Raw genomic sequence first — 144179 nt, 5'->3', positions numbered from 1 at the left:
ATACTTGTGGAAGTAGGCCTGTTGCTTGCATGTGATATTGTATGATAATTATCCAACGTTGACTTATTTTGTATGTCTGAAGAGTTGAGATTTCGTGAACCATGCTCACATTTTTTTAGTTTGAATCAGCTAGCAGTATTGGAGTGATGTTTTCCTAATGCAAGCATCAATTAACTTTAATGAGGTTTAAGAGAATAGGCAGCTGATTGCATTGGTTAGTCAACTTATGTAGTGTTTTGCAGTGATTTTTTTTAAAGGTCTTTCAAATTTAAAAGAGCAAACACATTATTTGATGTTTTGTGCTTGTTTTATTTAGCATTCCAGTTTACCAGTTAGCACTACTTCTGTATGGGGCTCAGTAAACACCAGTCCTACCAACCAATGGGGAACAGACATAAGCAGTGTCTGGGGTGCTCCAGATAACAAGAACACAAATGTGGGCTTCTGGGATGAGGCTGTTAAAGAAGTGGGGCCTCCTGCAAGAAACCAGACCTCCAAAAGTAACAAGAACAATTCCAACCCTGGGTAAGAGAACAAATTATTTTAATCTCAAAAGAAATCCTGGTATAATTGATATTGCACTGTAACATGGTTTATATGCTGGGGAAAAAGAAACTTTCGTTGAGTAGAGTTGCCTTCAAACAGTTTAAAATCCACTCTACCTTCTACAAAAAAAATGAGCATTTTGCCAAATTTAATGTAGAGAAGTAGCTACCTATGGGATTGATATTAGGAGTCACTGAAGACAGGTAGGCTTCAGGGCTCGTTTTTGTTTTAGCTTAATATTGCAAGTCATTCAACAACACCAGTAATACTGCACACACACCCTAATAGTTTACCCAAGCCCAAGGGTTGCTTGCTTCTAAGAATTTTTTAATAGGAGCCCAGTAGGGCCCTGTTTCAGTTGGTAGAAGACTTCCATAAGTTCTTGCACTGTTGATACTTGTTGCATCTCTGACACTATATTTACCTTTGCCCAAAACAAAACATGGGCACTAGACATTACTTTTTTTATTAAAAATATGTAGTCGGTGAACTATGAGTTGTTTAAAATGTATTTTTCTTGATGTCTTGTTCAACCTATATCAAAGTGTGGTATTTACATTTTCAATGCAATTCGTTATCTCACTTGCTCATCTCTTAAATAATTGATTAACAACATTAACAACAATGAGCCAGTTTAATCAACCTTGGTCAGTGTGGAGTACAAACCTGTGTTAGAGCACTTAGACGAGAATCACAAGTAATTGAGCTTTTGGGTAAGTAAATGACTAGGATCTGCCTGTGTTACATTGACATTTGTTTTGCATATTGATGTCTGACCTCTTTCAGAATGGACTTTGAACTGCTTTTCTGCATTGTATGCTGTTATCTATGGGAGCTTAACATTTCAGACTTTGAAAGGTACATTACGTTTCCAGTATTAGTTGCTGCCTCTCCCTTCTATCCTGTCCCAGCAAAATGTAAGCTTTTTTAAAATCACCTTACCCAACTCATTTGCCAAAAATTGACAGCTCTCAGCCCCCGTAACTTGCACGGAAACAACAAACGCACCATGTTAATGTTTCCAGTCTTCTGTTGAAGTTACAGCAGCAGATCGGACAAACCACCCCCACCCAACAACTCCCCCCACCTCCCCCCCCCCCCCCCCCACCTGCTGGAAGAAAATCACAGTTTAAAATACACTCTAAAAACATGATTTCTTCGTGCAAGATTTAATACAAAACAATTTGGTGCTATTTTAGAAAGTCACATGGAGTTCAGAACAAACCAAATAAAAAGGCTGAAGAGGAGGAAAAGCTTATGAAGTTGTTTCAGAGTGTGAACAAGACACAGGATGGATTTACCTTGTGGTGTGAACAGATGTTACATGTTCTCAACACAGCTAACAACTTGGATGGTAAACAGTTTGCACAATTAACTTTTGTACTCAATAGTAAACTTTTTGTAATACAGAAATGTGGCACCCATAGTAGACAGACTTACGTGCTAAAAACAAAAAACGCTGGAAATACTCAGCAGGTCTGGCAGCATCTGTGGAGAGTTAGCGTTAACTCTGCTTCTCTCTTCACAGATGCTGCCAGACCTGCTGAGTATTACCAGCATTTTTTGTTTTTATTTCAGATTTCCAGCATCTGCAGTATTTTGCTTTTATTTTAGACTTGTGAGCTACCTTGTATTGTAAAAGAGTTTAATGATAGCTGAAGCACCATCTAAAGGCAACTTCCCTTCTCCCTATGGAGCAGTTGAAGAGTGCTATTACTGTCCAAATGAGCAATAACACCATCAATATTTGCAAGTCTGTTACTTCAAAGCGGCAATCATTTAGCATTTTCTCAGGATCTGTTTTCACTTCCTCCTCTTGTCTGATGACTCTGTTAACTCTAGTAAACTTTAGCCCGTCTCTGTGCAATGCGCCAAGCCTTAATTAATGCTCAGCACCTCCAGAGCTGAACTGAGCTCCAGGACTGCAAATGCTCTCTTTGTACACAAAAGCCACAAACAATTGAAGTCAAAAATAATTGTATGCATGGTCTAGATATAGTGCAGGGAGTAAGTGATTATCTACCAACAAAACGCACTTTAAATCATTTTCTGAGACTGTCCTGTAATCTTCATTCCTGAATCCTTTGAGTTAGGCATGTATTTGTTTAGTGTAACTTAGCTATTTTGTTACTCTTTCTAGTAATGTGTGTATACTGAAAGATCAGACTTTGTTAACTACTTTACAGTTTTGGACCACTACTGTAATTCCTGTTCCTTTAGCTCAAACCTAGATATTGTCCCTCTTTTTTCAGATTCCAAGTCCAAAGATTGAAGTCCAGCATGGTTATGTGCCAATTGTTTTTTACATCTGCATAAAATAATTTTACTATTGAATAAGCTTCTCGAGTATCAATGAAGAAATTAGTGTTGAATATGTTGAACTTAAAGTTTATTAAAAATAATATAGATCCTGCTTCCCTGCCAAAAATAAAATAAGGATCAAGATAGTCTGCAGGTCCATTTAGAATTTTAATGAAAGCATAGCTGATGATACAGTATTTGTACAGACATGCATGCAACTTCTAAACATCAACTGAAGTATTGATGTTTACCCTTCTGTAGTCCCTACATTTGTCTCATTTTTGAAAGAAGTTGACTCTCCTTATGAAGTTCATGATTATGTCCGAGCCTACCTTGGTGACACCCCAGAAACAAAGGAATTTGCAAAACAGTTTCTAGACCGACGTGCCAAACAGAAAGCCAATCAGCAGCAACAGCAGCAAGTACGGCAGCAGCAGGTTGGTGTACAAAATATTGCATTTAAAATTGTATAGGTTATTGTGACTAATTAGGAATAATTTACTTTTCATTGAAAGTTAATCAGTCAACTTACTTAACACCTTACCAGGCATGAACACAGCATTAGTTGTTAATTGAACATAGCATCACATTGTGCAAAATAACTGAGATGGGATTTTAATTATGCATTGCATGATACAGTTAAGCCTAATTTTTAAATGTCAGCTAGTTCCTCTTGGTTTGAGCCCCACTTTCACTCCCTCCAGTCCTAACAGTCTTGTATGTGGCAAAACCATCCATCATCCAGATTGGGCTGGACCAAATCAAGCGTTACCAGGCTTTAAAGTCTGTCAAAACCACCCACTAATTCTAGGATTAAATGGGATACCAATGATAATCTGAAACTCCTCCCTCTTCACGAAGAACTGGGAATTCATGGGCATCTTTGCCAAGATAGAGGCCATCTGTTTATTTGTCTCTGTTGTGATTTTCTTTTTATTTAAGTCTTGGTCTTGCTGTCTCTCTTTAACGCACCATTTTTCCCACGCGCCCTCTCACACCACCTACCCCCTGCCCCCACACCGAGCACTTGCACACACAACTAACATTCTCTTTGACTGAATTATACTTCATTGATCATCTTCAGCCTTTCATCTGGTTGATCACACAATCCTCTTCCATCGTCCAGTTTGGTGAGACTCTCACCAGTGCATCTCCAGCAATGGTATCTTCCTGTTCCCACATTGTCACCTGTAAAGTTATCCAAGGAGCTATCCTTGGTGACGAGTGGAGTCCCGCAGGGGTCTGTGCTGCGGCCTCTACTTTTTACAATTGGTATTATTGACTTAGCTGAAGGGAGCGATGGCATAGTGGCTTTTTAAAATATTTATTCATTCATGGAATGTGGGCAATGCTGGCCAGGCCAGCATTTATTGCCCATCCCTAATTGCCCTTGAGAAGGTGGTGGTGAGCTGCCTTCTTGAACAGCTGCAGTCCATTTGGGGTAGGTACACCTGCAGTGCTGTTAGGAAGGGAGTTCCAGGATTTTGACCCAGCGACAATGAGGGAACGGCAATATAGTTCCAAGTCAGGATGATGTGTGACTTGGAGGGGAACTTGCAGGTGGTGGTGTTCCCATGTATTTGCTGCCCTTGTCCTTCTAGTTGGTAGAGGTCGTGGGTTTGGAAGGTGCTGCCGAAGGAGCCTTGGTGCATTGCTGCAGTGCATCTTGTAGATGGTACACACTGCTGCCACTGTGCGTCGGTGGTGGAGGGAGTGAATGTTTGTAGATGGGGTGCCAATCAAGCGGGCTGCTTTGTCCTGGATGATATCGAGCTTTCTTCAGTGTTGTTGGAGCTGCACCCATCCAGGCAAGTGGAGAGTATTCCACCACACTCCTGACTTGTGCCTTGTAGATGGTGGATAGGCTTTGGGGAGTCAGGAGGTGAGTTATTCGCCTCAGGATTCCTAGCCTCTGACCTGCTCTTGCAGCCACGGTATTTATATGGCTACTCCAGTTCAATTTCTGGTCAATGGTAACCCCTAGGATGTTGATAGTGGGGGATTCAGCGATGGTAATGCTGTTGAATGTCAAGGGGAGATGGTTAGATTCTCTCTTGTTGTAGATGGTCATTGCCTGGCACTTGTGTGGCGCGAATGTTACTTGCCACTTATCAGTCCAAGCCTGGATATTGTCCAGGTCTTGCTGCATTTCTACACTGACTGCTTCAGTATCTGAGGAGTCACGAATGGTGCTGAACATTGTGCAATCATCTGCAAACATCCCCACTTCTGACCTTATGATTGAAGGAAGGTCATTGATGAAGCAGCTGAAGATGGTTGGGCGTAGGATACTACCCTGAGGAACTCCTGCAGTGATGTCCTGGAGCTGAGATGGTTGACCTCCAACAACCACAACCATCTTCCTTTGCGCGAGGTATGACTCCAGCCAACGGAGGGTTTTCCCCCTAATTCCCATTGACCTCAGTTTTGCTAGGGCTGCTTGATGGCATACTCTGTCAAATGCTGCCTTGATGTCAAGGGCAGTCACTCTGACCTCACCTCTTGAGTTCAGCCCTTTTGTCCATGTTTGAACCAAGGCTGTAATGAGGTCAGGAGCTGAGTGGCCCTGGCGGAACCCAAACTGAGCGTCACTGAGCAGGTTATTGCTAAGCAAGTGCTGCTTGATGGCACTGTTGATGACACCTTCCATCACTTTACTGATGATAGAGTGTAGGTTGATGGGACGGTAATTGGCGGGGTTGGATTTGTCCTGCTTTTTGAGTACAGCACATGCCCGGGCAATTTTCCACATTGCAGGGTAGATGACAGTGTTGTAGCTGTACTGGAACAGCTTGGCTAGGGGCACGGCAAGTTCTGGAGCACAGGTCTTCAGTACTATTGCCGGAATATTGTCAGGGCCCGTATCTTTTGCAGTATCCAGTGCCTCCAGTCGTTTCTTGATATCACTCAGAGTGAATCGAATTGCCTGAAGTCTGGCATCTGTGATGTTGGGGACTTCAGGAGGAGGCCGAGATGGATTATCAACTCGGCACTTCTGGCTGAAGATTGTTGCAAATGCTTCAGCCTTATCTTTCACTCTGATGTGCTGGGCTCCCCTATCATTGAGAATGGGGATATTTGTGGAGCCGCCACCTCCAGTTAGTTGTTTAATTGTCCACCACCATTCACGGCTGTGGCAGGACTGCAGAGCTTAGATCTGATCCGTTGGTTATGGGATCGCTTAGCTCTGTCTATCGCATGCTGCTTACGCAGTTTGGCACGCAGATAGTCCTGTGTTGTAGCTTCACCAGGTTGACACCTAATTTTGAGGTATGCCTGGTGCTGCTCCTGGCATGCCCTCCTGCACTCTTCATTGAACCAGGGTTGGTCTCCTGGCTTGATGGTAATGGTAGAGTGGGGGATAGGCCAGGCCATGAGGTTCCAGATTGTGGTTGAGTAGAATTCTGCTGCTGCTGATGGCCCACAGCACCTCATGGATGCCCAGTTTTGCATTGCTAGATCTGTTCGAAATCTATCCCATTTAGCATGGTGATAGTGCCACACAACACGATGGACGGTATCCTCAATGTGAAGGTGGGACTTCGTCTCCACAAGGACTGTGTGGTGGTCACTCCTACCAATACAGTGATGGACAGAAGCATCTGCAGCAGGCAGACTGGTGAGGACGAGGTCAAGTATGTTTTTCCCTCGTGTTGGTTCCCCCACCACCTGCCGCAGACCCAGTCTAGCACCTATGTCCTTTAGGGCTCGGTCAGTAGTGGTGCTACTGAGCCACTCTTGGTGATGGACATTGAAGTCCCCCACCCAGAGTACATTTTGAGCCCTTGCTACCCTCAGTGCTTCCTCCAGATAACACAAAGATAGGTAGGAAAGTATGTTTTGAAGAGGACATAAAGAGCTTGCAGACCGATATAGATAGGTTGGATGAGTGGGCAAAAAATCTGGCAGTTGGAGTATAATGTGGGAAAATGTGAAGCTGTTCACTTTGGCAGGAAGAATAAAAAAAGCAGAGTATTACTTAAATGAAGAACAACTGCAGAATACCGAGGTGCAGAGGGATCTACGTGTTCTAGTGCATGAGTCACAAAATGTTAGTAAACAGGTACAGCAAGTAATAAAGAAGGCTAATGGAATGCTACCTTTTATTACGAAAGGAATTGAAAATAAAAGGAAGGACGTTATGCTTCAGTTATACAGGGCATTGGTGAGACCACATCTCAAATACTGTGTGCAGTTTTGGTCTCCTTATTTAAGGAAGGATATGAATGCGTTGGAGGAGGTTTACTAGATTGATACCTGGAATGACCAAGTTGTCTTATGAGGAAAGGTTGGACAGACTGGGCTTGCTTTTACTGGAATTTAGAAGAGTGAGGGGAGACTTGAAATTTATAAGATCCTGAATGCTCTTGACAAGGTGGATGTGGAAAGGATGTTTCCACTTGTGAGGGAGTCCAGAACACGGGGCACTGTTTTAAAATTTGGTGTCGTCCTTTTAGGACAGAGATGAGGAGAATTTTTTTCTCAGGGTTGTGCGACTTTGGAACTCTCTGCCTCGGAAGGTGGTGGAGGCAGGATCATTGAAAAATTCTAAGGGTGCACATCGGTTCTTGTTAGGCAGGGGAATCAAAGGTTATCAGGGGTAGATGGGAGTGTGGAATTCGAGATACACAGATCAGCAATGATCTTATTGAATAGCAGAACAGGCTAGAGGGGCCGAATGGCCGCCTTCTCCTAATTTGTATGTTCGTATATATGTTCCTGCTCTTCCTCATCTGCGTGTCCCTTGGTGATACCAGCCGTAGATCTAGGGTCAGCTTCCACAGGTACCCAAGTGAGCCCAAACCTTTACCTGTTCACCACCTCTTGACGCCTCCACTGCATCTGTTCTAGCATAATGTTTTTCCAGTATCCAGTCTTGAATGAGCTGCAATTTCCTGCAGGTAACCCTTGGGAAGGGTGAGCCATTATATTAATGGCCTGCCCCTAACTCTGTACCCTTGCTGCAGATACCGTTCACCTCCCCAGCTACTGTCTCCAGGCATAACTAGATGGTTCACAATCTCAGCATCCTATTCAATCCCAGCCTGAACAACTGACCCCACATACTTAACATCACAAAGCCCACCTACTTCCACCTTATTAATGTTGTGCGCTTCCATCTCTATCTCAGCGTATTTGTCAGTAAAACCCTCATCCCTGTCTTTGCCTTCTCCAGACTCTACAGTTGCACTACACTCTTGACCTGTCTTCTATCCTTCACCCTCCTTAAACTTCAGTTTATCCATAACTCTTATAGTCCATATCTTCTGCCGATTGTCCCTTTCACCAGCACCTTGTCCTTGCTGACCTGCCTTGGCTTCCAGTTCCCCTAAAATTATCACGTTGTTTGCTGTGTACAAATTGGCTGTCATGTTGCCTACATTCTGACAGTAATTACACTTCAAAAGTACTTAATTGGCTGTAAAGTGCTTTGGGATATCCCGATGTTGTGAAAGGCGCTAGATAAATACAAATTTGTTTTTTGCTGCTTACTTTTAGTTGAGGTAACTTGAATTTGTCCTTTTAAAACTAAAAATTTTCATTATAACAGCTTCTGTCAAGGTTTTATTGCATATAAAAGCAAAATAAAAGTTGATTGTAAAATTGACACTACCCTGCTCTAATTACAAACATAATTTCATGAGTTAAAATAGTTTTGGTCAAAAGTGTCTCCTTCCCCCTGTTCACAGCAGTCAGCATAATGTGATTTATTTTGGCAGTCGTTGATTTAAAAGGAACAGTATATTTCAGTACCATTAATCCTGTAATTTTCCACTTGTTGATTTCTGCAGAAAGAGAAAAAGAACGGAAGGGGAAATTTGTTAAAATATTTAGTGAACTTGTTGAAATAGGAAAAAAAAGTACAAAAAATCCAAATTGGACTCCCTCAAAAGGGGCAAAAATCTAAGAAATCAAAAAGGGTTATTGCTGATGACTACCAATAACTTGTAAGTTACTGACTAAAATCAGCATTTTTAAATTTGTATATTTTAGACAAGATTTTCATATTTGATTTGATTTTGGCATGTTTTATATGCTTTAGGATTCAGCATGGGCTGAGAGTCAAACGGGTCTGCAGTCCATCTATCCATCAAATCATAGCAGAAACCAACAGTCTCATTTTGAATCTGTACAGTCTGGGAAGAGGAAGAAAAAACAGAAGATGATACGTGCTGATCCCAGCATTTTAGGTTAGTGTGCACTTTTCACAGCGATATTAGAAACTGACCCCACAGGTAATATTCTGCTACACTGCCCATTTAGCTTGCAACATGCACAAAGCCAATGGGTAGCTGGCTGAGTCAGCTGCAGTTCTTTTGCTGGAAATGGTGCAAAGCAGCATACTTCAATCATGAAGTGAGAGGTGCAGAGTCCTGAAAAGAACACATTCGCAGTAAAGCAACCTTTATTTCATACTGACATGTCAAACAAAATATTTTGAATTTATAAACTAACTTTACCCTGAATGCTTTGGCATTTTAGGTGATGAGGCCTGAGGTTCATAACTTTGCATTTAAACAATAAATCGGCCCAGAGCTCAGCAAAGCAAAGTGAGTAACATCACCATTATAATGTGCACGAACCGCAAGCATGCTACCTGCTTGTGCAGTGGAAAAGAAGCCAGATGGTGTTACCTGGCATGCAGGTCCCACTTGCGGTTTACTGAACAGAGAGATGCTGCCGTTGACAGAGTGGGAAATAGATGTTGCAACGGGGGAAGGGAGATGCAAGAGAGGCTTGAGAAAATACAATTCAAACGGCAAGAAAGAATTTGGCGTCCAAATATGTCAAACAGGTTTCAAATTTTCTGACGTCGTCTGCTTATGCTAGTTGTATTTACAATGATGGGAATGGATATCTGTTGATGGGTGTCAACTTCAGCCTTTACACAATTCTTCATAATTGCACAGAGAACATACCAGCATACAACAGAGCACCGAACCCATATTGCATAACAGCATTAATAATGGATCATCTCACTAGTCTGACTCACTACTGGTACCTGGAAAGATAGTTAGGGGCTGGGATTCTTTCCGCTCTGTTTCAGATGACCCTGCAAGCCAGTGCTCTTGACAGGCAGGGCAGTCATTTCTGACCAAGTAATGGAAGCTCACCAGTTCTCTTTACTTGTAAGCTGCACAGTTTTAGATGATTAAACTTCAGCAGTACTCTTGTAGTTTCCATCAGTAAATCTGTGCCTGAGCACTCTACAATTGGGATAAGTGAAATGTATCCCTATCAGATGAGAATGTGAAGTCCATATTGGCCAGACAAACACTCTAAATTTCTCGGTAGCTTGATTTGGGGTTTTTGCATCTGCCAGACACCTGACTGATCCAAAAAGTGAGAATGTCATTGCGTATACCATTTTTGAGATGTGTGGCCCTTTGTCATTATTCAGTTTGTTTTTCTGCCTCTTGAGCTTTGAAAGGTCAGTCACATCAAAACTGTATGATGCAGCCCTTTTCAGCAAGTTACTCAAGTTCAGTTTCTTCCCGTTTTTATTTCAGATGTTGCTCTTAAAATAAACATTTCATACTGGAGTTAAGGAATAGGTTGTAGCATTCACTTTGACAATAGCAATATTGGTCTGGGCTATTAAGTAGAGTCTTCTTCCTTTATTGCTTTCTTTTACACTCATCAGCCTGAATAATGCAATGTAAAGTCTAATTTATTTTGAAGGATGCTTATTTGTAATTACTGTAATAGGGACACATTGGCAAATAAGCAGGTAGAGGCCTGCTCAAGTCGGGGAAAAAAGAACCCGACCGAACCGCAGCGTACCCGAGCCCGACCCGGCCTGAGTCCCTCCGATTTTGCCTTGAGCCCCACCCGACCCGAACCCGTCCCGACTCGACCCAAGCCCGACCTGACCATCTATTTACTTACCTTCCGACTCGGAACCTCCAGGAAGCTGCAGCGCATGTTTGATGACGTCATTGTGACGTCACTCGCTCACTGTGCAGACTCAGTTTCATCCTGGAATGCCAGCTCAGGTGAGTTTTTAAAATTTCAATACTTACTCGCAGAGCACTTACCATGTGTATCTGGCCTGACCCGACCCAAGCCCGAAAGCCATACCCGGAAGATGGGCCCGAACCCGACACATCGTCAGGTCCTGTAGGGGTCGGGTAGCAGGCCTCTATAAGCAGGTATACACTTCAGCTGTTTTGGATCGGTTATTGCAAAGGTGCATATTGAATAAGAAATTATGCACTTGTATGAAAATGAATTTAATATTACATACTGAAGACTTTAAGTATAAATTATAATTCTGATTTCCACAAAAAACAGGCTGTTACCAGTTGAAAGTGTCATGTTGTTGGTGTCTTAACTCGCGGCATGCTGTCCAGGGAAATGCCTCAATCTGAGTTTTCGAAGTTGTTCCAAGTCTGGAACTGGACATGATAGGCACATATTTTTAAAAATCCTGTTTTTTTTCCTCACTGATGAAGAATTTAGATTATCCCAATTCCTGGGATTTAACTGTAGCTGCAAGTGATGCATAGAACGGGCTCCAAATATCCTGGATCAGTGCTATGCATCTTTTCTTAAAATTGCCTGAGAATAGTTTATTATGATTACTGAATTAGCATGGGTTTAGTTCAAATATCAACCTGCTATGCACAGTAGAAAGACGAGTTTTAAAAGCTGGGAAGTGCCAGAAATATGTTTGCTAGCTTGAGGCTAACAATGTCAAGATAAATAAGTGTTACCTTTTTCCCCACCCCTGCAGGTTTTTCTGTAAATGCTTCATCGGAGCGCCTCAACATGGGAGAAATTGAGACACTCGACGACTACTGAACACAAGCAAACCCTCGATTTATTTTTTAAAAAGTTGTTAATCATGAATTCTGAATGCACCAACCAATATCAATTAATTAAAAAAAAAAATATCACCTTGAGTTCATGTTTGTCTTTGGTACTTCAACACACTTGTTTGTCATTGCCCCTTCATTACATAGTGCAATCATGTTTCAAGTACGAAGCAGCCACTTCAAAGGCCTCTGCACCAACTTGCTTGTTTTCAAGTATAGAATCACGTTTTCCACAGTGTAATATTAATGGTACCTGTGTCCTATAAACACTTGTTTCCTTATCAGTTTATTATTGGATTTTATTCAGAATACATGATTAACAGGTCTATTCAATGTTGTTCACATTAACGTCCATTCTTTGAACATTACAGAACAATCCTGTCAGTAATGTATTTATAAGCTAATTCTATAATGCACTTGTGTTGAAGTGCTTGCTTTAGTACTGAGGTGTATTAAAGGTGGCTTGGATATTGTAAGGATATCCATTTTGTTTCTGTAAGGAGTACCACATAATCTGTTCTAGCCCCTTTTTAAAGAGATTGTAGACTATGTTTTTGGCCTTGTACAGTCTTTTGAAATTAATATATTTGCAATATTCAATACACTATAGCTGTCTCAAAATATGCCACAATAAACAATGAAAAGGTTGGTTAAAATATTACTGGGAGTCCAGAAATCAGGGTTTTCTTAGTTATGCAGTGGCTGCATGAAGGCTGCAATGTGTAACGAGAGACATGTAAGAAATGTTAGTTTCCAGTACTTTAAACATGCATGTGCAGGCCAATGCCCAAAAAGGAGCTTTCTCTTTTTAAAAGGGCTGTACCCACTTCTTGTTCAGGTTGTATTTTAAAATTGTTCAAAATCAAATCTTTTAACAGCATCTAGGTCTAATCAAAGTCTGTTTTACAACACAAAGGTGGCTAATGGGAAAAATGCTGCGGTTACTGTATCCCACCAGTTATAGTGCAACATTGAATTTGCAGCTTGCTTACTGTATTTAGGTGTACAGAAGATTCCCTTTGAAAGGGAACTTGGGTAATTGACCCTTTGGTGACTGAAGGACTCTTTTAGTTTCTGAGAAACATGTTTTGAATCACTTTTTTTTAAAAATAAGATTCTGTAAAAACATAATGCTAAATATTAGACTTGAGAACAGAGCTATATACACAGAACATGTCTCTAGACTACATTCTGAATTAAAGAAAATGCAGTGGATCCTACTTATTGTCACTGCTTACTTCATGTCACTTTTCTAAAGCCAGTGTTTTTAATGGTTTTCTACTTCTGTTCAAATTAATTTGGATTTATTTTTATTTTTAAAAAAGACACTTACAGCACTCTTTTCTCCCCTACTGCCCCACAGCGGCATGGATAAAATTTGCAACTTAAGTGGTGGTGAGGGGGAGAGATGGATTACAGGCACAAGTTTAGTCTCACCACTCTGGCACTACAAGTTAGAACTCCACTGCATGCACCTGTACACTTTATGATCATTTACTTGTCCCAGGCAGATGCAAATGTTCGCAGATCATGGGGTCAAGGAAGCATGATCAAAATCTCCACAAATGCCCCAGTTGGCCCTTAATTTTATTAAGCGGTTTCCTACTTTTGTTAATGCCACCTTGATTATTAGTCATTTATTTAGCTTGCTAATAAAGTGACTGTAACAGGAACCCTCCACTTTTGTGTGGAGATGATGTTTAGAATGTCCAACTGGAGTGAAGGACCCCAGTTGTTTCATCATATTGGAGTGCGCACTAATTGTCTTTATGTTGCATCCTATTTCATCTCCTTAAATGCATGATTTATTTAAAAATTGAAATCTGATAAGATTGAAAAATATTCTGTACAATAAAATTTGTATGCAGGTTTTGAAACTATTCTCGTGATATCTACATTACTGGCACCCATCTGCACACCACAGTATGGCAGCTGCAGTGTCCAAGTATTTATCTAAAAATGATTTTTTGCAATGTTGGATTAATACTACTGTGATTAGCAGAGGATTTTTTTTTGCATTAACAGTTGAATTAAATGTATCCTGATCCCTACATTCAAAGCTCATTTTCAGATGTAAATCCTCAATTTCAGGATACTATGATGTCATAGTAATGCATTCTATTGGATTGAACTATAATCAATATTTGGGGGCATTAAACATAAATATTTCTCACTGCAGAAAAAGTGAATGTAAAAATCCTGAAGGTGGTCAAGTACAAATAGATTGTGTATCCAGGGCTGAGAGATGTACATATTTGGAGGAAAGGAGAGTCACTTGAAAATTAGTTACTCTGAACCATTGTATCTTAAAATTGTTACTGGAATGCAACCACTTTGTAATTTATTTATAAAGTGAACTAGTCATGTGCTATTTGTAACAGACCTGCACTGTGGTGATGATGACTGCAGCTATCCTATCTTTTTTTGCAATTCTTCATTCATTTTTCAGCAAGTGAAAGCGTGCATTTAAAGTTGAATGTGTACATATTATTTCCAGTTTATAACTGCTTTAACCAAGTACATTGTTGGAAGATTGTTAGTGCCACTGATGCCAGATATTGAAGGTTATTGTGCCATCATCTTCAGATAAAAGTAAATGTGAACCATCTGCAGAGCTGAATGTATCAAACTCCTTCCTGTTTGTTTCTGTTGCATAGAATTTCACATTGAATAGTAACATTTAATACCCAATTCAAATTCTACACAGGTCATTGCATTTCCAAGAGGAATTTGCTGTGTTCAGTGCTTTGTTACATTTCAGTGTGAAAGCACTATGTAAATACTATTCCAACCCACACAGAAATTTTCTTAAAAACAAATATTGCCAATCTGTTGCCACATCTCCCCTCAAAACAGCAGTGAATTTTACCAGACTAATTGGTTTCCTGCTGACTTTTACATTTTGTTCCAATTGAGTGGCTGATTTAATTATTTTGGTTCAGAGAATCAGATTAGTTTTTGTTCTTTGTAGAAATCTGAATCAGTTTTTAAAATCAGGATTTAACTATACCACAGAATAGCAAACCTGTTTGTTCAAAAACAATCCCTGAGAACAATCATTTTTTGAGTGGTTTGATTTTCACATTTACATTTTGTGTAAGGTATAGTTTAAGCCAAAGGTACACTGTCTCAGAGCCAGATTTGTTTTTCAAATATGTACAGTTAAATGCATTGTACATAGTTGTGATCCCCATGACACAGGAATACTGGTTGGGATTGAGTTTCTTGTACAGCTGCTGTGCAAATGGGAGGGGGAGGGTGTGATAAAAGATCAGACTTTCAAAGAACCTCACCAGTCTGAAAACTTAAATACCATATCGAAGAAGATTACTCATTTCTTCATGCCAAACTGTATAAAGGAGACAGAAGAGAAAAAGCGATCATTTTTCCCCCTGTTCTTGGAGTCTCTTGTTCACAAATAGTGAATTTACAATCGTAGATTGGTATTTTCATTAAGTTGTAAATAAGTTACAAAAAATAAAAATTCTAAGTACAATACTTCACTCGTTAATTTAACATATCATTTGCTGTCTTTTGTTCAATGGTGTTTTTGATATCTTGTACTGTGTTTTCTCCTACTTTGATTATTTCCTGCATAATAAAGCATTCCTGAAGGGAATTTGGGGGAGGTGGAAGTATGGGTAGATGGGTAATCCATTCCTAAGACAGTGCTGTTAAACTTTATTTCCTAGCAGCTGTTTTGATGTAAGTGAGCTCTTCCCTCTCACCGGATTCATGTTGCATCTAAATTTGATGTCTCCTTAAATTTCCCATTTGACATCTGGAAATGCTGTAGAAATGAAGTGAGTTGTAATACTACATAGAGCAGAGGTATCAATTAAATGTCAGTTGGAGTAGCCAGATTTCTGTTACTTAATATCAGTTTTCTGAAAATTTTGAAAGGATTTTGATTAGTCAGCATAGATTAGATTAGATTAGAGATACAGCACTGAAACAGGCCCTTCGGCCCACTGAGTCCGTGCCGAACATCAACCACCCATTTATACTAATCTTACACTAATCCCATATTCCTACCAAACATCCCCACCTGTTCCTATATTTCCCTACCACCTACCTATACTAGTGACAATTTATAATGGCCAATTTACCTATCAACCTGCAAGTCTTTTGGCTTGTGGGAGGAAACCGGAGCACCCAGAGAAAACCCACGCAGACACGGGGAGAACTTGCAAACTCCACACAGGCAGTACCAGGAATCGAACCCGGGTCCCTGGAGCTGTGAGGCTGCGGTGCTAACCACTGTGCCGCCCAGTAGCCATAGGCTACTGTTTTGATACAACTTCCCAACCAATGTGCAGAGTGGAAGATCTACAAGTACCTTTACCTTGGATGCTGTGTGCACATGCGCACGATCCAACCCCAGACATGGTGCTGGGACTGTCTGGCAAAGATTTGGGGAACAAGCCAGGAAAAGCCTTCTATGTTGTGAAAAGGTTGATTAGCTAATCTAGAGCTTGTCTCAGTTGTACTTTTAAAATAATAAGTGTTCAATCCATACTATCGAGTTACATCCAGCACATCTTACTCGGTCAAAGGAATCCTAGGTTTAAATTTGGGCTGCAGAGTGAAACTTTGGCTAGATGATTGAGAATCCTCAGCCTTGACTTTGCATATATGAGTGAGTTTCTATGGCAGCAATCTGCACTAATCCACTTGCAGTACTAATCCTTAGCCCGCATCATGAATAAAGTGAACTCCCTCGGCGAAGTCCTTGGCTCACTCCTATCTACATTTCAAGGCATTCAAAAGAAACTACATCACCTGGGAGGTATAGGGAGCTGGCTGATTCACTGCATTTATAGCTGTTTTATCCAGCTTTAGTAAATTGGCTTTATTTGTTGGAATGGCTCTGACAGCAGAGCAGTAGCCTTCAGTCTTCATTGGGTGAACAGTAAAGGCTGCTTCAGCTGTTGCTGTGTTACTTTCAAGTGCTTCCAACAGCAGCAAGGCACTGATTAAGGTTACTGATTGATTAGCTTTAAATACCAGGTGATTTTCCATTCTCCTACTGCATACTTTGTCTTGATCCATGCTAAATTACACTAGGGCACATCATAACCAGTTTTCACTGGGTGTTCAACGAGAATGCCCTCTTATAAAAAAGTTAAATCGTTTTTAACTAGTCTTTGGGGATCTTGAAGCTCCCTTTGCTGTCCTGAAGTAGTGCATTCATTCCTTGCTGTATTCTTTCCATCAACTCTATCAGCTGTCTGCCATATCAATAGATGTTGGACTTTTACAGATTCATCCATGTTACAAGTATTGCCAAAACCGGTAAAGGTACAAGCCTTAGTAGAGTTCCCTATCCCAAAATCTAAATGGGAAATAGAGTTTTTTGGGGATGTGCCATTTATACAGGAAATTTGAACAAATTTTAGCACTGGCTGCTCCATTAACCGATTTGCTACAAAAAAAAAGACAAAGTAGTATGGTCAGATGAATGCCAGGCAGCTTTTGAAAAGTTAAAGGCAATCTTAAGTAATGAACTGTGTTGGCTACTCCAAATTTTACTAAACCCTTTAAAATAGCGATCGATGCTAGTGATCTGGGTGTTGGTGCAGTCCTATTGCAGGATGACGAATCTGGCATAGAGATGCTTTTCAAGAAAGCTAAATTGCCATCAAAAAAGTATTCCACTGTGGTAAAAGAAACATTAGGACTTTTGCTGGCTCTCAAACATTTTGAAGTATATGTCCGTCAAAGCTATAAAGAAACACTAATATACACTGACCATAACCCATACTGTAAGATATCAGTAGAGTGAATGGGTGCATGAATATGAACAGACATTAGTGTTTTTTTCCCAGTTTCTTTTTTTTTTGCATTGTAATAAAACGCATTTTAGGAATGGCATTTCATTTTGCTGGGGCGGAAGTGTTTCGGAACAGTTTTCTTTTCTCCTCTGTTTAAAAGCAGTGTACCTTTATGTTAGAACTGCAGCAGGAGCAATGTATTGTCAGTTCAGTCCCATCACTCCACAGGTCACAGCATATTATTTAGCTTTCACACCCAACTGGAAAAACAACCAAATTAAACACTCTTGTAACCCCAGAATGAAACATACCAAATCTTTAAACAATGACAAATTAACTATTTAATAAAAAACTAAATCTTAAACATGAAGATAAACCTTTGTCTAAAGACCTTATAACTTATTTTAATTCAACTCCCACATTCATACACACACACTCAAAAACTAACAGTTAACTGGTTTTAAAAGTGGATTTAAAAAAAAAATTAGTCTCAAGAATAAATAAAATAAGAAAGTCTTTGTAGGTTACGTTCCTGATGGATGAGGTCTTCTAATGTGGATTTGATGAAAATAGTCCTTCAGAAGATAGGCATTCAACTCTTCAGCTGCAGCAAGCATTAACAGTTCTTTGAATGATGAGCACAGCAATTCAAATGGTTTCTTGACAAAGAAGGCTTTTTCTTCTTTACTCAGGGAATCAACTTGACTTGTAGCTTCCTGTAGAATTTTCTGCAGAGAGAGAAGAAGCAGTTCCTTTCTCTTCAGTTCACCTTGCTGGAAAGTCTCTCAGAACTAACTGGTTTCAGCCAGTTTCTGCCAGTTCCACATGCAGCCTAGTGGAAACATTACCATGTGACCTCTTTCTCTCCTGCCATTGCCCAAGGTAACAAAAAACGCAGTTGTGGCACACTGTCTCTCCAGAATGTTCTCCCCCTAAAGGTGCACTGTTTTTAACAAAGTCTTAAAGGCACACACACTTTTTAATCAGAGGAGAAAAATAATTATAGGTCTGTGACATTTAAGACAGAGAAAGAAGTTTTATATTTGAGAACAGTGTGCCACAGCTGCACCTGTTTAACCAGACAACAGCAGGAGAGTGAGGAGGTCACATGGTGTAATGTTTCAATTTGACTGCATGCAAGGACCAGCTAAAGGACCAATTTTGAGAGACACAAACGAAGCGTGCTTGCCTTGAAAGAGAATTCTCTCAGCAGAAATTCTACAATGAGCCACAGGCTGTGTTAATTGCCCAAGGAGAACAAAATCCCTTTTGAAGAGAACATTTGTATTGCTGGAGGCAGCAAAATTCCTTTTTCTTTACTTCCAATCTAAGGAGTCTTTGCTTCAAGATTGAATCTCTCTTGATCGATTGTGTTTTCTGGAATTCGCAGTAAAGCTTCGACTGAAATCTATCAACTTTAAAATCCAAACATAGAACTGTCATTATCTTCTTTGGCCTCCTTATCTCGAGAGACAATGGGTAAGCGCCTGGAGGTGGTCAGTGGTGTGTGGAGCAGCGCCTGGAGTGGCTATAAAGGCCAATTCTAGAGTGACAGGCTCTTCCACAGGTGCTGCAGAGAAATTTGTTTGTCAGGGCTGTTACACAGTTGGCTCTCCCCTTGCGCCTCTGTCTTTTTTCCTGCCAACTACTAAGTCTCTTCAACTCGCCACACTTTAGCCCCGTCTTTATGGCTGCCCGCCAGCTCTGGCGAATGCTGGCAACTGACTCCCAGGACTTGTGATCAATGTCACAGGATTTCATGTCGCATTTGCAGACGTCTTTAAAGCGGAGACATGGACGGCCGGTGGGTCTGATACCAGTGGCGAGCTCGCTGTACAATGTGTCTTTGGGGATCCTGCCATCATCCATGCGGCTCACATGGCCAAGCCATCTCAAGCGCCGCTGACTCAGTAGTGTGTATAAGCTGGGGATGTTGGCCGCCTCGAGGACTTCTGTGTTGGAGATACGGTCCTGCCACCTGATGCCAAGTATTCTCCGGAGGCAGCGAAGATGGAGTGAATTGAGACGTTGCTCTTGGCTGACATACGTTGTCCAGGCCTCGCTGCCATAGAGCAAGGTACTGAGGACACAGGCCTGATACACTTGGACTTTTGTGTTCTTTTGTGTCATTATACCCAGTGTTAAAAGAACTGTTTGATGCCTGCTGCAGCAGAAGTGCTGTGAATGACTATCAAGAAAAGACTGTTTCATCAAATCCCCATGGAGACTTGGAGTGGCATCTGATTATTTTTACACGAAGATATCTCACCCATCAGGAACATAACTCAAAGACTTATAACCCAGTTATTTATTCTTAAGCAGCAGCTAATATTTCAAACATTTTTAAAAAAATGGTTGACCATTGATTTTTAATGTGAGAGAATATGGGGGAGTTAGGTTAAAATAAGAAGTTAAGGTCTTTAGACATAGGGTTAGCTTAATAATGTTTAAGATTTAGTTTTAATAAATAATTAATTTGTTGTCTAAAGATATCTGGTTTGGTCGGTTTTATTCTGGGGGTTCTGAGAGTGTCTAATTTGGTTGTTTTCCAGTTGGGTGGGAAAAATTTAATATGCTGTGACCTGTGGAGTGATGGGACTGAATTGATGGAGCATTGCTCCCACCTCAGTCATAACAGTTGTAAGACTTTCATCCTGTGAAGGGTCAAGACAATCACCTTAATTGTTTCAGGGGAAATCCATTTAATTCAGGAATGTCTCCTCACGTGCTTTCTGATCTGCATCTTCAAAAAGATGGCAGCACCGAGCAGAGAATCCTCGGTGATTTGAAAGGGTCAATTACTGTACCACAGTTATCTAGGGGAAGTGGTTGGTTGGAAGAACTCTGCAACTGCATTGTCTGAGTGGGGGTTGGAGGTTTGGGAGAACTGTGCAAGTGGTGTGTCTGTGAAGAGAGGGGGGAGGGTTGGGAGAACTTGCAAGTGCAGAGGTGCTGAAACATTGTTGGTCTACTCATGATGGCTTGCACTTTTGGAAATGTTGCGGGTCCAATATCAATCGCTACCATAGAGCGAATATAGGCTTTCCATAATCAAAATTCAAACATCTTTGAGGAGATAGGTCCAAGGAGGATAGAAATGAGTATGATTCACCCTGTTTTCTTGGATCCCCATGCTGCGCTGAGATGAATCTGCCGGAGATGGGCCCAAGAGGCAGCTGCGGCACAAGAGGAATCTCCTGGATGTGAGCAGCTGCAGCCATCAAGAACACAACGAAGAGTGCAGATACAGCAGTGAGGATATAGAACTCATCTGACATACCTGCAGATGTCAGAGTGGAACTGCGGCTGTCCAACCTCTGTGCACTGCTCAATGACGATTTGCGACCAATGGGTTTTGGTGGTCACCCTATGCCTATGGCCCTAAACTTTTATGCCGCTGGATCATTCCAGCAATTCACTGGGGACATATGTAGGATCTCAATCTGCAGTGCACCACTGCATCAAGGAGGTGACCAATGCTCTGTTCAGGAGGACCGGTGAGTATATGCACGACAGGACAGACCCTGAGAGTCAGGCCAAGAGGGCCATTAGATTTGGGGTCATTGCAGGATTCCCACAAGTGCAGGGTGTGATCAACAGCATGCATGTGGCCATCAAGGCTCCCACAGACCAACCAGCTGCCTTCATCAACACGAAGGGTTTTCATTCCATTAATGTACAACTTGCATACCACCACAGAAAGCATTTCCTACAAGTGTGTGCCCACTTCCCGGGAAGGTGCCATGACTCATTTATACTTTGACAGTTCCAGGTGCCATATCGTTTCACTCCCCCCTGCTCGCCTTCAAGGGTGGATTCTCAGGAATAAGTGCTACCCATTGTGGACATGGCTTCGACGCTTGTAAGGAACTCCAGCAATGATGCGTAAGAGCGTTACAATGCTTGCCATAGCTCCCCCAGAGTGGCCATCGAGCAGGCCATTGGTATGCTGAAGATACAGTTCTGCCTCAATAGATCTGGTGGAGCCCTTCAGAATGCCCCACAAAAGGTTGGGTGCATTGTTGCGTCAGCTGCATTCTAGATAACATAGCACTACAGAGTGGGGAAGGCATTGCAAGAGGAAGAAATGTGGGAGCATTAAACTTCCTGTGACGCAGAGGACACACAAGGCCAAGCAGCCATGGATGATCCTAACAGATCGCTGGAGGGCAGACAGCGTGCAAGTGAGGCAAGGCAGAGTCTTATAATGGAGCGTTTCTGAAATCCATGACTTGAAATAAATATGCTTCTGACCAAAACATACCTTCATGCAAATAGTATCAAGTTTTCTGCCTCCATATTATCTTGCCCTCCAGCATGAAAGGCAACATCCAATTCAGCCAGTGCCCATGTGACATCATTTGAGTAATGAAACAATCATGCTCATTGGCATGTTAATGATGTCAGTGGTCACTTTCCTAATGTAGTAAGGCATTTCAAGGGATTGCAGTATTTCCACTCACCCCACGGTTATCCATCAATGAAGGCTGAAGATTTGCACCAGGGAACATTTAATTACTTTAAACATGAGATATATGTTTCACCCATATGTGTCAAGGTGTCTTTTTTATACGTTTGCATGTGCTTCTGAGAGAAACATTCCCTGCGACAGCAGCTGGACTGGAGGCAGGCTGCTGATCATGATGCCTCTTGGCTTGGGATGACTTCAGCAGGCATCCTCTGGGTGCCTGAGGCCTGGAAGGCCCCGGCTGCCTGAAGGTTTCCTGCGCTAGTGCAGGAGTGCACTCAGGCGTCGTAGTTGTTGTAGCTTGGCTCACTGGCGGAGGGGATGAGGAGCCTATGTGCACACTCGAATCGTCCTGAATGGAGACCTAAAATGTGGAGCTCATCCTCTAATCCCTGTCAAGGTACCTTGGAACCTCCGTGCTCACTAGAGAAGGACTAAGAATGGGAACATTCTCCAGCCTCCTGGTTCTTCTCTCGCCCGGCCACTGCTGAGTGGACCTCATGGCCAAGGCAAGGGCGTGCAGGTCATTGTGCATTTGTGGAATGTGATTCTTCAAGAGGGCCACCAACCTCTTGATGGATGAAGCCATGCACTCATATGCCTGGGACATGGCAGCAGTAATGGTATGGATGGACTCTCCCACCATCTGCTCAAGAATATGCAGGGACTCTGGCATCTGTCAGATGTTGCCTTACCTCTCCCTGCAACACCAGCCTGCCCTAAGCTGCCAAAACCAGGGACTCATCATCAGCCTGGGGCTCAGCATAGGCCTGGCCACCCACCATCCTCTGACTGTCAGAGGCCTCAGCTGTCTCAGTCTCAGCCAAATGTTCGGGCGCGTGTTGTACTCTCACCAGATGGTGACCCTGATTGCAAAGCCAAGCAGATTCCCACCGAGGTACAAATATCTGCACTGATGGAAGGTGCAGGAGAGTCATGGGACGGTGCATCCTCCAACTGCTCCTTGTCCTCAGAGGTTATTGTCAGTCTCTCCGGGTCTGTGGTGTCCTGTGAATGTATCATGCAGGTTGCCAATGCAAACATCATGTGTGAGTTAGGCTACACATATCCCATCAAGTACAGCATGCAAGAACTAATTCACCATGACTACTGAATTTTTATCTTCTAGGCAATAATTACTCTTGGACTTCTGATTTGGCATGTCCTCTTTGGCTCCCAGCCAGATGCAGTGCCTCCTCTTCAACCTGACTTAAAAGATGAAGGCCGGGCACTCTGCCACTGGTCCTGGCCGTCTCCCTCCTGAAAGAAGGATGCAGATATTGAATATTGCCAAACTTCAAAATCATGATTAGACTAACATGGGTGCTTCATCAACACCTGGGGGATGCTTTGGCTGGCATACTGACTCAACCGGTCATGGGTTGAACTTTGAGGTATTAATGAGGGAGACTTGATTCACTGATACAGACAGTCATCTGCCATCAATCTATTATGACCGCCCTGTCTTTGAAATGGCAGTGGTATCCATGTGGCATACTGTATAGTGACAACCAGATCATACCAAGCAGTTTCGGAACATGCCACTTACTTTGCTGAATCCAGGAGGTCATTGACCCTCTTCCTACACTGGATCCAGTTTCATTAGGTGACCCCATGGCTACTAACCTTCTCTGATTTCCACCTCGGCTTGTTTTGTCAGGTGGGAGGACCTCTTGCCATCACTGGGGAAAAGGACCTCCTGCCTTTCCCTTGCAGCCTTGAGAATAAGCAGAGAGGCATTACTGAACCATGAGGCCAACCTTGCTTGGACCTCTGCCATGATCAGAAGGATGCCCAGTAAGGCAGCTTGCTGAGTTTTAACTTTTTGGAACAGCACAGAAGTGTTGTTTCAGCAAGCTTCTGTAGAAACCAAAGATTGTCAGTGAAGGCAGGTCCAGCAGGCTTTTAAAGATGGCGCCAGCACCTGGTTCTACATTAGGTGACGCTGTGAATGCCTTCTATGTCCACCCCCTGCCACGTGATGGGTCGGGGAAACAGCCATCTCAATTATGCAAAATGGCCACTCGCTGTGTAATCACGGTGGCAGGGCTGATCACAGGACCAGTGGGAGCACTGCCATTTTGCACATCCGCCACCACTCCCAGAGTGGTGGTCAGAAAATTTAGGCCGGTGAGCTAGTTTTTGAAGAAACTAGTCAGCTGACTTTCAGCAGCCAGCTTTGCAGCTCATGTCCACTTTTAATGTCCATTGTGGTTCATTTAAAACAAAAGGAAAATTTAGTTCCAGAGGATGCTATGCTGAGTAGAGTCCATGTTTAAAGTTATTAATTGGACATGGCTTTACTGGGCATGACATGGGGTAGATGCAGAGGAACTGTATCCTCTAGTGGCAGAATTCAGAACAAGAAAGCATAATTATAAAATTAGATCTAGATCTTTTAGGATTGGAATCAGAAAGGACTTTTTCAGCAAAGGGTTGTGGAAATATGGAACTTACTCCTCAAAAGGCTGTGGATGTTGGGTCAATTGAAATTTAAGACTGAAATTGAGTAAGGGTATCAAGTGCTTGTTAGAGAAATCTCCAAGCCTGGTTATGAAGACACTGAGCCTAGGATGCTTCAGTGGAGATTGTTTATTGCTCGCCACAGAGCTTACTTCTGCTCTCCAAACACCAGTCAGTGCTGGCTGGCTCTTCATAAATACACACTTGAATACAATTAACTAATTAATACCCAACACCTGTATTTATCCTCCATTAACAGAACTTCAGACCCCAACAGATACTCCTTTTTTCATTAAATATAAATATATACACACAAACAAAAGACACATTTTATTAACTTTCAACAGTACCAGCCATTAACATGTTGTATATTCCCCCCTTTAAAATAACTTGTTTAAAGAAAAAGCAATTTAAAAAATCCATGTTTTCCGAGCTTATAACACAAGACGGCCCTCTTCGAGGATATCCAACAATTTTTTCAAACACGCACCACTTAGTAAAATAATCCAACAAATGACAACTTGTGTCAACCCATTTTACTTTGGAAATTTCTTCTTTCCAACATTTCTTTTATACTCAAGATCAATCCTCAATCCCTTTTCTGCGACACTTTTTGTGGAATGGACATTGTCCCAAAGAGAATGGGTATCTATGTAACATTATACAAACATACGAATTAGAAGCAGTAGACGACAATTTGGCCCCCCTAGCCTGCTCTGCCATTCAATAAGATCGTGGCTGATCTGTGTGTTTCGAATTCCACACTCCCATCTACCCCCGATACCCCATGATTCCCCTGCCTAAGAATCTATCTACCTCCATCTTAAAAATATTCAATGTTCCTGCCTCCACCACCTTCTGAAGCAGAGAGTTGGAAAGTAATACAAACCTCAGAATTTCTCCTCATCTCTCTCCTAAAAGGGCATCCCTTAAAATTTAAAACATTCTAAGAGAAATGTTTTCCTAGATTGTCCCTTATGCAAGAGGTCCTTTAAAATACTTGATAAATACATACCGACATCTATCGCTTCTATCAGTGCAAGTCTCTGCAGCTAAGGTGCTTTTAACTATTCTTATTTTCTTTGATTCCCAGGCTAACAGACACTTATTTCCTCCCATCAAAAACATAATGAGCCCTGCTATGCTCGAAAAACCATCAGGAAGATTAGCACATGAGGTGTCACTAAAAATGACCAATTTCATTTCTTCTGGGTCACCCAATGCTGGAAGCTTGTGTACATTTATCAAAACTCAGTCTCTTCAATGTCTTATTTGCTTTCAGCACTTCCCCAACAATAGCATGTTTCAGCATGGTGCTCAATTCTAATACATCACAGCAAGCATCTGACCTAGTTTGTGTGCACAAGCAGTTCAACTGCCCGATTAAGCTCCTTAACTGGTCTACTTCTTCCTTGGTTGCAGAGTCTTCCTTTTGAGGATCTGGCCCAATTTATTGGGATCCTATTAAACATTCTCTAGGTAAGACTGTTGATTTAGGGTTACCTCCAAACTTTGCCTAACATTCAACCCTATATATTTAAAAGCTCTGGAAGCCATACTTACAATTTTAAACTCCTACATAACTTTATCTACCACAAATTTCTCAAATGCCTCAGATCCTCCCCACAGAAAATCATTCACATGCGTCAAGCAAATGCCTGCTAGTTTTTCTTCATAGTACCGATTAAACATTGCCAGATCCCTTTAGTTAAATACAACCAGCTTTTAGTAGGACTGACCTAACTGAAAAATACCACACCTTGGATGCATCATTTAGCCCATAAATACACTTGTTTAGCTTCCATAATTTCCCTTCTATATCTCCAGCTTCTTTTGGCAGCTATAAAAATACTTCCCTTTGAAATTTCTCCCCTTGCAAAAATGCTGCATTGATGTCAATGGACTTACATTCCCATGAGTGTGTCGCTAAAAGGGGTAGGAAAATCCTCAAACTTGCTTTTCCTGCTGTTGGGGAGTCTACTTCAACTTCCTGGTTGCCTAGTCGTTCCTCAAATCCCCAAGCTACCAGTCTGGCTTTCACTTTGTACGTACCATCAGGAAGTACTTTCTTTGTACAGATCCATCCGTGGGGCAATGCTGGTTGTCCTCTATCTGGCACCTCTGTATACACCAAACTCTCTACAACTGTCAAGCTCTTTTTGCTTGGCAGCCTTTCTCAATTTACCATCTAACTTGAGAGTAGCCACTAGAGCTTCTTTATCCTAAGGGCTTCTACTTCTTGTGGCACCCCTTGCCTGCTCTCTTGTCCTTGCTCTTGTGGAACCACATCCACTAGAGAATCAGTCAGAGTCAGAGAAATACAGCACTGAAAGAGGCCCTTCGCCCCACTGAGTCTGTGCCGACCATCAACCACCCATTTTATACTAATCCTACATTAATCCCATGTCCCCTACCATAGCCCCACCTTCCCTCAATTCTCCTACCACCTACCTACACTAGGGGCAATTTGCAATGGCCAATCTACCTATCAACCTGCAAGTCTTTGGCTGTGGGAGGAAAACGGAGCACCCAGCAGAAACCCACACGGTCACAGGGAGAACTTGCAAACTCCACACAGGCAGTACCCAGAACCGAACCCAGGTCGCTGGTGCTGTGAGGCTGCGGTGCTAACCACTGTGCCACTGTTCCTATCCCTTTCTGGACTACTACTCGACTTGTCCCTCCGACAACCAGGCTTCCTTTCACAAGCTCGTGAGATTTTCCTTGGACTATGATCATCTTCAGGCCCCCTGTCTGAATTTATGCTATGTTTTCTGGCCTTTCACCAATCTATAGGTCTGATATCCTGTCCTTTGTCTTGCACATTCAGCCAATGTTTGTAATTCCCTGCAGCCTTTCCTGCCCTTCTTATAATGGTGGCTTGCCTCCATTCACTCGTCCCTTCTGGCATATATGTCATTAATCCCAACTTTCAGTAGTTGACCTTTGGAATAAGTGGTCTTATCTGGATCTTCACTATCACTTGGTCCACTCTCAGTCAGCCTATTATCTGCCACAATCTGTTGCTCGCATAGGGCTGACACATGTGCATGCCAAGTACATGGTGCATCATCGATGTTCAGCATTTGTTCAGATTCTGTCAATGTATAATCAGTACCAATAAGCCACGAGGAATGTACGCTAATGGTTTGGTTGCCATATTGCAAAATCATTTTGCAATCAGTGCCTACAACTTTTCCTGGGCCTCTCCATTCTTTCTGCCTTTCTTTTGTAAGACGCCCTATCCAGTTTATCAAAATTATTTTCTGATGGCCTGATCCGATTCCTCAAAGCTCTCCTGATTTTTTTTCCTGAAACCTCCACCTTAATAAATGCTCTTCTCCCTGCATGCATGGCATTCAAATGCTTACAAAAATTGAACTATTGTAGTCCTCTCCAAAGCCAGGGGATGATCCCAGATTACTGAAGGTATTTTCAGATTCCTGCCATAAACTAATTGATATGGGCTGTAGCCCCCAACCATTTGAAGCGTGTTTTTCCACATGTACTGCCCACACCAGAACAGTAGTCAATCTACAATTTGGCTGGTCTGCTAAAATTTCAGAGCATTTTGTCAATCACGGCATAACTTCGCTCACAAATCCCATTACTAAAAAGGACTTTCTGCTGTCTTGTGCATTGCTACAATATTCAGATTTTCACATATTCTTGAACTCATCATTGGCAAGTTCTCCTCCATTGTCAGTTAGAAACCTAGCCGATGTTCCCAGTCCTGTTCCTATTCACTTTTCCATTATCTTGTCCACTATTACTTTTTTGACTTTTCTATAGATTACCGTCGAGAGACTGAATCTAGTCACCACGTCTATAAAGTGTAGAATAGAAATTTTCTACTCATCCCATATTTTCGAGTCCATTGCTACAGGTTCATTAAAGTCCCTTGCTAATGGGAGACTCACTATGGGCCACAATGGCATCCCCCTGTATTTTTTTAAATTAGATATCACATTTTCCACTGATATCTTCAATAGGTTTAGTGTAATCATCTATTACCCCTACATCTTTTAACAGAATCTTCAACCTATGAAGAGATGGATGTGCAAACTGTCAATGTAGTTTTGAAATAATTTGTCTTTTCTCCTATAAATCCCTACCCCAGATGCTATTAATACATCTTTAACATCCTTAGAGATGTTGGGTCTCACTAAAGGAGTGCAACAATGTCCCGACTATGTAAACCACAAAGCTACAGATTTCCCAAAGACAATTGCCTTATCATGTTCCATATCCAATTTCATCGGAGCCTTTTTCATACAGTTTACTTAACAGCAAAAGGTACATCACTGGATACTACATCTGTAGTAATAAAATGGTTTACCCCTGCTCCTTTACACAGAATTACCACTCTTTAGTGATCAACATGTTGTCATCCCCAAACCAGAAACAGAACTGTCATATTCTTTGACCTTATTTCAGTCTTCCTTACTTAAAAGGATCCATGTAACACCTTAACCAATCCATTCCACATACTGTGGATATACACTCACAGTCTAGTACTGTGCAATTGAACAAATCAGCAACTAGGACACTTATTACTGGACTGAAGCTTCTTGTGAAGAGTACAATTCCTTCTGATTGATCAGTAGGGTCATCCTCGCCTTCCAGGTCACAGGTGATCTCAAAAACCCTGTTATTCCTATTTGGACAATGCAACGCATAGTGATACTTTGAGTCACATCAGAAACACCTGTTCACCACCCCTTGGTTATTCCTGGGGTTCGTCCTTCTGCCATAATTGTCCAATTCCTGCAATTGGTTATAGCTGCCAAAAGGGTCTCAATCCTCATTCATTTTGTGTGCGAGTCTCCTTTCCTACAGATGTTTGGGCCCCATACTTGAACAGCCTCAAAATGCTGCTCGCATTGTATCTCCCAAATTTGGTGTCCCCACTGAAAAACCTATCTGCACCATGAAAGCAGCCGGAAAGGAATGGTTTCCCAAAAATTTTTTATGGCATCAGACATTTGAAAAAAAAGCACATCTTTCTTTGAATCTAACTCCAGTTAATGCCAAGAGCCTATCCATGTTTGATATCCTAGCACAATCCAACAATTTGAAGGCAAGTATTAATCTAAGAATTTCCAAGCAGATTTGCTGCAACCTTGCATATAGTCAGTTAAGCTCTATAATATATTCTTCTATGAAAGAACTATTCCTTTTCTAAATTTATCAAAGGTCAACCATGCCTCATAGGCACTCTAAGTCACCTTTCATATAAATTTATAGAGTTTGTCCAAACTTCCTCATCATCCAAATGAGCCTCAAGCTCAGGAGAACACTTTGCCCCTGATCTTGCTTCTGGCAGGAAGTGAAAGTACAAGGGCCATTCCTTGCTTCATTTTAGGTTAAGACATAACCCATGTCCATATATCAACTTCATTCTTCCATTGATCATAAGGTTCAGCTTCACAAATCAGCAGTGGAAAAATCATATTCTGACACCTTACACTTGGTTTCAGTCAACTTCAAAAAAAAAAACTCCAATTCTAATTCCCTGTCTGAAAACAAATCTTAGTCTACAATCTTCACTTTCAGGCAACCACCCTCTGCTACCAATGTTAGAGAAATCTCCAAGCCTGTTTGTGAAGAAGACACCAAGACCAGGCTGCTTTGGTAGAGATTGTTTATCACTTGTCACAGAGCTTACTTCTGCTCTCCAAACAACAACACCAGTCCATGCTGACTGGCTCTTCTTTATATATACAGACTTGAATACAATTAGCTAATTAACACCCAACACCTGTTCACCCTATTATCTTGAACTACCGGGTATTTATCGTCCATTAACAGAACTTCAGACCCTTACAAGGCTATGGAGCAAAGGTTGCTAGATGGTGTTGAGGTACAGATCAGTCATGATACAACTGAATGGTGGAGCAGACTCAAGGGGCTGTCTGGCTTAGGATATGGCATAAGTTGTATTCTTGAAAATAGTAGCCTTGATGTTCTGCTTTTTGCCTTTTTTCTCGTATTCTGTGCTTAAGTCTCTTCCTCATTCCTACCAATGTCTCACAGTAATTCCCACTTGGATTACAACCACAAGCTGTACCCACTCAAGGCCTCCTAGAAGTCAATCTCTGCACTTCTTGATGTCCTTCCCCTACAGCAGGAAGGCAACATGTTGTTCTGGATAGTTGCCTCCATAGACAGGCCTATTTATATGTTTCCAATACTAAGACTTGAGTTCTTGTTTGCTCACCACTGTCCACAGAGCTGCAGTCCACATACTATCAAAGCTTTTTCTTTTGCAGCTCCAGTGACTGATTCACAACCAAATTTCAAAATGAAGAGAGTGAGAAGCTGTAGTCAGGGTTCCCACCCTGACTACAGCTCATTCTCTTTCTTTTCCCTGTCTTCCTCTCCAATAACTTTTTTTCCTACCCAGACTCATCATGCTATGGAATATATAGTCTTCCCAGCTTGTCTGGTAACGACTGCAATGCTTTTCAAGTTTTAAGAATTCAGTGCTTGAATGTCGTGACACAGCAGTGAAAATAGATTCATCCTGGGCCCTGCTCTGGTGCACCTACAAGTGGCACTTCATACATTTCACTGTGCTCAACATGGCACAAAGCCTTTTTTAAGTAATCAGCTTTATCTTTTTTTTAAAAATGCCTGTAATTCACACTGGCATCTAAAGAATTAAATGAAAACTGCATTTTTTGGGGTTTTGGATTGTTGGGGCTTGCTCTTTTCTGGCTTCCATCTTCCTCCCATTGTCACTCGTTCTAAAATTCAATATGCAAATTGAGCAGTGGGAGTGTTGAGGGAATTTTCCAGCACTCATCCATTTCTTTTGTCTTCGTTACTTAATTACATAAAATTTTAGTAAAGATATTGTTACTCTGTTTAAAGTTAATTTAAACATCTCAACATGGATACAACTCGAGCCTTTTTTTTTGCATGCCTATGTCAGAGCTCTGCAAAAACCTTTAGAACATTCCACTATGCTGTTGCCAATGAAAAGCAAACATTATCAGTTCTGTGGCAATATATGCAGTAAACATTAGGCTGGAATATTGAAAGATAAGATTTTCAGCAATGGCTGGACATGAAAATTTGTAGCTTAATATCGAATATATTTGTAAGCTACAAAGGTTATATCAAAACTCAACAATGAAATAGTTGAAAAATAAACATTGTTTAATAACTAAAGTTTGATCCATCATCATAATCTTATGAGCATACAAAATATTCCATTAAGGGTGGTTTAGATGCCCGTTTACAATAGTTTAAAAAAGAGACTATTTAAGGAGTGATCTCAAAATCGGAAATGTTAAGATTACTTCCTTCTTGCACTGCATTTTCAAAAATTCCCAATTTGTTGAATGAGTTGATGCTCTTGCATTTCCCTTTTTGCTGTTTGTACTTATTGTACAAAGTGACTTGGATCTGTAAGGTCAAAGTGTATTGTATTTATTATTATACATATAAAATGTCTCATTTACCGTCACCAGTAAATTAAGCACATAATTGGACTGCCGTTGGCAGCATTAAAATTGTCAGCCTCGGATGTTATGTTGCTTTCTCTATTTTAAAGGTAATATGAATCCCACTGTTTTACTAACGCCCCATTATAACGCAGGCAAATGGCAAATTTGCATAATATAGAGCTACAGCAGAGGCTGAGGGAATTGTTGGTCATTTATTTGGCATATTAATTTAACAATTGAAAAATAGGGCTACTTGTGTTGCTAAGGTGAACTGGGGCTTTTGATCCCAGATAACAGTTCCAGGTCTTTTTTGGGAAAATACAATGAAGCAGTACTTCTACCATTTATATCCATGGTATAGTTGATGAAAGTGAGGAAAATGATTGTATATTCAGCAACCACATTTTTATGAAGACTTTAAATTAAATTAAGATTAAAATTCAAGATCAAGTGACCAGACTAGAACTGTTTCTCAGACTCAAAACAACACTGGTCAGTCATCTACAAATTTTGGAACAGGTACTGGAAATTGAAACAGACAGAAATCTTAAGACAAGCACCAGTTTATTTCTTCACTCTCTCTTGGATGGCCCTCTGAGTTGTGTGAGAAGGAAAACAATTAGGTAATTTTGAAACAGAAATTTTGAACAATAACCCTGCAAATAATAAAATGAAAATGTGGAAAGCAAGACCTAAATGTTCAATTACTTTTCTTTACCTGAGACTTAATCATCCCAGCAATTTGAGACCAAAAAAACTAAGCTAAGACTAGGAACTAAATCGATTCCAAACACTACGAATAAGACTAAAACTTAGGCTTAGATATGAGACTAAAATAATTTCTAGCATTAAAATAAAACTGATATGTGAGCATCACTCAATTTATGTACAATATTGCTTGTCAGCAAGGGGTTTAAAATAATCCCTGTGTATACAAGCCCTTACTAGATTATCTCCAAGATACAGCTTAGATAATGTAAATAATGTGACTGCTCAATTTTTTTAGGAAGCAGCTTTTAGTGTTTAATTATAGATGGTGTTATTGGGATACCTGAAAGGAGAAGGAGATGCTAAATGTTAAGTATTCTCCATTCTAAGAGAAATTAAGATATAGAAAGAGCAGTTTCATTGTATAGTCTGTCAATTGTATACCTCAGACACTGATGTAAAGGTGTGGGGCATTACTGCTGACGATATGAAAGGTGAGTGACATTACTACTTAATGTACATTATAAAGGTATTGTATACAGGGGTAAATTAAAATAAAATAATCTACTACTTGTAATTCAGTGTTATCCTATACAAAATGCAGAGGTGGAGGTAAGAGAGGAGGGGGAGTTGCACTATTGATTAGGGAGGACATCACGGCAGTACTTAGAGAGGATATCCCGGAGGGAACGTCCAGCGAGGCCATATGGGTAGAACTTAGAAATAAGAAAGGGGTGATCACTTTGATGGGATTATAATATAGGCCCCCCAATAGTCAGAGGGAAGTGCAAATCACAGATAGGTGTAGGAATTATAGGATTGTAATAGTAGGTGATTTTAACTTCCCTAATATTGACTGGGACTGCCTTAGTGCTAAGGGATCAGATGGGGAAGAATTTGTTGAATGTGTCCAGGATAGTTTTCTGAAGCAGTATGTGGATGGCCCTACTAGAGAAGGGGCTACACTCGACCTCCTCTTAGGAAATGAGGATGGGCAGCTGGTTGATGTGTCAGTGGGGGAGCACTTTGGAACCAGTTACCATAACTCTATTAGCTTCAAGATAGTTATGAAAAAGGATAGGACCAGTCCTCAGGTTGAAGTCCTAAATTGGGGGAAGGCTAATTTCGATGGCATCAGACAGGAACTCTCAAAAGTTGAATGGCAGAGGCTGTTTACAGGTAAAGGGATGTCTGGCAAGTGGGAGGCTTTTAAAAGTGAGATAGGAAGAGTTCAGGGCCGGCATGTTCCTGTTAGATGGAAGGACAAGGCTGGCAAGTTTAGGGAACCTTGGTTGATGAGGGATATTGAGAGTCTGGTCAGGACAAAGAAGGAGGCATATGTCAGGTATAGACAGCTGGGATCAAGCGAGTCCCTGGAGGAGTATAGGGAATGTAGGACTACACTTAAGAAGGAAATTAGGAGGGCGAAAAGGGGCCATGAGATTTCCCTGGCAGATAAGATAAAGGAGAATCCTAAAAGATTCTATAAGTATATTAAGAGTAAAAAGGTAGCTAGGGAGAGAGTAGGTCCCCTTAAGGATCAGTGTGGCAGTCTACGTGTGGAGCCATGGGAAATGGGCGAGGTCTTAAATGAATATTTCTTGTCCATATTTACCGTGGAGAAGGTCATGGAAGCTAATGAGTTCAAGGGAGGGAACACTGATATCCTGGAGCATATCAACATTACAAAGGAGGAGGTGTTGGAGGTTTTGAAGCACATTAAGGTGGATAAATCCCCAGGGCCTGACCAGGTGTATCCTAGGATGCTATGGGAAGCAAGGGAGGAGATTGCTGGGGCCCTGGCAAAGATTTTTGTATCATCGTTAGCCATGGGTGAGGTACCGGAAGACTGGAGGATAGCTAATGTTGTGCCTTTATTTAAGAAGGGCAGCAGGGATAAACCAGGGAACTACAGACCGGTGAGCCTTACATCAGTGGTGGGAAAGTTATTGGAAGGGATTCTGAGAGACAGGATTTATATGCATTTGGAAAGGCATGGTCTGATTAGGGATAGTCAGCATGGCTTTGTGCGTGGAAAATCATGTCTCACGAATTTGATTGAGTTTTTCGAGGAGGTGACCAAGAGGATTGATGAGGGCAGGGCGATGGACGTTGTCTACATGGACTTTAGCAAGGCCTTTGACAAGGTCCCGCATGGTAGGCTGGTCCAGAAGGTTCGAACACATGGGATCCAGGGTGAGATAGCAAATTGGATACAAAATTGGCTTGGTGATAGGAGGCAGAGGGTGGTAGTGGAGGGTTGTTTTTCTGATTGGAGGCCAGTGACCAGTGGTGTGCCGCAGGGATCGGTGCTGGGCCTTCTGTTTGTCATATATATTAATGACTTGGATATGAATGTAAGGGGCATGATTAGTAACTTTGCAGATGACACCAAAATTGGTGGTATAGTGGACAGTGAAGAAGGTTGTCTAAGGTTACAACAGGATATAAATCAACTGGGAAAGTGGGCAAGGGAGTGGCAAATGGAATTTAACGCAGACAGGTGTGAAGTGATGCATTTTGGGAAGTTAAACCAGGGCAGGACATATACAGTGAATGGCGGAGCCCTGGGGAGTGTTGTTGAGCAGAGAGACCTTGGGGTGCAAGTACATAGTTCCCTGAAAGTGGCAACACAAGTAGACAGGGTGGTGAAGAAGGCGTATGGCATGCTTGCCTTCATCGGCCGAGGCATTGAGTACAAGAGTTGGGATGTCATGTTACAGTTGTACATAACGTTGGTTAGGCCGCATTTGGAGTACTGTGTGTAGTTCTGGTCGCCGCACTACAGGAAAGATGTGATTAAGCTAGAGAGGGTGCAGAAAAGATTCACAAGGATATTGCCTGGTTTGGAGGGCTTGAGTTCTCAAGAGAGATTGGATAGGCTGGGTCTGTTTTCCCTGGAGAGAAGAAGGCTGAGAGAGGATATGATAGAGGTATATAAAATTATGAGAGGCATACATAGGGTAGATAGCCAGAGTCTGTTTCCCATGGTAGGGGTGACTAAAACTAGAGGGCATAGATTTAAGGTGAGAAGGAGGAGGTTTAAAGGGGATCAAAGGGGTAAATTTTTCACACAAAGAATAGTGGGTATCTGGAATGAGCTGTCTGAGGAGGTGGTGGAGGCAGGAACAGTAGCAACATTTAAGAGGCATCTGGACAGGTACTTGAATGAGCAAGGCATAGAAGGATATGGAATTCATGCAGGCAGGTGGGATTAGTATAAATAGGCATTATGGTCGGCATGGACGCGGTGGGCTGAAGGGCCTGTTTCAATGCTGTACGACTCTATGATTCTATGACTCTAAAATCTCATCTACAACGTTCAAGTGGATGTGATATTATGTCTTTGTAGGAAATTCGCCAAATAGCATTCCATAATTTCCTTTCACGTCGTATATCAACATATTTGTCTGGTATGTGGGAGGAAGGTGTTGGCTTCAGCTAGGGTGACGGGGTTAGATGCTTGCTGCTGTTTTCGGTGCAGTGTAGAAAGCCTCCCTTGTGTGTGTTCAGAAGTAAGCATCCCCCAGACCATTTTTTTCTTCCCAGACCACACAAGACATCAGATAGTTCCAGTCTCAGAAACAAAATGGCTCAGTGCAGACGTTGGAATCTGCTTCCGTGGACAATTTTGGGGGCCACCATTCTTATCGTACTAACAGGTAGGATTACTATTCCATTTCAGGTACGTTGATTCATCCAGGGGATTTAATTTCATGGAGTCACCATCATCACTTCTCTTTATATGTAATGGTGCATTGATGGATGTTCCTATATTAAATGCTTTAAAAATGCTTTAATAGGTTTATGTTTGTATGTGTATCCGTGTCATCAAAATATGTGTTTCATTTCATACAGAAAATTATACTATTATAGAAGTGGGTGCAAAAATAATGATACTTTTCCAGGCAACAGAAAGTTTTCTGCAGCAGCTATACCTGAGCTTGGGCTCAGTGCTAGCTATTGGGACTGGCTTTCAGACAGGAGTGTTTCGGGGTGTGCGTGTTTTTAGCTGTTGATACAGATATAGTCACTAATTCCACAGCTAGAAATCTTACAGTTCATTCTTTTAAAATTATTTAACAACTTACAGTGAAGCATTTTAATCTTTAATATGGATAAGAATTTTTCTTATTTTTTAGGTCGACATTTGTGAAAGCGTGTGTGGGGGAATGAATTTGATAAATTTAGACAAAATCTGTATGAGAAAAGTGCTCACGTGCTTTTGATACTGTAGATGCCTTAAGAGATTATTTGATATTTTGTAGTTTTTTTGTAAAAGTGTGCCATTGGTTTTATGTATATTTCATTCAAATAAATGCAAAAGATAAACCAGAGCTACAGACTTAAATGCAGACCTGAATCAGCTCTGAGGAAATGTTTTGCCAGTTGCACTGCAATTTGGAATTTTTTCAAGTTCTCCTAAATTAAACTTTCACTCTCAAAACTTTAATCTGAGCCAAGGGAATGATAACCAAATAGGAAAAGAATACAGCTTTGATATAGTTGAGGAAGGGGTAAAACTAGTCACGAACGATTAGCTGCTACAGGAAACCACAAAGAAGGAAAGCTATGAAAGCTGGGGATGGAGCGATAAGCACACTTACTTTAGTTGAGGGGAGCTTGTTACATCTTCCTGCAGTATATTTCTGCTAGGATGTAATTAAAGGAGTAAAGCAAATCTGAATTTTCACTTTCTCTTAAAAATGGTGCATCCTCTTATATTTTTGTTCGCCAACAAATGGGAATAACGGATGCAGTATTGTTTGCCATAGCTGACAATTTCTAAAAATCATCCGAGAGTTTGATCCAATTTTTTTTTTAGGTGGAGCTGTGCAATACCCAGCTCATCATTTAATATGACACGTACAATGCTCAGATGCTGTCTACTGTGCCCTGGCTTGTTAACAATGGATGTGCAATCCTGGGATACTGTCTATTTTGGCATAGGCCGTTAACAGAGTGGGAAGATACAGTTTATAGAATCATAGGCTAGAATGATACAGCACAGAAGGTGGCCATTCTGCCCATCTTGTCTGCTGGCTTTTTGAAAGAGCTATCCAATTAGTCTCACACCCTCCTCTTTCCCCTTAGTCCAGTAAATCTTTCCTTTCCAAGTATTTATCCTATTCCTTTTTGAAAGCTATTATTGAATCTGCTTCCACCATCCTTTCAGGCAGTGCATTCCAAATCATAATAACTCACCACATAAAAGTTTATTCCTCACGTTGCCTCTATCGTGCATTGTTCATTTATTGTTCATTTGATATGTAGTGTATTATTTAGGGCGGCACAGTGGCGCAGTGGTTAGCACCGCAGCCTCACAGCTCCAGCGACCCGGGTTCAATTCTGGGTACTGCCTGTGCGGAGTTTGCAAGTTCTCCCTGTGACCGCGTGGGTTTTCGCCGGGTGCTCCGGTTTCCTCCCACAGCCAAAGACCTGCAGGTGATAGGTAAATTGGCCATTGTAAATTGCCCCTAGTGTAGGTAGGTGGTAGGGAATATGGGATTACTGTAGGGTTAGTATAAATGGGTGGTTCTTGGTTGGCACAGACTCGGTGGGCCAAAGAGCCTGTTTCAGTGCTGTATCTCTAAATAAATAAATAAATATTCATTTGAGACCACCATACATGCTTGGTGTAGTGTGTGCAGTCTGCCACTAGAGGGAGTCAATAATAACATTTTATTTTACAGCAGCAATCCAGAAGATAGTGCCGTGTGTTTCTTTCAGAGATTTACAATAGCATATCTATGATGTGAGATGTTGCAGCCTCTAGTTCTTATACCAAATCACCTTAAATCTGTGTCCTCTGGTTACTGATCCTTCTGCCACTGGAAACAGTTTCTACTTATTTACACTATCAAACCCTTCATGATTTTGAACATGTCTATCAAATCTCCCTTAACCTTCTCTGGTCTAAGGAGAGCAACCCTAGTTCCTCTATCCTTCCCACACAACTGAAATCTTTCATCCTGGTACCATTCTAGTGGCCACACTCTCCAGCTGGGGCCTACATAGTGTTTTGTACACATTTAAAATAACTTGCTTTTGTACTCTATACCACTTTTTATAAAGCTAAGGTATGCCATTTTAACAGCCTTCTCAAATTGTCCCGTCACCTTTAAAAACATATGCAGGTACACCCCCAAGTGTCTCTATTCCTCAACCCCTTTAAAATTGTACCATTTAATTTGTATTGCATTCTTCCTACTCAAATGAATCACTTCACACTTTTCTGCATTAAATTTCATCTGCCATATGTCTTCCCATTTCACCAGTCTACCTATGTCCTCCTAAAGTCAGTTACTATCCTCCTCACTGTTCTGAATTTCATGTTATCTGGAAAATTTGAAATTATGCCGATTTGCAACTCCTCAGATACTGAAGCAGTCCATGCCTGCATGCAGCAAGATGTGGAAAGCATTTAGGTTTGGACTGATAAGTGGCAAGTAACATCCATGATACACAAGTGCCAGGCAATGACCATCTCCAACAAGAGAGAAAGGATCTAACCATCTCCCCTTGACTTTCAATGGCATTAACATCGCTGAATCCCTCATTATCAACATCCTGGGGGTCACCATTGGCTAGATACTTAACTGGACCGGCCACATAAATACTGTGACTACAAGAGTAGGCCAGAGGCTGGGAATTCTGCAGCGAGTAACTCACATCCTGACTCCCCAAAGCCTGTCCACCATTGACAAAGTACAAGTCAGGAGTTTGATGGAATACTTTCCACTTGCCTGGATGGATTCAGCTCTAACAACACCCAAGAAGCTCGACACCAGCAAGGACAAAGCAGCCCACTTGATTGGCACCCCATCCAACACCTTCAACATTCACTCCCTCCACCGCAGGTGCAGTGTGACTGCAGTGTGTACCATCTACACTCCAGAAACTCACCAAGAGTCTTTTGACAGCACCTGCCAAACCTGCAACCTCTACCACCTAGAAGAACAGGGCAGCAGACACATGGGGATGCCAACACCTGCAAGTTCTCCTCCAAGCCACACGCTATCCTAACTCGGAAATTTATCACTGTTTCTTCACTGTCACTAGGTCAAAATCCTGGAAGTCCCTCCAGTGCTACAGCACTGTAGCTGTGCCTATACCATATGGACTGCAGCAATTCATGATGGTGGCTCACCACCATCTTCTCAAGGGCAATTAGTTATGGGCAGTAAATTCTGGCCTTGCCAGCAATGCCCATATTCCATGAACAAATTAAAAAATGTATACCCAAGTCCAGGTCATTAATGTATATAAAAAAAAACAGAGGTCTCAACACCGACCCGTGGTAGACATCACTGCACAATTCCCTCCAGCCTAAAAATCAACTGTTCACTACTACTAATGAGCTTTCTGCCCATTAGTCAATCTCGTACCCATGCAGCCAATGCCTGTCTAATCCCATGGTCTTCAATTTTGGTAATAAGTACTTTATCAAATCCTTTTGGAAATCCATGTACACAACATCAACTGCATTACCCTCATCTACCCTCTCTGTTATTTCATCAAAGAACTCAATCAAGTTAGTGAAACATGATTTGCCTTAAGAAATCCATGCTAAGTTTAAGTTTTGTCTTGTTGAATGAGATATAATTGGGTTTTTAATGGTATACTACATCATCACTAACGCTGAACGACCTCTCTAGCCCTGAAAAACTAGATTTATATTTATGGAATGTCAACTTTCTCCATTCCATAATTTTTAAAACATTTTTTTAGTTTGTTTGTGATATTTCAGTTTCTACCTTAATCCCTTGTATATGTCCCAAGCTTTATTTCACTTCCTGTAAAATTATTAAAAAAGTGAATAATTATACCTGCTTCTTATTTCCTGGTTTTCTGACTGAGAATCCTTCAAATGGATTGGTTGTTTAGCCTTGATGACGTCACTGTTGCTGGACACCGGAAATCCACCATAGTTGGCACCAGAATGAAATTAACAACTGGAAAGAAGAAACCCATGACACCGAGCTGACTAGATCTTTATGGAGAGCTTTCTTCAAGGTCAGCAGTGACCGTCATCACTTCACCACTGACCAAAAAATCCAGGTCATAAAAATATTGTGATCACTAGTTCCCAAAGGCTCGCCCACTGAAACATGTCCCACTTGCCCTACTTCATTCCTAAGAACTGGATCCATCACTGTTTCCTTCCTCAATGGGCTGGAAGCTGAAAAATAAATTCTTCTTTGTATTCCTTCCCCCTTTGCCATTTACACTGTTACCACAACACAGGCATTTACGCACATGCACTCAAAACTGATTTTAGTCTGCCTCATATTTTCGCCCCTGCCTGATCCCTCCTATTTGTGAACTACTCTTTATTCTAATGCGGTTTGTCTCTCCCAGTCCTCTGTAAAAGTCTATCCTGATGCCCCTCCCCCTGTCAAATTTCAACCTTGGGGAAAAATTGTTCTCAGTTACTGAAGATATTTGGGATGTTATATTGTGTAATACATAATACAATAGATCTTATGAATTTAAATTCTCCCAAAAAGGGGCGGCACAGTGACACAATGGTTAGCACCGCAACCTCACAGCTCCAGCGACCCGGGTTCAATTCTGGGTACTTCCTGTGCAGAGTTTGCAAGTTCTCCCTGTTTCCACTGGGTGCTCTGGTTTCCTCCCACAGCCAAAGACTTGCAGATTGATAGGTAAATTGGCCATTGTAAATTGCCCCTAGTGTAGGTAGGTGGTAGGGAATATGGGATTACTGTAGGGTTAGTATAAATGGGTGGTTCTTGGTTGGCACAGACTCGGTGGGCCAAAGAGCCTGTTTCAGTGCTGTATCTCTAAATAAATAAATAAATATTCATTTGAGACCACCATACATGCTTGGTGTAGTGTGTGCAGTCTGCCACTAGAGGGAGTCAATAATAACATTTTATTTTACAGCAGCAATCCAGAAGATAGTGCCGTGTGTTTCTTTCAGAGATTTACAATAGCATATCTATGATGTGAGATGTTGCAGCCTCTAGTTCTTATACCAAATCACCTTAAATCTGTGTCCTCTGGTTACTGATCCTTCTGCCACTGGAAACAGTTTCTACTTATTTACACTATCAAACCCTTCATGATTTTGAACATGTCTATCAAATCTCCCTTAACCTTCTCTGGTCTAAGGAGAGCAACCCTAGTTCCTCTATCCTTCCCACACAACTGAAATCTTTCATCCTGGTACCATTCTAGTGGCCACACTCTCCAGCTGGGGCCTACATAGTGTTTTGTACACATTTAAAATAACTTGCTTTTGTACTCTATACCACTTTTTATAAAGCTAAGGTATGCCATTTTAACAGCCTTCTCAAATTGTCCCGTCACCTTTAAAAACATATGCAGGTACACCCCCAAGTGTCTCTATTCCTCAACCCCTTTAAAATTGTACCATTTAATTTGTATTGCATTCTTCCTACTCAAATGAATCACTTCACACTTTTCTGCATTAAATTTCATCTGCCATATGTCTTCCCATTTCACCAGTCTACCTATGTCCTCCTAAAGTCAGTTACTATCCTCCTCACTGTTCTGAATTTCATGTTATCTGGAAAATTTGAAATTATGCCGATTTGCAACTCCTCAGATACTGAAGCAGTCCATGCCTGCATGCAGCAAGATGTGGAAAGCATTTAGGTTTGGACTGATAAGTGGCAAGTAACATCCATGATACACAAGTGCCAGGCAATGACCATCTCCAACAAGAGAGAAAGGATCTAACCATCTCCCCTTGACTTTCAATGGCATTAACATCGCTGAATCCCTCATTATCAACATCCTGGGGGTCACCATTGGCTAGATACTTAACTGGACCGGCCACATAAATACTGTGACTACAAGAGTAGGCCAGAGGCTGGGAATTCTGCAGCGAGTAACTCACATCCTGACTCCCCAAAGCCTGTCCACCATTGACAAAGTACAAGTCAGGAGTTTGATGGAATACTTTCCACTTGCCTGGATGGATTCAGCTCTAACAACACCCAAGAAGCTCGACACCAGCAAGGACAAAGCAGCCCACTTGATTGGCACCCCATCCAACCCCTTCAACATTCACTCCCTCCACCGCAGGTGCAGTGTGACTGCAGTGTGTACCATCTACACTCCAGAAACTCACCAAGAGTCTTTTGACAGCACCTGCCAAACCTGCAACCTCTACCACCTAGAAGAACAGGGCAGCAGACACATGGGGATGCCAACACCTGCAAGTTCTCCTCCAAGCCACACGCTATCCTAACTTGGAAATTTATCACTGTTTCTTCACTGTCACTAGGTCAAAATCCTGGAAGTCCCTCCAGTGCTACAGCACTGTAGCTGTGCCTATACCATATGGACTGCAGCAATTCATGATGGTGGCTCACCACCATCTTCTCAAGGGCAATTAGTTATGGGCAGTAAATTCTGGCCTTGCCAGCAATGCCCATATTCCATGAACAAATTAAAAAATGTATACCCAAGTCCAGGTCATTAATGTATATAAAAAAAAACAGAGGTCTCAACACCGACCCGTGGTAGACATCACTGCACAATTCCCTCCAGCCTAAAAATCAACTGTTCACTACTACTAATGAGCTTTCTGCCCATTAGTCAATCTCGTACCCATGCAGCCAATGCCTGTCTAATCCCATGGTCTTCAATTTTGGTAATAAGTACTTTATCAAATCCTTTTGGAAATCCATGTACACAACATCAACTGCATTACCCTCATCTACCCTCTCTGTTATTTCATCAAAGAACTCAATCAAGTTAGTGAAACATGATTTGCCTTAAGAAATCCATGCTAAGTTTAAGTTTTGTCTTGTTGAATGAGATATAATTGGGTTTTTAATGGTATACTACATCATCACTAACGCTGAACGACCTCTCTAGCCCTGAAAAACTAGATTTATATTTATGGAATGTCAACTTTCTCCATTCCATAATTTTTAAAACATTTTTTTAGTTTGTTTGTGATATTTCAGTTTCTACCTTAATCCCTTGTATATGTCCCAAGCTTTATTTCACTTCCTGTAAAATTATTAAAAAAGTGAATAATTATACCTGCTTCTTATTTCCTGGTTTTCTGACTGAGAATCCTTCAAATGGATTGGTTGTTTAGCCTTGATGACGTCACTGTTGCTGGACACCGGAAATCCACCATAGTTGGCACCAGAATGAAATTAACAACTGGAAAGAAGAAACCCATGACACCGAGCTGACTAGATCTTTATGGAGAGCTTTCTTCAAGGTCAGCAGTGACCGTCATCACTTCACCACTGACCAAAAAATCCAGGTCATAAAAATATTGTGATCACTAGTTCCCAAAGGCTCGCCCACTGAAACATGTCCCACTTGCCCTACTTCATTCCTAAGAACTGGATCCATCACTGTTTCCTTCCTCAATGGGCTGGAAGCTGAAAAATAAATTCTTCTTTGTATTCCTTCCCCCTTTGCCATTTACACTGTTACCACAACACAGGCATTTACGCACATGCACTCAAAACTGATTTTAGTCTGCCTCATATTTTCGCCCCTGCCTGATCCCTCCTATTTGTGAACTACTCTTTATTCTAATGCGGTTTGTCTCTCCCAGTCCTCTGTAAAAGTCTATCCTGATGCCCCTCCCCCTGTCAAATTTCAACCTTGGGGAAAAATTGTTCTCAGTTACTGAAGATATTTGGGATGTTATATTGTGTAACACATAATACAATAGATCTTATGAATTTAAATTCTCCCAAAAAGGGGCGGCACAGTGACACAATGGTTAGCACCGCAACCTCACAGCTCCAGCGACCCGGGTTCAATTCTGGGTACTTCCTGTGCAGAGTTTGCAAGTTCTCCCTGTTTCCACTGGGTGCTCTGGTTTCCTCCCACAGCCAAAGACTTGCAGATTGATAGGTAAATTGGCCATTGTAAATTTCCCCTAGTGTAGGTAGGTGGTAGGAGAATTGAGGGAAGATGTGGTAGGGAATATGGGATTAATGTAGGATTAGTATAAATGGATGGTTGTTGGTCAGCACAGACTCAGTGGGCCAAAGGGCCTGTTTCAGTGCTGTATCACTCTATGACTCTAATGGTCATCATTGAAAATTACAAAGTTTGTTTAGTGGTGGCTAAAATTTACATTATTGAGATAATTATTGGGGATTTCAATAACTGAACAAAGAATTAGCAGCAGCAGAAAATCACACCGTATAGGAGATGGTGTAATAAGGGCATGAATTCTAGTTACCAGCTGGCAAAGTTCTTTTTAATATGTAGAGATCAATAGGAAATCAAAAACTGGTGACAACTGTTGTGCTCTTCAGCACTAAAATTGAATTGCAGCACTGATTTATTACAACAGTTCGTTTAACCTCCCAATGCATATCTGAATCTTGGAAAGAATATCCCTGAGCGAGAGTTCATTATACAGATTAACAAAAGATAACATTTGAAGACAATTTCAAACCTAAGCGTTTGATAAGGTTCCCCACGGTAGGCTATTGCAGAAAATACGGAAGTATGGGGTTGAAGGTGATTTAGAGCTTTGGATCAGAAATTGGCTAGCTGAAAGAAGACAGAGGGTGGTGGTTGATGGCAAATGTTCATCCTGGAGTTTAGTTACTAGTGGTGTACCGCAAGGTTCTGTTTTGGGGCCACTGCTGTTTGTCATTTTTATAAACGACCTGGATGAGGGTGTAGAAGGGTGGGTTAGTAAATTTGCGGATGACACGAAGGTCGGTGGAGTTGTGGATAGTGTCGAAGGGTGTTGTAGGGTACAGAGGGACATAGATAGGCTGCAGAGCTGGGCTGAGAGATGGCAAATGGAGTTTAATGCGGAGAAGTGTGAGGTGATTCACTTTGGAAGGGGTAACAGCAATGCAGAGTACTGGGCTAATGGGAAGATTCTTGGTAGTGTAGATGAGCAGAGAGATCTTGGTATCCAGGTACATAAATCCCTGAAAGTTGCTACCCAGGTTAATAGGGCTGTTAAGAAGGCATATGGTGTGTTAGCCTTTATTAGTAGGGGGATCGAGTTTCGGAGCCACGAGGTCATGATGCAGCTGTACAAAACTCTGGTGAGGCCGCACCTGGAGTTCTGGTCACCGCATTATAGGAAGGATGTTGAAGCTTTGGAAAGGGTGCAGAGGAGATTTACTAGGATGTTGCCTGGTATGGAAGGAAGGTCTTACGAGGAAAGGCTGAGGGACTTGGGGTTGTTTTCGTTAGAGAGAAGGAGGAGGAGAGGTGACTTAATAGAGACATACAAGATAATCAGAGGGTTAGATAGGGTGGATAGTGAGAGTCTTTTTCCTCGGATGAGGATGGCAAACACGAGGGGACATAGCTTTAAGTTGAGGGGTGAAAGATATAGGACAGATGTCAGAGGTAGTTTCTTTACGCAGAGAGTAGTAGGGGCGTGGAACGCCCTGCCTGCAACAGTAGTAGACTCGCCAACTTTAAGGGCATTTAAGTGGTCATTGGATAGACATATGGATGTAAATGGAATAGTGTAGGTCAGATGATCGGCGCAACATCGAGGGCCGAAGGGTCTGTACTGCGCTGTAATATTCTAATTCTAATTCTAATAATTCTAAGCTCTCTCAGGGGCTTCTTATACTGATTTCTCTTACTGATTAATGGGTTACACACTCAACAGGCAGGATATGATTCCACTCATTCCTTCTCTCGTGTTTCTGAGACCAGAACTGGTTAGTTACTTCAGCGATGCCGTTTCATTCACGTCAATGTCAATTGACATTGGTGAAAGCTATTGAAAAACAAATTGACAGTTGTTATTTTATGCAGAATATAACTGTCCTGCTTCAAGTTTTTGAATGGCTGAAAAGTAGCTGGCACACCATTCCACACGCTGCCTCCAGGCAACTTCAAAGTATTTTGATTCATTTACTTTTAATACAAGCAGTGTGATAACTCAATTTTACATCTTAACAGCAGACAGCCTGAAGAGCAAAATGAATATTTGGAGTGCTGACTTGATATTATCAATGATATGGGAATTGCATGTTTTCCACTGGAAAGTTTCTTTTTTTTTGCACTTTTCTATGCATTCTGAGAATCAATAAACTAAGTTGGAAAATCACTACACCCCTATAACAGGTTAAAAATGTCAGTACCTGTATATCAATAGTTTGAAAGTTAAATGTATTATATCTGTTACACAGTTAAAACAGACAATGCTGCTGTACCTGCAAATTACACATGGTTACCTGGTTGTTCTGGGGGGAGGGACATTGGGCAGAGGAGAGGAGAGAGAAAATATTGCCAGGGAAATATTTTTTATTTTAATATGCTAGACCTTAACCAGCATACCCATATTCTCTCAGGCAGCAGGTGCTGGAATTGGAGGATGACTGCACCAGTGCCACTGGAAGTAAAGGAGGTGTGGGCTGGTACTTAAGGTGGGGATCCCCTATCAGTACATGGTTGGTGGGATGGTTAGCATCCCTGGAGTCTACCTGCCTTTTCTATCCACCCTTCATCCTCTGCTATTCTGCTGTAACCATTTACACCTCTCCTTTGCGTCTATCTTTGTCATTGTCACCTCCTTTTGTCTTGCACCATCATCACATTTAGTCATTTAATGACTCCTGCCCTCCACCTTATCAAAAACCATTCCCTTTCATTTCTCTACTTTTCTGGCTCTTCAATTGTTCAAGTGTTTCCAACATTTTCTGTTTTTATTTTGCTTTAGTTCTATTTCTGCCCCCTTTCCCCTTGATCTGCACTTGCTTAAAAACTGTACTTCCCTAAAATCTTCCAGTTCTGCTGAAAGGCCTACATCCTAGGGTCTTAAAGGAAGTGACAGCAGAGATAGTGGATCCATTGGTTATAATATTCCAAAATTCCCTGGATGCGGGAAAGGTTCCAGTGGATTGAGAAAATGCTAATATAATGCCCTTATTCAAAAAAGGGGGGAGGCAGAAAGTAGGAAACTATAGACCAGTTAGTTTAACATCTGTCGTTGGGAAATTGTTAGAATCCATTATTAAGGAAGTAATAACAGGACATTTAGAAAGTCAAAATGCAATCCATCAGAGTTAGCAGGGGTTTATGAAGGGTAAATCGTGTTTGACTAATTTGCTAGAGTTCTTTGAAGATGTAACAAGTAATGTGGATAATGGGGATCCTGTAGATGTAGTATATCTGGACTTCCAGAAGGCATTTGATAAGGTGCCGCACAAAAGGTTAATACACAAGGTAAGATCACATGGGGTTTGGGGCAATTTATTAGCTTGGATAGAGGATTGATTAACCAACAGAAAACAGAAAGTCGGGATAAATGGGTCCTTTTCTGGTTGGTAAGATGTAACTAGTGGGGTGCCACAGGGTTCTCGGGCCCCAAATATTTACAATCTATATAAATGACTTGGATGCAGGGATAGAAGGCACTATAGCCAAATTTGCAGATGACACTAAAATAGCAGGGATAGTGAGTTGCAATAAAGAAATAAGAAATTTACAAATGGATATGGATATGTTAGGTGAACGGGCCAAAATTTGGCAGATGGATAAGTGTGAGGCTATCCATTTTGGTCGGAAGAATAGAAAGGCAAATTATTATCTAAATGGAGAGAAACTTGAGAGTGCTTCGGTGCAGAGGGATCTGGGTGTCCTCGTGCATGAATTGCAGAAAACTAGTATGCAGGTGCAGCAGGTAATAAGGACGGCAAATGGAATTTTGGCATTTATTGCTAAAGGAATAGAGTCTAAAAGTAGGGAAGTGTTGCTGCAACTGTACAAGGCATTAGTGAGACCCCACCTGGAGTATTGCGTACAGTTTTGATCCCCTTACTTGAGGAGGGATGGAGTTGCATTGGAGGACGTTCAGAGGAGGTTCACTAGATTGATTCCAGAGATGAGGGGCTTGTTTTATGAAGAGAGATTGAGCAGTTTAGGCCTTTACTGTCTGGAGTTTAGAAGAATGAGAGGAGATCTAATTGGGGTATATAAGATGATTAAGGGGATTGACAAAGTAGACGTAGAGAGGATGTTTCCTCTCGTGGGGTAATCTAGAACAAGAGGTCATAGTTGTGAGATAAGGGGTAGAAGATTTAAAACAGAGGTGAGGAGAAATTACTTCTCTCAAAGGGTCATGAGTCTGTGGAAGTCATTACCCCAGAGTGCGGTGGATGCCGGGACATTGAGTAAATTTAAGGAGGAGATAGACAGATTTTAAATTAGTAATGGGTTGAAGGGAATATACAATGGTTGGTAGGACCCTAGGAAGTACAGAGGGTCAGAGGGACCTTGGTGTACTTGTCCATAGATCACTGAAGGCAGCAGCACAGGTAGATAAGGTGGTTAGGAAGGCATATGGGATACTTGAATATAAGAGGTTATGATGGAGCCGAACAAAACGCCAGTTAGGCCACAGCTGGAATACTGTGTATAGTTCTGGTCACCACACGATAGGAAGGATGTGATTGCACTTGAGAGGGTACAGAGGAGATTCACCAGGATGTTGCCTGGGCTGGAGCATTTCAGCTATGAAGAGAGACTGGATAGGCTAGGGTTATTTTCCTTAGAGCAGAGAAGGTTGAGGGGAGACCTGATTGGGGTATACAAAATTATGAGGGGCATAGATAGGAAGACATTTTTTCCCTTAATGGAGGCGTCAATAACCAAGGGGCATAGATTTAAGGTAAGGGGCAGGAGGTTTAGAGGGAATTTTGAGTAAATGTTTTCACGCAGCGGGTGGTTGGAATCTGGAACACACTGCCTGAAGGGGTGGTAGAGGCAGGAACCCTCACAACATTTAAAACATTTAGATGAGCACTTGAAATGCCATAGCATACAAGGCTACAGGCCAGGTGCTGGAAAATGGGACTAGAATAGATAGGCCTGATGACCGGCACAGACATGATGGGCCAAATGGCCTGTTTCTGTGCTGCATAACACTATGACTCTATTTAAGTTCAGGAATGAACAATTCCCTTCCAAATGAAGGACAGCAGTTGTTCAGTTACATGGGCTGCAGTTACACAGTGGAGACATCAACGATTGATTATTTTTACACTTTAATAGGATGCCTCACAAGCAGAAATGGAATGGACCAATTGTCTGATCCTTCTCTGATATGTAATGAAGAAAACAGCAAGAATGAAGTAGGGGCATAGGAGCAGGAGTAGGCCATTCAGCCTGTAGAGCCTGCTCCGCCATTCAATTAGATCATGGCTGATCTTGAACCTCAACACCACGTTCCCGTGCTATCCCCATATCCCTTGAAGTCATTAGTATCCAGATATCTAATGATTTCTGTCTTGAACATGCTCAATGTTTGAGCTTCCACAGCCCTCTGGGGTTGAGAATTCCACAGATTCACCACCCTCTGAGTAAAGAAATTCCTTCTCATCTCAGTCTTAAATGGCCTGCCCCTTATTCTGAGACTGTGTTCCCTGGTTCTAGATTCACCAGCCAGGGAAACATCCTACCTCCATCCACCCCGCCACACCCTGTAAGAATTTTGTAAGTTTCAATAAGATCACCTCTCATTCTTCAAAACTCTGGAGAATACAAGCCCAATTTCCTTAATCTCTCCTCATAAGACAATCCCATTATCCCAAGGATTAGTCTGGTGAACCTTCATTGCACTCCCTCTATGGCAAGTATATCCTTCCTTAGAAGAGGTGACCAAAATTGTACATAATACTCTAGGTGCGGTCTCACCAAGGCTCTATACAATTGCAGCAAGACTTCTTTGTTCCTGTGCTCAAAACCTCTTGTGATGAAGGCCCACATACTATTTGCCTTCCTAATTGCTTGCTGCACCTGCATGCGAGCTTTTTGTGACTCATGAACAAGGACACCCAGGTCCCTTTGGACATAAACACTTCCCAACCTCTCACCGTTTAAGAAATATCTGTTTTTTCTACCAAAGTGGATAAATTCACACTTATTCACAATATTTTCTATCTGCCATGTTCTTACCCATTCACTTAGCCTGTCCAATGTCTCCTTGAAGCCTCCTCACAACATATATTCCCACTTAGTTTTGCGTCATCAACAAATTTGGAAATATTACATTTGGTTCCCACATCCCAGTCACTCATATAGATTGTGAACAGCTGTGGCCCCAGCACTGCTCCTTGCGGTACCCCACTTGTAACAGCCTGCCATCCTGAGAATGACCTACTCTATGACTCTATGACCCATCTATTCCTTACTCTCTGTTTTCTGTCTGTTAACCAATTCTCAATCCATACCAGTATATTACCCCCAATCCCGTGTGCTCTAATTTTGTTTACTAACCTCCTGTCTGGGAACTTATCAAAAGTCTTCCGAAAATCCAAATACACCACAACTATTAGTTCTCCTTTATCCATGCTACAAGTAATATCCTCAAAAAACTCCAACAGGTTTGTCAAACATGATTCCCTTTTCATAAATCCATGTTGACTCTGCCCAATCATATCATTATTTTCTAAGTGTCTAGTTATCACATCCTTTATAATAGATTCTGATATTTTCCCTACTACTGACATCAAACTAACAGGTCTGTAGTTCCCCGTTTTCTCTCTCCCTCCTTTCTTAAATAGTGGAGTTACATTTACTACTTTGCAGTCTGCAAGAACCTTTCCAGATTCTATAGAATTTGAAAGATAACCACCAATGCATCCACTACCTTTATAGCCACTTCCTTCAACACTCTGGGATGTAGTTCATCTGGTCCAGGGGATTTACCAACCCTCAATCCAGTTAATTTTTCAAGTAGTAACTCTTTATTAATACTAATTTCTTTAAGTTCCTCACTTTCACAAGTCCCTTGGTTCCCTAGTATTTCTGGGAGAACTTCTGTATCTTCCTCCGTGAAAATAGACACAAAGTAATTGTTTCGTTTCTCCACCATTTCCCTATTCTCCATTATAAATTCTCCTGTTTCTGCCTGTGATGGATCCACATTTGTTCTTGCTAATCTTTTCCTTTTCACATACCTAAAGAAGCTTTTACTGTCTGCCTTTATGTTTCGCGCTAGCTTGCATTCATTTTTCCCCCCCTTTCTTATCAGCTTCTTGGTCATCCTTTGCTGGATTCTAAATTGTTCCCAATCCTTGGGCTTACCACTTTTTCTGGCAACCTGATAAGTCACTTCCTTTGATCTAATGCAGTCTTTACCTTCTTTTGTTAGCCACAGTTGATTCATCTTTCCTGTTGGTTTTTTGTATATTTGTTGCAGACCATGTAATACTTCTTTAAACACTAGCATTGCCTGTCTACTGTCAAATCTTTTAGTGTATTTTCCCAATCCACCATAGCCAACTTGCCCCTCATACCTTCATAGTTTCCTTTGTTCAGATTTAAGCCCAAGTTTCAGAATGAACTATATCACTTTCAAACTTAATGTAAAATTCTATCATATTATGGTCACTATTTCCCAAAGGCTCCTTTACAGCAAGGTTATTAATTAGCCCTTTCTCATTACATAATACCAAATCTAAAATAGCCCGATCCCTAGTTGGTTCTTCGACGTACTTCTCCAGAAACCCATCTCGTACACACAGGAATTCATCCTGCACAGTGCTAGTGCTGATTAGGTTTACTCAGTCTATATCAAAATTGAAGTCACCCATTGTTACTGTATTACCCATGTTACATGCACCTCTAATTTCCTGATTTATACTATGCCTAACATTACCACTACTGTGGTCTACAAACAAGTCCCACCAACGTTTGCTGCCACTTGCTGTTTCTTAGCTCTACCCAAATTCATTCTAGGGCTGGAATTTTATGCCCCACCCAAAGAGAGGGTTGGTGGCAGCGGGAGACAGGGAGGCGTAAAATGGAGTGGAAGCCTCAGGGGGTCCTTCCTGACCTGCTCCCGCCTCCGTCGCCATTTTATGTGGAGTGGTGGTGGTGGAAACCAGCCCACCCACCCCAGGCCAATCAAGGCCCTTTAGTGGCCAGTTAACGGCCACTTAAGGGCCTCTGCCCGCCGCCACGGTATTTTACCCTTGGCCAGACGGGTGACCCAGGTCTGAGAAAAGCTGCCGACAAAAGCAAGTGGCTTTCTGACGGCCTGCAGGGGGGCCCTCATGATCAGGCACCCTGTGCCCGCGGAGCGCTGCTCCTGATGCCCCAATCACCTGCAATACCCAACACGCCCCCCCCATCCCCCAAATCCACTATCCTTGCTTTGCCGAGGCCCGACCGATCACCCCCAGCAAGGCCCCAAAAACTTACCTTTTCCTGGGGCCGTCCTTCCTCTTCTTCTTGAAGCTGTGTTGCAGTCTCAGCAGTGGCCACCGTTCCCGGTGGCACTGCTGGGACTAAGAGTGCCGGCCCGCTGATTGACCGGCAGCTCCATTAGGCAGGACTTCCTGCCTCTGATCAATTAAAGGCCTGGGGGCCATAAATTGTGGATCTCCAGGCCAGGCAGAGGCAGGATCGTCACCGACTTTTCAGTCGGTGGACGGCTCCCATCTGACGATGGTAAAATTCAGCCCTACAACTTGATCCTTCAATCTAAGGTCCTCGCTCACTAATGTACTGATCTCGTCCCTTATTAAGAGTGCTATCTCACATCCTTTCCCTTTTTGCCTATCCTTCCGAAATGACGAATATCCTTGTATATTCAATTCCCCATTTTGGTCACTCTGTAACCACATTTCTGTAATGGCAATTAAATCATACGCATTTACCTCTTGCTTTCAAATCATCTACCTTGTTGTGAAGGCTGAGTGCGTTCAGATAGAGTGCCTTTAACTTTGTCGTTTTAACATTATTGCGCATTCTGATCCAATATGATGCTTGCCTTCGCTTCGTCTGTCTTCTAATTTTGCTTAATACTTTTCTACTTCCTGTTACCAGTTTTGCTTCCCTCCAATCTTCCCTTCCTGCCACACTCAGGTTATCAATTCCCTATTGCTACCTTGCTCTCTTGCCTTTTCCTCTTGCTTTAAATTATTACATCTTCCCTTACTTGATCCCTCTCCCCCACTATTTAGTTTAAAACCCTCTCTACCGCCCTAGTTATATGACTCACCAGAACACTTGTCCCAGCACGGTTCAGGTGAAGACCATCCCAGTGGTACAGCTCCCACTTTCCCCAGTACTGGTGCCAGTGTCCCATGAATCAAAACCCATTTCTCCCTCACCAATCTTTGAGCCATGCATTTAACTTTCTCATCTTATTTACCCTACTCCAATTTACTTGTGGCTCAGGTAATAATCCAGAGATGATTACCTTTGAATAAAAGCAAAATACTGCGGATGCTAGAAATCTGAAATAAAAACAAGAAATTGATTAGGCACACCGGACTGAACATTGAGTTCAATAATTTCAGAGCATGACAGCCCCCCATTTTACTTTCATTTTTAGTTGTTTTTTCTTTTTTCTTCTTTTTTTCTTTTTTACATTTTTTACAACCCTTTTTTTTGCATTTATTTCATTTCACCTTAGTTTGTTCAGTTTGCTTACCCACTGATTTTTTTTTCATGTTTGCACTTGCTGCTGTTCAATATTCAGTCCGTTAACACTTATTCTGTACTAATGCTTTGTCTTTCAACACACCATTAACATATTGTTTGCCTTTGCTCCATGACCTCTTGGTCAGCTATGTGGCCTTGTCCAATCTGCACCTTCTCCTTTGTTATCTCTTGCCCCACCCCCACCTCACTTGCTTATAACCTATGACTTTTGTAATATTTGTCAGTTCCGAAGAAGGGTCACTGACCTGAAACGTTAACTCTGCTTCTCTTTCCACAGATGCTGCCAGACCTGCTGAGTGGTTCCAGCATTTCTTGTGATTACCTTTGAAGTTCTACTTTTTAATATAGTCCCTAGCTGCTCATGCTGTCTAAGCTGAACCTCTTTCCTAGTCCTATCTATGTCATTGGTACCTATGTGGACCATGACAACTGGATTCTCCCCCTCTAACTGCATGTTCCTCTCCAGCCCTGAGCAGATGTCCCGAACCCTGGCACCAGGCAGGCAACACAGCCTTCTGGACTCTTGCTCCTGGCTGCAGAGAACTGTGTCTATCCCCCTGACTATACTGTCCCATACTACCACTACATTCCTATTTACTCTCCCTGTTAGGAACATAGGAAGATAGGAACAGTAGGCCATTCAGCCCCCCGAGCCTGTCCCACCATTCAATGAGATCATGGCTGATCCGCGGCTTAACTCCATATACCTGCCTTTGGCCCATATCCCTTAATATCTTTGCTTAACAAAAATCTATCTATCTCAGATTTAAAATTAACAACTGTTCTAGCTTCAACTGCTGTTTGTGGGAGAGAGTTCCAAACCTCTACCACTCTTTGCGTGACCAAGTGCTTCCGAACATCTCTCCTGAACGGTCTGGTCCTAATTTTTAGACTATGCCCCCTAGTTTTAGAATCTCCAACCAGTGGAAATAGTTTATCTTTATCTAGCCTGTCTTTTCCTGTTAATATCTTGAAGACTTCGATCAGATCATTCCTTAACCTTCTAAATTCTAGCAAAAACAGGCATAATTTGTGTAATCTCTCCTCGTAACTTAACCCCTGTAGTCCAGGTATCATTCTTGTAAACCTACGTTGCACTCCCTCCAAGGCCAATATATCCTTCCTAAGGTGTGGTGCCAAGAACTGCTCACAGTACGCCAAGTGGGGTCTAACCAGGGTTTTGTACAGCTGCAGCATAACCTCTGTGACTTCATATTCCAATCCTCTGGATATAAAGGCTAGCATTCCATTAGCCTTTTTGATTATTTTCTGCACTTGCTTGTGGCATTTTAAAGATCTGTGCACCTGAACCCCCAAGTCTCTTGGACATCCACTGTACTTAACCTCTTCCCATTTAGAAAGTACCCTGCTCTATCCTTTTTTGGTCCAAAATGGATAACCTCACATTTGCCCGCATTGAAATCCATCTACCACAGTTTTGCCCACTCACCTAGTCTGTCAATATCTCCTTGCAATTTTATGCTATCATCTACACTGTCTACAATGCTGCCTAACTTTGTATCATCAGCAAATTTGGATATATGACTTACTATGCCATCATCCAAGTCGTTAATGAATAATGTGAATAATTGAGGCCCCAACACAGATCCCTGTGGGACACCACAAGTCACATCCTGCCAATTAGAGTACTTACCCATTATCCCCACTGTCCGTCGCCGACCACTCAACCAACTTCCTAACCATGTCAGTAACTTGCCCTCAACTCCATGGGCTTCCACTTTAGTTAACAGTCTCTTATGTGGGACCTTATCAAATGCCTTCTGGAAGTCCATATAAATAACATCCATAGACATTCCCCTGTCCACTACCTTAGTCACCTCTTCAAAAAATTCAATAAGATTTTTCAGGCATGACCTTCCCGTCATGAATCCATGCTGGCTGTCCCTGATTAACTGAAATTTTTCTAGGTGTTTTCTATCCTTGATTATAGACTCCAGCAACTTGCCCACCACAAGTGTCAAGCTAACTGGTCTATAATTTCCTTGGTTCCCCCTTTCACCCTTCTTAAAAAGTGGAGTGACATGTGCAATTTTCCAATCCAGAGGGACCACTCCTGAATCTAGGGAACTCTGAAAGACTATAGTTAGAGCATCTACAATGTGCTCCCCTACTTCCTTTAACACCCTCGGATGGAAACCGTCAGGTCCTGGGGATTTCTCACTCTTTAGTTCCATTAATTTCCTTGTTACTGATGTTTTACTTGCGTTAATTGTATTAAGTCCCTGTCCCCTTTCGGCTATTAATTTTTTGGGACTTCCGGCAAGTTAGCCTCCTTTTCAACTGTAAATACTGAGGCAAAGTAATTGTTCAACATAAAAACAAGAAATGCTGGAAATACTCAGCAGGTCTGGCAGCATCTGTGGAGAGAGAAGCAGAATTAACGTTTCAGGTCAGTGACCCTTCATCAGAACTGCCCAGTTCTGGTCACTGACCTGAAAGGTTAATTCTGCTTCTCTCTCCACAGATGCTGCCAGACCTGCTGAGTATTTCCAGCATTTCTTGTTTTTATTTCAGATTTCCAGCATTCGCAGTATTTTGCTTTAATTATAATTGTTCAACATGTCTGCCATTTCCCCATTATCAACGACAATATCTCCATTTTCAGCTTTTAGTGGGCCTACATTGCTCTTGACCACCCGCTTTCCCTTTATGTAACTATAACATTTCTTCTTATTGATTTTGATGTCCCTTGCAAGTTTTCTTTCATAATCTCTTTTAGTAGCACTTATAAGCTGCTTTGTGACCCTTTGCTGGTTTTTGTATCGATCCCATTCGGCCGGATCTGTGCTGCGTTTTGCATTTTTGTAAGCCCTTTCTTTTTGTTTTATGCTATCCCTAATCTCTTTAGTTGTCCATGGCTGTTTTTTCTGTGAAGTGGAGCTTTTTCCTCTCGGGGATATATACTCGCTCTGTATTTCATTAAATGTTTCTTTGAATATTCTCCATTGTTCTTCAGTCGTTTGACCCATTAACAGATCTACCCAGTTTACTGTGGACAGTCTCTGTCTCATCCCGGTAAAGTCAGCCTTACCCAAATCTAAAATTCTAGTAGCTGATTCGTGCTTTTCACTTTCAAATGCTACCTTGAATTCGATCATGTTGTGATCACTATTTGATAAATGTTCACGCACAGTTAAGCTACTAATTAAATTTGGCTCATTACTCATAACTAAATCTAATATTGCCTGTCCCCTTGTTACATCAAGGACATATTGATGTCGGAAACTATCCCAGACACATTCCAGAAATTCACTACCTTTCTGACAGGTGCTAGTCTGCCTCTCCCAATCTATGTGTAAGTTAAAATCCCCATTAATACTACTCTACCTTTGTTACACACTTGCCTAATTTGTGCATTTATACAATCTAACACCTCAGAACTGCTACCAGGGGGTCTATACACAACACCTATTACAGCTTTAGATCCTTTTCTGTTCCTCAATTCCACCCATAAGGTCTCCACTGGATGCTTTCCCCTCATTATATCCTCCCTCACCAATGAGGTGATATTATTTCTAATCAGTAAAGCTACTCCACCCCCTCTGCCATTTTCCTTGTCACTCCTGTAAACTTTACAACCAGGTATATTTAGTTCTCAGTCCCGACCATCCTGCAGCTACGTCTCCGCAATGGCCACCACATCATAATCTTCCATTTGAATTTGCGCCTGCAGCTCATCTAGTTTATTCCTTACACTCCGTGCATTTGTAAATAGAACTCTTATTTGGGCTATACCCCCTAACCTGTCCCTCATCACTGATGCTTTATTCGTCTGTTTATTTATTCTCTCTTCTGGTTTAACCAGTATACTTCTTGCAGTTTTGCCATTACCTGCAGTTCCTGAAGTTGGGTTCCTGACTGTTTCTTTACTCTCTGCCCTGTTACTTGGTTTTGAAACTGTATTGACTTCCCCTGAGGCCTCCCCCTCCCCCACATCTACTAGTTTAAAGTCCTTGTGACCACCTTATTTATCCTTTCCGCTTGGACACTGGTCCCAGATCGGTTCACGTGGAGCCCGTCCCAACGGTACAGTTCCCTTCTGCCCCAATACTGATGCCAGTGCCCCATGAAATGGGACCCCTCTTTACCACACCACTCCTTTAGCCATGTGTTTACTTCCCTAATTTTCTTATCCCTATGCCAATTTGCATGTGGTTTGGGGAATAATCCAGAGATTATAACCCTTGAGGACCTGTTTTTTAATTTTGTTCCTAGTTCCTGATAATCCTCAAACTGGTCCTCTTGCCTAGTCTTGTCTATGTTGTTTGTCCCAACGTGGACCACAACAACTGGATCCTCCTCCTCCCTCTCCAATATTCTTTCAAGTCAGTTAGAGATGTCCCTCACACTGGCACCAGGTAGGCAACATACCATGTGGGACTCTCGGTCCTCCTTACAAAGGATGCTATCAGTACCCCTAATTATGGAATCTTCTGCCACTGCCACTTTTCCTTTTGCTCCCCCTGCTTGAATGGTCTCCTGTACCACGGTGCAGTGGTCAGTTTGCTCATCCTCCCTACAGTCCCTTTCCTCATCCACACAGGGAGCAAGTATCTTGTACCTATTAGATAAGGTCAAGAGCTGAGACTCCTCCATTGCTGAATTCAGGATCCCTCTACCTGCCTCACTTGCAGTCACTCCCTCCTGTCCCTGACCACTGGCCGAATTTGAGATACTTAATCTATGGGGTGTGCCTTAAGCACAATGTCCAGGAACCTCTCCCCCTCCCTGATGTGCCGCAGTGTCTGAAGCTCTGACTCCAGCCCATCAACTCTGAGCTGAAGTTCTTTGAGCTGCAAGCACTTGCTGCAGATGTGGTCACTGGGGCTCGCAATGGGGTCTACCAGCTCCCACATCATGCAGCTATGGCATATCACCTGCCCTGCCATCTCTACTTTAGTTAATTAGTTTTTCAAATTTTTCAAATTAGTTTTTCAAATTTAGTGCAGATTCCCTACCAGTTTTTCTGTGACGTCACTTTTTTCAGATGTTTCTCAGTTTCAGTTGGAACACTGAAGCAGTGAAAGCAGCTGCGTCCCTTTGGGTCCGCTCTACCTCCGCTCCCCGGTGACTAGGCCACAAAATCCCCGAGGTAAGGTATTTATACTCACAGCTCTGATGCAAGCAGGTAGCTTCTTCCCTGTTTTTTCTGTTGATTGTGACATCTCTATAATGTCACTTCTCGATTTTTCCCCTGCTCCGCTCTCCCACTCTCTCAGACTCCGGTCTGAATGGTTTCCTGTATCAAGGTGTCATGGTCAGTTTGTTCATGCACACTGCAGCCCTCGTTCTCATCTATACAGGCTGAAAGAACCTCAGATCTGTTGGACAATTGCAAGTGCTGAGGCTCCTGTACTTCTTCCTTCTGGATCCCCTTGCTTGCCTTACTCACAATCACACCCTCCTGACCCTGACCACGGACCAAATCAGAAGACTCTATCCTTCTATGCCTTCTGGAACAAAGTGTCCAGGTAGCATTCTCCCTCTTTGATGCATCGTAGTGTCTGTAACTCGGCCTTCAGCTCATCCACTCTGATCCAACTTTCCTCGAGCTGCAGACAGTTATTGCAGATGTGGTTGCTGTGGATCACACTGATGTCCACCAGCTCCCAATACTGCTACAACACATCACCTGCCATGCCATCTTTATTGTGTTTTAATTAACTGTTTGATTAATTGTTTAATTAATTGAATTGTTTAATTATTTTAAAAATAATTTTAAAATATTTTTAAATTAATGCCTCTACTCACTTATCACTCACGTTACAAATTTAATCCCTAGTAATACTAATAAATCTTGCCACTTATAAGCATCAGTTTCCTGGTGCAAGGATGGTCTGTAGTAATGGAAAATTGTAGTCTTATAAAATCTTTTATTAAAGGATTTTATTGTTATCTGTGAAATTGAAACACTTGGTTAAATCAAGATGCCCATAACAGCATGAAGGTGAGCTCTCTATTTGCTAGCAGGCCCAGCAAAAGATGAGACTTTAGATTGAGGTACTGTAGTTACTGGGAGTTAGTGTTGGAGAAACTGTTTGAAGTTTACTGTGCTGTTTGGGAAAGTAAAGCAGTTCTGTGTACCTTTTGGACTTCCTGGGATGAGGTGGATCACTGGAGAATGGGATATTTGGTAGACTGAATACACAGGAAGGGGGCCCACACATTCCAGCACATTTCCAGCTCCAGGCTTAATCTGTGATTTACTCAAATAGACTAGCATATGTCCTAAGTATATTTTCTTTTGAGAAGTGTGTATAAGTGCTGGCTGTTTTTTTGCTAGTTTTAAGGTCCCGGTTCCAGACGTGTCATGCTACACCAATTTCAAGAGCAGCAGAACTGAGCGTCTGTTTTTCAGTTCTGTGTCTGATGGCTACTGTGTGAGTGTGAAATATGTTGAGGTTTCCAGCCTGTACCGAGGAATCTAACCTCAAGACGTTAGACAACCTTTGCCAGGAACTTTGACAGACCCGCTTTTGTCACCAAGGCTTTCATTCTGGTTTGAGCAGCTGGACTGAATAAACAGATAAACAACTTGATTTAAACTTCTGCGCTAAAAATAAGAAGGAAAAACTGATGATATGCCAGGTAGCATGCAATTATTTTGTCCTCTTCTAATCTGCTAATTCCCCCTTGTGAGTCTCATTTATTACCCTGGTGCACAGTGGGGTACCTCTTGGGGAAGGCACATGAAAAAGATTAGTGTCGAGAGTGAGAAGTTAATTTTCTGTAAGCTTTTTCTTTGGTCAGCAAAAGCTATTAGATGGAAAAGAATGTTGTCAAGTTAGTATTTTCTATAATCTCAGGAGCAATCCTTGAAAACCATTTTTTGGAATGGTATTATTTGAAAATTGAATTTTTTTTCCACATTACTGATCAATTTTGGAAATAATTCTATTCTAAACGTACTATATTCTGAACAGACTGAATAGTCATTTCTAGCTTTCCTAAGTTTGGCTCTGCGTGTGTTTACTTAAACCAGGATCGAAGTGAAAGCTCTTCGCAATGTCCGATCAAACTCCATTCTACCTTTAGATAAGCTTGGCTTTGGTAAGCTGCATGATTTGCTTTAGGGTCAGTGCCTGCTGAGTACCCACTATGCATCAATGCTTGGTTTGGGTGTTCCAGTTTCCTTGGCCAAATTCCTGGTAAAAACCATCTCTGCCTGCCCCCTCCTTCCTCAAACCTTGACCCCTCTTCCCCCAAGCCCAGAACTTGCAGCCCAGTGACTGATCAGAATTGGCCTCTTATGACTGATCAGAATGACCTCCTGTGGCACAGAGCCTGCTCAGCATAGCCTTTGTTACACTGTTTTCTTTCAAACAATTCTTTGTCCACCTTGGATAGCCACTGTCTTAAACTTGTGTAGCAGGCTTTCACATGAAACTTTTTCATCAAAATCTCATTGCTTCACATCGTAGAGCTTTCCCACATCCACATATGGTCTGCAGGATGTGGAGGCAGGAGGGCGAGGTGGGTGCAGTCAAGGTGGTATAACTCACTGGTACCTGAACAGAGAACATCAGTGTCATTCCTATGCCAAGTAAGCCCCTGAATTTCTGATACGTACTGTTGTCAAGCTAGACTTCCTTTTGGGCTTGTAAAATCCCGACTGTCTCGAAGGAAGCTGCTGTCTATTTTACAGCATTACATGGGAGTGCCAGCAGATGGCACCATTTTGCTGTCAAGAGCCAGAAAAAGGTGCATTGCCCAATTTCTGACGATCTCTAATTTTAAAGGGGACTTAAAATTCAGACAGTTTATAATCTAGTGCCCATCTTAACTAAACCAAACAGAGGAGGCCGGGGATGCTCCAGACAGTTGTGATCAAGATTTAGTAGAATACAGCTTGTTGCTTGTAATTTATTTTACTCTTTAAACAGCCAATTTCATTGGATCTTCGAAGCGAAACTGTCAGGCCTGTTTAGTACTCAGATGGGAGACTGCCTGGTTTCTGTACTATAGTGGTTATCATGGTCACCTCACACATGAAAGAACATTTATTTAAGATAACCATAAATCTAATGCGAGCATGTGAAAGATTCAACAAGTACCTAATTGGGATTATTTTCTACAGAGTCCAGTAAAAAGCCACTCACATCATTATTATGATTGCAAAAATGGATGGCTTGGCACCACAAATACAGTCATGCATGACACCTGTTTGCAAGGAAAGGACTTGACGGTGGCTGATTGTATATCACTAGCTTTTGTATTAAGATTGTCTAAAACAATTCAGAGCTTCCATGGAGACGTGCGTGCCTCTGTAAACCTTATTATTGTATAAGTGAAAATCACCTTTTTGAAGTAAAGACCTAGCTGCAACATAATGCAATATATTTTCTTAATATGGAATATACACAGAGAGCTGAGGAGAAACCACTTGTAGCCTACTTTATCTTTTCTTCTGTGAACTGTGTAAAACATTCATGGATGATCATTGTACGTAAAGTCAGTGAAATCACTCTGTTGGTAATCATTTCAAATGACTGCTCCTCTCTTTTCCTATTAAAATGAATGGAAGACCTGGGCGATGGTGAAAGACCAAAGGAGTGAACCTAATTGGTTAGCTCTTTCAAAGAGCCAGCACAGCACAATGGGACGAATGTCCTCCTTCTGTGCTGTATGAATGGTTTTAATGAGACCTGTTGATATGATGGTGTCACATGTTTCCTGCTGCTCATGTGTGATTGTTGTTTAACCATGGGTGGCATAGGAAAAATAGTTTATTTTTTATTGCAGTTGTTCTTTGGCTATGACATGCTGATGTACATGAGAGTTGTAGTATACAGTGCATATATTTCAAGAACTGTCAATTCCATGTATATTTTTACAAGGAATAATTTTACAAATTTGCATTTCCAATGCAAGTTGTAAATTTGTAAAATTACTTCTTTAATGGCACAAGTTGAGATACAGATCTAGAATAGCTAGAACAAAATTAGTAGAACATACAGGGCACATGGTACACTGTGGGAGTGAGTGAACTTTACTGAGAACCAAGGTTGTAAATGATCCCGGAGACTGACCCCAGGAAGTGGTTGTAAAGTGGCATAAATTATTTTTTCTTGTTGACCTGAGAATGAATCTTGTGGGACGAGAATTCCAAATTGCTTGACACTACCTCAAAAATATTGAGAAATCGAATGGCTTGGTTCCCATTGTTGACTTAAGTTTGTTCCATGTCTCTATTGATAATTTACAATAATGTTACCAGAAATGAGAGGGTATAACTATCAGAAATGGTTGAGCAATCCTGGGCTCTTTGGTAAAAAATGAGTAAGAGTAACCTGATAAAGGTTTTTAAAATTATGAAGGAGTTTGATAGGGTGGAAATTGTTTCCAGTTATTGCTGAGTCCAGAACACGGAGACATAAATATAAGATAGCCACTAACAGATCAAATAAAGAATTTAAGAAGAATTCTTTACACAGAATATTGGAATTTGCTGCCACATAGAGTGGTTGAAGCAGATAGCATTGATGCACTCAAAGAGAGGCTTGATGCATAATATATACACATGGGAAAAGGGAGTGGACAGATATGGAGAGAGGGTGTGTAGCTGTCATTACAGTGGCAGGAGGCTTGTGTGAAGTATGAACACCAGCATATACCAGTTGAGACGAATGACTTGTTTCTGTGCTGTAGATTCTACATGTGTAATTCCATGTATGATTGACGAGGGATTCAGCGACATTATTGCAGATGTGATTTGATTGACTGCTCAGTTGCATTATATCGCCTTTGAAGTAAACACACCGAGTCTGCCGGTGGGCTGTTGTGTGTACACTAAACCAAGGGAGAAAAAATGAACTCTCATTTAACACATACAGTGCAATAAAGAGAGATTAACCCTCTTAGTGACTAATGAGGGATTCTGAGGTTTAAGCATGGTAACCCGACAAGTCATAATGTTACTTTCTTTCAGCACTGATCCCTACCAAAGAAAGCCACTCTGTTTAACAAAAAATATTCTGTCTTTGCAAACTGTTCTCCATAGGGAAAGGCAGTCATTATATTTGAATTAATATAAAATGCAAAATGTAAGCTTGCTTGCAGTGACGTGTACAGATTGATAATAGTTTGTACTTCTCAATACACCAAGTAAAGGTTTGAGACAAGAGGATATTGCATCTTTAAAATGGTGAACTGAATTTGCAAAACTGTGTGCTTGCAGGTCTCACATCTGAAGTACAGGGAACTCTTGTTCTGGCTCCTCCTAGTGAAGCCCTGGAAATATCCTCAGGTGGAGGTGCAGTTGAGACAGTCACACCTGGAACCTCTGTGGAGGACAGTTCAATGACCTCAGACTATGGATATTTTCCAGATGACTCGGAACCTGTGGAGAAAGGTAAAATGGGAAATCACAATCTGCATTTGTAGAATTGGTTAATTATTGTTACATGTGTTTGTTGTAATGTGTCATGCAGGTCCCCACCTGCCAAGAATGAGGCACATTCATTTCACCACATGGACATTCAATTTCAAATTGTTGCTGGGAAGAAGAGAAGGCCTATTACAAGAGCTGCCAGACTGGCTGGAAAGACATTTTTGCATTTGACAGACAGTACTTGAAAAGGGGCTATTCCCTACTCCAGTTTAACCCACAATGGACCTTTGATCACCAGATGTTCTGTATAGAGGAGACATTCCAAGGCCTGCTAGGAAAAGACAATCCACAAGGGCCAGGACTGGTTAGCCGGCTGGTCACATGACTAACTGGCTGTTGCAGGTTTTTTTGAACTCGCCACAGGGAATTGAACTCAGCTGTTTGCTGCTGGACTGAGGTCTCCTGGCTGACTTGCTGCAGCCTCTCCTGTCTGCTTCCATCTCTTTCTCACGGAACTGAAACACACTGAAGATACATGAACCCCAAGAGAGATAAGTCTCCTATAGTGAACAAGGTTTAAGAAGAATACTGGGCCCCAACGAAAAGCAAGATCAACCTACAAAAGGACTCCACAGCGAGCTTGAAGCACAATAACAAAAAAGCCCTCGTCAGAGATTGCCTCAAACTATTCCACTTTATCTTTCTTCGGCTCTTTTCTGCCTCTGTTTGCATGTGTATCACGTATGCATGCTAGCGTGGGGCATGGCGTGTATCCATAGGCATTAACCAAATTAGAGTTTGTAGTTTAAGTTTAATAAAATTTCACTTTTCTTCTTTAAACCTAAGAAAGCCTCTTTGTTCTCATTTCTTTGCCTTATAATTGGAAAGCAGTGAACAAGAATTCACCAAGGGGGAGCTCAAAACATGGTGTGTTTAAAATCAAACCCTGTTACAGTAAGCCCACATGAAGGCTGACAGCGTCCCCTAGACACCTTTCTCACCTGGTTGTAACACAATTGAACACACTTTGCTTTAGAACCTACATCCATATTGAGTACATTGTTGCTCCAATGTGCCATATCACTGTGGTAGGGCATGTGTTTGTACAATGAAACTGCACTTGTGAGATTCTAATCTCAGCTAGCCCAGCAGGTAAAAGTAAATGCCAAAGGGAGCCAAGGGACAGATGTCAGCAAGTAAAGGCACATCTACCAAATGATTTGATAAATTATGTGACTGAAGAAGACTGTGTTGGTTCTTATCTGGACATTGAGCCCATTCCTGGATCCAATCACCAAATACTTTGTTTATAAATTTTTTTTGACTACATCTCTAGTGCTTACAATTTGGACCAGGGTCTGTTTGTTCAGTCTGTCTCTCTTTCACTAGTGCATGACACTGAAGCCATCATCTTTAGCGCTCCCTGGTCACCTGGCCACCAATTCCATTTCTCTTCCTGGCCACTGCCAGGAACCATACTGTTCCCAACTATGGCATCCTATTTGACCCCCAGTTGAATTTCTTACCCCATATCTTATCCATCACAAAGACTGGCTACTTCTACTTCTGCTGCATTGCCCTCTCCACCTCTGTCTCAGTCCATCTGTTGCTGAAACCCTCATTCATGTTTTTGTCACCTTCAGTGTTGACTATTCCAATGCTTTCCTGGACAGACACCATTCTCCATCCCAGGTACCCTTCAGTTCATTAAAAGTTCTACTTCCCACCAAGTCCCCTCACCCAAATTGATCTACATTGTCTCCCAGCCATCCAATGCCTCAAAGTTAAACTTCTCATCCTCCTGCTTAAATCCCTTCATTGTCTTGCACCCACTCACCCTGCTCTCCCCTTCTCTAACTCCCTCCTGTCCTGCAGCCGTTGATATATATTCTCATATTTTGATGTGCACAATTCTCACCTCTCTCCAGGTGATTTAATTGCCATGTTGAAAATCCCATGATGGGATTCAAATATAAAATTCTGTGTATGTTCAAGCTGGACCACTCTAAATATTGATGATTTGCTGAGGAGCTAGTTTAAACTTCTAGAACCTTTATTATTTGGATTTGATGACATCTAATTGTATGATCTTTTGGGATATACTAACAGTATATTTGTGAATTTTTGTGCTCACCGAGGTGTTGGCAAGTAGTAGAGGTCATTTTCACTTTCCATTTTGATAATTCAGTATCAACATCAAACACTCTCAGCTCACGTTTAGAATAGCTACATAATAAATAAAGATCTGTCTGTTTTATTCAATAAATGGCTCACCATCAACCTCAGAAGCATATGCCCTACAGTATTAATGTGATGTTTTTCCACTTTACTGTACACACCATTGATTGCCAATTTAGTGCTCAATTAGGAGTAGTTTTGTGCTGCCTTCTTTTACCTGGTAGGAGCTGGATTAAAATTTCCTAAACTCCTTTTACATAGGATCCTTGACGTTAGCACACAGAGGAGACGTTATCTCATCACTCAGCTCTCAGAGGTGAAAGTCTAATCCACTGCAGCACTTAGTCCTGTAATTGTAACAAGATTGCAAATGAGCTTTTTGTCAGCATGCCATCAGTAGGAACAGAGACATACTGCTGTTTAAAATATTTCATGAACTGTCAATTCCATGTATATTTTTACAAGGAATAATTTTACAAATTCGTATTTCCAATGCAAGTTGTAAATTTGTAAAGTTACCTCTTTAATGGCACAAGTTGAGATACAGATCTAGAATAGCTATAACAAAATTAGTAGAACATAATGGCCCATGATTGGTTGTCAAAATAACATCGAGGCTAATGACGCTGGCATTATTTATGCGCAAATTCTACAGCAACCTCAGGTGAGGGTAGATGCATGGTGAAACGTGGAAATCCAAAAATAGTTATCCAAGTTGTGTTGCTCCGGTGTTGGTTTAGCAGAAGCAGCATCTTGCTGTCTGCCTCGCCATTGAAAAGGAATTGAATGGAGTGAAGCTGCTATATTCGTGTGATAGATGCGAACTAAACTGGCCACAGAAAGTTAAGTCTTGTCCGTTTCAGTCTGATTACTCTTTTAGCATTGGGATATGTGTTAATTTCTGCCAAACAAACTCAGTAGCAATGAAAATTAATTATTACAAGTGTGAAGTCTCACTTCTTCAGGTTTTAATTAATGTAGATTTTAAAACTCTCAATCCAATATTTCTTTTCCTCTCCTTATTTCTCCTTCTGCACATGATTTGACATTGAATTCATCCACTCTAATTTACACTTCCCTCTCAGTCCTTGCACTGTTAATTTCACAATCCTAAAATATGATTAGTTAAGGAGATACACAGTTTATTTTGCCAATTTCTCTTGCTTCAATAATATCAGCTTGCACTTTCAGCAAACTATCACACAAAATAATTAAAAATCTAAACATTCAAGGACAAGTCTAATTAATGGTAAACACAAACAAATCCACCCATAGCAAATCATCTCCCAATAGTTTGGAGTATTAACTGAGGAACTTCTGGAGATTGAATGAAAATTGAAAGTGGTCTAAATATTATAAATTAGAGTCTGACTCATGCGAGAAAAATTATTGATCTTTATCTTGACATGAGTAATAAAAATAGGCCAATCACTTATAAATTCCCTGATGTATAAATTCCTTGGTGTTGAAGAGCTGCATGCTGGAGAGTTAAAAGGACACACATTATCTTCATGAAAAAGTGTTCTGTAAAGCTACTATTATCTGATTACAAATATGTACATTACAATTGACATGCCATTTCCTTGTGAGTAATACAATTGTCAAAATGATACACGTTTCTATTGCGCTACTTCCCTAAGGGGGAGAAAAGATGGCTACATAATTTCTCATAAAAGATAGTGCTTCTTGAAGTTGCCATCATTGAGATGGTTTAAGGCATTTTGTCAGCTGGAATTGGGGAGGAATCTGCAGTTTTCCTCTGGCTAATTTTCTTTAGGAGCATCATCTTGCCTCTCACTGACAGATTGCAGAGTGGTATTGGTATGTGCATTGCCTAAGCCTCCAAGGTGGAGAATATAATATGGAATAAAACAGCTTGCTAGTGAAATGTGATAGGAGAAAGTAAATAGAAAATGGAATAAAAATGTCAAGACTGATCAAAGTACAAATGTAATAATCATCAAGGTTCTGCAGCTTTATCAAGATTATTATGTTACGTGTCAGCTGGTGCTCACTGGGTAGGACTCAGAGTCAGAAGGTTGTGGGTTTCAGCCCCACTTTAGAGACTTGAGCACAAAAATCTGGGCTGACTTTACAGTGCAGAACTGAAGGAGTGCTGCATCATCAGGGGCACCATCTTTTAGATGAGACATTAAACCAATGCCCCGTCTGCCCTCTCAGATGGCACTATTTTGGAGAAAAGCAGGGAAATTAACCCTGGTGGCCTGGCCAATATATTCTCTCTCAACCAAAACCTGGAAGCAAATGATCTGATCATTATCACCTTGCTGTGCACAATTGGCTGCCATTGTTTTCAACCTTACGGCAGTGACTAGTTGTTCAATGTCTGTAAAGCACTTTCAGATCTCCTGAGGTTGTGAAAGACACTAGATAAATGCATTTTCCTTCTTCTATGCTGATACACAGGTTTTTGTTTTGCAGGATCACTGGGACCTGGAGCAATATCTGCCATTGTAATTGCTGCTGTTCTTGGAATTTCTGTATTGTTCAGCCTGGTCATAATCACCGTGAGAAAGCTGTCGGCGTCTTAGGCTTAATAAATGATTAAAAATAGACACTGCTGTTACTTATTGGCCTTTAATTCTTGTTTAATTAACTGAACTAACCCAATTACTTTCAGAATATATTTCTTCATAACTATATTTACAACAGTAATGAGCAGAAAGGTGTGCACATTATAGATTTGGGTATACAAAGGGTCATTAGTTGTGAAGGAAGCTCAGCAGAAAAACACACACTAATGTGTTAGAACCCAAGAGGATTATAGATTTTTAAGTTCATTATTGTTATTATATTAATATTTGATTTTTTTCAGTCTTGTTAATGATTTCTTAGTAATTTCCTTTACTGGTTGAGCCTTTGTTGCACAGCAACAGCTCTAGTGAAGCTGGGCAGATTATGGATTTTGCAATCGTTTTCAACCTATTAGTCTTGCTTCCTCAGACTTATGTATTTTATATTAGATATCCGCTATTCAATCTAGTAGAGTTGTAGTGAAACTTTTCATATGCAAAGTTTCCTTGTGCCTAAATTATCTTCCTTTCCCTGCTACCCCCCATAAAAATAATAATATAAAAGATAGTTTCAAAACATTCATCACAGAATGCCACAGTTATCATTTGTCAGGTTCCAAACACAAGAGGTAGGATTTTGAAGGAGACATTGGACTATGTGAAAGTAAGTTAATAATTTAATGCAACACTTTTTGAGGCTGGTGGTTTTTGATGGTGTATCGGAAATAGTCTTGTACTTACAATTCTTCCCATGGTGATCCCCCTGATTTCGGACAGTTCGTTTGGAAGAAACTTTGAGATGATCTGATGTATTTCCCTGAAATATTGGAAGGTGGATTAATAGACAATGCTTTTGACCACTTCCTGCTGAACATGTCCAGATTGCCTTTGATAAGATGGGAATAGGTTGGCTGATGAATAGTTTGTTGTCAGAGGACTTCAAAAAAGGTAGGAAGAAAAATGTCTACAAAGTAGAGGAAATAAAGGCAATGGCCTTTGTGGGTGCTTGTGGGTAATTCAACAAACCAAAATCTCTGCCCTGATCATGTGGTTCTCCAGCTTGTCTGCTGGTAATTAGATAGTCTGCACTCATTTCCTTCACCTTGGGGCTGGCGGGGGGCAGGCACTAAAGAGGAATTTGCCAGATTTTTTCCCCCTATTGGCACTGTTTTTTATTGTTTTTTTTTGCTTCTCCCAAGAGATTAGCCAAGTGACGGTCAGCAGGGGTTGGGCGGGGTGGGGGAGGGTGGGTGGAGTAGTGGCCAGGGTGCTAGTGGGCATAGGAAGTGTCAAGTGTCTAGTCAAGATGCTTCAGTCATCATGAGTTTGGGACAGGTTTGATGGACTAGCTGGTCTTTTCCTGCTTGTCATTTTTGTATGTTTGTAAATATTGTTGCATATAAAATGCAAGTGAACAGTTAGAGGCTGATTAAACACGCAAGCAATTGTATGCTGTACCTCATAATTGACTACCTTTTACAGGGTTGGACTGTCATCAAACAAGATAATAAATGTTGATGAGTGTGAATTCTTTTCTGTGAAACAGCAACATTTCTTATGCAGCAATTAGTCAACTTGACTACTTTGTTTAAAAGGAGAAGTTGATTCAAAACTGGAAGGAAAGATTAATCAGGACAGCCATGTTATCTTTGTTATCACTGCACCACATGCATTATTCTTTCCGAGTAATTCAAAACTGAGCAACTCCTTACCGCCTGATTTTTCCCTTTGGCAGTATTCAAGCTTTTAAAATCAGGCTTGGTGCTAGCTTATCGCTATATCCTGATTTAGCTCCAGTACTTCCCTCTCCTGTTCTTTTCGATCATGGGGTTGATCTGCACTATGAGACTTGGTGCTTTGCCCAGGTTTCTTAGTGATATTTTTGCAATACAAAGTAAGCTGTGTCATCGCATTATTTTATAGGAGAAAAAAGAATGTTTGCGAAACACTTTCAAATTACTTAACAAGGCCTTGTCCCATTGAGATAATCTAATATCGAAATACTATCAAGCCAATTTGTGTATCCCTGTGTGATTTACAATGTCTACAGTCCAGACAGAGAGGGGACCACCCCCCCCCCAATTAAATATTGCAGTTTTTTAATAAAACACAATCTTTACATTTTACGATCAGTTGAGGAGGGGCCACAGCTCCCCTCTTGTCCTTCTTCTTATTCCACTGCAACAGGGTTTATTCCTTGTTTAAACAGTAGATGCGCTTACCACTTCAGTAAGTATTTTACTGTTTACCTTTGTTTTGATTGTAAAAGAACCAATCAGACAGGTTTTCTTGCGTTTAAACAAGAAAGAGGTGAGTTTATCATACTTAAAAATAATAAAATTCTGCTACACTTTCAAGCACACATACACACACATACACACGAGTATCACATATACACAAATAGATTACAGTGATGAGTAGATGTGTGTTGGATTTGACTCCAGAACAAATAAAAATAATACACAGTCTGTGTTGGTCTGGTGACTTAAATGATCTTTCGGTTGAATTCGTGGTCCTGAAATTCAGCATTGGTAGTTGTCCTTGGAGACAGTTGAGCAGGGGGCTTCCTTCTCAGTGTCTTTGTCTTGGATTTCGCAGCCGGCAGCTAGGCTTCGCACGCTCCACCAGACCTCCTGGAGAGAGAGAGAGAGAGAGACAGCCCTTCTGGCTTCTGCACAGAATGAGTCACTGGCTTGTCTGCTTGTCCAAGGAAAACTCCGTGCTTTCACAGAGATGGACAGATGGTCACATGACTGTCTCAGTGTATTCTCTGGTACCTTCTAATGAGATTCAAGTTTAGGAATTTCCATCTCTCAAGTCTCATGATGTCAATGTGTTCCACTGGAGGGATTCACCTTTTCACTGTTAATGTCCCAGGATGGCTTTGAATGTCTTGCTTATGAAAGCAATCTCAGGTATCTCAATCAATAGGGCAAACTATTGTTTTGGGTAGAGGCTAATTAGACATGTATCTCTACTTTTGATGCCTTGGAATGTGCAAGGTTTTCAAATGCAAATGGTGGTGGTCATTTTTAGCTGTGGCAAATTCTTTGTAAATGTTGTATGCAATATTCCAGCTTTCTTTCTTTTTAAGTTTAATGTAAGTTTCCAACCGATGAATTAAAAATTCTCTTTTGGCACAGCATGTTTTCTTGACATTATAAAGCTGTTGATCTGCTGACGAAAAGCATTCTTTACAGAAACTACTGAGATTCAAGCATCATCTTTATTAGGATATTCCCAGGTGAGATCTACAGCTGTTGCATAATTAAAATTCATTCAAGCTCAACAAAAATACTGAGTGGAATACTGTTAGATTGTGAGCATTGTAATATTTCTCAAAAATATCCTTGGGGTTGAAATTGTGCATTGTGATGTTAATAGTAAAATAGTTGATGCATAACATTCTTTTGAAATACTTTAAACAGCAACTCAAATTTTTTAAATGGCTTAAACTTTGTGAAATGAAAAAATGACTCAATGCCAGGAAAAGCATATTACCAATTTATATATTCACTTGGGCTCTTTGGATTTTGTCCCATGTGAGTTAAATTTAACATAATTGGAACAGTTTAATGGCCTGCATTTTGTAATAAAAGTAATGGTGAGGCTACCAGCGTTCACCATTATTACAGAGTAAATCAGACAACAACTTCCAGGGATCACACATGTCCAGCTAAACGTGGAAATCAGGAGGTTACTGTCCAATTTGCCCTGCTCCCCAACAACCTTCACTGCACTGGTGCCCCGCCAAGTGAACCAGCATTCAAATACATGAAGGGCATGATGTTGTGGTACTTACACACTAAATACACACTGAACATACCAGACATAAGGTAGAACTTGTCCAGTGTAAGAATTTTTAATGCCTTGTTAAGTCTTAATTATTGCCAAACAACCTCTCTCACCCCAAAAATTAACTTTTACAAGTATGAAGTCTCATTTCTTCAGATTTTAATTTTTGTTGGAGATTGTAAAAAAAAATTTAAGTCTTTTTTTTTCTATTTGGTCTCTCCTCTTAATCCCATCTTTCTGTCCCCTCTTTATTTTGTTTTCTGTACATGATGTTACATTCGTTTAAATATTCCAACTTACACTTCCTAGTTTAGAGTCTCCGGGTTGGATATTAACTCACTGACAGGCGGTGGGAGGGAAGCTGGGTTGTGGTTGGGAAACACAGAAGAATGCATTTCCCGCAGGCCCTGCCAAATTTAAAGGCGGGATCTGATTAGCATTTATATCTCCATTACCTGACTGCAGCCAACCAGCTAGATTGGATGGCTGGCTCCCTATCCCAAGGGTAGGTCTTCAGCGCTAGACTGCAGCTAGGTAGTGGAGAGGAGCTGGGTAGATTAGTGAGTTCAGGTGGCAGGGGGGCTGGGAGATTGGAATACGGAGCCGGAGAAGGTGCCGGGAGGGACAGGGATGTGTTAGGTGAGGAAGATCAGAGCCCGAGATGTGGAATATTGGGGAGGCCAGAGCAGGGGGTGATCTGGGCATGGCCCCAGGCAACATCAGGGAGGCTGGAATTGGAGGAGATTGGAGTCCAGAGGTGGAACAAAGGCCAGAGTCAAGAGAGATTGGAGGCCAGAAGCAGGTTGTTTAGTTTCGTTTAGTTTAGAGATACAGCACTGAAACAGGCCCTTCGGCCCACCGAGTCTGTGCCGACCATCAACCACCCATTTATACTAACCCTACACTAATCCCATATTCCTACCACATCCCCACCTGTCCCTATATTTCCCTACCACCTACCTATACTAGGGGCAATTTCTAATGGCCAATTTACCTATCAACCTGCAAGTCTTTTGGCGTGTGGAAGAAAACCGGAGCACCCGGAGGAAACCCACGCAGACACAGGGAGAACTTGCAAACTCCACACAGGCAGTACCCGGAATTGAACCCGGGTCGCTGGAGCTGTGAGGCTGCGGTGCTAACCACTGCGCCACTGTGCCGCCCTGCGGTTGGAGGTTGGTGGCCAGGTCAGGCGAGATGGGGGTTGGGGGGGCAATCGGAGGTCAGAGGCAAATCGCAAGCCTTGTGGGGGAGGTTCAGGGGTCAGGTGGAGCTGGGGATTACTACTGGGGGTGAGGAGCTTATTGCAAGGTTTGGTGAAGCAGGTATAATTGATTCAGCGGGTAAAAGAGAAGGCACCTACCTCCTGGCTCCAGCAATCCTGGCTTCCCTTTAGCCTGTGGCTTTTCCAAGATCTGCAAAACTTGGCTGTACAAGGTTAAATTTAAAATGGTAGTTAAATATGAGGCACACAATCTCATTATGATCCTTAAACACACCGTCTGGAGCAGGTTGGTGGCCCGTTTCATGTCCATTAAAACTGGAAGTGTTTGGGTTGGGTTTGCAATTCAGATTTTTAACATTTTAACATCCCACCCAACTCAGACTTACCCATTTTAGGGGGTGAAAATTGCTTGGGGATTCTTCAAAGGAGAGGTGCTGTTGCTTGCCTTGTTATACAGGTCCCTGGTCCCCTGTAGAGGGTGCCATGCTATTTTGACTGTCTGATAACTGCAAATCGCAATATCAAAGCCCACCAAAAGTCTGTGAGCAAGTGTAAGTGGAATGAATGGTGAGCACTATTCATTCAGTGCTGACTGCAAAATCCAGGCTAACATAATTTACATCGATTTGCACCATTTAAATATAAATTATACCAAATTTAGTACATTTCACCACCTCAGGACATCTGAAAATGCTTCACAGCCAATGAGATACTTTTAAAAGTGTAGTTGCTGTTATATATAGGGAAGCATGGCAGCCACTTGTGCACATCAAAGTCCTGCAAACAGCATTGGGAGAAATTACTTGTTAATCTGATTTGTTGATGTTAATTGAGGGATAAACATTGGCCAGGAGACCAGGAAGAACTACCTTGCTCCTCTTCCAATAGTTTGGATTGATCTTTTATTCTCACCTGAGAGGGCAGACAGGGCCTTGCTTTAATATCTCATATGACAGATAGCATCTCTGCCAATGCAGCATTCCCTCAGTACAGCACTGATGTGTCAGCCAGGATTATGTGCTCAAGTCTCTGGAGTGGGACATGAACCCTTGACTTTCTGATTCAGAGGTGAGAGTGCTAACCCTAGAGCTACCCCTAAGCCGATGCTAACAATGTAACATTTTAATACAAATTACATCAAAATTCTTCTACAGAAAAATAGTCAAAAATCTCTAGATGTGACCCATCTCCCTCCTCTGGATGGCTCATTTGTGAAGACTGTGCATCCCACACTAAGCAGGCCACTATGGCTACTAATTCTAACAAACCCCAGGAGCCACGGTGTCTTTATGTTGTTTTTCTGGTTCCCAGATGTTGGAAAGAATCACACTTTAAACTTGGAAAAGGCTGGAGTCAGTCTTGTTTATTACAACACCATGCCGTCTGCCGTAGAACCCTGATTCAACAGTTGTTGTGTAACATAAAACATGACTCCCCAGTACAGCTGCGAATGTGGCCCCTCTCCCCACTGGAACACTTACACATAAAAACTAGTTCCTAGCTAATTAGCTAATTAACTTTACAGATAGTATAACAATATTTAACATATGTAATACACGGCCTACATGAAAACCTACTAAAAGACATGTCACTCCTGTTCTTAGCACCTCATTGCCTTATACCATTCACATCTGTCCCGCATATCATGTGGTGTGGTCTGCCTTTGACACCTGCTTGGGCCTTAGACGCCTCCACAGCTCCTGCGGCCAAGCCATCATACAGCAGCAGCTCTGTTCCCATTGTCCAGTTTTGCCACTGGCCATCCTTACCATTTGGACAGCATGTAAGTGAACTGCACCTAATTAACAGCTCACTTTGCCCTAGCTGGATGGTGTATCGCATGACCTAGCATGTCTTTATCCTGTGCAGATGAATCAGATAAGGCCATTTCCTCTTATTGTTTACACAGAGTAAAAGGAGTTTTACCTTGGAACAGTGTAATGGTAAACCTGAGCTTGTAATATTTCACCTGAATCAGCTCAAAGATACCCCAAAATTAATAACAAGGAAATAAACTGTATTAGACCATACTTGCATTATCAAACATATTCACCAACGATTATCTAAGTTAATTCATAATAAATGTCGTGAGGTAAATTAGTACGGAAGTTGTGATATGTAATAACTAATACCAGTAAGCTATTTGCTAACAACCATAAAGCTGATGGTTCCAGTTGCAATTTAGGTGATCCTAAGAAACACAGCACTTTGCAATAATCTTAAGCCAACACAACTATAAGATACTGTCAGGTTTACTTTCACTTTCAAGCTTTCATATAGCCTTTGTTCAATGTAGATTTATAATTATTCTGTGCAAGACATTACTTCTACTGAACCACTTCACATCAATTACATCAAAATCTCTTTTAGTCTGCACTTTGTTCAAGAAGAAATTTAAAAACTTGTGGATCAAAAAAGAGTTAAATCTTCCTAACAGTCCAAATGAGCTTAGAAACATTATTAAATTAAATGGTTCAAAATTCATGGAGCCCTAATCACTTATATATTCAGTGTCCAATTTCATCAGATGAGTACAAACTCCAGAATGTTTAACCTTGCACATCTGTGGGTGGCGTGAGTAACTAACCTGTACTCAAAGATTGTGTTGCAACCTCTTCACTCCCTTTTTGCTGTTTTATTTAATGCATACACTGTATACAAATTAAAATATAAAAATGTATATTATTACATGAAAATGTCAGTGTTTTACATGGAATAGTATCACATGGATCATAGGCCAGGATTTTATGGGCCCCCCTGAGGCAAAGTTGGAGGTGGGGATGGGCACAGAAAATCGCGATGGGTGGTGGGGGAGGAGTGGCAGGGCAGAGGGCCTGTCACCTCCCCGTTGCCAAGTGATCTTCCTGGGGGTGGGATAGGCCGACGACAGCCATACCACCCAGAGGCTAATTGAGGCCCTTATGTGTCCTATTAATGGTCAATTAACGGCCTGGTCCAGCTGCTACTGGGATCTTACCAGTGGCGGGAGGGGTCCTCCGCTGTGCAGAGAGGTGCCTAGCAAAATGAGGCGCCCTCCCTGCGGGCTTAGGGGTGGGGCTTTCCTCCGTGGGCAATTTGTCACCCAAGGAGGATCCCCGCTGGGAACAACTTTACCCCCCGGGACCACACTTCTCCTAGACTTCAAAACCACCTGCCCACTCCTCTGCATCGGGGTCTTCCAGATTGGCTCCGGCGACCCTGCCTCACCTACCTCTTGTTCAGGGTTCCAGTGCTGGGCTTGGGTCAGGTCCTCTGCCGTACCAGCAGTGGCCACCGCTCCCAATGGCGCTTCCGATACTGCTGAGCAGCAAGCCCTCTGATTGGCCAACATCTCTTGAAGGCAGGATTCCTGAGCCTTTAAAGGGATGGGATCCCAGTTTGTGAATCTTTAATTGAAAAACACTGGAGGATAGCTCTGGTGGGTGGGGGGTGGGGGGGGGGAGGTGGGGTTAGTGGGCACGGGGGCGGAGGCTGCGAAAATGCAGAGACAGGGTTGCCCTGTCTTTTCAGCCTGGTGCTGGGAGCCCTGCCTCCTACACAAAATCCAGCCCATAGTGTGCTTTTAACTTAATTGTATCAAAAATGTGAAGATTCCAACAAAAATTCATATTTTGCAAGGGCCATGCATTCCTATTATACAAGATACAAACCTAGGGGAAATTTGATAGAGGGCATGGCAGGTACAATGGTATTTTCAGAAGACTGGGACCAGTCAGATGGCCCTCAATGGTCTTTGCCAGTTTTGTGCATTCATATGTCCCTAAAGCACTTTGGGACATCCTGAGGACTTATTAAGGGCTTGTAGAAATGCAAGTTCTTTATTTCTCCCTGCTGTACAGATATTGGGATCAATTATTGCTGCAAGTGTTATCATCTTTGCTGTTTGCTTTACGCCTGTACACACTAGAAACAGCGACACGGAGGAAGTGGGCCCTGGTAAGCTCTGGGAAGGTGAGTGGCAAGCCACACCCAAGTGACAGGCCTCTAACACCACATGCAGCAGCATGCAGGTGAGCTGAGCAGACTGAGTGCCATTGGTCTTCCTAACATTGTCAGAGAAAGTGCCCAGTTGCATCACGGAGAGGTCAGCCACCCTCACATATGGGGCACAATTGAGAAGGGGGCTTTATATAGCAGCGCAACAAATCATTTCAAAGCCATGCTGGAATAGGTGAGGAGGGCATACTTGTGTCATCCTGTAGGAAAAGTGAGCGCACAACAGGTGCAAAATGGCTTAAATGGGTGGTGGTGTTGCTAACCTTCATGATCTGGCACTGATGGTGGAGGTGGCACTTGATGTTACGTGGGTGCATTTCAGTAGGCCGTCTGCAATGGCAAGACTGGAAGCCGTGAAGAGCAGGGTCATTTGATAGCTCTATCTTCAGGTGAAGGGCACAGAGGAAACACCTGCCCAATGCACGCTGTGGCTATACAACCACTGTCATCTATGGAGTTGGTTGTGCTGAGGCACCTGCAGAGTTGCCCAAATTCTCATCAGCAGCTTCTTGTGTTTCCCACACAGCTTGCAGTGGAGGTGAAGCAGAGTGGTCCAGCACAGACGTCACTGGTCTCCTCAGGGGGTGGTGGTGGTGGGGACACCACAAAGTGCCTGCATCATCACATCATACCTCCGCATCATCTACCAGTGCAGTCACACTCACCTTGGTTGAGTCTGAATCCAGATTAGAAGGGGGAGTGCTGGATGAAAAGTACCTCACAAGTGAGCAGGAGGAGGAGAGTGAAGCAGAGTGAGCTGTGGGCAGTCCCCCTGGAGGACAGAGGACAGTCACCGCCATGCTCCGCCGGGCGGCGATGCTGGGCCTCAGGAGTCACAAACAAGGAGGTTTTTCTGGAGCATCAGATGCAAATGAGTTCCTGAATATTGGAGATCCCTGAGACATTGGAGGAGTCTCTGCAGCACATTTGCTCTGTCTTGGCTCAGGAATTTGAGTGCTTGAACTCCTCCATTGAAAGAGTGCCAAACTCTTGGACAGCCACATGCAGCACTACTCAGAGTGGATGCTGGAACAGTGCGCTGACATGCACAGAAAGAGTGAAATGCTCTGTAGCATTAACCGCTCAGTGCAGCGGATGGTGCAGGGAAGCTTGTAGTGGATGCCTAATGTATACCAGCCTGTGGTCTCATCTAGCACGCATGGTCTCCATGAAAGGGCTGAGGCAGTTGAAAAGGCTGGTGAAAGGGGCACCCCTCAGGTGACACTGGGACCATCCCTCGCCCCCTTGGCCTCTTTGACTGAGGAACCATCCATGCTGCAAGGCCCTGTGACAGAGGCTGCCCCTACCATGATGCACCTCCAAGATGAAGACGCAAGCTATGGGCATCTCAGCCGAATGCTGATACAATGGAGCAGGCTGCCTCCACTTCATACTCTGCCACAGGGGAGCATCTCGTAGGAGTGGGTGTGAGTGCAAGGTGCCATGCCATTAGTTGCACTTGATGGGCCACCTGGGTGAAGTTCTCTGTTTTGTCATTGATTTATCTTGTTATATTGAAAACTTTTGATGATCTCGATCAGACTTGTATGTTTTTAAAGATTGTTGAGAAAAGTGAAATGAGGATTAAAGGTAGGGTGGTGGGGGGTGCTTGGGCTGTTGTGGTTGCATGGTCTGTGGTGTGAGGCAATGCTGGTGATGGAAACCCATTCTCAATGGCTTTAGGTGACAATGGGATTCTTCATATGTCTATGCTCCCTGCATATCTTCTCTCTCTGATAGAAGGTGAGTTGCAGAGTCATCTGTCATGGGGCTGATTGGCACTCACGTGAAACTTTGTTGAATTAACATGGCCCTTGTGGCCAGGCCAGCCTGCCAACTGCTGTGAGGCCTGGGACAGCCTTGGCAGTCTTTCTCCAATGCCTGGGCACCAGACTCCTCTGCAGTGCTACCTTCATCTTCCTCTTCCTCCTCTTCTTCCTCCTGCCCATTCTCCTCAGAGGTGGAGTGACATTCCAAGTCCTCCTCTTCATCCAGCTCCAGTCCACTTTATACTGTCATGTTGTGCAGCGCGCAGCAGACGACCACAATACGAGACACTCCAGCTGCCTCACATTGGAGGGCACCACGCGACCGGTCAAGGAAATGGAAGTGCATCTTCAAGATGCCAATGGTCTGTGCAATGCAACTTTGTGTCAGGAGATGCTTGTCTCCATCGGTGTCTGGGTATCGGACAGGCGTCAGCATCCACCTTCCCGGAGGATAACCCTTATTATCCAGCAACCACCCAAAGACTCTGGATCTGGACCTGGTGCAGCACCTTGGACTCTCACAGGATGAAGGAGTCATGATAGATTCCCGGGAACCAGGTGTAGACTTGCAGAATTCAATTCCTATGGTCACAGACCAGCTGGACATTCAATGAGTGGTAGTCTTTCCTGTTCAGCAATCTGACTGACTGGTCTATTAGAGCCATAATGGCTAGGTGGGTGCAATCAATGACCCCTGGACCTGACGGCATCCATTGCTGGACACAAAGCCCAATGCCCTTTGTGCCTGTGCAGGCCCATCTGTGTCAAAATGGATGTAGTCATCTACCCTCTGGAATAGGGCATCTGTGACCTGCCTAATGGCATGAGGAGCTGCCAACTGTGAGATACCACCCATGTCCACAGCTGATTCCTGGAATGACCCAGAAGCATGAAAAATTCAGGGTTACAGTGACCTTGACAGCTTCAGGTAAGGGGCTGCTGGGGGTGGGGTGTCACAAGGTCTCAGGTCATTGTAGACCAAAGCGCATATATCCAAGACCCACTGCCTGGATAGGTGCTGTGTCCTATGGAACTGCCTCTCCGTCATTTGCAGGTAGCTGACTTATGGGTGGTACAGTCAATGGCTTGGGTAGCGCCTTCTTCCCCTTGCAGTCCCCCTCCGCTGTGCTCCTCTAGGCTCCTTCTGACTAGGAGAATGCCTCTGTTGAAGCTCTTCCTTGCTACTCTGTCCAGAGTAGCCTACTCCCATTTCCACTCCCTCAGCTGGCATTGGTTTGATCACCAGAGCTTCCTCTGCCAACATTTGGTGCCCAAGTGATGCCAGCAGCCTGAAACCCCACTTCCCCCTTACGACTCCCATCTTTCACTGTTTACAAATACAAGCCTCTCAGTACCAGTGATGACAACTCTGTGCCACCAATTATTCTCCCTCTTTTAAATGAGTTGACCAGTGTATCCATTAGCCCTCACAGCTCCCTGATGTGTTCACACCAGCTGAAACCTGATGTGTCCCACACGCTGTGTGTCCCCCGTGCCTGTCAACTAAAAATTTGAGCCCGCTCATCTGAAGCCTGTTAATGAGCTTATCAATGAGCTCAACAAGCACTTATCTGGAGGCGTGTGGTAAAGCGCTGCAATGCCTTATATGGGAAATTCCCGACCCGAACCCGACACATGTCGTCGGGTCCCATCGGGGTTGGGTCGGGTAGCAGGTCTTTACCCATGTACTTTACCCATCGGGACCTGATGTCATGTCTCGGGTTTGGGTTGGGTCGGGTCGCACTTCCAGGCCCGGCATTCGGACTCAGTCGGGTTTCCTTTGCAGAACTTTAGCGTGCGGGTTTTGGAATCCCAAACCCCCACCCCCACCCACCGGCCTCCCTTTGAAGATCGCATCTTCAAAGATGGGATCCAGTGCCAGCCTCCGGGAACGTGATTTTCAAATTGTGCCCAGACCTTCTTCAGTCCCTACTGTCATTGGAAAATCTAGCCCCAGTTTTCTACAACTTTTCTATAAGTTAAAGAGGCCAATTAAAACAAAACTATTTAATGGGACCAACTTTGGCCTGGATTTTCAAAAGCTGCAGATGGTGAGTTGGGGGCGGCATGTCGGTTTCACGATACAGGACTGACATGCTCAGATTATCAATTAGGCCGAAAAATGAAGCCCACCTGACATTTTAAATTAGCCATTTAAGGTCCTTATCAAGCTCAATAACAGCTCGCTCCAGAAGCAGAGTGCAATCTTAGACTGGGGGGTTGGGTTCGACGTGCTGTCGGAAACACGTCATGAGGAAGGAGGTAGTGTTATTGCAGGGACTTCTCATTGGCATTGGGACAGACAAACGGCAGCCACCAGAGTGGAAGACTATGAGATGGCACTCACAGTGTCAGCAGCAGAAAGAATGCAAAGTTGGCAGCAGCAGCGAACTGCACAGGAGCATTGGAGAGAGAGGACACGGTGCTGACCAAGATAAAGGCAGAAAGTCATTGTCCAGTGCTGGCAAGTCTATCAGAATAGTAAAAGAGAAAAGGCAGGCTGACTTTGAAAGTGCAGACCCTTTTATCGGGCCACCCTCCCTGATCTCTCCGACTTCAGAGACCTGAATGCATAATCTAGGCTGGCACTGCAATGCAGTACTGACAAAGTGCTGCACTGTCATAGGTGATGTCTTTCAGATGAGATATTAAAACTGAGGCCCTTTGTCTGCCCTCTCAGGTGGGCATAAAAGATCCCATGGCACTATTTAAAGCAGTGCAGTAGAGTTCTCCCTTGTGTTCTGACCAATATTTATTCCTCAACCAACATCACAAAAACTAAATTATCTGTCCATTATCTCACAGCTGTTTATGTCACCTTGCAGTGCGCAATAGGATGCTACATTTCCTTCATTACAACTCTGACTGCACTTTGTTAGTGTGTCGCTTGAAAAGTATTTTGGTTGTAAATTGCTTGAGGTCTGAGGTCAGGCAGAATTCTATAGAAATGATTGTTCTTTTGTTCTTTTACTATCATTTTATTAGCAGTCTTCTGTACTCATCTTGTGTAGTCACTATATTAGTGGATGTTCTGAAAACATTGCACACCGATTTTCCTGTAAAGAACATTCCAATTAAAAGGGGAAAAAAGGTAACTTTTAGGAAATTATTTACCAGTCAAGTAAATAGACTCACTTCAAGATGAAATTTATTCGCATTAAGTAAAAGTCTTCTTCCACTTGTATTGGTATAAATCTGTCGAGTTCATTTCCTGTTTGTTAATGATTTGAGCAATGAAATGCTGATAGTATCTTTATGTTTTTTTATGTATGTCTTGTGAGTATGAGGTGAGGAAAAAAAGAATAAGTTTAACAGTTCTGCTGCTGTTTACTCTTTGTGCGTATACATTTCAGCAATGGTTGAACTTGCTATTTCATTCCCATTTTAGTATAATTACATATTCAGTAAAATGTCCCAGATTGGATTTTTCACTGGGAACAAGTGGAAATGGAGAAATTTTGAAATATGGGGCTGAATCTAATGGCTGTGGTGGTGCCCAGTCCACCGGCCGGAAAGCCGGGTCAATCCCGCCGCAGCCATTTACGGAAGCCCCGACGGAATTCAATGTCAATCAGCCAGTTAACTGCCTGGCATCAGGCCTTCTGTGCCTTTGAAGGTGAACAGCCCACCTCCAAAAGCTGATGATTAATTAGATGGTCGCCATCTCTTCAGTCTCAGCAGCTTCAATGGGAGCGATGGTGATTGCTGGTACTGCAGGAGGCCCAGAGCAGCAGTCATAGAGGAGAAACAGGAATTAAGGTAAGAGGGGTCGGGCTCGCTGGAGCTCCTCAAGAAGGCCCTAGCGAGAGGTTTGGGGATGGGTCGTTAGTGAGGGTGGGGAGGGATCTTTCAGCGGCAGCGGGAAGGAGCCCTTAAGTGGCCCTTAACTGGCCATTTAAGGGCCTCAATTGGCCTCTGGGTGGGAAGGTAAAATTTCATGGCATCAGGAAGGTGACAGGCACTCCACTCCCCCTTCCCTTGCCATTTTATAGCCCTCACCACATCCCAGCTGCCTCTAGAGTTGTGGACTATGTTAGAGGAGGTAACACAAAGGATTAATGCATTGTTTCACATTCAGAGGACTTGGGAGAAGATAAGAAGGAATTTGTTAGGCTTGGAAAATTGGCCAGAATAACATTACCCAATATTTTCTGACACAAAGTAGATGAGAGAAAGTATACATTGTTATTGTCAAGTGAGGAGGGGTTGAAGGGCTTCCCTCTTCTTTCTTAAAGTGGATATACTGTAGGTGTTTGATTACTTATTTGCTAGGATTATAACAAGAACAAGGTTTTCCTGAGTTAACAAAGAAAGAGATTAACTTTATTATACCTAAACTGAAATAATAAAAATAATAAGCAATGCGCCAACTTTCACTCACACACACATAATCTGGAGAATTACACACACACAAATAGGTTACAGAGTGGGGAAAAATAAATTGGTTGAGTTAGAGTCCAAAGAAAAAAAGGGGTATACAGTCTCTGGCATTTGGTGATTTGCCTGGCTTCGAGCCGAATTCCTGAGGTTTTTAGTTTGAAGAGGTAGATGACTGGTTCGGTGGGTCTCTTGGAGACAGCGATGCGGATGATTTGCTCCAATGGGGTTTCTGGTTATAGCCAGAGTGTGCAAAGGTGGTCAGTCAACAGGCAGCTGTCAAGCTGGAATGGAGAGAGAGAGAGAGAGAGAGAGAGAGACCCTCACTTGGGTCTGCACGTGTCAGAGTCCAGTTGCTCCTCCTTTCTCTGCTGCAGAAAGACACCAGCTTAAAACCACAGATGGGGAGAGGATTGTCACATGACAGTCACTCAGTCTTTCAAACAAAACAGTTAGCAGTATTTCTCCCTCGCTAAAAAGAACAGGCAGTTCATTTAAACTTCTTGGGTCTTGGTTCTTGCTGGGGCATGAGCAGACATTTCATCTCCCTCCTCACAAGCATTGCAGCGTAGGATACAGCATTGCAAATTAGGTAGCCACCTTAAGCTGCCTGCAAAGTCATTTGTTTTAGCTGGTTTTTAAAAAATGTCTTTTAAAACAATATAAATACAGATCTCCAGTCAGTGGATTAAAGAAAATTATCATAGAACAAAGCACATTGATGTAACAACATGCTGAAAAGTGTTTCTCTTCAACCTTTTTGCAAAATCATTCAAACAACCTTACAGCTTTTCCTTAGCTTCGTATGCATGTCCAAACTATGGAAAATCTAACTTCCTAGCTAGAAACTGGAACAATTATTGTGGTTTGCTTTCACATGACACTTATCATGCTGAAGGAGTGACTAGCAGCAGGAACACAGCTGGAGTAGGCAAATGGATAAGGCTGCTGCCTCTCAGGAGCTTATATGAGCTTATCAGCTTCTGTCAAGAAATCCAAACTGCAATGTGATTGACTCTTAACTGCCCTCTGAAATGACCTAGTAAGCCACTCAGTTGTATCAAACCGCTATAAACACTAAGAAGAGGAATGAAACTGGATGGACCACTGGCATTGACTTAGGCACCAGAAACGACAATGGCAAACCCAGCCCTGTTGACCCTGAAAAGTCCTCCTTACTAACATCTGGGGGCTTGTGCCAAAAGTTAGAGAGCTGTGCCACAGACTAGTCAAGCAACAGCCTGAGTCATACTCACGGAATCATACCTCGCCACCATCAACATCCCTGGGTATGTCCTGTCCCACCAGCAGGACAGACCCACAAGAGGTGGTGGCACAGTGGTATACAGTTGGGAAGGAGTTGCCCTGGGAGTCCTGAACATTGACTTTGGACTCCATAAAGTCTCATGGCATCAGGTCAAACATGGGCAAGGAAACTTCCTGTTGATTGTCACCTACTGCTCCCCACCCACACCCCCTGCCAGCCTCAGCCGATGCATCAGTGCTTCTCCATGTTGAACACCAATTGGAAGAGCACTGAGAGTAGCAAGGGCACAAAATGTACTCAGGTAGCACCACTACTGACCAAACTGGCCGAGTCCTAAAGGAAATGGCTGCTCGGCTGGGTATGCGGCAGGTGGTGAGGGACCCAACAAGAGGGAAAAACCTACTTGACCTCATCCTCACCAATCTACCTGTCGCAGATGCATCTGTCCATGCAGTATTGGTAGGTGTGACCACCGCACAGTCCTTGTGAAGACCTGTCTTCACATTTAGGGTACCCACCATCGTGTTGTGCGGCACTACCTAAAACAAGCACTAATTTAGGTTTAGAAACATATTATACCAAGAGAAACACCAACTTTAAACACATTAGCCAAACACACCGAGCACTATTACAAAAATAAATTTGGTGGCATTCTATTTCAGCTTTGGCTAACAAGTTTTCTTCTGGTGGTGTAGAATAAGTTCAAAGGATAGCAGACCAAAAAATGGCCATCTATGATAGTTATTTTGCAACTTTTTAAAAAAGTGCATGGTGCACACGAGTCTTCATACATAGGGTGACAGAGACACTTAGGTGACATTTAGGTTTTGTCTGAGATTTGGATGCAGGACTCTTGCTGCTTGGAAATACGCTGTAATGGAAATCATTTCCAGGTAATTATCAATGCGCTCTGTGAATGGCAAGGTTGTGTAGAATACAGCAATGATGACCTTGGAGACTCTGGTGGTACTGTACTGTAACTCCACCTTCCCCCCTTTCCTGTCACTCCAATTTGCCCAATCATCAGAAGTTCTCATCAAAATGCCTTTAGTGCTAGTAATGATCCATTGGCCTTATTGTCCCTGCTTTCAGCTGGTGTTTTTTGGCTGCTGCAAGGTCTCGTGAGACAGGGATATAGAGGGCAGATGTTGTCCTTCCACCCTGGCTTCTTCAAATAACCCAGGCACAGAGGATTGTCTTAAAATGAAATATCGGGCTGGACTTTATGCAGGAGGTAGGGCTCCTGGTGTCGGGGCGAAAAGGCACGGTTAACCCCACCTCTGCATTTTTTCTGACCCCCGGAGCGTATATTGGGGTCAAAGTTGAAGAAGGCAGAATCCCCATCCTTAATACTTAATAGGGATGGGGATCCCATCTCCAAGAGCTGCCAGCCAATCACAGTAGTGGCTACTGCCTGTACTGCAGGAGGCCTGCAGGAGTGAAGATGGAAGAGACCCTGGGATGCAGGTAAGTGGGATTGGGGTCGCTGGAAAGCCTTGGTGGGGGGGTGTGGATGTTCAGTCCGGGGGAGGGGGGTTCCGGGGGGTGCAGTGGTTCCTGGGGGGGTCCTCCATGGGCCATGAATTGCCCATGAAGGAGGGACCCCCCCCCAAGCTTGCAGGGAGAGCACCTCCTTTTCCAAGGCATCCTCCCTGCGCGGCAGCAGAAAGAGGTCCTTAATTGGCCATCAGTAGGCCACTTAAGGGCCTCAATTGGCCTCTGGGTGAGAACGCCGATGTCGGTCTATCCCGCCTCCAAGAGAATCAGGTCCATTAATCCCGGTGTTGGGTCCTGTGGCGGTTGCTACCGCTCCAATTTTCCGGCCCCCCCCAGGCCACGGAACCCAAAGTCGGGCTGCCAGCCCATCATTTTTTGTGCCTGGGAGTTCTCATTCACTTGCATGATTGTATACTTTTGGTCACTGTCCACCTGAAGTCTGATGGAATGGAAGCCACTGTGGGTCACAAAGGTCATTGGATTATCTATAGAGATTTGGATGGTCACATGGTGCCATCAGTGCTTTGATGAACTCTGCAGTGCAGAAAGTTTGCAATGCCCTCTAATAGAATCGTACAGCACAGCAGGCCTTTTAGCCCATCATACACAGAATCACACACACAGAATAATACAGTGCAGAAGAGGCCCTTCGGCCCATCGAGTCTGCACTGATGCATTAAAAAACACCTGACCTGTCTACCTAATCCCATTTGCCAGCACTTGGCCCATAGCCTTGAATGTTTTGACGTGCCAAGTGCTCATCCAGATACTTTTTAAAGGATGTGAGGCAACCCGCCTCTACCACCCTCCCAGGCAGGGCATTCCAAACCGTCACCACCCTCTGGGTAAAAAAGTTCTTCCTCAAATCCTCCTTAAACCTCCCACCCCCCACCTTAAACTTGTGACCCCTCGTAACTGACCCTTCAACTAAGGGGAACAGCTGCTCCCTATCCACCCTGTCCATGCCCCTCATAATCTTGTACACCTCGATCAGGTCACCCCTCAGTCTTCTCTGCTCCAGTGAAAACAACCCAAGCCTATCCAACCTCTCTTCATAGCTTAAATGTTCCTTCCCAGGCATCATCCTGGTGAATTGCCTCTGCACCCCCTCCAGTGCAATCACATCCCTCCTATAATGTGGCGACCAGAATTGCACATAGTACTCCAGCTGTGGCCTTACCAAAGTTCTATACAACTCCAACATGACCTCCCTGCTTTTGTAATCTATGTCTCGATTGATAAAGGCAAGTTTCCCATATGCCTTTTTCACCACAAAAATAGGCATCATGCCTATGCCTTTGAAAGAGCAGTCCAAATTAGTCCTACTACAGCCTTGCAAACTTCTCCTTTTCAAGTCTAGACCACTTTTGAAAGGTATTACTGAATCTGCTTCCACCATCCTTTCATGTAATACATTCCAGATCACAGCAACTCACTGTGTAAAAAAAAAATTCTCCTAATTTCTCTGCTGGATTTTTCGCAAATTATCTTAAATGTGTTACCAACCCTCCTGTCGGTGGAAATGATTTCTTCCTATTTACTCTATCAAAACCAATCTTGCTCAGGTTTCCATGTGGAAGGTGATAAAAGATGTTGCCCTGACTAATAATACATCAGCTACTTGCATCTGTGCGCTATGAATTCACTGATATTGTTGATGTTCCTTGCTGTAAACCTGGGAATGAATCTGAGGCTTAAAAAATCAGGACTGTGGTGACCTAGACTGACGATGGTCGTACAATCTCTGAGCTGAAGGTTCTCTGCTGGTTATATTCCAACAGCTGGCACATTCTGTCAATGTAGGCCATCTGCCTCTAAAACCTGCCTAGTATCCATTATTTCACCATCTTCTTAGTTTAGTTTAGAGATACAGCACTGAAACAGGCCCTTCGGCCCACCGAGTCTGTGCCGACCATCAACCACCCATTTATACTAATCCTACACTAATCCCATATTCCTACCACATCCCCGCCTGTTCCTATCTTTCCCTACCACCTACCTATACTAGGGGCAATTTGTAATGGCCAATTTACCTACCAACCTGCAAGTCTTTTGGCTTGTGGGAGGAAACCAGAGCACCCGGAGAAAACCCACGCAGACACAGGGAGAACTTGCAAACTCCACACAGGCAGTACTCAGAATTGAACCCGGGTCGCTGGAGCTGTGAGACTGCGGTGCTAACCACTGCGCCACTGTGCTGCCCTAATTAAACTCGGGGAGGTACACTCAAACCAATATCCATTTTAAAAACTTAGATTTCAACAATGAAAAATTCAGCCACAGAATTTTAGGAACATCTTTTCTGAACAGCCCACAGTGTGCTTTATTGCTGGGCATGTTGAGCGAATTGGGGTGGTTATCCAGAAATTTGTGGCTATATTTTTAAATTGGGGTCAGGAACCCAACATCCGAATGAGTTCCAGGTCCTGACCCCACACCACAACTGCATCACTTCCACGATGCTATCTTGAAATGTAAATGCCCTAATTGGACCAACGGTGATCTTGGTGCCCAATTAGTGTTGCCGGGCATAACTAGGAGACAGGAACTGCCTGCAGAGTATGAGTGGCAAAGGCAGACAGCAGCCATGATGGGGCCTTTCACTGCCAATTGCAGAAGAGAGGAGGCACCTTGGAGGGGCAGCATCCTCATTGAGTACAAAAGTGGCCAAACAGCCAAATGGAAAGCAAGGCACATCAGCAAGATTCCCCATCTCCTGAAATTTTTCAGCTTCAAAAAAAAATATCTGCACAGAACTGTTCAGGTTCGGCGATTTCTACCTTGAAAATTGCCTTCTCGGCCTCCCTGGCCCGTTAACAAGCCATTTATTGGAGGCAAGTGGATACCTCGCTCCCCCCCTTTTGAAAATTGTGCCACATTCCGGAGGTGGCAGGGTCCATTACCGTCCTCCAGGAATGTGATTTTCAAAGCACGCCTGCACCCCTTCGCGACCCCACTGGCAATTGAAAATCACGGCGATGATTTCACAGGCCTCACTGTCCTGTTCTATACCAGTAATAAAACCCCTGGCAACTGGAAAATCTCCCCGAGAAAGCTAACAGTTTCAGTTAAGATTGTTCTGCGATCATTTATCTTGGTTTCTGAATGAAAATGAGAACAGGACCAGTATTTGTACTTTTGTCACACTTTTTATTTAGAATTTTTATCATATAAGACAGAAGGGAAACAAATATATCTTAAAGCAGTCAATTAAACAAGAAATGTCCACCAGAGGATTATACATCAATGACGGAGGCATATTTAAAGCCTTAACAGATAGTATCATTATAATGCATCCACATTGAGTGGAAGGAATGGGATATGGTAGTACAAAAGACTTGCTTATATGTTCTGTAAGGCAAGCGTCTAGGAAAATTCTGGAAGGTTCGAACTTAGCTAAAGCTTAGGAATTATATGCAAGGCTGTTCCAGATAACCATAGACATCTCACATAGTGAGTCAGAGTGAAGAAACAAGTCCCTTAGATTTCTTCTTTGCTTTCTTTCCTGACCATTGTTGTGAGATGCCAGGGCTAACCACTATTAATTGCCTATAAATTGTGTTTAATTACACGCAGGTGGAGGACATTAATTGAGGTTTCACTTGAGCACATTTAAAGAGACACAATGAAACTGTGGTGTGGTTGAATTAGGATGTATATGTTTTTAATGTTTCACTCTGTAAATAACTGTAACACTGAGTAAAGATTGGCTTTCTGGAGTTAAACAACCACCACTGACTTCACACTGAATCCTGCATCAAACAATGCTACAGACCATGGCCGTTTGTGTTTACCAGCAACACTAAAATAGAACTCCAGTTTGAAATTAAATATTTTTAAGCAGGTTGATTTTGAAGAGTAGGCAAAACAATAAGTTACACTTCCAAACAATTGTCAGATCCATGCTTCTGCCATGCTGGAAGAATCCGAGTGAAAACCACCTTGACCCCTCTGCCCTTGTAAACTGCCGCTTCTACTCTAACTTCTTTTTCCTTTCAAGTCCTTAAATATGTTGCCCCTTCCCAAATCCATGCCAATCATTTGACAACTCTATGCTTCAATTTCAACGGATAAGGCCAGAGTTTGCCAAAATAATAAAAAGACAGAACTAAAGGCTCTGTATCTGAATGCACATAGGATTTGTAACATATTGGATGAATTGTCAGCACAAATATAAATAAATAAGTATGACCTGATAGCCTTTACAGAGATGTGGCTGCAAGCTGACCATGGCTGGGACCTAAATATTCAAGGGTTCTTGACATTTCAGAAGGACAGGAAGCTACGTAAAGGTGGTGGGGTAGCTTTGTTTTTTAAGGATGACATTAGTATGATAGTGAGGGATGACATTCGTTCTAAAGATCAATTTGTAGAATCAGTTGGGTAAAGATAAGAAATAGCAAAGGAAAGAAGTCACTGATGGGAGTCGATTATAGGCCCCCCAACAGTAGCTACACTGTGGGACAGAGTATGCAGGAAGAAATAATGGGGCCTTGTAAGAACGATATCACAATAATCATGGGTGATTTTAATCTACATATAGATTGGATGAATCAGATTGGCAAAGGTAGCCGGGAAGATGAGTTCATAGAGTGTATGCGGGGCAATTCCTTAGAGCAGTACATTCTACAGTCAACCAGAGAGCAGGCTATACTAGACCTGGTAATGTGCAATGAGACAGGATTAATTAAAGTCATCCTAGTAAAGGAGTCTCTCAGTAGCATGATTGATTTTTATATTCATTTTGAGGGTGAGAAGTGTGGTGTAAGACTAGTATTTTGAACTTAAATAAAGGCAATTACAAGGGTATGAAGAAAAAACTGGCTAAAGTGAACTGGGAAATTAGGGTTAAAGGGTATGACAGTAGAGAAGCAGTGGCAGACATTTAAGGAGATATTTCATAACTCTCAGCAAAGATACATTCCAGTGAGAAAAAAAAGACTATGAGAAGGACACACCACCCTTGGATAATTAAGGAAGTTAAAGATGGTATCAAATTGAAAGAAAAAGTGTACAATTCTGCAAAGATTAGTGGCAGGTCAGAAGATTGGACAGAATTTAAAACCAGTAAAGAATGACTAAAGAAAAGGAGTGAGAAATTAGATTATGAGAGAAAGCTAGGTAGAAATATAAAAACAGTAAGAGTTTCTACAAATATATAAAAAGGAAAAGAGTAACAATAGTGAGTGTTGGTCCTCTAAAAAATGCATCTGGGGAATGATTAATGGGAAATAAGGAAATGGCAGAAGCATTGAACAGATATTTTGTGTCTGTCTTCACTGTAGAAGACACAAATACCATCCCAGAAATATTTGGAAATCAAGAAGTGAAAGGGAGGGTGGAATTTAAAACAATTATAATCACCATGGAAAGGGTACTGAAAAATCTATTAGAACTAAAGGCTGACAAGTCCCCAGGAACTGATGGCCTGCATCCTTGGATCTTAAAAGAAGTGGCTGCTGAGATAGTAGATGCATTGGCTGTAATTTTCCAAAATTGCCTGGATTCTGGAAAGGTCCAATCAGTTTGCAAAATAGCGAATGTAACTCTTCTATTCAAGAAAGGAGGAAACTAAAGGTCAGTTAGCCTAACTTCTGTCATAGGGAAAATGCTAGAATCTATTATTAAAGAGCTTAAAGCAGGACACTTGGAAAATCTTAATGCGATCAGGTTTTGTGAAAGGGAAATGGTGTTTGACTAAGTTATTAGACTTCTGTGAGGAAGTAACAAGCAAGATGGATAAAGGGGAACTTGGATTTCCAACAGGCATTTGATAAGGTGTCACATCAAAGGTGATGACACAAAATAAGAGCTCATGGTGTAGGGGATAACATATTAGCATGGATAGAGGATTGGTTAGCTAACAGGAAACACAGAGTAGCGATAAATGGGTCATTTTTGGGTTGGTAAGCTGTAATTAGTGGAGTGCCACAGGAATCCATGCTGGGGCCTCAACTATGCACAATCCATATCTATATCCCTTGGATGAAGGGACAGAATGTATGGTTGCTAAATTTGCTAATGATACAAAGATAGGTTGGAGAGAGTAAGTTGTGAAGAGAACTTAAGGAGTCTGCAAACAGATATAGATAGGTTAAGTGAGTGGGAAAAGAATGTGGCAGATGGAACATAATGTGGGAAAATGTGAACTTGTCCACTTTGGCGGAAAGAATAGAAAAGCAGTATATTATTTAAATGGAGAGAGATTGCAGAACTCTGCAGTACAGAGGGCGGCACAGTGGCGCAGTGGTTAGCACTGCAGCCTCACAGCTCCAGGGACCCGGGTTCGATTCTGGGTACTGCCTGTGTGGAGTTTGCAAGTTCTCCCTGTGTCTGCGTGGGTTTTCTCCGGGTGCTCCGGTTTCCTCCCACAAGCCAAAAGACTTGCAGGTTGGTAGGTAAATTGGCCATTATAAATTGTCACTAGTATAGGTAGGTGGTAGGGAAATATAGGGACAGGTGGGGATGTTTGGTAGGAATATGGGATCAGTGTAGGATTAGTATAAATGGGTGGTTGATGGTCGGCACAGACACGGTGGGCCGAAGGGCCTGTTTCAGTGCTGTATCTCTAATCTAATCAAAAAAGAGGGATCTGGGTGTCCTGGTACATGAATTACAAAAAAGTTTATGCAGGTACAGCAAGTGTTTAGGAAGACAAATGGAATGTTGTTGTTTATTGCAATAGAAATTAAGTATAAAAGTAGGGAAGTTTGGCTACAGTTGTACAGGGCATTGGTGAGACCACATCTGGAGTATAATTGCATTCGAAGCAGTTCAGAGAAGGTTCACTTGACTGTTTCCTGGGATGGAGGGGTTATCTTATGAGGAAAGGTTGGACAAGCCTTATCCATTGGAGTTTAGAAGAACGAGAGGTGATTTTATTGAAACATGTAAGATCCTGGGGGGATTTGACTGGGTGGATGCTGAGAGGATGTTTTCCCTTATGGGGCTGTCTAGAACTAGGGGACACAGTTTAAAAATAAGAGGTCTCCTATTTAAAACAGAGATGAAGAGAATTTTTTGCTCTCAGAGGGTCGTTAGTCTGTGGAATTTTGTTCCCCAGAGAGCTGTGGAAGCTGGTCATTCAATGTTTTTAAGGCTGAGCTAGATAAATTCTCAATTGACAAGGGAGTCAAAGGTTCTAAGGGTAGACAGGAAAGTAGAGCTGAGGCCACAATCAGATCAGCCATGATCTTATCAAATGGCAGAGCAGACACAAGGGGCCAAATGGCCTACTTCTGCTCCTAATTCATATGTTCATATGTTCTGCAATTAAGTTTTTGCCCTGCTATTGCATTGAAAACGCCTTAAGCTAAATGACAAATTTTATCCTCTGAGACTGTGACCATCAACTAAACCTTTTCAACCTATTGATCTCTCTGCAGCCTTTCATGCAGTGTCAAACATATTATCCTCCTCCACAACCTTCCTTTGATGTCCACCTTAGTGGGATTGGACTTGCTTGATTCCACTCTTATTTATCCAAACATAGCCAAAGAAATTCCTTCACTGGCTTCATTTCCTACCCCCAGTCCCAACACCAATCTCACATTGTTTCCTCTGGAGTTTGCCAAGGATCTATTCTTAGTCCCCACCTATTCCTCAGCTACATGCTGCCAAAGACATGATGTCAGGTTCCACATGTATGCTGACGACACCCAGCTCTATCTTGCACCATCTCTCGATTCCTCCACTGCCTCTGCATTGACACACTGCTTGTCCGCATCCAGTTCTAGATGAGCTGCAATTTCTTCCACCTAAACAATGGGAAGTCCAAAGCCAGTATCTTTGGCCCCCAGCACCAACACCAATCCCGTGGGACCAATTCCAGCCACCTCTCCATCCATTGTCTCAAACCAAACTAGATTTATCAAACTTGTTATCCCATTTGACGCCAAGTTGAGCTTCTGACCAGATCTGCTCTCCATAACCAAGATTGCCTACTATAACTATTGCAATATTGTTCATCTCGGTCCTTGTTCATGTCCATCTGCTTCTGAAACCCTCATCCATGCTTTCGTTACCTCCAGACTTGATCAATTCAATGATTCTGGTCAGTCTCTCATCCTCCACTCTCAATAAACTTGAACTTATCCAAAACTCAGCTACTGATATCCTAACTCACACCAAGTTCCAATCATGCAGCATCCTTGTCCTTATTGACCAGCACTAATGCCTCAAATATAAAATTCTTATCTCCATTTTCATTTCCCTTCATGCTCTTGTCCTCCCTTTCTCTGTAATCTACTCGACAATTCTGCAAGCACTCTGTATTCCTCCAATTCTGGCATTCAACTGTTCTTACTCCTTTCCTTCCTCCTTTCCCCTTTATGGCCTGCCTGTTCACCTCCCCGCACTTCTTGCAAATGCACTCAAAAAGAAATGGAAGCACAATCTGGTATTTCAGGCAGAGCATCAAGTTCTAACTTTTCCTCATCTTAAGTGCTTGACATTTCAGGCCGTAATCCTAATTGTACTTTACAAAATTAGCATGATTAAGAACAGTTGGAAAACCTATACAGCAGTCAACTTCTGGCCATTAGTGAATAATGAATTATCAGATTGTAGCTCAGTGTATCATAGGATCCGAGGAAATAGGAGCAGGAGTAAGCCATTTGACCCATTGAGACTGCTCCACCATTCAAACAGATCATGACTGATCATCTACCTCTACGCCATTTTTGCCCAAGAGCCCCATATACCTTGATGTCATTAGTATCCAGAAATCTATCAATTTCTGTCTTGAAGATGCTCAATGATTGAGCTTCCACAGCCTTCTGGGGTAGAGAATTCCACAGATTCACCACCCTCTGAGTAAAGAAATTCCTCCTCATCTCAGTCGAAAATGGCCTGTCCCTTATTCTGAGATTGTGTCCCCTGGTTCTAGACTCACCAGCCAGAGGAAACACCCTGTCCACATCTACCCTGTCACACCCTGTAAGAATTTTGTAAGTTTCAATGAGGTCACCTCTCATTCTTTGAAACTTTAGAGAATCGATGCCCAGTTTCCTCATTCTCGCCTCATAAGACAATTCTACCATCCCAGGGATTAGTCTGGTGAACCTCAGTTGCACTCCCTCTAAGGCAAGTATATCCTTCCTTAGATAAGGAAACCAAAATTGTACACAATACTCCAGGTGCGGTCTCACCAAGGCTTTATACAATTGCAGCAAGACATCTTTACTCCTGTACTTAAAACCCCTTGCAATGTAGGCCTACAAACCATTTGCCTTCCTAATTGCTTGCTGCACCTGCATACTAACTTTTAGTAACTCATGAACAAAGACACCCAGGTCCCTTTGGACATCAACACTTCCCAACCTCTCACCATTTAAGAAATACTCTGCCTTTCTGTTTTTTGCAAAGTTGAGAAACAGTGTACCATTGAAATGTTTCTGAGGTTTGCTAGGTTACATAATTAAATGCAAACCCAATAGCAGAGCATAATTGTGTCACTTAGCATATGTTTCCATTAGGCCCATGTTTTGATGCATTATATACACCAGGAATCAAATGTTCCTCCAATAATCAGATCTTCACAGTGAGGATAATGTGATGCTTTGATTGTTATCAGGGTCCTTTGGCTGTTTGACTCGATTTTGACTAAGTTCCAATGCTTCAACAGTAACAAAATAAAAGCAAAATCCATCAAGACAGCAGTTGATATTGGCTATACACATTGCCACTTGACTGAAGGAGCGAAGCTGATTTAGCAGAGTACATTTAGCATTCATATAGATCATTACAACATGAACAATACTTGCTATGTTGAAAGGCATAAAGCAAACAACAAAAACAACAGCATTTGCAGCAATAATCCATATTGTTCTCCTTGTGCTAAACCCTCCTGCATTTGACATGCCTCTTTGCTGAAGTGTTTGGATAATCTGAACTGAGCAAAAGGTCACAATGATCAATGGGATAGCTACAAATACTATTACAGTCGGAACAATAGAAAATATAGAATTTCTGTGGAAATGTGCTTGAAAGCAGACCATGTCCGACTTGGTTGCATTAGGTTCATTATAAGCAAAATAATATTTGTATGCAAAAAGAATGCTCCACAAACTTGTAAAAATCCAGAGCACAGCAGATAGCACTGCTGCTTTCATTGGAGATCTCAATACCTTGGACCTAAATGGGTATTTTATTGCAATGTACCTATCTATACTTATGCAAGTAATGATAAATATACTTGTGCATATATTAATTCTGTACAGGGATGTAACAAGTATACATAGAGTCTTGTTAGTCCATTTGTAATGATAACTGTAAATTTTGAAAGGCAAAGTAACAAGCACCATGATGTCAGATAGAGCTAGGCTTGTCATGTAAATGGTGGTTTCTGTCCATTTTCTTAATTTCCAGCAGAATGATTGCAAGGCCAGTGCATTGAGTATTAATCCAACGATGAAAGTAGGAATGTAGACCACAAGCTGAAAATACTTGACACTTTCATGCACCTCACTGCTGCAGTTCATATTGCACACTGTTCTGCTTTAAAGAAAATGTAAAAAAAAAAGAACTGCATTAAATCTGTACATTCAACCTTGATTTCGGAATGCCCATCACAAATCCCTTTAGGAGAAACTGCATTCCCTGTTAGTTTACTAAGGGAGGTGTACATTATAGAGAACGTGCTATATTAAATTAAATGCAGTTGAAAGTATATGGTAATAATACTCATTCAAACCTACAGAGTCAATCCTTTCCAATTAAATTAAACTTTGCCTACAACATGGAATATGAAAAACGATTTCAGAAAACAACAGTATAACTTGGAAATCAGAGTGCAAATTGACACTAAAGCCATTTCCAGATGGTGGTCTCCTGCTGCTTGGGTTTCACACAGAGTGAGGTCCAATATGAAGCCAAGTTTAAAAAGTTTCCAGTAGGACCATTATGTGGGCTGAGAACTTTTGATACGCTTGAAAACATTATGATGAGAGAGATAACGCTCCTGCCCTCTCCTTGCTAACTTTAAAAATTAACTTGCGCTGGGTTTGGCATTGTGTAATCAGATCTTTCAGCTGTGCGTCAGACTCGACAGATATCAATCTATAGCAGTATCTCTTCTAAATATAGTCAAACACAGCTGCCCACAGTGTTCCATTAAATTACCTCAATCGAACATCAGCACTACTTGCCATTAATGTATCTGCCAATATCTGACCTTAATAACGTGATGGCAGAACAAAACTCTTTGAAGAATGCAGCATTTGCATGATCTCAATACCACCTAATTTTCCACAAGGTATAATAGTATAACATGTGTAGGCGGTAATGTAAACTAAGCAAGCCAGTGGACACTTAAGCCTTCTCCTGAATTTGTAATGTAACTATTAATTTAAATGAAATTGATAAATATTTAGTTAGAAGTATACTACCTACTGATATCATTATGTGGGACTTTCCACTTAAATACATGAAAGCTCTCCCAGAAGTGCCTCCAATGATAGGAATTAGTTTTTAGACATAGTCTAAATCCCAAAAGAAGCCCAGGTTCTCTCAGCCAGAGAATGATTGGTCTTGTACAAGAGTACATTGCATTCAGTAAAGAAACTCAACTTTTTCAGGCAGCTCCAAAATCCCCTCATGTCAGAAGGCATTTAGACGGAGCTGACTCAGTACTTTGTGCTGCTAAGTAATTGGGAAAAGAATCAGAGGGGAGATGAGGAGAAATGTTTTTATGCAGTGTGTTGATATGATCTGGTATGCACTGCCTGAAAGGGGGTGGAAGTAGATTTAGTCATAACTTTCAAAAGGGAATTGGATATATACCTGAAAAGGAAAGAAAATTGCAGGGTTAGAGTCATAAAGTCATAGAGCACAGAAACAGGTCCGTCAGCCCAATCGTGTCTGTGTCTGCACAGTAAGGTTATAGAGAAAGAGCAGGGGAGTGGGACTAATTGAATAGCTCTTTCAAAGAGGTGACACAGACACAATGGACCAGATGGCCTCCTTCTGTGCTGTATGATTCAATGAGTCAGGGAGAGTCATAGAGTTATACAGCACAGAAACAGGCCCTTCGGCCCATCGTGTCCGTGCCGGCCATCAAGCACCTATCTATTCTAATCCCAGCACTTGGCCCGTAGCCTTGTATGCTATGGCGTTTCAAGTGCTCACCCAGATACTCCTTAAATATTATGCGGTCTCCTGACTCTACCACTCCTTCAGACAGTGTGTTCCAGATTCCAACCACCCTCTGGGTGAAAAACTTTTGCATCAATTCCCCTCTAAACCTCCTGCCTCTTACCTTAAATCTATGCCCCCTGGTTATTGACACCTCCGCTGAGGGAAAAAGTTTCTTCCTATCTACCCTATCTATGCCCCTCATAATTTGCTCCAGCCCAGGCAACATCCTGGTGAATCTTCTCTGCACCCTCTCCAGTGCAATCACATCCTTCCTATAATGTGGTGACCAGAACTGCATGCAGTACTCCAGCTGTCACCTAACTAGCGTTTTATACAGCTCCAACATAACTTCTCTGCTCTTATATTCTATGCTTCGACTAATAAAGGCAAGTATCCCATATGCTTTCCTAACCACCTTATCCAACTGTGCTGCTGCCTTCAGTGATCTATGGACAAGAACACCAAGGTCCCTCTGACCCTCCGTACTTCCTATGGTCCTACCACCCATTGTATATTCCCTTGCCTTGTTAGTCTTCTCAAAATGCATGATCTCATACTTCTCAGGATTAAATTCCATTTGCCACTGCTCTGCCCATCTTACCAGCCCATCTATATCGTCCTGTAATCTAAGGCTTTCCTCCACACTATTTACGACACCACCAATTTTCGCATCATCTGTGAACTTACTGATCGTACCTCTTATATTCACGTCTAAATCATTAATGTAGACTACAAACAGCAAGGGTCCCAGCACCGATCGCTGCGATACACCACTGGTCACAGGCTTCCAATCGCAAAAACAACCCTAGACCATCACCCTCTACCTCCTGCCATTAAGCCAATTGTGGATCCAATTTGCCAAATTGCCCTGGATCCCATGGGCTCTTACCTTCTTAACCAATCTCCCATGTGGGACCTTATCAAAAGCCTTACTGAAGTCCATGTAGACTACATTAACTGCTTTATCCTCATCTACACATCTCGTCACCGCCTCGAAAAATTCAATCAAGTTAGTTAGACATGATCTCCCCCTGACAAAGCCATGCTGACTATCCCTGATTAATTCCTGCCTCTCCAAGTGGAGATTAAATCCTGAGCCTTAGAATTTTTTCCAATAGTTTCCCTACCACTGATGTTAGGCTGTAATTACCTGGTTTATCCCTGCTACCCTTCTTGAATAATGGTACCACATTTGCTGTCCTCCTGTCCTCTGGCACCTCTTCTGTGGCCATAGAGGATTTGAAAATTTGTGTCAGAGCCCCCACTATCTCCTCCCTTGCCTCACATAACAGCCTGGGATACATCTCATCTTGGCCTGGGGCTTTATCCACTTTTAAGCCCGCTAAAACATCTAATATCTCCTCCCTTTCAATGCTAATTTGTTCAAGTATATCACAATCCCCCTCCCTGATCTCTACACCTACATCATCCTTCTCCATAGTGAACACAGATGAAAAGTAATCATTTCAAACCTCACCTATGTCCTCCGGCTCCACACACAGATTGCCACTTTGAACCCTAATGGGCCCTACTCTTTCCCTGGTTATCCTCTTGCCCTTAATGTACTTATAAAACACCTTGGGATATTCCTTTATCTTGCCCGCCAGTGTTTTTTCATGCCCCCTCTTCGCTCTCCTAATTACTTTTTTAAGTACCCCCCTACACATTCTACATTCCCCTAGTGCCTCTGCTGTTTTCAGCCCTCTGAATCTGCCATAAGCCTCCTTTTTTCCCTTATCCAATCAATAATAGCCCACCTGTCTCAAATAGTCTGCACTAAAGGTTAAGGGATCTTTCTAAAACTCCTCCAAAGACCTTGTGATCTGTAGCTTTAACTGTTGACTGAAAAAGCTCTGATCTTGGAATTGTAGCCACCCTGACCAGCACCCAGGTGGAGTGAAGAGAGAGGAACAGCATGGTAGAGTCAGAGGAACAGAGGAGACAGGAGGGAACATAAAGCTGAAGAAGGATATAGAGGCAGGTGGGTCCAAGGCTCTGGAAGGTTCTTGACTTCGCCATCTGCTCCACTGGCATCTTCCCCATCTCTATGCATCTGTTCCTTCACTGTCACCTCTTACACCCTTCAGAAACCAGCTCATTCAAACCTATGTTGTCCTTATCCAATCCTGCACCAAGTCCTGATCGCTCATCACCTCTGTCCTCATTATATAATTTTAAACAAAAATGTTTTAGTTTAAAAAGCAATTTATTCCTCAAAAACTCCAAGTCCATCCCTTCAACTATCACTCAAAATCTAACCACTCTTTATTGCCCAATGCATTGGCTCCTGGACCCATATCAATTTAAATTTAAAATACACATTCTAGTAATTAAATCCCTCCCTATCTTTATAATCTCCTCAAGTGCTACAACCACCTCCTCAAACTCTCTGTTCCTCTAACTCCAGCCTCTTATGTATTCCCCCTTCTTTCTCCTCACCATTGGCAACTGTGCTTTCAGCCATCTAGTACCCTCACTCTGGAATTCCCAATTTCAATTCCTCCATCTTTTAAATGCTCCTTAAAACTCACCTCTTAGACCAAACTTTTGGTTAACCCTCCTAACCTTTCTTTCTTTGGTTTAGTATTCATTTTACCTTAAGCCTCTGTGAGTCACATTGGGACATCGTTCTATGATAAAGGTAATATATAAATGCAGTTTGACCTCTTATCTACAGACAATGTCATCAAGGGGCAGCGTAAAAGTGAAGAAGAGAGGGACAAGGATGGATCATTTGGCAACTGACTGTGCGGGATTTGGAGAAGAAATCATTGCTGGGAATGCATTGACTGTATTCAGATAGGTAGGAGTGCAACCGTACAAGTGCTGTCCAACATAACTGGACCACAGAAAAGAGACAGTGGAAGAGTCACGTGTGATTGACCATTTAAAGTATGGCAGAAAGATTAAGGAGGACAAAGAGGGACAAATTTACATGGTCACAGTCACAGAAGATATCTGAAGGGACTTTGACTTGAGTAGCCTCGATGATGGGGACAGGATGGAAACTGGGCCAAAGGTATTTGATGAGGGAGTTATGGTAGAGATAAGTTCACAGCTGGGAAGCAATGGTACATTCAATGACATTTGGACAAGAAGGCAAGATTAGAGTTTGCGTGGTATTTTGAGGGGATGGACAGGTCAAGGCTGGGCTTTTAGTGAGAAAAAGTACATGGTCACACACAGAAAATTGCTTCATCAAAGCATAAATCTAATTTTTAAAGTTAAACAAAAAAAAAAAAATCTAATTATACGGCACTTTTCATTAGCCTCAAGGCATCCCAAATTGTTTTAAAACAGATGAACTATTTTATGAAGTGCGGTAACTGTTGGCTTTGTAGGTAAATACAGTAGCCAGTTTGTGCACAGTAATGTTCCATAAACAGCAATGATCAGATAATCTGTTCTTGTGAGCTTTCACTGACTCCAGGCGGCAGAATTGGAATTTGAACTCGCCAACAATCACATTGAATAAATTACTGCCCTATTCCTGCTCCTTATCTGGCTAGATGCAGAGTACATTGGACCCTGATTTCCATTTTAGTAGGAAATACTAGAATTTATTATTAAAGGCCATGAAAAAGCCACTTAGAAAATCACAATATGATTCGGCAAAGTCAACACAGTTTTATAAAAGGGAAATCATGTTTGACAAATCTATTAAAGTTTTTGAAGATGCAACTACCAGGATAGATAAAGGAGAGAAAGTGTATGTAATATATTTGGATTTTCAGACTGCATTCAATAAGATGCCACTCAAGAGTATGTTACAAAAGATGAGGGCTCTCTGCATTGGAGATAATATATCTGTATGAATTGAGGAGCAGGAATGAATGAATCATTTTCGGGATGGCAAGATGTAACTAATGGAACACACAAGGAATCGGTGCTTGTGCCTATTTAAAACAATTTAAAATCTATTTCAGTGACTTAGATGAAGGGACTGAGTGTGATATATTTAAGTTTGCTGCTGATACAAAGCCAGGTGAGAAAGTAAGCTGTGAGGAGGATGCAAAGAGTCTGCAAACAGATATAGACCAGTTAAGTGAATTTTTTTATTCTTTCATGGGATGTGGGCATCACTGGCAAGGCCAGCATTTGTTGTCCATCCCTAATTGCCCATGACAACTGAATGCCTTGCTATGCTATTTCAGAGGGCAGTTAAGAGTCAATCACATTGCTTTAGGTCTGGAGTAACATGTAGGCTGGACCAGGTAAGGACAACAGATTTCCTTCCCTAAAGGACTACTGCTACCCTGGGCTTCCGCCCCTTGAATGTATGGCCCTACCTTGCTGCCAGCCAGGTATGCCTCTGGGCTGCCCATAGTCTGCCAGTGGCACGGTAATGAGGCCCAACACTCAAAATGGACCTCCCACTAGCCCTAACAACAACCACCAGGCGTGTTCTGCTGGTTGGCAGCCCAATGGTTCACATCTACCTTAATGTCCTGATGACATCCTGTACCATGATGCAACTAAATCATAATGCAATACTCCAAAGTGATAATTTGATGGACAGGATAGAAGAAATCAAGATGGATAACACAGTGGTGGAACTCATTACTGTCAGAGAAGTTGAAAATAAATTTTAGAATTTTGGATTTGTCTTGCTGTACAGAGATAAAAGTGTGGCAATTGCCCTCCGTTCAGCAACCCTGGGACAATTAAATAGCATCCAAGGCCAATTGAAACACACTGTTTGCGAATGAACACTGCGTAGTGATGCAAATGACACCACACTTTATTAGCCAATACTGGGATTTGTTTCAAACATAAGAAAATATTTAACAAATGCTTACACACCATGCTAGTTAATGTGGGACATATTCATTTAATAAATGGTGGTAATTATTACTGTGTTATGCTGCAAAACTTGATGCTCAAGTGCATGTTTAGGGAGGTGGTCACACCAGAGGTTAAGAATGTATATGCAGAGAGAGAATGGGTGACCACCAGGCAGTCTAAGGGAACCAGGCAGTTAGTGCAGGAGTCCCATTGAGTTGATCTCACTTGCTAACCGGTTTTCCGTTTTACATACTGGTGAGGACGAGGGTTCCTCAGAGGAGTGCAGTAAGAGTCAAGTCCATGGCACCACAGGTGGCTCAGCTGCACAGGAGGGGAGGAAGAAGAGTGGAAGAACAATAGTGATTGGGAATTTGATAGTCAGAGGATCAGACAGGCGTTTCTGCAGCAGTAGAAATGACTCCAGGATGGTGTGTTGCCTCCCCAGTGCCAGGGTCAAGGATGTCACAGAGTGGATGCAGGACATTCTTCTGGGGGAGGGTGAACAGCCAGAGGTTGTGGTCCACATTAGAGCAACAATGTAGGTAAGAAGAGGGATGAGGTCCTGAAAACTGAGTTTAAGGTGTTAGGAAAGAAATTAAAAAGCGGGACCTCAAAAGCAGTAATCTCAGGATTATTCCAAGTGCCGCATGCCAGTGAGCATAGGAATAGGAGGATTAAGCAATTTAACATGTGGCTGGAGAATTGGTGCAGGAGGGAGGGCATCAGATTTCTGAGACATTTGAATCTGTTCTGGGGTAGGTAGGACCTGTACAAGATAGACGGGTTACACCTTAGCAGGACTGGGGCTAACATCCTTGCAGAGAGGTTTGCTAGTACTGTTGGGGAGGGTTTAAGCTAAATTGGCAGGAGTTGGAGAACCTAAAAGGGAGCTCAGATTGGAGGGAAGCAAAACTGGTAACAGGAAGTAGAGAAGTATTGAAATTGGAAGGCAGACAAGGTGAAGACAAACATCAATTAGGATCAGAGTGATGAATAATGTTAAGACAAAGTTGAGGGCACTCTATCTGAATGCATGCAGCATTCACAACAAGGTAGATGATTTGAAGGCACAAATAGAGGTAAATGGTTTTGACTTAATTGCCATTACGAAAACATGGTTACAGGGTGACCAAGACTGGGAACTGAATATTCAGGGATATTCATCACTTACGAGGGATAGGCGGAGGAGAAAAGGAGGTATGATAGCGCTGTTAATAAAGGACGAGTTCAGTACATTAGTGAGAGAGGATCTTAGATCGAAGGAGCAAGATGTAGAATCAGTTTGAGTGGAGCTAAGGAACAGCAAGGGGCAGCAAACATTGGTGGAAGTTGTTTATAGACCACCAAACTTTACTGATAATGTTGGCACGGTATAAATCAGGAAATTAAAGCTGCATGTAGCATGGACAATAGAGTAATAATGAACAACTTCAATTGACATATAAATTGGGCAAATGTAATTAACACTAATGCTGTGGAGGATGAATTCCTGGACTGTGTCTGAGATGGGTTTCTGGAGCAATATGTTGAAGAACCAACTAGGGATCGGGCTATTTTACATTTAGCATTATGTAATGAGAAAGGCCGAATTAATAACCTTGCTGTAAAGGAGCCATTTGGAAATAATGTCCACAATATGATAGAATTCTACATTAAGTTTGAAAGAGATATAGTTTATTCTGAAACTAGGGTCTTAAATCTGAACAAAGGAAACTATGAAGGTATGAGGGGCAAGTTGGCTACGGTGGATTGGGAAAATACACGAAAAGTTTTGATGGTAGACAGGCAATGGCTAGTATTTAAAGAACCATTACATGGTTTACAACAAATATACATTCCGCTAAGACACAAAAACCCAACAGGAAATATGAATCAACCATGACTAACAAAAGAAGTGAAGGATTGCATTAGGTCAAAGTAAGTGGCTTATAAGGTTGCCAGAAAAAGTGGTAAGCCTGAGGATTGGGAGCAATTTAGAGTCTGACAAAGGAGGACCAAGAAACTGATAAAGGAAGGGAAAAGGGATTATGAATCTAAGCTAGCTATAAATATAAAGATGGACTGTAAAAGCTTTTTTAGGCATGTGAAAAGGAAACGCTTAACAAGGACGAATGTGGGTCATTGCAGGCGGAGACAGGAGAGTTTGTGTTGGAGAATGAGTAAGTGGCAGAGAGACTAAACAATTACTTTGTGTCTGTCTGCATGGAGGAAGACACAGAAAATCTCCCAGAAATACTAGGGAAACAAGTTTCTTGTAATAATGAGGAACGGAGAGTAATTAGTATCAATAAAGAAGTAGTACTCGAAAAATTAATTGGATTAAAAGTTGATAAATTCCCTGGACCAGATGAGTTACATCCCAGAGTATTGAAGGAGGTGGCTATAGAGATAATAGATGCATTGGTGGTTATCTTTCAAAATTCTATAGATTCTGGAAGGGTTCCTGCAGACTGCAAAGTAGCAAATGTAACCCCACTATTTAAGAAGGGAGTGAGAGAGAAAACTGTGAACTACAGACCTGTTAGTTTGATGTCAGCAGTCGTGAAAATGTTGAAATCTATTATAAAGGATGAGTTAACTGGACACTTAGAAAATAATGATATGACTGGGCAGAGTCAACATGGTCTTGTGAAAGGGAAATCATGTTTGACAAACCTAGAGAGTAGAGAGTCTGTAGAAACAGGCTCTTCGGTCCACCGAGTCTGTGCCGACCAACAACCACACATTTATATTAATCCTACATTAATCCCATATTCCTTACCACATCCCCACCATTCTCCTACCACCTACCTACACTAGGGGCAATTTACAATGGCCAATTTACCTATAACCCTGCAAATCTTTGGCTGTGGGAGGAAACTGGAGCACCCGGCGGAAACCCACACGGTCACAGGGAGAACTTGCAAACTCCGCACAGGCAGTACCCAGAACCGAACCCAGGTCATTGGAGCTTTGAGGCTGCGGTGCTAACTACTGTGCCGCCCATTATGTCATTAATGGCATGAGTTTGACTTTCCAGTACTCTCACCAGTCCTGTCACTGTGTTTGCCAGATCCTTTCCTACCTTAGCCATACCGATCTGTTCCTTTTGTTCCTTCTCCAAAATATCCTTTACTAGCTGGCTGAGAGTTCTAACCTTCTGGTCTACATTTGCCAAATCTATAGTATTGACAGCTGAAGTTCCCGTATTAAAGACTGTGGCTGCATCATTCACTAAACTACATTTCTCTCTTTCTCTTTATGATTCCCTCATCACTGAATTCCTGTTCCAACATTTGTTGCAGTAATACCTTCTACAACTCTTGTGTCTTCTCAGGGCACCAGTCAGGTAGCTGGATAGCTGAGATATTCCATATTACCGGTACCAACTTATGCTGCACATTATCATATACAATTTTATTAGTTATTATGATCACAACTCTGTTTCCTGGTCCTGTAGTTAAGGTAGTCGCTGTGAGGCAACTATGGAGTGACCTCTCCATGGCGCATGCCTGGGCAAATTTATGGAGGTTGAGAGTTGCCCAGTCGTCAAAACCCCCCTCTCGGCCTTTCTGGTGGGGTCCAAAGGAGTGCAGGACACGACGTTTGGCACCAGTATGGCTGCAGGAACTGCCGGAAACATGCCAAAGGTGACACATGACCGCCTACGGGGTTCCGCTCCGGATTTTCTGTTAGGGTTTACTCCCTTAGCCTTGGTCTCTCCCGAGACGCCCACAAGGCAGTGGGGTTGTTGGGGCCCCTACACAGGTGTAGGATGGTGCCGGTGGGAGGAGGGGATGCAAGGGGGAGGGGTAGAGGGAGGGGGTGGGGGGGGGTGCAGGGGAAGGGGGTGCGGGGTGAAGATGGTGCGAGGGGGGGGCGGGCTGGGACGGGGTTGTGAGGGGGTGAGCTGAGAGGGTGGAGCAGGGAAGGGGACGGGGGTGGGGGGGGTGGAAGGGGGGTAAAGGGGGGGGGAGGGGGGGTGGAATCTGGTGCAGGTAATAAGCCATTTCCTCAGTGCCCACCATCGACGTCCGGAAAGCTCATCGAAGAGACTTAGTAGTTGGCAGGAAAAAAGACAGAGGCGCAAGGGGAGAGCCAACTGTGCAACAGCCCCAACAAACAAATTTCTCTGCAGCACCTGTGGAAGAGCCTGTCACTCCAGAATTGGCCTTTATAGCCACTCCAGGCGCTGCTTCACAAACCACTGACCACCTCCAGGCGCGTATCCATTGTCTCTCGAGATAAGGAGGCCCAAAAGAAAAGAAAGAAGTTAAGGTAGGGCAAGGGAGATCAGCCACTTGTGGCTGCTGGGTTGATGATTCGGATGTAAGGGTAACCGTGGTGGTTGATGCTTCTTTCCCCACATACGCCCACGGTACAGAGCCAAGGGGCGTTGATGTCATCTTTTGCAACACAATAGAGCCAAGCGCCTCCAATGTTGAGTGGTTTCACACACGTTGATCAGTTTGTACAGTCTTTATCATCGCACTGCCATATGGGGAACTCGGGGCCCTTTGAGGATGTGACTTGTAGCATAAAGGAGAACCAGCGGATGTGGTGTATTTGGATTTTCAGAAGGCTTTTGATAAGGTCCCAGACAGGGGGTTAGTAAACAAAATTAGAGTACATGGGATTGGGGATAATATACTGGCATGGATTGAGAATTGATTAACAGACAGAAAACAGAGAGTAGGAATAAATGGGTCATTCTCAGGATGGCAGGCTGTTACTAGTGGGGTACCACAAGGATCAGTGCTTGGGCAACAGCTGTTTACCATCTATATAAATGACTTGGATATGGGGACCAATTGTAATATTTCCAAATTTGCAGATAACACAAAACTAGAAGGGAGAGTAAGTTGTGAGGAGATGCAAGGAGGATTCAAGGGGATGTGGGCAGGCTAAGTGAATGGGCAAGAACATGGCAGATGGAATATAATGTGAATAAGTGTGAAGTGATCCACTTTGTTGGAAAAAAGCAAAAAGGCAGAGCATTTCTTAACTGGTGAGAGCTTAGGAAGTGTTGATGTCCAAAGAGATCTGGGTATCTTTGTTCATGATTCACTGAAAGCTAGTATGCAGGTGCAGCAAGCAATTAAGAAGGCAAATGGTATGTTGGCCTTCATTGCAAGGGGAGTTGAGTACAGGAGTAAAGATGTATTGCTTCAATTGTATAGAGCCTTGGTGAGACCACACCTGGAGTATTGTGTATCGTTTTGGTCTACTTACCTAAGGAAGAAAATACTTTTCATAGAGGGAGTGCAACAGAGGTTCACCAGACTAATCCCTGGGATGGCGGGATTGTTTTATGAGGACAGATTGCAGAAACTGGGCCTGTATTCTCCAGAGTTTCGAAGAATGAGAGGTAATCTCATTGTAACTTACAAAATTCTTACAGGGTGTGACAGCGTAGATGTGGACAGGATATTTCCTCTGGCTGGTGAGTCTAGAACCAGGGGACACAGTCTCAGAATAAGGGGCAGGCCATTTTCGACTGAGATGAGGTGGAATTTCTTTACTCAGAGGGTGGTGAATCTGTGGAATTCTCTACCCCAGAGGGCCGTTGAAGTTCATTCACTGAGCATGTTCAAGACAGAAATTGACAGATTTCTGGATACTAATGATGTCAAGGGATATGGGGATAGTGGAGAAAAATTTCGTAGAGGTAAATGATCAGCCATGATCTATTTGAATGACAGAGCAGGCTCGATGGGCCAAATGGCCTACACCTGCTCCTATTTCCTCTGATCCTATGATCCAAAGTGACAGTTGCTGTAGAGATCATCATTACTATTTTCTTAAGATACTCATGACAAGTTATAGAACACTGCTTGTTTAACACAGTAGCTATGCACAGAGTTCCAATCTGTTAGGTGGTTGAGGGTTTCAAATGAAATCCTGAAACAATGGGCTGAAATTCATATTCCTGTTGCTGAAAACAATGGCGGCCCACCTATGCGGATTGCACTTCGTGGAGCCACCATGATATTCAGCACAGCAGCTCATTTAAATAGCTGGGGTGGACCACACTCCAATGACGTGGAGGGGGCAGGCTGCCCATCCCCGGCAATGGCGTCAGTTGCCTGTGCGCAGGCACTGACGTCATTTTTAAAGGGCTTCAAGCCCTACGATTCAATATAAAAATTTAAAGAAACAGGTAATAAAAAAATTAAAATCCATTTAAATTGCCCCTCTCCCACCCCCTGATAACCCATAAAATTAATTACTTGCCCTCTCCTGCTCCCAAAACACTTGCTTTGCCCACCTGACCTTCCCCCCCGCAAAGTACATAAACCTCAAGCTCTAACCCTTCCCACCATCCCCTACACCAATGATATTATTTTGACTTCACCACCTCCCCCCACTGCACTGAGAAACTTAACTGCTCCCCCCTCCCCACCAGTGTTCTGCCTTGGCTCCCCGGACAGGAATCTGAAGGCACGTGAGTGCTGGCCAGCAGCACGAATATCGCACCAAGACAGATGGCGGGAACATAAGGTCATTAATTCAGTGATTTAAATTTATTTACATATGTTAATGGAGGTTCTGTCACTGAGTGGCGGGTGGGGGGCCACCATCAGGCCATGCTGCCGCCAGCAATATCGGGCCGGGCCCTCACGGCGTCGTGGTGCATGGTGGCCCTCTCCTGGAGCCATTTTCCGCCCCCGCCCCCGCTCCACCACCCTCCCCAATGTTGTGGGGGGGTGGGGGGGTGCTGTAAAATGCAGCCCAATGCAAGTGAAACAATTGCAGTTTCTTAACATTATGTAACCCATGAATTTTGTTTAAGCCTTTGAACTCTCAGCTTGGCTTCTATTATTGTATATCTTGTACACAAATCACCTGATACCTCTGTGAAAATTTTAAAACAGGCCCTTACCTTTCAAGGCACTCTGGAAACGTTTCAGTATTGGATCCCTGGTTTACCTGCTGCAACAATGGCTTTAAATGAAAAGATTATGAATAGTGTCACAAATGGATATAAACCGCCTTGTAAATTGTGTTGTGCATTTGACTATTAACGTCAGCTGCCATTTTATACTGTTCCGATTGTCAAAATGGAGGAGAGAGGTCAGGTGAGACAGCAACTTGAAAAGGGTCTCGCTTTAGGACCCAGGAAATGCCTATCCAACCTGCCTGGATTTGACACTGTAACAGTTTGAGGTACAGCCTGTCTTCCATTACACAGCTGCCGTGTGCTACAGACACTTCTCCCTGAGAATTCCCTGACAGAAGCCACAGCCTACTTGAAGCTACATAGACTCCTCTCTAAGGCCTTTTCAACAAGAAAAAAATTAAAAAGAAGCCACAGTTTGACAAATCCAGCAAGAAAAATCAACAAGACAAGCTCCGGTAACAGGAGAAAAGTCTAATTTCTACCAGTTTCCTCTCCGTCCAAAAGAAGGCGACTTTAGCTGTCTCCATTTACCTTTGAGGGAGCAAAGAAAAAAAATTTGTAAGAGAGAAGCTATCTCCAACAGTTCCTACCCTACTCGGCATTTCTAATCAGTGATCTCCAATTTTTGGACACTTATTTTGATAATATTGATGGGCACTAGTTTCAACAGAAATTCATATTAGCTAGTAAAGTTTCTATTTAGTAAGATCTTTGCCTTTTTTTTATGTCTTTAACATTTCCCTGAATGTTTGTAAGTGTGTGTGGTGAAGTTAAACCCATCCCTGAGTTTAAGTGTGTGTTAATAAACCCTACTTCTTCGCTGTAACTTTAAAATCCGTGTTCTTGAAGCAGTCATTCATTATTATGGTTTAAGGAATGGAAAGAAATTCAAATCTATTTACGGACAGGTGGTTGGAAAAACAGGGAAATTTGTTCAAAAGAAAATAAAATTAACTGCCTGTTTGTAACATAGAAATTGGGAGCTCAAGCCCTGGGATAAACTCATGAAAGAATAAATTTAAGAAACAAGCTGATTCAGAAATTAAAATAAACTGATTGGAAGCCAAAAAGGAAAAATCTGGTAACTGAAAAGATTGTTAAGACAAATAAACGACCGCAGCAAAAACCCTCTCATTCTAACATTAGAAAATGGCACATTTTGATTCAAAGATGTTTTTGGAGCAAGCTAATGTAATTGCTGAAACATTGACAAACCTGAGTACCAACCAGTTAAAAGCCACAGCTAGGGAGATACAAGTAAAACTGCCCAGAAAGGTGAAACGAACTGAGGTCCTAAAAGTGCTGGCTTGGGACACATTCCTATTCCAGAACAGGTAGATGAGGGATTAACTCCTGAATTTGACACATCTCCCATGGCCAGAATGGAACTGGCAAAACACAGGAAGCAACTGGAGTTTCAAGAAAAAGAAAAGCAGAGAGGAAGAGAGAGAAAGAGGAAAGAAAAAAGGAAAGAAAGAGAGAGGAGAGACAAAGGATTTTGCAGTTAAAAAAAAATTGGAAATGGAGCTGAAGGCTCAAGCAGAGAGAGAGGTGAGACAGTTGGAGGCGGCTGGAGAAAATCTCTCTTCACCCAATAACCATCCAAATCTCCCTAATCCAGAATCAGGCTTTGAGCCTCTTAGGAATGCTAAGTTCATACCAAAATTTGAAGAGAGTGAGGTGGAATCCTTTTTTGCTACTTTTCAGAAGGTAGTGGCAAGGCTACGATGGCCACAAGAAATGTGGACCCTCATAATTCAGGGTCAGTTAACAGGGAAAGCTCAAGACGTCTATTCTATGCTGACCCCTGGAATGTCTGCTAATTACGAGCAGACCAAAGCTGCCATCCTTAGTGCTTATGAGTTGGTCCCAGAGGCATACCGCTAGAAATTCAGGAATGCTCGAAAGAAACCCATATAGACTTATTTAGAATTTGAAAGGCGAAAGCAAATCGCTTTCGACCAGTTGGTCCAATCTGTAAAAATACAGCATACTTATGAAGAATTACGCAAGCTAATATTGCTGGAGGAATTAAAAAACAGCCTGTGCCCCAATCTAAGAGTGCACTTGGAGGAGCAGAGAGTCCGCACAGCTAGAGAGGCTGCAGTTGCTGCCGATAGCTATGACCTCACACATAGGCCTGGCAACTCAGGCAGATCCTTCCAAAGCTACCCCCAAAAACCGTGGGAGAATAAGAAGGGAGAGTGGGATAAAAAGGGAGCCACACCTGGAAAGGAGAGTACAAACCCACCCCAAGCCCACAAAGAGAAACCCCAGAGACCAATGTGCTGGAGGCTAAACGGAAAGCCAGTGGGTCTAATAGGTCTCCACAAAGGTGGCCCCAAGGAGGATACCCTAGTAAGGAACATAGCAGAACTGGAAGAGGCCCTCACAGTAGATCCTAGACCCTCTGAGAGTAATTCCCTATGCGTTGCTGGACAGGACAAATTCCTCGAGAGTTATCAGAGTTTTATCCTAGAAGGAACCGTGTCCTCCTAACCTTCCCAGGAGATGAGCAAGTCCATTGTACTGCTCAGGGATACAGGGGCGACTCAGTCCTTAATGATAGAGAACAGCCTAAGCCTTCCCCCTGAAACCTCCATGAAAGCCAAGGCCCTGATCAGTGGAGTGGGAGGAGGTCACCTGTCTGTTCCCCTCCATCGAGTCCACCTACAATGCGACCTAGTCTCAGGCCTTGTAACCGTAGGATCGTCCCAGAATTACTGGTAGCAGGAATAGACTTCCTACTGGGAAATGGTTTGGCTGATAGCAAGATAATAGAAACCCTTATAATCCGAGATCAACTGAACGAAACCAGGGAAACTGGACAACTACTGGGGGAAATACCAAGGATCTTCCCCGATTGTGTAGTGACTTGGTCCCAAGCCAGACTGGCCAGATTAGTTGAAAGGGAATCAGTGCCCCAGCTGGATGAGCCGGAGATCTGGTTAGCTGAAACTTTCTTTCAGGACCTATCTGAAGGGGAGGAGGTGCTCTGCTGAGCCTCCCTAATTGACATTCAGCAGGCAGATCCTGAAATAAAGCATATAGCACAGACTGCTTGTTCTGAGGCAGAGACCACCCCGATCCCTGAGTGTTACTATGTATAAGATAGGGTAGTAATGCAGAGGTGGAGACCTCCCAGGAGACCTGCGGAAGAGGAGCGGACAGTGCTCCACCAGATTGTAGTGTCCCCAAAATATCGGCATGCAATTTTACGGATAGCCCATGCTATCCCGATGGCTGGACGTGTGGGTACTTGGAAAACTTTAGCCCGAGTAAATAAGCACTTTTTCTGGCCTCGTTTCCGGTTCAATATGGCTGAATATTGCAAAACCTGCCATGCTTGCCTGGTTGCAGGCAAACCCCAGGCCACAATGAAACCAACCCCCCTCAAACCCATTCTGGCATTTGGCGAACCCTTTGACCAAATTTTGACAGACTGTGTGGGACCACTACCCAAAACCAAGCCCAGTCAACCGGTGAGTGTTTGCCAGAGGGTGGAAATACTTGAAGGCAGCCAGGAAGAGTCAGCCGAGGAGGAGGAGACCCCAGTCGAGCCCCCGGCTACCAGACTGGCAATTGCCGAAGCCTTGAAAGACGTAACCACTCAGTTGACACACCCAACACACAAGCAGCAGGAGGATGTGCCCATCCTGTTGGAAAAGTTTGAAGAGCAGTGTAATTGCGAATGAATATGATTTGGTAGCCATTACGGAGACATGGTTACAGGTTGGTCATGACTGGGAGTTAAATATCCAGGGGTACCAGACTATTCGGAAGGACAGACAGGAAGGTAAGGGAGGTGGTGTAGCTCTGATACTCAAGGACGACATCAGGGCAGTGCTGAGAGATGATATAGGTTCTATGGAGAACGAGGTTGAATCCATTTGGGTGGAAATTAGAAACTCTAAGAAGAAAAAGTCATTGATAGGCGTAGTCTATAGGCCACCAAATAATAACATCACATTGGGGCGGGCAATAAACAAAGAAATAACTAATGCCTGTAAAAATGGTACGGCAATTATCATGGGGGATTTTAATCTACATGTAGATTGGTCGAACCAGCTCAGTCATGGTAGCCTTGAGGAGGAATTCGTTGAGTGTATCCGTGATAGTTTTCTTGAACAGTATGTAATGGAACCGACGAGGGAGCAAGCTATCCTAGATCTAGTCCTGTGTAATGAGACAGGAATAATTAATGACCTCATAGTTAGGGATCCTCTTGGAAGGAGTGATCACAGTATGGTTGAATTTAGAATACAGATGGAGAGTGTGACGATAAAATCCAATACCAGGATCCTGTGCTTGAACAAGGGGGACTACAATAGAATGAGGGGGGACTTGGCTAAAGTAGGCTGGAAACAAAGATTTTATGGTGGGACAGTTGACGAGCAGTGGAGGACTTTCAAAGCAATTTTTCAAAGTGCTCAGCAAAAGTATATTCCAGTAAAAAGGAAGGACTGGAAGAAAAGGGGTAATCTGCCATGGGTGTCTAAGGAAATAAGGGAGGCTATCAAATTGAAAGAGAAGGCATACAAAGTGGCCAAAAGCAGCATGAAGCTAGAAGATTGGGAAAACTTTAAAGGTCAACAGAAAGCTACAAAAAGAGCTATAAAGAAAAGTAAGATAGAACATGAGAAAAAACTAGCACAGAATATAAAGGAAGATAGCAAAAGTTTCTATAAATATATAAAACGAAAAAGAGTGGCTAAAGTAAACGTTGGTCCTTTAGAGGATGAGAAGGGGAATTTAGTTATGGGATATGATGAAATGGCCGAGGCATTGAACAGGTATTTTGTATCGGTCTTCACAGTGGAGGACATTAATAACATGCCAGTAATTGACAAAGAGACGAACGTAGGTGAGGACCTGGAAACAATCATTATTACGGAAGAGGTAGTGTTGGGCAAGCTAATGGAGCTAAGGATTGATAAGTCTCCTGGCCCTGATGGAATGCATCCCAGGGTACTAAAAGAGATGGCGGGAGAAATAGCAGGTGCACTGACGGTAATTTTCCAAAATTCGCTGGACTCTGGGGTAGTCCCAGCTGATTGGAAAACAGCAGATATGACGCCACTGTTTAAAAAGGGAGGTAGACAAAAGATGGGGAATTATAGACCGGTTAGCTTAACCTCTGAAGTGGGGAAGATGCTTGAGTCTATTATCAAGGAAGAAATAACAGGGCATCTTGATAGAAATTGTCCTGTTGGGCAGACGCAGCATGGGTTCATGAAGGGCAGGTCATGCTTGACAAATCTTTTGGAATTCTATGATGACATTACGAGCAAGGTGGACAATGGGGACCCAGTGGATGTGGTGTACCTAGATTTCCAAAAGGCCTTCGACAAGGTGCCGCACAAGAGGCTGCTGCATAAGATAAGGAGGCATGGCATTAGGGGTAAAGTATTAGCATGGATAGAGGATTGGTTGACTAACAGGAAGCAGAGAGTGGGGATAAATGAGTGCTATTCTGGGTGGCAATCGGTCACTAGTGGTGTGCCTCAGGGATCAGTGTTGGGACCGCAATTATTTACAATTTATATAGATGATTTGGAGTTCGGGACCACGTGTAGGGTGTCAAAGTTTGCAGATGACACTAAGATGAGTGGCAGAGCAAAATGTGCAGATGACTGTGAAACTTTGCAGAGGAACATAGATACATTGAGTGAATGGGCAAAGGTCTGGCAGATGGAATACAATGTTAATAAATGTGAAGTCATTCATTTCGGTAGGAGTAACAGTAAAAAGGATTATTACTTGAATGGTAAAAAGTTGCAGCATGCTGCTATGCAGAGGGACCTAGGTGTCCTTGTGCATGAATCGCAGAAGGTTGGTCTGCAGGTATAGCAAGTAATTAGGAAGGCAAATGGAATTTTGTCCTTCATTGCTAAAGGGATTGAGTTTAAAAGCAGAGAGGTTATGTTGCAGCTGTATAAGGTACTGGTGAGGCCGCACCTGGAGTACTGGTCTCCTCACTTGAGAAAGGATATACTGGCACTGGAGAGGGTGCAGAGGAGGTTCACTAGGTTGATTCTGGCTTATGAGGAGAGTCTGAGTAGATTGGGATTATATTCATTGGAGTTCAGAAGAATGAGGGGGGATCTTATAGAAACATATAAAATCATGAAGGGAATAGATAAGATACAAGTAGAGAGGATGTTTCCACTGGCAGGTGAAGCTAGGACAAGAGGGCATAGCCTCAAGATTAGAGGGAGCAGATTTAGGACTGAATTAAGAAGGAACTTCTTCACCCAGAGGGTTGTTAATCTATGGAATTCCTTGCCCAGTGAAGTAGTTGACGCTTCTTCAGTAAACGTCTTTAAAGCTAAGGTAGATATCTTTTTGAACAATAAAGGAATTAAGGGATATGGTGGGAGCGCGGCTAAGTGGATCTGAGTCCACGAAAAGATCAGCCATGATCTTATTGAATGGCGGTGCAGGCTCGAGGGGCCGGACGGCATACTCTTGCTCCTAGTTCTTATGATCTTATGAAGATCAGCTAGGGCGTACCACTCTAGCAGTTCACGGTGTGGATGTGGGAGACACGCCATCAGTCAGGCAGGACCCCTGCTGGCTGAACCCCAACAAGCTAGCTTAGGTCAGACAGGAAGTCCAGTACATGCTGGATAATGATGTGGTTGAGCCTGGCTGAAGTGGTCGGAGCTCCCCTGTTTTACTAGTCCCGAAGCCGAATGGACCCATACAGCCTGCTTTTCTCCTGCAGACTCCTTACCATCCTGCAGAGCATGGGTCTATAGTCCAAGGTGCGCATCTGACCAGCTATCAGACTAGCGCTCATACAGCAAACACAACCTTAATGGTCAGTCAGAAAGTGGAACAAGCATCCATTGTCTATAATTTTCCAGAGATATATGAAAACACTCCTACAAGGGTGACACTATCAAGGTTTTCACCAGGTGATCCTGACTTGCTGTCCAATGAAGTAATATCTGCAATTAGAGATGTGCTTTAAGAGGGCTTAGGGGACTCATACAAAGAGAAAGTAGGAGCACATTCATCAAAAGCCTGCTCATCTTCTGTTCCTACCTGAGATGGAGGTGGATCTGAATCCACCAATGAGCTCATCCAGCTAGGTGAATCTTCTTGTACATACAGCCACAGAAAGAGCACAGACCTACCTGAATTTTATCAGAATAGTGTCAGGCAATCAGAGCAAAAATTTAAGACATTGAACCTGCTAGTTCTGTCACTGTACCTGTACCTGGCACTATTCAGGAAGAAATACTGAAACCAGGAAGGTCTGCTGACATCTTGCCTTCCAGAAATCATTCCACTGTATTAAACACTAATGTTGTGCAGCTTGGGGAATCCATGCGTTGCTGTATTGTGAACCAAAAGCTTGTCCCAAACTTCAGCACCCTAGCCACCCCACTCATTGAGGCACTGACATAAAAAGCCAAATTGATATGGACAGTGGTGTGCCAGGAAGCATTTAAAAAAATTGAAAGCCATCTTTGTGAATGAGCCCATATTTCCCCCAGACTTCCGCAAATTTTTAAGTATGAATGAGCAATTGAATTAAAACTTCTTTATTTTTTTTTAATGAGAATCATGTAAAGAAAAAAATGAAGTAGAATTCATTGTTTTCCCTGAGGGGTAAAGATGTCATGAATGAATGCGAATCCCCTTGTAAATTGTGTTGTGCATTTGAGTATTAATGTCAATCGCCATTTTATACAGCATGTTTTAAGTTTTACTTATGTTCTGATTGTCAAAATGGAGGAGAGAGGTCAGGTGGGACAGCAACGTGAAAAGGGTCTCGCTTTAGGACCCAGGAAACCTCTATCCAACCTGTCTGGATTTGACACTAATAGTTTGAGTTACAGCTTGTCTTCCATTACACAGCTGCCGTGTGCTGCAGACACTTCTCCCTGAGAATTCCCTGCAAGAAGCCACAGCCTACTTGAAGCTACATAGACTCCTCTCTAAGGCCTTTTCAACAAGAAAAAAATTAAAAAGATGCCACACGTTGACAAATCCAGCAAGAAAAATCAACAAGACAAGCTCCAGAAACAACTGGAAAGTCTGATTTCTACTGGTTTCTTCTCTGTCCAAAAGAAGATGACCTTAGCTGTCTCCATTTACCTTCGAGAATGCAAAGAAAAAAAAATTTGCAAGAGAAGAGGTATCGCCATCAGTTCCTTCCCTGTTCAGCATTTCTAATTGGTGTTCTCCAATTTTTGAACACTTTTTTTGATAATTTTGATGGGCACTAGTTTTAACTGAAATCCATATTAGCTAGTAAAGATAAGTTTCTATTTAGTAAAAGTCCTTGCCTTTTTTTAATGCCTTTATCCTTTCCCTGAATGTTTGTAAGCGTGCATGGTGAAGTAAACCCCTTCCCGAGTTTAAGAGTCATAGAGTCATAGAGTTATACAGCACAGAAACAGGCCCTTCGGCCCATCGTGTCTCTGCCGAGACATTCCTTTTTACATTTTTTACAATCTTTTTTTTGCATTTATTTCATTTCATCTTAGTTTGTTCAGTTTGCTTACCCACTGTTTTTTTCAGGTTGTTTTTCTTCAGGTTTGCACTTGCTGATGTTCAATATTCAGTATATTCACACCTAATCTGTACTAATGCTTTGTCTTTCAACACACCATTAACATATTGTTTGCCTTTGCTCCGTGACCTTTTGGTCAGCTATGTGGCCTGGTCCAATCTGCACCTTCTCCTTTGTTATCTCTTGCCCAACCCCCACCTCATTTGTTTATAATCTGTGACTTTTCTAATATTTGTCAGTTCCGAAGAAGGGTCACTGACCCGAAACGTTAACTCTGCTTCTCTTTCCACAGATGCTGCCAGACCTGCTGAGTGAATCCAGCATTTCTTGTTTTTGTTTCAGATTTCCAGCACCCGCAGTATTTTGCTTTTACTGTAGTGAGAGAGTGCTGTACTTGTAAGCCGAAACCCCCTCTGCCTGTCAGGAGGTTGTAAAAATTCTCATGATATTACTCAAATCAATGTGCTGACCCCTATTCCTCTCTCAATCAACTACCAAAAACAAGATTTTAGTTATTTATTTACTGTTCGGCAAACTTTGTTGTTTGAAAATTGATTGCCATATCTTAGCCACGGTGATTGCATTTTGAGAAGTAATTATTTTGTTGTAAAACACTTTGGGACTTCCTAAGGATATAAAAACATACGAATTAGGAGCAGAAGTAGTTCACTCGGCTCTTCAAGCCTGCTCCGCCATTCCGTACGTTCATGGCTGAACTGATTACTCCACATTTCCACCTAGCCCTGATAACCTTCCACCCCCTTGCTTATCAAGAATCTATCTACCTCCGTCTTAAAAATATTCAAAGATTCTGCTTCCACTGCCTTTTGAGGAAGAGAATCACATGATAAGGTGCAGTATAAATCCAAAATCCTGATTAGCTAATTTTGTACATGTATAATTACCTATTAGTACTTTGTCAAACAACCAAAATTCAGATTCTAACATTACCTGACCTATTTCACAAAATTAGAGAGTTCCCAGGTTCTGTACTCTAGAAAATATATTTTCATTCAAGTATATCCAGAAATTGCTTACCAGTAAGCCAGGAGAGACTTTGAGCAGTGAGACTTATTTGCACAAATGATAATCCTTTTTCAATCATGCACTGTTGATGAAATCAGATATGACCAATGCTCCACCGTGCTACGTACCAGAGAAATCGCCAAGGTCGGTAAAAGCAAGTTCCACAGGATGTGCCAACCACATTACACATCTATGCAGGTATATGCATAATCTTGAAATCAGTAATTGCATTCTTGACTTCTAGTCAGGGGGATGTCAGTTTAAGTTTCACACCAGGAACTGAATATTTTAGTGCAGGCATGAGAGAATGCATATTTAGAAGTGCTGTTTCTTGAATATGACTTTAATCTGAGACATTGGTGGTGGCGGATATTCAAACATAGAAACATAAAAAATTGAAAGCACTGGGGAAGGCCAATCTACCCATTGGGCCTGTGCCTGCTGAAAAAGAGCTATTCAGCCTCATTGAACTTTCCAGCTCTTGGTGCATATCCCTGTAGGTTATGGAACTTCAAGTGCATATCCAAGTGTTTTTTAAAATGCGATGAGGGTTTCTGCCACTACCACCCTTTCAGACACTGAGTTCCAGACCTTCATCACCGTCGGGGTGAAAACATTTCTCCCAACTACCCTCTAATCCTTCTGCCAATTACTTTAAATCTATACTCCCTGGTTATTAACCTCTATGCTAAGGCAAATGGATCCTTCCTATGCACTCTATTTAGACCCTTCATAATTTTGTACATTTCAATTAAATCTCCCCTGAGCCTCTTCTGTTCCAGAGAAAACAACCCCAGCCATTCTACCTTTCGTCATAGCTAAAATTCTCCAGTCCAGGCAACATCCTTGTAAATCATCTTTGTACCCAATCTAGAGTGATCACATCCTTCCTGTAATGTGGTGAGCAGAACTGTATGTGATACTCTAGCTGGCCTATCTCGTGTTTTATATAGTTCTTGCATAACTTCGCTGCTCTTATATCCTGAACCTCGACTAATAAAGGAAAGTATGCCTTCTTAACCACCTATCTACCTGTCCTGTTACCTTCAGAGATCTATGGACAAGCACATCAAGGTTCCTCAGTTCCTCTAGACATCTCACTTTCCTACAATTTACTGTGTATTCCCTTGCCTTGTTTGCCTTCCCCAAACACATTACCTTATATTTCAAGGGTTGAATCTCTTTTGCCACATTTCTCCTCACCTGACCAGTCCACTGAAATTTTCCTGCAGTCTGCAGCATTGTTCCCCACTATCAAACATAGCCACATTTTGTAACATATGCAAACTTCTTCATTTTGCACCCTACGTTTAAGTCTAAATCATTGTTATGCACCACAAAAGCAAGGGATCTAATACTGAGCCATGCAGAATGTCACTAGGGACAGCCATCCAGTCACAAAAATACTCATCACCCATTATCCTTTGCTTTCTGCCACAGAGCCAGTTTTGGATCCAACTTGTCACATTTCCTTGGATACAATGGGATTTTATTTTTCTGACCTGTCTGCCATTTGGACCTTGTCAAAGGCTTTGCTAAAATCCATGTAGACTACAGCAAATGTTCTCCTTTCATTGCCTCTCCATGACTGAGTGAGACCAACACAGTTTAAAAGTGCAGCGGCAGCGGGAAGGAGTTTTGAGAAAAAAAAAGCCAACAGTGACGTCACAGGAGAACTGCAAGATGATTGGCTGGTGAGTCACTGCTTTTAGGGAATAGCTCTAAATAGCTGGGTAAATATCTCAGGTAAGAAAAGTTTAAAGTTTATTTCAAATATCGTAAGTAGTGTTTTTTTTTAGGGAGTTCTGTAGTAATGAGGACCAGGGAAGAAGGGCCCTAGAGCAACTGATATTATTGGACATTAAGATCTTCCAGAAGGTTTAATTTAATTTCAAGGGTTAAGTCATGGCAGGAGAGCTCAAAGCTGTGGTGTGCTCCTCGTGCTCCATGTCGGAAGCCGGGAACAATTCCAGTGCCCGAGACCAGCATGTGTGCAGGAAATGTCTCCAGCTGCAGCTCCTGGAAGACTGGGTTTCGGAGCTGGAGCAGCAGCTGGGGACACTGTGGAGCATCCACGAGGTGGAGAGTATCATGGATAGCACGTATAGAGAGGAGTCACACTGCAGGCTCAGACTCCACAGGCAGGAAGGGAATGGGGGACTACCATGCAGAGAAAGAGGACTAGGCAGGCAGTTCAGGAATCTCCTGTGGCTATTCCCCTGCAAAACAGAAATACTGCTTTGGATACTGTTGGGGGGAATGGCCTCTCAGGGGAAAGCAGCAACAGCCCAATTCGCTGCACCATGGTTGGCTCTGCTGCACAGATCAGGAGTAAAAAGTGTGGGAATGCAATAGTTATAGGGGATTCAAATGTAAGGGGAATAGATAGGCATTTCTGTGGCGCAAAAGAGACTCCAGGATGGTATGTTGCCTCCCTGGTGCTAGGGCCAAGGATGTCTCAAAGCGGTTACAGGACATTCTTAAGGGAGAGGGTGAACAGCCAGTGGTCGTGGTACACATCGGTACAAATGACATAGGTAAAAAAAGGATGAGGTCCTAAAAGCACATCATAGGGAGCTAGGAAGTAAGTTGAAAAGTAGGACCTCAAAAGGTAATGATCTCAGGATTACTACCAGTGCCATGTGCTAGTCAGAGTAGAAATAGCAGAATGAATACGTGGCTGAAGAGATGGTGTGAGGGGGAGGGTTTTAGGTTCATGGGGCATTGGAACCGGTTCTGGGGAGGTGGGACTAGTACAAACTGGACAGGTTACACCTGGGCAGGACCGGGACTGATATCCTAGGGGAAATATTTGCTAGAGTGGTTGGGGAGGGTTTAAACTAAAATGGCAGGGAGATGGGATCCTTTGCAAGGAGTCAGAGGAGGGGTGATCAAAGACAAGAAAAGAACAAAAGACAGTAAGGGGAATAAGAAAAGTGATAGGCAAAGAAATCAAGGGCCAGAATCAAACAGGGCCACAGTGAAAAATAATGGGAAAGGAACAAGTAATGTTAAAAAGACGAGCCTTAAGGCTTTGTACCTTAATGCGCAGAGCATTCGCAATAAAGTGGATGAATTAATCGCGCAAATAGATGTAAACGGGTATGATATAGTCGGGATTATGGAGACATGGCTACAAGGTGACCAGGGATGGGAAATTAACATCCAGGGATATTCAGTATTTAGGAAGGACAGACAAAAAGCAAAAGACAGTGGAGTTGCATTGCTGGTTAAAAAGGAAATTAACGCAATAGTGAGGAAAAATATTAGCTCTGACGATGTGGAATCTGTATGGGTAGAGCTAAGAAACACTAAGGGGCAAAAAACGTTAGTGGCTTGTATATAGACCCCCAAACTGTAGTGTTGGGAATGGCATTAAACAGGAAATTAGAGATGCATGTGATAAAGGAACATCTGTAATTATGGGTGTCTTTCATCTGCATATAGATTGGGCAAATCAAATTAGTCACAATACCATAGAAGAGGAATTCTTGGAGTGTATACGGGATGGTTTTCTGGACCAATATGTTGAGGAATCAACTCGAGAACAGGCCATCCTCGACTGGGTATTGTGTAATGAGAGAGCAATAATTGACAATCTAGTGGTGCGAGACCCACTGGGGACGAGCGACCATAAAATGATAGAATTCTTCATCAAAATGGAGAGTGACGTAGTTGATTCTGATACAAGGGTCCTGAATCTCAGTAAAGCAAACTATGAAGGTATGAGGCGCAAGTTGGCCATGATGGATTGGGAAACGTTACTTGCAGGGATGACGGTGTATAGGCAATGGCAAACATTTAAAGAGTGCATGGATGAACTGCAACAATTGTTTATCCCTGTCAGGTGCAAAAGTAAAATGGGAAACCATGGCTTACAAGGGAAATTAGAGATAGCATTAGATCCAAGGAAGAGGCATATAAATTTGCCAGGAAAAACAACAGACCTGAGGATTGGGAGCAGTTTAGAATTCAGAAAAGGAGGACCAAGGATGGATTAAGAAGGGGAAAATAGAGTACGAGGGCAAGCTTGCGGGGAACATAAAAACTGACTGTAAAAGTTTCTATAGGTATGTGAAGAGAAAAATATTGGTGAAGACAAATGTAGGTCCCTTACAGTCAGAAACAAAGGGGAACAAAGAAATGGCTGATCAAGTAAATGCATACTTTGGTTCTGTCTTCACAAAGGAGAGCACAAATATCAGACCAGAAATGTTGGGGAACACAGGGCTTAGTGAGGGAGAGGAACTGAAAGAAATCAGTATTAGTAGAGAAACAGTGTTGGGGAAATTGATGGGATTGAAGGCCGATAAATTCCCAAGGCCTGATGGTATGCATCCCAGAGTACTTAAGGAAGTGGCCCGAGAAATAATGGATGCATTGGTGGTCATCTTCCAAGATTCTATAGACTCTGGAACAGTTCCTACAGATTGGAGGGTAGCTAATGTAACCCCATTATTTAAAAAGGGAGGTAGAGAGAAAGCAGGGAATTATAGACCAGTCAGCCTGATGTGGGTAGTGGGGAAAATTCTAGAGTCCATTATGAAAGATTTTATAGCAGAGCACTTAGAGAACAGTGGTAGAATCGGGCAGAGTCAGCATGGATTTATGAAAGGGAAATCATGCTTGACAAATCTACTAGAATTCTTCGAGGATGTAACTAGTAGAGTTGATGAGGAGGAGCCAGTGCATGTGGTTTATTTGGACTTTCAGAAGGCTTTCGACAAAGTCTCACATAAGAGATCATCATGTAAAATTAAAGCACATGGGATTGGGGGTAGTGTATTGCGATGGATAGAAAATTGGTTGGCGGATAGGAAACAAAGAGTAGGGATAATTGGGTCTTTTATACTGAATGGCAGGCAGTGACTAGTGGGGTACCGCAGGGATCAGTGCTAGGACCCCAGCTATTCACAATATACATTAATGATTTAGATGAGGGAACTAAATGTAATATCTCCAAATTTGCAGATGACACAAAACTGGGTGGTAGGGTAAGTTGTGACGAGGATGCAGAGAGATTTCAGGGTGATTTGGACAAGTTAAGTGAGTGGGCAAATGCATGGCAGATGCAGTATAATGTGGAAAAATGTGAGGTTATCCACTTTGGAAGCAAAAATAGGAAGGCAGATTATTATCTGAACGGCTATAAACTGAGAGAGGGGAATATGTAGCGAGACCTGGGTGTTCTCGTATACCAGTCGCTGAAGGTAAGCATGCAGGTGCAACAGGCGGTAAAAAAGGCAAATGGTATGTTGGCCTTCATAGCGAGAGGATTTGAATACAGGAGCAGGGATGTCTTGCTGCAATTATACAGGGTCTTGGTGAAGCCACACCTGGAATATTGTGTGCAGTTTTGGTCTCCTTATCTGAGGAAAGATGTTCTTGCTATAGAGGGAGTGCAGCAAAGGTTTACCAGACTGATTGCTGGGATGGTGGGACTGACGTATGAGGAGAGATTGAGTCGGTTAGGATTATATTCGCTGGAGTTCAGAAGAGTGAGGGGGGATCTCATAGAAACCTATAAAATTCTAACAGGACTTGACAGGGTAGATGCAGGAAGGATGTTCCCGATGGTGGGGGAGTCCAGAACCAGGGGTCATAGTCTAAGGATACGGGTTAAACCTTACAGGACTGAGATGAGGAGAAATTTCTTCACCGAGAGAGTGGTGAGCCTGTGGAATTTGCTACCACAGAAAGCAGTTGAGGCCAAAACATTGTATGTTTTCAAGAAGGAGTTAGATATAGCTTTTGGGTCTAAAGGGATCAAAGGGTATGGGACGAAAGCAGGAACAGGTTACTGAATTGGATGATCAGTCATGATCATAATGAATGGCGGAGCAGGCTCGAAGAGCCGATGGCCTACCCCTGCTCCTACTTTCTATGTTTCTATGTTACTTCCTCAAAAATTCAATCAAGTTAGTCAGACATGACCATCCGTTAACAAATCCATGCTGACTGTCCTCGATTAATCTGTCTTTCTAAATGATGACTTATACTGTCCCTCAGAATTTTTGCAATAATTTGCCCACCACCAAGTTTAGTCTGACTGACCTGTAATCACTCAGTATATTCCTTTCTCCCTTTTTAAACAGTAGTACAGCAATAGCAGTCCTCCAGTTCTCTGGCACTATGCTTGCAGCCATAGAGGATTGGAAAATGATGGTCAGAGTCTCAGTTATTTCCTCCCTTGCTTCTCTTAGCAGCCTAGGATACATTTCATCAGGGCCTGGCAGTTTATCTACTTTCAAGATGCTAAAATCCTTAATATTTCTTCTTTCACTATGTTTATCACTTCCAATATTTTACACTCCAGCTCCTTAACTCCAATGTCTGTATCATCCCCTCTTCTGGAAGGCAGATAAAAAGTATTCATGAAGAACCATGCCCATGTCTTCCACTTCCACACATGATCCCTTTTTAGTCTCTACTTGTTGTGTGTGTATACCTTTAAGAGGTGTGGCTACACGACATTGTTAGTTATGTAAGAGCTATGATATAACCCCTGCTTCTGAGTGTTTAGCAGTCTTGGGGTAACACCTGTACAGTGAACACCTTGATGTGTAGTTGCTCTATCAGAATTTAATGAAGAACCCACAATATTGCATTACTGATTCCATCTGGATTGGTCAGTTTCTGTGTACAATATGTAGCAGCACAGAGGATGAAGGAACGCACAATATGTTGGCAGCGCTGAGATTTTTGAAATCATTTTAAGAAGAACTATTCTGATGTGAGCACACTTCTTTTCATCATGGAAGATCAGATCACGTTGCAAGCTATTTTTCTTCTCAAGTTTATTCAGCAACGATCTGGATCTCCAACACCCCAAATCTTCAAGCCGTCTTACCTTCGAAGCAGTGCAGTTAGCAGCAACTGGATAAGCTTCTTTTCACTTTGGGCTGTGAAGTCGGGTGGCTACAGACTCCTATTGACTCGGGGACTCTGAGGGCAGTTTCTCACATCGGGAGCAACTTGAGGAGGAGGTCTGGGTGAGTTCAACACCACACTGAGGTACCAGACCCTGTTACATTTGCGACATGTGTCGGATGTTTCAGCGTCATCACTGGATCGAGCACAAAATTGGTATGGGGAGCACTGCGATCTGTTGGTGAACAGTGGAACGGGCAACAGGCAAGACACAGAATGGAGGAGCAACCACTATTGCTATTCTTTTTCAAAGGAAAATTGCCATTGCGGTTTTGGGTCTTTGATTTTTCTTCGCACCAAATCCACCCTTTGTTGGTGGGGCTGAGCCAAAAATGCACAAATTTGGCAACAGCGCCACAACCTTCAAGCCTGTTCATTTGTGGTACGACAACAAGTCTCCACAGCAAGTAACAGCACCACAACCTCCAAGCCTGTTCTTCAGTGGTATTGCAACAAGTCTCCCCAGCAAGAGACAGCAACACAACCTCCAAACCAGTTCACCCGTGGAACTGATTTTTTATTGCAGAAAACAGCACCATACCATCCAAGTCTGCTCAGAAGTGGTATTGCAAGTCTTTCTATTATTTGCCTGCACAGCTTATCTTTTCTTCTGTAGGTGCAATGGCACAGTTATTGCAATCATGGCAACACTTTTTCTGACTATTAATTGGAAAGCATTTGACCTGTTTTCAGAATTTCTTCTTTTCAAGCAGAGAGTCAAGCATTGTTTCGATGACCTAGCCATTGATGATCCACAGAAACAAGCTATAGAGATACGCATAGCCATTGGCAATGAAGGACTGCATCGCCTCAACACATCTGGTCTCAACAATGAAAGACAGAAGGATCCTGCAAAGATTTGGTCCACTCTAGAAGACCAATTACACCTCAAGTTCAATTTTCGAGAACACCGACTCAATTCATGTCTTTCAGGCAACAGCCTAGTGAATCCATAGACCCAGTTAGTCAGTTGTGTCAATGACCGACAGTGCGATTTTACTGACTCTGAACTGACAGATCACATCATTGAACTTGTGATTGAATCCACACCGATGGAACTCTACCAGAAAGATCTTTTGGACAAACCCAAAGAGTACACGGTTGACTCCTTATTGAAGGATAGCGCAAATTTGAGTCCATCATTGTGGGTCAACAAAGCCTTCAATCTCTGGGCTGAATTTTAGCTGCCCCTCGTCCTTGGTGTGGCCACCCCGCTGCACAGCGGCGGCACCACAATTAGCACATGGTAAAGAGTACTTACCTTTGCTGATTATGCAGCCCACCACCTTTCCACTGACACTTCTGGAATTTTCGCTGAATGGACGACCGTCACGTGCTGTCCCGTTCATGAATTGAAAAGCCGGCGGGTCCTCAGAGGCAGAAGTTGTCGCCAGCGAAGGTAAGTTCCATTATCCAGGGGTCTCACTCTGCATTACGGAAGGGAGGAGGGAGGGGGGATATTGAGGGTTCTAACTCTGTAGTCTGGAAGTGAGGAGGGATGAGGGGATATGCAGGGGTTTAACTCTGCATTCTTAAAGGGAGGAAGGACTGGGATTACTGGAGGGAAAGCAGTGCTGGCATGAGGGAGGTACCGTGTACCATCCCTCCGTTAACAATGTATGATCTGTGTTTGTGAGGGGGCAATGGCACACTAGAAACCCTGTGGGTGGGGAGGGTGCCAGACAGGGCAGGAGCATTAAGGTTATATGGATGGTAGGGGCAATCGATTCAGCTGGTAGGATCTTGATGTGGTCATGCTGTGCCGCTCTGAGTGTTGGCCAAGATGGGCAATGCCATAGTTGATCCATGAAAGCAGCTGATGTACCCGTCAACACCAATCCCTGCCCTGTTAGGAATCTTCGAATACATGCAGGGTTCAACTTTATTTATCACCTGGAAATAGGTATAGCTCATCCTACATTGTGTGTGAGGCACGTGAGGATCCGTATGCACCAGAGGCAATATCAACAGGCAGCTGTGATCCACGTAGAGGCCCCTGGTTGTGACCAGCAGTCCCCAAGGGGAGCTCGCCATTACGTTTGCCATGCATCTACAGGTCCCACGTGACATGTCATGAGATGTCAGAGCACCAGTGTCAGGGGAGATTGCACATATAGAGAGGGTGGCAACACATCTCTGTGCCCTGCTCAAGGATGACCTGTAGCCCATGGGCTCTGGTGGACATCCCATGCCTTTGTTCCTCATAGTGGCAGCGGTTCTCAAGCCTGATGCCTCTGCAGCTTTTTAGGGGCCCACCAGAGACCTTAGTGTGGTCACACAGTCAGCAGTGCACCGCTCTATCAGGGAGATCACCGATGCCCTGCACCGGAGGGCCAGTGAGTATGTCCGCTTCAGGACGGACTCTCATAGCCAGGCCCAGAAGGCCATTGGTCCTGGCACCATTGCCGGAGAACCATAGGTTGTAATGTTCATAGACTGCACTCATGTGGACAGCAGGCCTCCTGCCAGGCTACCACCTGCAGACGTCACATTAAAGGAATCCTCTCAATTTAGGTGAAGCTGATATGTGATCACTGCAGATGCTTGCTGCGAATGTGTGAACACTTCTCAGGCAGCTGCCATGGCACCTTGTTCTTGCGCCAGTCCTGGCTGCCACCACTGTTCACTGAAATGGCTCAGATGGAGGGGTGACTTTTTGGAGATAAGGGCTATCCTTTGTAGACATGGCTCCCGACACCAGTGAGAGACCTCATCACTGCTGCAGAGGAGAGATATAACGCCAGCCACTGAGTTACAAGAGCCACCATTGAGCAGGAGATCGGCATGCTGAAAGAGCGCCTCCAATGCCTGTATGGATAGGGTGATGCCCTGTACTACAGGCCAAAAAGGCCAGCTCCTTTCTTTGCTGCTCTGCACAACTACACACCCAATAGGAGCCAGGCCTGGTATGATGAGGAGAGACGTCAACAGGATTCCTCCTTGGACTATGAGGACGCCTAGGACCTACAACATGAAAGACGCATGTGAGAGCAGATGACACCCAGGCTCTGTATGCAAGGCTAGCAGTGAGCTAGGGAAGTGGCTTATCAGACAAAGGCTGTCTGCTCCATATGAACCGACATGAGCTCTGCAAGCCACACATCACCCTCGCTCACCTGCTGTGCACCAGTCCACATAGGCAGCATCCCTGTGTAAGCCATTAGAGGCAGCAGCTGACTGAGACAATGTCCATGTCACTGAGTCCGTGGAGCCGCTCATGAGTAATGGTGGCATGGCAATGAATTTATTGCATACGTTGGCTCTCCTGAAGGGCCAGTGGTGCAAAGGGTTGTGACATTGGTACTACATGCTGACACACATCATCACACAGAGAAAAGCTCACACATGTTGATGAGGAACATTTAGTGAAAGACGTATTTACATTGCTGTGACACCCGTGCATTCCCATTTGTGTCAGCATGTTCTCTGTGAACCTCTGTAATACCTTTTATGGTCTATTTAAGTCTCACGTCCTGGAATGTGCAAAATTAAGATTATTCATGCAGCTGCGTCACTCCTACAAGTAGGAATGATACACTTGAGTGGGAGAAGAGGATCACATCTTCACAGCACACTGGGCCATAGCAGAGTAAGTATGTGGTAGCAAATCGGAAAGTACTGGGGTAACTCAACAGGTCAGGTAGCATTTTTGGAGAGAGAAGCAGAGCTAACTTTCAGGTCTGTGAACTTGGACAAGTTAACTCTGCTTCTCTCTCCACAGATGCTGCCTGACTTGCTGGATTTCTGCAGCACTTTCTGCTTTCCTGCCAGATTGACAGCAGCCCCACTCTTCAGCAGTCAGCTAAGTATTCTTTGACAGCTGTCAGGAAGCAGGTGCTAGGGCCCTATTTTATGGGCCCCGGCACCTGCTGCCCAGCTGTCAAAAACTCTCTCCCTGTGCCGAATGTCCCGCCTCTACCCACGTAATATGGGGAGGGCGGCTTGGCGCCATGATCCTAATGAGCCCCCGTGCGTAATATCACGGGGGCTCTGTGGCGGTCGCCAAATTCGGGTACCGCGCTGAGTTGAATGGGCGCCGATGTGCAGTGCAGCGCCCGAAAAAAATTCAGCCCTCTACATGTAACAAATACTATAGGTGCATTGAAGTGGGATTCCAAATCCAAGACACCATGTACAAGGTGCGGGCTTTTATATTCACTTAAGACAGTCCGGCACTTAACTCCATATACAAAGAACAAAGAACAGTACAGCACAGGAACAGGCCATTCGGCCCTCCAAGCCTGCGCCGATCTTGATGCCTGCCTAAACTAACACCTTCTGCACTTCCGGGGCCCATATCCCTCTATTCCCTTCCGATTCATATATTTGTCAAGATGTCTCTTAAACTTTGCTATCGTATCTGCTTCCACCACCTCCCCTGGCAGCAAGTTCCAGGCACTCACCACCCTCTGTGTAAAAAACTTGCCTCGCACATCCCCTCTAAACTTTGCCCCTCGCACCTTAAACCTATGTCCCCTAGTAACTGACTCTTCCACCCTGGGAAAAAGCTTCTGACTATCCACTCTGTCCATGCCGCTCATAACCTTGTAAACCTCTATCACGTCGCCCCTCCACCTCCGTCGTTCCAGTGAAAACAATCCGAGTTTATCCAACTTCTCCTCATAGCTAATGCCCTCCAGACCAGGCAACATCCTGGTAAACCTCCTCTGTACCCTCTCCAAAGCCTCCACGTCCTTCTGGTAGTGTGGCGACCAGAATTGCACGCAATATTCTAAGTGTGGCCTAACTAAGGTTCTGTACAGCTGCAACATGACTTGCCAATTTTTATACTCTATGCCCCGACCGATGAAGGCAAGCATACCGTATGCCTTCTTGACTACCTTATCCACCTGCATTGCCACTTTCAGTGACCTGTGGACCTGTACGCCCAGATCTCTATGCCTGTCAATACTCCTAAGGGTTCTGCCATTTACTGTATACCTCCCACCTGCATTCGACCTTCCAAAATGCATTACCTCACATTTGTCCGGATTAAACTCCATCTGCCATTTCTCCGCCCAAGTCTCCAACCGATCTATATCCTGCTGTATCCTCTGACAATGGGCGGCACAGTGGCGCAGTGGTTAGCACTGCAGCCTCACAGCTCCAGCGACCCGGGTTCTATTCTGGGTACTGCCTGTGTGGAGTTTGCAAGTTCTCCCTGTGTCTGCGTGGGTTTCCTCCGGGTGCTCCGGTTTCCTCCCATATGCCAAAGACTTGCAGGTTGATAGGTTAATTGGCCATTATAAATTGCCACTAGTATAGGTAGGTGGTGGGGAAATATAAGGACAGGTGGGGATGTGGTAGGAATATGGGATTAGTGTAGGATTAGTATAAATGGGGGGTTGATGGTCGGCACAGACTCGGTGGGCCGAAGGGCCTGTTTCAGTGCTGTATCTCTAAAAAAAAAATCCTCATCATTATCCGCAACTCCACCAACCTTTGTGTCGTCCGCAAACTTACTAATCAGACCAGCTACATTTTCCTCCAAATCATTTATATATACTACAAACAGCAAAGGTCCCAGCACTGATCCCTGCGGAACACCACTAGTCACATCCCTCCATTCAGAAAAACACCCATCCACTGATACCCTCTGTCTTCTGTGACCGAGCCAGTTCTGTATCCATCTTGCCAGCTCACCTCTGATCCCGTGTGACTTCACCTTTTGTACCAGTCTGCCATGCGAGACCTTGTCAAAGGCTTTACTAAAGTCCATATAGACAACATCCACCGCCCTTCCCTCATCAATCAACTTCGTCACTTCCTCAAAAAACTCAATCAAATTAGTAAGACACGACCGCCCCTTCACAAAACCATGCTGTCTCTCGCTAATAAGTTTGTTTGTTTCTAAATGGGACTAAATCCTGTTCCGAAGAATCCTCTCTAATAGTTTCCCTACCACTGACGTAAGGCTCACCGGCCTATAATTTCCTGGATTATCCTTGCCACCCTTCTTAAACAAAGGAACAACATTGGCTATTCTCCAGTCCTCTGGGACCTCACCTGTAGCCAATGAGGATGCAAAGATTTCTGTCAAGGCCCCAGCAATTTCTTCCCTTGCCTCCCTCAGTATTCTGGGGTAGATCCCATCAGGCCCTGGGGACTTATCTACCTTAATGCTTTGCAAGACACCCAACACCTCCTCCTTTTTGATAATGAGATGACTGAGACTATCTGCACTCCCTTCCCTAGGCTCATCATCCACCAAGTCCTTCTCCTTGGTGAATACTGATGCAAAGTACTCATTTAGCACCTCGCCCATTTCCTCTGGCTCCACGCATAGATTCCCATCTCTGTCCCTGAGTGGGCCAACCCTTTCCCTGGTTACCCTCTTGCTCTTTATATACATATAAAAAGGATTTTTTGGGATTTTCCTCAATCCTGTTTGCCAATGACTTTTCATGACCCCTTTTAGCCCTCCTAACTCCTTGCTTAAGTTCCTTTCAACTGTCTTTATATTCCTCAAGTACTTCATCTATTCCTAGCCTTCCAGCCCTTACAAATGCTTCCTTTTTCATTTTGACTCGGCTCACAATATCCCGTGTTATGCAAGCTTCCCGAAACTTGCCAAACTTGTCTTTCTTCCTCACAGGAACATGCTGGTCCTGGATTCTAATCAGCTGACGTTTGAAAGACTCCCACATGTCAGATGTTGATTTACCCTCAAACAGCCGCCCCCAATCTAAATTCTTCAGTTCCTGCCTAATATTGTTATAATTAGCCTTCCCCCAATTTAGCACCTTCACCCGAGGACTACTCTTATCCTTATCCACAAGTACCTTAAAACTTATGGAATTATGGTCACTGCTCCCGAAATGCTCCACCACTGAAACTTCGACCACCTGGCCGGGCTCATTCCCCAATACATGAGGTGTCAGAGGCCACTGGAAATGACAATGTTGCAAAGCCAACACAGACACTGCGGGCAAGAGTCCTGAACTCAAACAGTTGAACTGCAGGACCTCTTCGCACCCCGACAAGCTTCACAATTCTCTGTCACAACAGAATCAATTCATCCACAAAGTTTCGGATGACACTAACGCTACTGATCCTGAAGATCAGAGTTCAAGCGCAAGTGAGCAAGCAGAACGGTCATTCCATGTCGTCAATTTTACCGAGCACATTGATTCAATTACTCCCCTAGAAGCTTTTGCATCCATTCGTATTTCCCGTCCAGGAGAAGAGGGCACTCATTTGCACTGGGCAAAAGTGGACACGGGTGCCAGTGCAAACATTCTACCCTTATGCATCTTAAAATGCATGTATCTGGGTAAATGGCATTCCAAATTAGCTCTGACCAATGCTCAACTAACTGCTTACAGTGGGTCCCCAATCCCATGTCTTGGATCCATTGGAATTATGTTCTGTTGTAATGATTCAGATTGGAAACCTTAACACTCTTACCTTATTCAAACACTGGACCTGCTGGACTGCGAACATGCAGTGACCTAACCTTGATAACCATCTGCGGCATCAGGCGATGACAAGCACCATCTCCCTCCAGTTCTCCGACAATGACTAGAAGGAGCTTTGCAACAAAGGAGTGTAATATGGGCCACGTTTTTCCAATTTTTCCCACATTATGACCAGAAGATAGAAGCTCTTTTCAACGTCTGCGCATCTTGTGGTTTCAAGATTTCTGAGAACCAGGATAAGGCACAGCCTGTTACATCCAACATACTGTGCCTCCAGTGCGAACTGTAGCCAGTGCATGAAGTTGGAGATGTTCTTCTAGAACAATGCAGGAAAATGAAAGAAATGCATGACAATCACACTGGGACTGAACTTCCCAAATTAACTATTGGTCAGCAAGTTACCATTTAAAATTCTATCACTGAGAATAATGGAATTCCTCAACAGTCTGCAAAGTTTGACCAGAACTACATTCTTACAAAGTCACTACACCTACTGGCACTACATTGCGTCGTAACCGAGGTCAAATCAGAGCTGTTCATAATCCCAAGTCCATGGAAGACTCCATTGCAACTCATATAGATCTCAGGCAGAATCTGCACAATCTTCTTCCATGAAATCCAATTCCCAAACATCTGTTCCTTTATTCGAGAACTGCTACCCTGTTTCGAAATCTGGCAGAGTTATTAAACCACCTTTATGTTCAAGTAATTGATGTTCTTACATATTCTTATTGTATTATCTCATAATACTTTTCTGTACATGTATCTAGTTAACCTACCTAAAAGAGATGCTCCCATTTGTAAATATGTTCCTTTTCTTTTCCTTTTGGGAAAAGGGAGATGTGTGTGTATACAAGATCATGTTAGTTATAAAAGAGCTATGATGTAACACACCCTGTGATTCTGAGAGATTAGCAATCTTGAAGTAGCACCCGTACATTAAACACCTCGATATGAAGCTGCTCTCTCAGTATTCAGTGAAGAACCCACAATATTGTGTTAGTGATCCCATCTGGAGTGGTCAGTCTTTGTGTACAAATTATAGTAGCACAGAGGTTCAAGGAACATGCAACACTACAAGACCCTATACTTTCTTTAGTTATCCTCTTGCTCTTTGCATATTTATAAAACTTCTTCAGGTTTTCCCTTGATTTTACTGGTCAATATTTTGTCATGCTCTCTCTTTGCTTTCCTAATTTCCTTTTTAATTTTGCCATGCATTTTCTATACTCTCGGCTTACTGCAGTATTGAGCTCTTGACATCTGACATAAGCTTCCCTTTTTTTTTAGAACATTACAGCGCAGTACAGGCCCTTCGGCCCTCGATGTTGCGCCGACCTGTGAAACCATCTGACCTACACTATTCCATTTTCATCCATATGTCTATCCAATGACCACTTAAATGCCCTTAAAGTTGGCGAGTCTACTACTGTTGCAGGCAGGGCGTTCCACGCCCCTACTACTCTCTGAGTAAAGAAACTACCTCTGACATCTGTCCTATATCTATCACCCCTCAACTTAAAGCTATGTCCCCTCGTGTTTGCCATCACCATCCGAGGAAAAAGACTCTCACTATCCACCCTATCTAACCCTCTGATTATCTTATATAATCTTTTTGCCTTATCCTACCCCATATGTTCTTTGACATCTGGTGGGGTGCAGATTTGGGAGTCCCATCCTTTTTCTTTGTGGAAACATATTTGTTCTGAACCCTTGCTGTCTCTTCCTTGAATGCCTCTCACTGTTCTGTTGCTAATTTACCTTCAAGTTGCTGTTTCCAGTCCGCTTTTGCCAAATTACATCTCAGCTAAGTAAAATTAGCCTTTCCACAATTTAAAACTTTTGCTCTTGTTTTAACTTTATCCTTTTCCATAACAATGCTAATTTTAACTGAATTATGACCACTCCCACCAAAATGCTCCCCCATTGATTCCTCATGCACCAGTGCAGCCTCATTCTCTAAAACTAAGTCCAGAACTGTCCATTCTCTTGTTGGGCTTGCTACGTACTGGCTAAAAAAGTTCTCCTGAACACATTTTAAGAATTCTTTGCTTGTATATCTTTTACATTGATTTTGTTCCATTTAATATTAGGGTAGTTAAAATCCCATATTGCTGCTGCCCTATTGTGTGATGTTCTCGGGACTGAAGTGAAGTTTAGCTGAGTTTAGTAAGAAATCTGAGTCTGAGACAACATGATGTTGAACATAATAGAGTCTTCTTTATTCTGCTTTTACTTTCACTTTCTCTTTCAGCTCCCTCTGCTGGCTCATGTGCGTATGGTAGCTTCAAGTGAACAATATGTATAATGCAATTCTCAAAACACCACATCCCTCCCCTTCTTAGTAAATGAGAGACTATAACATGTTTCAATGGTTTGTTTCCAAAAGTGTAAGCAATAAACTTAAACATAAATAGTTCACTTCGTAACATAGTCACTTAAGTATGGTGGGCATTTTCTTTCATGAGCAGGATATCGTCTGATATCAGATGTAGTCTTATTTGACTCATGTTCTTCATCTGAGGTGTTGATGTCAGAATCAGATTCAATGCTTATGAGTGGTGTTTTTAGTACTTTGAAGAATGACACATTTCTTGTGATGATTTGTGAATTGCGCTTAGCAGTGATCATTGATCCTTTTGTGTGGTCACAACAGAGGAGAGGGCCCTGTGTCACCTGATAGAGACTCAAATGTTTTTTTTTATTCATTCATGGGATGTGGGCGTTGCTGGCCAGGTCAGCATTTATTGCCCATCCCTAATTGCCCTTGAGAAGGTGGTAGTGAGCTGCCTTCTTGAACCGCTGCAGTCCATTTGGGGTAGGTAGACCCACAGTGCTGTTAGGAAGGGAGTTCCAGGATTTTGACCCAGCGACAGTAAAGGAACAGCGATATAGTTCCAGGTCAGCATGGTATGTGACTTGGAGGGGAACGTGCAGATGGTGGTTTTCCCATGTATTTGCTGCCCTTGTCCTTCTAGTTGGTAGAGGTCGCGGGTTTGGAAGGTGCTGTCGAAGGAGCCTTGGTGCATTGCTGCAGTGCATCTTGTAGATGGTACACACTGCTGCTACTGTGCGTCGGTGGTGGAGGGAGTGAATGTTTGTAGATGGGGTGCCAATCAAGTGGGCTGTTTTGTCCTGGATGGTGTCGAGCTTCTTGAGTGTTGTTGGAGATGCACCCATCCAGGCAAGCGGAGAGTATTCCATCACACTCCTGACTTGTGCCTTGTAGATGGTGGACAGGCTTTGGGGAGTCAGGAGGTGAGTTACTCGCCTCAGGATTCCTAGCCTCTGTCCTGCTCGTAGCCACGGTATTTATATAGCTACTCCAGTTCAGTTTCTGGTCAATGGTAACCCCTAGGATGTTGATAGTGGGGGATTCAGCGATGGTAATGTCGTTGAATGTCAAGGGGAGATGGTTAGATTCTCTCTTGTTGGAGATGGTCATTGCCTGGCACTTGTGTGGCGCGAATGTTACTTGTGATGGATTTTTACCTTAAAAGGTAGCCCTCTGGAGAGAGAGGGGAGATCAAGCAAAGACAACAAAAAGCCAGTTCCAGGCAAAGGCTGTGAAAGTAGTTCAGCTAAGGAAGAAGTCCTGCAGCTAATACTGTACTTCAACTTGCTGCAGCAGAGAACTTAAAAGATGACCACTGCCTTTGGACCAAAGTTCTTAACCACCAGAAATCTATAACACCTCAGCAAGTTCACAAATGCAAGCATCCGGGCCTGCACCTTTGAAAAGACTTTCCTTCTGAGAAGATTCAACAAGTTTCTGTAAACCATGAACTTTTACATCACTTGGAAATGTAATTGCATCCTACCATTTCCCTTCTATCTATCTATCTTTATGTTTGCATGTGTGAGTGGATGAAGGTTGCAAACAATTCGGGTTTTGCTGCTTAAATAAAATTTTAAATTTCCTTTTTTAAAATTACAAGAAAACCTGTCATTTTTCTGTTTATTTGACCCTAAAAAGCACTCAGGGACTAACACGACATTCTTAACAAAACACTATCTACAGTCGGTTGGAAGGTGAAAAGTGAAAGCCACCCACACCGCTTACCACCTGTCCATAATGATGTGAAAACTAACGCTGTGCTTTCAGATGATGTTGGATGATGGCAGCATGTAGATCAAAAATAACAGGGGGCCAAGGATAGACCCCTGGGGGACAGCAAAGGTGATGGTGTGGGAATGGGAAGAGAAGCCATTTCAAGTGATACTCTGGCTATGGTTGGATAGAAATGAATGAAACTAGATGAGAGCAGTCCCATCCAGCTGGACGACAGTAGAGAGGTGATTGAGGTAGATGGTGTGGTCAACCATGTCAAAGGCTACAGTCAGGTCGAGAAGGATGAGGAGGGAAAGTTTACCTTTGTCACAGTCATGTAGGATGTCATTTGTGCCTTTGATAAGAGTGGCTTCGGTACAGTGGCAGGGCAGAAACTAGAATGGGCATAGAAATAAAAGAGCACTGCTAAATACAAAAAGCCCCACAATAACCAAACTTCCACAATATATAATTTAATATAAAAATAGAAAATGCTGGAAATATACAAGTCAATCTCCATCTGAAAAGAGAAAAGACAGGATATGGTGTTTTGATGTGTATGCTTCATTAGAAGGCAAATATCAGCCTTGGGCTCAGTTAACGTGTATTTGGCCTTGGGTCCAAAGGTCATAGGTTCAAGCTCACGGCAAAGACTTGAGCAATCATCATTTCGGCTGCTCCTTCAGTGCAGTACTGAGAGAACTGCCTTTTGGATGAGATGTTAAACTGAGACCCTAACAGGTGGACATACAATTTGAGTAGGAACAAGACAGCTGGTTGCAGGAAGCAATTTGACAATTTTGTTCTTTTTTCTAGGAGCAATAGCACAAAAATAATTATTATATAATGATAGATTATATCTTCGTGGCCAGTCCTAAGAAATTCAGCAATGTTACAAGGTAGAAATTGCAAGAACAATAACAAAGAACCAAGCTCTGAAATAGTAAAAGGAAATGGAAAGTATGTGAGGGAGGGGGAGAAATTATAAATTAGGAATGAATTACCTTTGATGAATAATGATGTTATTAAAAGATTCAGCGTTTCTCTTTTTAATTAGATTTTCAGCATTTGCAGTTTCTTTTTTCTTTTTTAGTTTTAAAATGTTTGTGCATTTGGGAAACTTACATTAAAATAGAGTATTTTTAAATGATGATTCCTTGGACTTTTTTGGAAGCAACCTCAACTGGTCAGTGACAGTATTAGATACATGAACAATGACAAGTCTAAATTTAGATGTTATTACTGGATCTATGCATGTCACATTAGTCGTGACTATACTAGAGATTCAAGTTATAAGGCAATACTGAAAGAATTAGCTACAAATGTGTATGTTAGAGTTCAAAAATGTATTTACATAAAGCCTAATTACAGTCACAGAAGTGCATCACATACAATGAACAACTATGAAACACATTAGATTGTTATGCAGGCACACATGACAGCTATTGTGTATAACACAAGCGCATAAACATCAATGGAATAAATAACCAGTTAATCTGTTTTTGGTGATAATGGCGAACTGGTACCTAGGTCTCTTGTAGAACTCCTCTTTTTTCCTTAAATAGCTATGGGATCTTCAAAACCACTGAATAGATGGATGGGACCTTAGTTTAATTCCTCATCTGAAGGATGATAACTTTCCAACAAATTGGGGCATGTTTAATGCTGCAACAAAATGCAGGAAGACATTAATAAACTTGCAGAATGGGTGCATAATTGGCAAATGACTTCAACATAGTTAAATGTGAGGTAGTACATTGTGGTAGGAAGAATAAAGAGGCCACATAATCCTTGGAAAATAAGGAGTGCATTTTAATCTGCAGGATCATGTGGGATTGAGAGTTGGGTGGGGTGGTGGGGGGGGGGGGGGGGGGGGAGTGCGCAGGGAAAGGGTGTGTGGTGTTGATGTTGGTGTTGGTTTAAAACTACCAACATTGATAACGCATATGGAAACCGGCTCCAACCTGCCAACTTCCACATTTCACTCAAGCATGTTAGGTGGCCTGTGAGTAACTCCCTCAGGAAAGGTGGTTTGTCAATTTCATATGCTAATTGGACACTCTTTCTGAAGACATTGGGGATAATGTTTGGCAACAACACATTCAAAATGGCGGCCAAGGACCCATAGCTTGTCTGGTGACTCATACACTTTCTTCCACTGATCAGATTCTTCATCATATTCATAACCAAAGTGGGGGAGAATCCTCGGCCGAAGAAAAAGGAAGGCATATCCGAAGTGTTGTTGTGGACGGTTGCATCATCAGAACAGATGTGTCGGAGACAGAGAAACTCAGAGAATGGAAGGGAATCCTTACAGGAGGCAGGGTGTGAGGAAGTGCAGTAGAGGTAGCTGTGGGAGTCAGTGGGTTTATAATTAATATTAGTGGACAGCTTACCCCCAGAAATGGAGGCAGGGAAGTCGAGGATGGGAAGGAAGATGTCGTAGATAGACCATGTAAAGGTGAGAGATGGGTGTAAATTGGAAGCAAAGTTGATGAGGTTTTCCAGTTCAGGGCAAGAGCAGGAAATGGCACCGAAACAGTCATCAATGTACCGGAAAAGAAGTTAGGGAAGTGTGTCTGAGTAATGGCAAATAATGGCACATGGGTGACTTTTATTTGTGTCACCAAGTATTTGAGAGCTCCCCATTTCCCCATCTCCTAAAGCCAGGGATGCCATAACTCCATTTATTTCCAGCGCCTCCACCTCAGCAACCTTGAGCTGGGTGATCTGCGGAGAGACCTTCTGGTTCTCTCCCTCGTGTTCTGTGCTCTGTTCTGCAAGGTGGGAAAGAACAGACCTACATGTGAGTGTAATTGTATGTGCTCTCATCTGATGGTAAGGTTAATTATGAGGGAGAGACATGATATTACATAAAGGTGAGGGTGAGTGGGAATGGTGGATGGATAAATGAAGATGTTAGGTAGCGCACAGAAAGAAAAGGATGGGTGCACCTGCAAGGGTGTGAGGAGTGATGTGCTGGAGTGGGCTTGACAGGGCAGAGTGAGAGAGAGGAGTGATGTGCACAGCAGGATGTAGGTGAATGTAGCACTGTGCTTGTCTTTCTTGACCTGCTTAAAACACTGAACTGCTTTCTGCACTGGATCCAGGAGCGTGGCACGTGGGCTGAAATGCAAGCAAGAGTTATGAAGCAGTCTCTTTAAATAATGAAACAAGTGAATAATAAAACCTCTGGCACTGTAGATAGTTAGGGAAATATGAGTTCAGTGACGCATATCAGAGAATATACTCTTGAAATGCTCCCACTAATTATTTCTCTCTCTCAGAAGATTGTAAATTAAGGAACATCGAAAAGAAGTAAGACATGAACATTGGAATGAGTGGATACAATGGGCTGAATGGGAAGAATTTTGTAGGGGACAATCTTCTAGTTTATCTATTGAGTACAATTGGTATCTGATGTGCTTCCTTCTCTTGGCTGAACGAAACGTCTTTAGGGAAATAACTTCATACGATAACAACAGCTAAGAAAATGGTAAAAAATGTAAATTTCAAAACTGTTGCAACCATGTGTAACATAAGAAAGCAAAATATGTGCAGCCAGAATATTTTTCAAGCAAAATTAAAATCTTCATTTTCTTTTTGTAGGAGTTACAATGGGAGCATCAATTGCAAGAATAACCATGAACACAATGATAAATACAGAATCCAAAAAAAATACATTTGAATGGAAAAAAAGTAATATAGTGGAGCAATTAAGTAAAATTCTGTACAAACAATATTCTCAAATAATTTCATTTTGCTCCTGTGTAATCTGGTTTGCATTTTTATTCATTGGAAAATTCATGATGAAAAATGCTAAGATTGTAATAACACTAGAGCCAGAAACTCCAAAATTGTTGTTTGTTCATCCAATTTTTTTCTTCATGGATATTACAAACTTCTTCAATCTCCTTGAGTCATTGAGTAGTTTTATCTGAATGACAAACTTCTTCAAAGCTGTCATCAATATGACTGTGTAATTGGCTGACAGGAATGACAACTGATAGAGAGTGAATGTCATTTGGTGACCTTTCCTATCCTCATGAGATGAAGCTGTTTGCCAGACAGAGCACTCCAGTTACAATTTAATATAACGGTAAGCATGTGAGAATATGATTTCTTATTAGATAGATAGATTTAAACTGCTCTATCGAATAGTGAGAACCCAAAATCTAACTGTATGCTTGGATGTTTAGAATCTAAATGGGGGTTCTTGACTTCTCAGTTAAGACCTTAACACTATAACGCATGGGAAGGACTCAATTAACTAGGGAAAGAGAGTGTAAATAAAGAGCAGAGATGGGGCCACGTCTGAAACCAATAATCCTCTTCCTATGAGTTGAATGTTTAAAGATATTAGCTGGTTACTCAACGGTTTTATTGGTAAATGTACTGCCAAGACCAAACTACCCTGTCCCTTTTGCAGCCACCCCTCTTTTGCAATACTGGCCCTAAAAGTAGCACTAGAATTGGTGAAATAAAGACACATGTAGTCATTTTAGAGGAAGCACAGATTTAGGAACAAGGTGGTTGACTATTGTTCACTTAGGACATTATTGTAATAAAATAGAATGCACACTGATGTCACACTTGGAGGTTATTCATGGAGGTTAGAATCGTACAAGAAAGGAGGCATTTATTTGATAGCGACCTATTCACTCGCGTGATAATTAATGGCATAGTCATGTAGGGGCAAAGACCATTGATGTATTCTGATGCTGTAGGATGGGCTCTAGATTGATGGAATGTCCTTTTATCGGATTGAAGGGTGGGAAGGAGGTAATGTGCTGGTGTTAAGGGTAGACTGTGTTACACAGAAGAGCATACTTCAGTGATGAGGTGTGCTCTGATGCCCCTTGCAACAGTTATTGAGGAGACGCCGGAGTGCAGGTCATTGTGAGGCTCTCCTCCATGTAGCTTTGGCTCCAACAGAGCCTGGGCCTCCTTGCCAGCAATGTCAAAGTCCAGCCCATTTTGTGTGGCAAAATTGTGAAGGGAGAAGCAGGCTAGAATTAGCTGGAGCATACTGGAGAGCCCCTCCTGATCTGTCCAGGCAGCAAAGATGTGCCTTTAAGACCCCAATGGGCCTCTTGATGCCCAATCTATTGGAAGCAAGGGCCTCATTGTAGCACTCCTCTAATGTTCTTTGGGCCATCCCTCATGGGGTCACCCTGAAGCCATCCATTTATGTGATTTTTTATTCCCCTGAAGAGGCCAAGGAGGGTTGAATTTCAAAGCATAAAACTATCCTGGAACCTTCCAGCACATTTGGCTTTGACATGTAGGATCCTTTGCATGTTGTCACACACAATCTATATGTCGAGGGAATGGAAGCTCTTCCTGTGGAGGGGCAGTTCTATGGAAGTATAACAATGTGACTGCCATTTATTGCAACCTGGATCCTGTAAATTTAGATGGCCTATTCTTGCAGCTTCCTCACTGTAACACCAAAAGTTATGAATTTGCCAACTCTCTTGAAAAGTGCACC

General features: G+C 42.7%; 3 protein-coding genes across 10 annotated transcripts in view; 2 read left to right on the top strand and 1 right to left on the bottom strand.

The window, feature by feature from the left end:
- Positions 1 to 11747, top strand: part of gigyf2 (GRB10 interacting GYF protein 2) — a 146133-nt gene extending 134386 nt beyond the window's left edge. For 3 of the 4 annotated variants that reach the window (XM_068042064.1, XM_068042063.1, XM_068042065.1), the window contains 5 exons: positions 317 to 525; positions 1746 to 1900; positions 3109 to 3284; positions 8891 to 9038; positions 11585 to 11747. In XM_068042064.1, the coding sequence (XP_067898165.1) occupies positions 317 to 525; positions 1746 to 1900; positions 3109 to 3284; positions 8891 to 9038; positions 11585 to 11652 (756 nt within the window). In that variant the 3' untranslated portion in view covers positions 11653 to 11747. Of the gene's footprint in view, positions 1 to 316; positions 526 to 1745; positions 1901 to 3108; positions 3285 to 8639; positions 8796 to 8890; positions 9039 to 11584 lie in introns of those variants that run through there. The other variant, XR_010975956.1, reaches the window with a different exon arrangement.
- Positions 11748 to 33131: 21384 nt separating this feature from the next.
- Positions 33132 to 69028, top strand: snorc (secondary ossification center associated regulator of chondrocyte maturation). The gene is made up of 4 exons (XM_068041645.1): positions 33132 to 33145; positions 36083 to 36195; positions 64146 to 64319; positions 68919 to 69028. The coding sequence occupies exons 1-4, from the start codon at positions 33132 to 33134 to the stop codon at positions 69026 to 69028; spliced, it is 411 nt and encodes a 136-aa protein (XP_067897746.1).
- A 5138-nt stretch (positions 69029 to 74166) lies between these two features.
- On the bottom strand, positions 74167 to 121837 carry LOC137375224 (G-protein coupled receptor 35-like). 5 transcript variants are annotated; one of them, XR_010975955.1, is made up of 3 exons: positions 120302 to 120397; positions 110719 to 110780; positions 74167 to 74233 (listed from the first exon to the last, which is right to left on the bottom strand). XR_010975955.1 is itself a non-coding variant. In XM_068042061.1 (3 exons), the coding sequence occupies exon 3, from the start codon at positions 97415 to 97417 to the stop codon at positions 96473 to 96475; it is 945 nt and encodes a 314-aa protein (XP_067898162.1). In that variant the 5' UTR covers positions 97418 to 97430; positions 110719 to 110780; positions 121792 to 121837; the 3' UTR covers positions 90087 to 96472. The 5 variants fall into 5 exon arrangements, 4 of the variants coding, with proteins under 4 accessions (XP_067898162.1, XP_067898161.1, XP_067898159.1 ...); XM_068042061.1 differs by lacking the exons at positions 74167 to 74233; positions 120302 to 120397 and adding exons at positions 90087 to 97430; positions 121792 to 121837; XM_068042060.1 differs by lacking the exon at positions 74167 to 74233 and adding an exon at positions 90087 to 97433.
- Positions 121838 to 144179: the final 22342 nt, after the last annotated feature.

This window comes from Heterodontus francisci, chromosome 11 (genome assembly GCF_036365525.1).
Source record: "Heterodontus francisci isolate sHetFra1 chromosome 11, sHetFra1.hap1, whole genome shotgun sequence".
NCBI classification, from domain to species: domain Eukaryota; kingdom Metazoa; phylum Chordata; class Chondrichthyes; order Heterodontiformes; family Heterodontidae; genus Heterodontus; species Heterodontus francisci.
This window is presented reverse-complemented; position numbering and strand designations above follow the sequence as displayed.

Excerpts from the sequence above, each read along its gene's own strand:
- snorc (XM_068041645.1), top strand. Across the intron at positions 36,196-64,145 it reads CATTCTTATCGTACTAACAG|GTCTCACATCTGAAGTACAG; the intron begins GTAGGATTACTA and ends GTGTGCTTGCAG. Across the intron at positions 64,320-68,918 it reads CTCGGAACCTGTGGAGAAAG|GATCACTGGGACCTGGAGCA; the intron begins GTAAAATGGGAA and ends TTTGTTTTGCAG.
- LOC137375224 (XM_068042061.1), bottom strand. The coding sequence starts at position 97,417 with ATGAACTGCAGCAGTGAGGTGCATGAAAGTGTCAAGTATTTTCAGCTT.